A 125,075-nucleotide genomic window follows, 5' to 3' on the forward strand; every position below is an offset into this window, starting at 1 on the left:
TATAATGAGTTGTTCTCTCTCTCCGTATGTCTATTTATAAACATAAAGTGTAAAATTAAGTAAAACTACACATCTAATAACTTTTTATCGAAAAAAACTTGTATTAATTCAACTCTTGAATTTAAAGTTTTCATTAACAAGACTAAGGTTACAAAATTTCACACAATTTATAAATTAATGGATACCTAATCAGTCCATTAAACTTAATATTTCATATGTTTAAACTATATAAAATTTTATATTATGACATAAATTGATGATTCATAAAATGAAGATTTCATGCCAAACACCCAAACAAGGCATTGGGCACCCGTTATATATCGTCTGGCACCCAAATTTAACCTGGGTGCCAACTCGATGCTGAAGTTAATTTAACCCTGAAGCTTTGATCAATTGATGTCGTTAATCTTATTCTTTTCTGTTCTTAATGTTTTTCTTTGATGTTTGATAAATCCCAAAATATTTTTTTTATTTAGATTATTGCCATATATATATATTCATCAGCCGAATCCATATCCCTATATGTCGGTTACTGTTAGTTGCTGGCTTTGTGATTTGATTATATTGATCATTGATGCTTGAAAACGATATTAAGTATCCTTCCTACCATTTTAATTATGAAAAAAAAATTATGTATATATTAACCGCATAAAATAGTATTATATATTACTTGTAATGATCACATATATTTTGCGGATGCTTGAGTTGTCATTGGAGTCCTCAAAATTGGGATTTGAAAAGGACCTCGGAGATGTTTTTTGCAAATGGCTGTTGGATCCGTATGAAAACGTACAGTGTCGCATAACGAACGACACTCCAAACGTGTTCTACTGTGGTCCTATCATAAATCAACGATTAAAATAATAAAATTCACTTGTAACAAATATACTATATATTAACGATGCCATTTGACTAAGTTTGAAACCAAAGTTGAAATACAATTACCTAAGACCATAAAAAAAAACAAAGTCACAATCACACTCTTAATTAGCTTCAACTCTGGGAGTTATTAATATCATCAGTTTAATTTCACAGTACTGATAAAGTTTTTTCTTTATAAAAACTAGACTAGTTTGGTAATTTTATAAACAGACTGCAGTAATTTGGTGTTAATTGAAACAACCATTATGATTACCATAAAAAGTTCCTGAGTTATTAATGACAACCATCTTACTTTCCTCATCATCATCATCGATGAGAGTGTTCCCTTTCCCTTGCTTGAAGAGGATATATTGATTTCCTGTAAACATGCTCTGAACAATTGAATTAATATGTTTTGGTGGCTCTCCATTTACTTGGCACTGAATCAGTGAACCAGATTCTTCATCAAACTGGCCGAACTCGCTTCTGAAAGGGCCTTTAAACTTTGCGGAAAGTCCCGTCACTTTATCACACACTATGTTCACCTTAAATGTAAAATAGGTTTTAAAATCTACCTTATACCAGTGATCAACCTTCCAAGAACCAAGCATTCCAGTGCGACGCCCCACATGAAAACTACAAACTTTCCTTTCACAGTGATAATCGAAACATGCCTCGTCGAAAAGGGGTGTTTTGGCTTGATTGTTAGTGCCAGCTTCAACAATTCTAACTACCCGAAAGTTGAAAGATCCGTAGTTATTTCTTTCAGCAGTGACCTCCGTGTGAAGTCGCACTGGATGATTATCGCACAAAGAGTCTGCGAATCTGAATAGCACCTTTTCTGGTTTCACGCTCAGACGAAAAATGCTAAAATTTGATTTATCAGTGAGGGATGTGTATATGAGAGCATGCTCTTGGGGAAATTCCACACTTGACCATTTGTAAAGCTCAATTCTGAGATTTGCACTGTAAGTATTACCCATGTTGGTAGGTAGTTCGATCTCGTTTGTATTTGTGTCTCGGTTGCTAGCTACACTCATGGATATGCACGTACGATCAGGGGGGTATAAATATAGCTAGCTTGTTGTTGCTTGTAAGAGAATACTCATCCAGAGTTCTTCAGAAATTAGTAAGGGAAATGGTTTTTAGAATATAATAAAAAGACGGTTCGAGTCATAATAATTTATGATCCCCTTTAATCAATTTTACTGAAAATATTTTTAACAATAATTTTTATAACAAATTGATATATTAATAAAAAAAATAAGATATAGTTAGCGAAGAAGACAAAGAATTCGGGTGATTTACCATAATGGGTTAAAATTAAAACTAATTATCATAATAAGTTTGGTTAAGAAACTATTTATCAAATTTAATAATTTTTGTCATGCACAGAGTGTCATCTTGAGTGATACCATATATTTTTATATTTGTATTATAGTAGGAGAGACAAACCTTGTTGACTCTAAATATTCATGTTTACGGATTAAAATTATGTAATATTTTCAGCCAATTTAGAGTAGATCAAGACGACATAACATACCAATAAAATTAATCTCACCTTTAATCATGTTTGTGTTATATTGATGAGGCTATTTATAATTAATATAAATTAATAATTAATTAGGAAAAAGGATAGTACTTTTAGTAACAAATAATGTAGTAATATGAGTATGTATTTTATTTATTTTGGTAATGAAGAATAAAGTAATACATGTATTTTAGTATTGTTATAATATACTACAAATCATGATAAATAAAAATCGTTATATTCTTTTTTCCTCTAATATCTCTTTGCATATGTTATTGTGGTCTAATATTAAACTTAAGTTTTGACTTTGAAAACAAATAAAAAATATCTTTTAGAGATAAAAAATCATTTGAACCTAAATTTATATATATATATATATATATAATATTTTTTTTAAAAATCATTTGTACACAATAAGTATCTCAAAGACACAGTTTTAGGTTTCAATTTATTTGTATTATATATTTGTACTATAATAAAGGAGATTCATTTAATTATAATATTGTTTTAGCTAAAATATCATCATTATTATTAATTTTTTATTTGTAAGAATTAAACAGAAGATTTACAATAACTTACATTCTAATTAACCAACTGAGTTAGACTTTTATAGTTAAATACACTATTTTATTAAATAAATATATTTAAAAAAAATTAAAATTACAATTGTGACCGTGTTTAAATTATTGTTTAACCTTCCATTATACAACTGTATCTCATTATAAACTTTATAATTATAATGCATTCTTTATTTTTTTACTTATATTTTATAATCTTAACTAAAAATTGAAAATAGAATATAAGTGAGTTTCTTTAATCTTATTCTATAATCTGAACTCTGATTTATCAGTGAGGGAAGTACATATGACAGCGGTTTCTTCAGGAAATTCCGCACTTGACCATTTGTAAAGCTCAATCACAAGATCACTGTATGTACCGCTCATGTTGGTTGCTCGTGTGTATGTACGATTGCTACACTCACGGATACATGATAAGAGGGACAAAGGGGTGTAAATATAGCTAGCTAGCTTGTTGGTTGTAAGAGAATATTTATTACTAATCGATCAAGAGATATAAGGTTGATTTAATTTGATAGTCAGAAAGAAAGGATTAAGGGTGAAGATATCCATTGTGAAAAGTATTACAAAGTGAAACCAACATCATCTTACTGGGAATTTGTAAGTGATTTCTTCCTGACTAATATCAAGAAGGCATCTCGAATTCTCTGTAGTGTCTTGGTACAAAAGAATAACTACTTTAGAAACGGATGGAGGGAAAAAGAATGGAATTTTCTTACAATGATCGTATTCTTTGTTAGCTTGAGAAATCAGCTAGCTCCCATACAACATATTCTTATCCATATATATTTATTAAATCTTGGTTTACGACCTATAATTTTATTTTTTTAAAAGTTTTATTGATGCATTGATATACAATATGTATTATGTATGGTACGTCTTGAATTTGTACGGCTTGAATTGCAACACAAATATTACCTTTTACATGGCATGGTTGCCGATAATTGTCCACTAAAGCAAGAAACTTGGATACATATACTGCTAGTGCTAGCTGTAATACAGATTTAACATTGAGAGGTCTTACACCCTTGCATCGACTAACTATGCAAATATGCAAAACCATGCCATCTAGCTCACTCAAACGATGTATCGCCTTCAACTCAGTTTTTAGTTTCTACTATATGATGAGGGGACTATTTTTTTGTTTTTTGTTTCTTTTAATGTATTGATCTTTTTGTCTATACAATTAATAAAACAATATCCTACAACCCGGCCACCAAATTATCATTCCCTTCAACTTTCATCGGGAGTTAATATTACAATAATTCTACTTTGCAACCTAGATAAAAGCCATATGCCATCCCACCCAAATTACAAATCCCTTCAGCTTTAATTGGGAGTTAGAGATTTGTACTACAGTCATTCTAAGGTACAACACATGTTCGCACGTAGTGTCTGCAAGTCTCAGTAGCACTATTTCTGGCTTTGACGCTCAAACGAAAAACGCTAAACTTGGATTTATCAGTGGGGGTGGGTGTATGAGACCGTACTCCTGAGGAAATAATGCACTTTTGACCATTTGTAAAGCTCAATCCTGAGCCTTTCTTCACGTCCGCTCAAATATATTACCCATGTTGGTATCTACATTGATGGGTGATAAAATCCTGTTGATGTTGACTAAATTTTATATTTATTTTCGTCAATAAATATAATTTCATAGAAATTTGAATTATTTATTTGGAGGCCTTGTATTTTCTTGATATATAGGTTTTTTTTTATCATGGTCAATATGTTAAATTTTTAATGTTTAATTTGATCTAAAATATATAATTATAAGTATAGTCCAACAAACTAATAATATATATTAAATAAAAAATTATGTTATAGAAAGAAGAAAGAGACATAGAAGAAGGTGTTATAAGAAAAAGATGTCATCGAAAGGAAAATGAGTAATCAAAATAACAAGAAGTAATTGAAAGATTCTTATATGACAAAAAAAAAATGATTGAAAACATTGTATTAATTGGTCGATTCAAGAGCATAGCATAGACTTAGATATGTAAATGTTTAGAAGTTTCAACCCTTATTATAAAATACAAGTTAAATATTTATAGAGTACAAATTTTAACTACTTGTAATCATTTCATTTTTTTTTATAAATTTTCAACCGTCGATGACTTTAATCTTTTAATCTTTATTATTGATAATTTTATTTTTAATTTTTATCGTCAATGATATAAAGGATAAAAAATGTTAGGGACACACTCAACCCTTATAAATATATATATATATATATATATATATATATATATATATATATTTCTTCTTAGTTAATTAAAATTTATTGAAAATAAAAAATTGATATATTAATAAAGAAAAACAATAAGATATAGTCAGTGAAAAAGTCACAAAGAATTCCTCCTTCAATTCTATTGCTCGTCTTATCTCGTGGTGATCTTAAGAATATTGGCCTAGTCCTAAATAAATCAGTATCCGAAAAAGAAAATGTTATAAAAGTGTAGAATAATATTCAGATTCTTCATTAGTTTAAGATATCAGATCGATAACATATTCTTCTTGGCAATACATAAAGTTTGTTCTTGTTGGCATTGGTTTATGGAAGAAATATGAGGGGACTGCTTTGTGTTATTTATTTTTATTGGTGTATTGATCTTTTTGCCTGTATTGCAATTGCTTAGATGTAAAAGTCTGCTGGCTTAACTGTGGGGATGACTTAGTTATAGTACCATACTTCTTTTTAATTTTAGCTTTGCTGTTTAAATAAACAAATAAACTTTGGAAATTAATATTAAGAATAATTTTAAAACATATAAATTTAAAATAAATTTAATATTACTAACTAAATTAACTTTTTTTATTAATCTTTATAATTAATTAATCAAATCTTGTAAGGGGATAGGAAGGAGTATATATACGAAAGAGATAATAATTTATCAAACTTCAACGTTTGTTTTGTGAGGGGACAAACGAACTCTATCGCTGATAACTTAGCTAGAGGAGCAATTAAATTCTTATGTTGGTCTCCATCACTTCGATAGTTTCTCATCCTGTGTTATTGATAAGATTTTAAAGGAAATAATATATGTTTGTTCCTCTAAAAAAAACTATAAGTGAAATTAATATTACAATAGGTCTGACCCTAATTAGCATTCCATTATCAAATATGCACCCACCCAGATTATCATTCCCTTCAAATTTGAACAGGAGTTACAACAATAATTCGATCTACGGTGCAACCTAGATAGAACTATTAATTCTTAGCAAAGCACAGCAGGTCTCCATGCATGATGCATGCACGTTTTAATTGGTGCCTTTAGCAGCTTTGTAATTCATAACAATACTGCAATTTTTGTATTTAGAGCCATTACCGTTGCCATGAAATTGTGCATCAGTATTAACAATGACTCTCGCTCCTTGCCCAGAAACTACTTGGGTGGTGCTACTGTTCCCTAATTTTCCTTCTTGTTGGAAGAGGATATATTGTTTCCCTGTAAACTCACTCTCAAGAAATGCATTGATAGCTTTCGGGGGTTCTCCATTTACCTCGCGCTGAATCACTGGAGTAGAACGTTGTATCATACTCTCCGTGACGAAAGCCGGAACCTTGAATTTGAAAGGGCCTCTAAACATGGCCGAAAGCCCTGTGACTTTATGACATTCAATGTTGACATAAAATCTAAGAAGGGTTTTCATACTTAACTCATAGGTGTGAAAAACCTCCCAAGTCATATCGCTCACTACAGAACCAAAAAAGTTTCCAAAAAAGCTTTCACCTTTAGACACATGATAATTACAAGACCTGCTTACACAAGAATAGCTGAAATGTGTATGAGCCCCTAAGGCGTTAACATCTAGATCAGAAAGAGTATTAACCCCCTCTACAACCACTCTCACCAACCGAGGGTTGAAATATCCGTTGTGTCTTTCAGCAGTGAGCTCCATGTGAAGGCGTACGGGATGATCATGGCACAAAGTGTCTGCCAGTCTCAGTAGCACCTTTTCTGGTCTCACGCTCAAACGGAAAATGCTAAACTTTGATTTATCACTCACAGGAGTGTATTTCAGAGCTGTCTCTTGAGGAAATTCCTCACTTGACCATTTGTAACGCTCAGCCTCGAGATCACTGTATGTACCACCCATGTTGGATTGCCACACTCACGGATATTACATTATCAGGGGGACTAATAAGGGCTATAAATATGGCTAGCTAGCTTGTTGCTTGCAAGAGAATACTCATTATTCATCCAGCTTTTCATAAGATGATACGGAAAGAGCATTGATATTTGGACATCCCAATATTTTAGTCACCTCATTAATATTCACACTTTTTGTTTATTTCTATCCTTCTGTTTTCTTTTTTCTTGATCACTGTGTTAATACGAAATAGTTTCCATTAGAAGCCATCATCCATCTTTTGTTGGGATCCTTCCTTAATTGGAGAGGTTCTAGAAAATTCTGGAGCTTTTTGGAAAAGTGTAAAATTTTCTAGAACGTCCTGGAGAACTCTAGAGTAGTCTAAAACTCTCTAGAAGCTTGTGAAAGAATGTGGAAACCTCTAGAATATTCTAGAGATGTGTGGAACCTTCTGGAAGGATATGAAAAAGAGTAGAAGAGTGTAGAGACTCCTAGAATGTGTGGAGCATTCTAGAGAATTAATCTCCACCCTAGGATACAAGTAATCTCCACCATTCATTGTGGAGGTGGAGTAGTATAAATAAGGGTAGGAGCCTTCATTCCTATCCATCCAAGACAAAGAGTGAATCCACTTCTTAGAGTGAGAAAGAGCCTCTTTGAGAGAGAAGATAAATAGTTTGGGAAGTCTCTATCCTCAAGCTTGAGTGAGTCAATTTTGTAAACACATCCTTGTAATCCTATTATCACTTTGTATAGTGAAAGAATCTCCATATTAGAGAATTATAATCGTGTGCTCCCATTACTACCTTTAATTACTAAGTGTCTATCTTAACTTCACGAAGCGGGAAAGTCCAAGTTTTCCCAACATCTTTTATTGGGAATTACAAGGTAAATTGCTCTTAGGGGATTTCTTTTAATCAAGGTTTGATTTGAAATATTTTGCAAAGGGTTTTGTGTGAGTCTTTTATCGAGGTAAATGACGAAACACAGTGAAAATGGTGACTTACACCTATACACTCCCCTGAGTAAAACGCTCACATAAAACAGATTCACTTCTCAAAATGTTTCAAAACAAACCCTCACTGATAATTAGTTTTAAAAAAAAACCCTGAGATCAATTTGCCGGAATCACAAGCATACACGAAAAAAGTAATTTTCTCTTAATAATATTTAATATCCAAATATTAAGATTCAAAATTTAAATCACTTGACTAAAGGATATACACCGTTGTTACTTTTATCAACCGTTATTAATTCTTTCTCTTCTTGTTACATCCAATATTTACATTTATCACTTTTCTTTGTTATCTCTCTCTTATGTGGGGTTAAAAAAAAAGAATTCTCCATAAGGAAAAGATAGTTCGGTACCCCCATATATATCTCCACCAGTGACGGATCTAGGGGGCAAGGAGGGGTCTTGCCTCCCCTCTCAAGATCCTCTATGCTTATATGAGGAAAAAACGAAGAAAAAAAATATAAATATTACATACTTGCTAAATTTTTTTCTACCAATCAATTTTATCTTTAGTTTTACATATAAAATTAATAATAAATATTTTATTAAATTTATTATTTATTAAAATTTGATATTTAAATAATTATATAAAAAGAATTTAATATCTTTAATATACTTCTGAATCCGTCCTTGATGTCCACTGACATTTATCTTTTTCTCACTTATTTTTTTCATCTTTATCATATCATATTTAGCTTTTTTCTGTATGCAGTATTTAAATTTTTCTCTTTCTCTCTCACGCAGGGTTTAAATAGGCTGTTTGGGAGATAAAGAACAAATTTGTAAGGAAAATCATTTTTGAATAATAAATGGGTATTATATATGAACATCTCAATATTACACACACAAAACATGCATGTTATTTCTTTCCATTCACTTTTTTTATTAGATTATATCACTTATCATCCATATAAGTTTTTTATTTTTTATTTTTTTAGGTGTCAACTAGAATACGATTCTCTCCCATGAAAAGCCTGATCAAATTAATATCATATTCTCAACATTTTTTTCTCTAAACATCCACTTTAAAATGAAAACATTATTTTAATCAAATTTATTAAAGAATTAAAATCTAATAGTAATATGACGTCTGCAAAGAATCCATTTCTGGTGTCAGCTAATATAATGCACCATTTGGCAGAACAAAAAAGTTGTCTCTGTCATATATATATATATATATATATAGAGAGAGAGAGAGAGAGAAACCGAAATAATAATAAAAAACAATAAAGAGATAACACTGGTAGAGATAAATTTTCCATGCATAAGGAAAGTGCTTTAGTATCACATCTGCATGTATTTTTCAGGGAGTTGGGTTTCGACATATGTGGGTTTGATTTTTAATTTTTCTGGTTGTTATGTAAGTGGGACACCATTTATTTGTTTGTGCATGGGTATTGTAACGAAATGGGGGTGAGTTTAATGGAAGTCACTGTTAGCCTTTTGTGCAGTTTGCTTATTGATGGGCATCTATGTATTGGGGTTATACTTTATTTATGCCATTTCAATATATTGCATTAATAATGTGTAACCTCTATTTCAGATGGGTGATCCTTCAATATTTATATATTACACTTGGGATCTCTAGTGCCGTATTTATTTATATAAATACATATATTTGCAGACCAAAAAAAAATCGCATCTGTATTTTGTACCAAGTGGCACAATGATACAAAGGTATGCATATAATATGATCGATGAGAGATCGGATCAATTATAATAATTAATAATGAAAATTACAACCCAAAAGTTTACGCAACAGTGGCATTTGGAAATATGCGTGCATTACAACTTGGCAACTTGACTTTTTAGTCTATATATGAGCATTCTTCCAGATTGCAAGAACACTGTTTCTAACACTACAATGTTCAGAAAAATTAAATATTTTATTTCAGATGATTGAGTGCATATATTAACCATTTGTATTCGAGAAACACAATTTTCTTCGGCTAAAAAACAAAATTGACTTTTCTGGTTCAAGAAAAACGACAAATGGGAGACAAAATTGGAACTGGCATCCTCCCCAGCAGCGTTTTGTCTCCAGCCTTCTCCTACTCTTTTGCAAGCCATTGGATGAATTAATCGAATGGTTAAGGTTGAATTAAAGATACAAGATTTTGAGTATAACATTCTCTCCGGCATGTTTAGGAGAAACATCGAACTATGGTCGTGCAGTTTTATAAGTTTAATTAGTTGATTAATTTAAAATAAGTTCTACTCTATCTCTTTTTAAGTTTGCATTTTATTTTTCAAAATTTTAGAAAATAATTTTTTTCTTGGGTACTTCAAATAAAAAAATACTACATTTAAGATATTAAAAACTTCAAATATTCTAATTTTGATGTAGTGTTTTTAACCCTTGATTTTAAATTATTTTTTATTAATAACATAAAAATGTATTCTAATTACAAATCATCCTTAATGTGATTTATTTTTCTTAATGATATATTAAACAAAAAATATTATTTTTTAACCACCTATAAAAATGTTTGTATTTTAATATGTCAAATGTTGTATTTCCCCCCTACATATTTAAAATTTATAGTTTAAAGTATTGAAGTTAACTACATCATATTTAAAATTTTGAAATTCTTACTATGAAATCCTCTATTTCGACATACTTATAATTAAAAATAGCATATAAAAATATGAAATTTTATTCAAATCACTTAAATAAATTCACGTGAATAAAATGATCTAATTCACTTCACTGTTATCAAATAAAACTTATTAAAAACATTTATGACTCAAAACAAGACCGTCCAAGTTTAAAAAGAGCTCAAGTTAAACAACAAAATAAAATAAAGTAAAATATATGTTTGGAACATCATACAATTAAAATAGAAATTATGTCCCAATATCACATCCTATCAAAGCATGATATCTATGTGTTTCTAACACGAGGTTCTTTACAGTCATCCACTTAGTCATCTGCTTCCACGAACACAAGGTTCGAGATCATCACAAGATCCAAACACAAAAACATATAAGGAGTGAGTTATCACATTTTAAAATAAAATACAGAAAAACAAAGATATAATCAAAATACATTATAGAAATATTTATAACACAACTCAACTTAATACAATTCATGTCACTTCACCACTTTATCATTTAAAATTCATTTTTCAATCACCAATCACATTACACATGAATCACCACTCGAGTCAAGACGTAACAACACTCAACAATTTCATAATAAACAATTCACAGGCGTTATGTAATAATTATACTAAGACTCAAACTTGTATGCAATGTGGTACCATGTCAGTGAAAAACCACATTGAGACGCTTAGGAATACATAACAAGACATACCACACAATGGGTGTGTCAGGTCACTCTCACTAAGTAAAATCATAAGGTAACCAATCAGGATCATTCAGTTTTGCGAGAATTTTCCAACTATATGGGATTAACATAAGCTTAAAGAAGCACTTAAATCTAGTGTATTTATCTCAAGGCCTAGACTTCGAAGAATTCATTAGGGTGTCACCTTCCTGATTCATGTCCAACCCCTAAAACAACTTTTGCATGCAGACACTGCTCATGAATTATAAAATACCCACAACCTCATACTTGTTCTCAAACACATTTAACACATTGTGCTATAATTTAACACTTAAAGTTCATAACTTAGAACCCTACATATTTCTTTTAATGCTTCACGCATAAACACTTTTCTCAAGATAATCACCAGTTGGGTTATTGTATAATTCATAATTCATAACACAAGTATTATTACATCAAGTATTAATCACACACTTTATTCACAATCATATCTCATGTCCACAATTTAACATCTCACAATGTCACAATCTACCATCACATGTTTACGTGTATCTCATAAATTAACACATGTTCAACTTTACACTTATACTCAATCTGAATAATAATGTTATCTCATAATTTATCATCTATTCAATTTATCACTTATTCACAAATTCAATCACAGTTTCATGATCCCAATATAAAAATTTATCATGCTAATCTAGTAAATTTTATTCAAAATATAAATAAATTATACAAAAATGTTTCTCCCAACATGGGGAATAAAACCCCTCAAATAATTTCACATAATCATATCAAAATCAAAGAAACAAAAAAGCATAAGTCAAAAACACGAAAACACCAAGAGCACTCAATTTTATCAACCAATTCGCATAAGGGCATCAATTGACATGTCAAATATAATAATCTCATAATTATAATCGTAAAGGAAAAATTATAATTCAACAAATGTCCTAAAATAAAATCCAATTTAATCTTCTAAGGATCTCTGCACATGTTCATTCTAACTCCAATTGCGATAAACTCATCCTTTACCTGTATGCAAGCTTACGTGTGTAGTTCGATAGTGATAGCAACGCCTCTAGCAGTTTCCTAAGATTCCTTAAGTTTTTCCTCTGAATGCTCTATTAGGGTTTTCAAATGTTAGAGAGAAGGAGAAAGAATTGAAGCCTCCATCAAGGAATGTTTCTCTCACCACTGACATTATTCTGCAAATCCCAACGGCAGTGATGTGCGAAAATAAGTTCCTAATTCGGTGTTCAAATTTCACGACGATCTAACAGTTAATAAGTTTGAGAATGTAGTTTTACTGAGGTAGGTTTGAATATATGCGAAAAAAAAAAGGATTTTGAGAGAGGAAATTTGAGAGGAAGAGAGAGCGTAGAGATGTAATGTATCGTAAATGTAAAATTGACATAATATGTCTCTATTTATAGTTAGGATACTCTAGTCTATTATTTACTCATTTTTCTTTATTTATTATTTTATAAAAAAAGAATTATATTTTACTCTCTATCAAATGAATAAATAAAACATCTTTTTTATTTTCTAAGAACACATATTTATTTTATTTACTTTAAAACTATTATTTTAATTAATAAAATTATTCTTTCTTATTTATTTAATTACAAAAACTTTATTATTTTCCTAAAACTCTATTAATTTTTAAATAAAATTCTTTTTTTTATGAAAAATGAGGTGTTACATTTACAATCTTAAATGTTGTATTTTTTTATAAAATATTTTTTATTTTCATTTATTTAAAGTGCCTAAGAGAAAAACAAGTTATTTGTTTTTATCTTTTTGAAAAAGAAAATTATACAAACTTAAAAATAGAGAACATAATTGTATTCTCAAAATCTGATAACTCTAATCTCAACCATTGGATTCATCCAATGGCTTACCAAAGTGCAAGAGAGGAATGGAGACAAAACATTGTGGGAGAGATTAGTGTTCAATTATTAGACAAATGGAGAAAGTATCTACACCACTTAGGGTATGTTTGTCTCTCTGTTTTAAATAGGTGTTTGTAGAAAACAAAAGTATTCATATCCTTTTTTTTTTTGTGTTCAGTTTGTATTAGTCCGTTAGATTTTGTCTCAAAATTCATGTACAGTAAGTTATATATATATATATATATATATATGATCCTTTAAAAAAAATTAATAAAAGTTAACACACACCATGAACCAAGGGAGCATAACTTTATTACTTTTATATGTAATTTTAAAATGAATAAATATCTGTCATGATTGAAATTACGGCGGGATGGAGTCGAACCTCAGTATATTGGAAAAATTGAAAAAAAGTTAAATCCTTTTTTTAAATTTGAATAAATTACGTTACTCACTAAATTATTTTTTAGGATAGTAGTAGCCAAAAATCATTGAAGAATAACTTACTTTTAAATAGTTAAAAAAATAGGAAAAAAAATTTGTTGAGACAAAGACTATAATTTTAAAAGCAAATTATGATAAACATTTAGTATATCTTGATAACTAATTCGCCTTCCTAAGATTTACATAGCATGCTGGTCTGGATTCGTGCACTAAGATTGAAAGCACCTTAAAATCTTACCATGGTAACAATTAAAAACAAATATAAGACGATAAAAATAAAGAGATCGAATATAAGAAAATTTTGATAGAAAGATAGAATGTTTGTTGATGTGTTTCAAAATTTAAATTGTCAATCTTGTATATAGAGTTTAAGTTTGAGCCATTGACAAAGATTAATAAATTCATTTGATTATAAACTATAATTATTCATAACTTTTATAATAATAATAATAATAATAGTAATAATAATAATAATAATAATAATAATAATAAAAGAAAAACTATTTTAAAAAAATAATTCTCAAATATTTTATCTTAAAAAATTAAAAAATGAAATAATTGTAAAAAATATTACAAAAGAATAAAATATTTATTAAAATATAACAGTAATAGATAAAACTTATTATTTACATGGTTTGATTTTTAATTTAGTCTTCAAATTATTTTAAAATATTTAATTTGATGTCTAAATTTTTAAAAGATTTAATTTGATTTTTATTTTTTAAAATTACATTAATTAAGTCATTTCCATGAAATTAAGATTATAGCGTCAAATTACAAATTTAGGAAATTTTTGTTTACGATAACAGTATTTAGGTGTCACTATATTTATTATTAATTTCAATAAAACAAAAGGCATGATAATAGCCTGCATCTTGTACATCATAAACTTCCCCAAACATCCCAGCAGCTACAGAAACAAAAACATGAAACAACAACTCATTAAGTATCCTTTTCAACAAAAGAAAAAGGAAAGGTAAAACAAAGAATTCAACAATTATCCCATCTACGCTTGCTTATCAAAGGAAATAACTGGTTAACAACATCAATCACCATTCGATATATACAAACCCTACAATTAAACTCCGTAACTTTTAGTGCCTTAAAATTAAATCTTGAACCCTGCATCAATTAATCACCATGCACATCAGCCAACGTTTTAGTTCGTGCCTTTAGCAGCTTCGTAATTCATAACAATACTGCAATTTTGGTATTTAGAGCCATTACCGTTACCATGAAAATTTCCATCTGTATTAACAATGACTCTCGCTCCTTGCCCAGAAGCTTCTTCAGTGCTACCGTTCCCTTTCCCTTCATGTTGGGTTTTTGTAACAAGACTTAGGGTATACGAGTGAAGAACCTCCCAAGTAATTTTCTTATTCACAGAACCAATGTTTCCACTGATCATGTCTTCGTGCTCTCTTTCAGCAGTAGTGACCTCCAAGTTAAGTGGACGATCATGGCATGAAGAAGAGTCTACGAGACTCGATTCAGCTGGACTGACCCTTGAAGGACGATCATCTGAACTGCATATGTTACCCATGTAGGACGTGTGTATTTGTATTCTTCTAAGACGATTTTTCGAACTAACGACGTGAAAAGTGCGTTGTAAAAGCTTCTTTTTCTAGTGTTGTAATTATCATACACTCATGGATGCACGATCGGGTTTAAATATAGCTATACCTACAAAGCGTCTAGAATATTCATCGTGGATATTTTTGAGAAATAGTAATAAGGAAAAATAATTGTTGACTATTCTTCTTCTATAAAACTCACCAAACCATCGCGTGCATTTCCTTGTTGGACTTTTCTAATGCCAATCATAAGGTTTTCTTTTTTCATCGTATATCTGAAGCTTTCATGTCGGCTCAATTACTTAATTCAATAAAATTAAGAAAAATAATTAATTTAATTGATAATAATAAATTATCTTAAATTTATATTTTTTAAATAATCTTTATTATTAATATTTATATTTCTTCTAATGAGTTGTTTGTATATTTATTTTTAAGGAGAAATATTTCTAATATAAAAATAATTAATATAAGTATTATAAATTAAATCTTATAAAAAAATATCATATTAAACTTGGGTCTTATATAGGAATGGAAGAAATACATAATAATAATATTTTTCACCTCCCAACAAGAATATTTTTACTTTAAATTTTTTGCTAATGTCTTAAAAATACTAATTAATATTTATCAAATTATACTATAATATTATCTAAGAATCAGACTCAAAATTAAGCACGTATTACCAACTCATTACAACTATTGAATTGCACCGACAATTATAATTTTTTTTTCTACAAACAACAATTAGAATGTTGTTACTATTGGGTAGGAATGACAATTACAATGTTTAAGCACATGACCTACTTGAATGCAATGCATTAAATGCATTGTGGTCATAAATGCATCTAGGTAGCAGAATTTATGATCACACTTACATACTCAACCGTTTAAGCACATCCCACCATTTAATTTAACGTGCACATGCTACTACTTCTACAGTATTTTTTAATATATGTCGTTTAAGGTTTATTTTCAAAAGCTAAGTAGAGTGTTTGATTTGACTGTTTTTTGTTTTCATTTTTACTTGAAAACAGAAAATGGTGATGAAAATATATTTGTTTAAATTTTTGAAAATATTTTCAGTGAAAATGAAAATAAAAAACTATCAGAAAATAAAAATAATAAAATTTCGTTTTCAATATTTTAAGTTGAAAATAAGAAATTTTGGGTAAAATGAAAATGTGATGATAAGAAATATAATTTTAAATAAATTTAAAAATACAAAAAAAAATAAGAAGTCAATATATTATAAATTTTCAGTGTTTTTATTTCCTAAAAACAGAAAATAAGAAGTCAAACCAAACATATTTTTAGAATTCTAATTTTTTAAAAATAAAAACAATTTTCACAAAATAAAAACAAAAAATAAAAATACAAACCAAACGCATCCTAAAATTTTCATTAAACTTTTGATTTTGAATGAATTTGTAAATTCATTTCCTATTGTATGCGAGCTATTTTTTTCTCTCCGCTGTATACATTCATTCCCCCTGAGCATTGATTGCTCCTATTGCAATAAAATTCACTCATGGTTTCTCTCTCTCTTGAAATATATTACTCACTGTTTTTGGTGTAGAGAAAGGGTGGCTGGCCAAATAAATGCTGGAACTTTTTTCAACATATCCACCCACTTGACCAATAGATAATCAATCAACCCTTAAACTTTTCAATTATTTATTATTTAATTTTATAAAAAAAATGCATCAAACAATTAATGGAAATAATAGTATAGTTGAAAATGTTACATGTTTACTCTGATTTCATATATAAGAAAAAAAACCACAATTTTTTTCTTAAATATAAAAAAAATTAATTAATTTTACCATTTTATAATGAATATTTTTTTAAAATAGTAAAAAAATATTATCTAAAATATTTTAAGGATAAAAAATAAAATAAATATATTTTATAAGCACTAAAAGAAAAAAAAAAGTTACAAAAACAAAAATGAAAAAAATTTAAAATTACAAGGATGAAAATATATATTTAAGTCTTTTAAAAATATATAAATATTTTATAAATAAATATTTAAATTTATATATAAAGAAGATGAAACTTAAAATTGTAAAAATAAATGGGTGGAAAAAGAAAAAAATAAAGATCAAATCACACAAATAAACAAAAATACGTACATACACTCAAAGCTCTTAATTATACAGCTGGAGAAGAAACGTTGACATTCAACTATTGTAGAAGTACACTAGAAAATGATGGTATGAGTAATTAAAATGTTAAAAATAATACTATAATCAATAATAAAATATAAGAAATCTAAAGAAAAGATGAAGATATACAGCAAGCATAAGAGAGAGACCTAATATTTGATACTCAACAAGTTCAACTTTTCCCAAAATTATTTTGTTAAGAAATTGTAAACTACCTTGGAACTTTTTTTTCTTGGGAACAAAAGATCCAGTACCACCTTGATCACTGTTGGAACACACACTCTTCCTCACTCAATTGCAAGAGATGCAATTCACTCCCTCACACATTCACTCATGTATCACTCACTGTTTTCTAAGCATAGAATTGTACAAAATTGCACACACACTAAGAATAGCAGTAGAGACTGAAAATGAGAGAATGAAAACAACCCTTTATTAAGATGTATGATTTCCCTTTTATACAAGCAAAACAAAGTAACAACCCTTCACTCTTAGGCTAGCACTTATAACAGAATTTTAAAATTCTGTTACTCTCTCTTATATACAAAGCCAAAACAGAATTAAACTCTCACACCCTCCCTTAATTCTGATCTCCTAAGTCCATCAAGCCAATTCTGTCCCTTAACATTTTAAACCTCTCCCCTTTGAGGGGTTTGGTTAAAATATCAGCAAGTTGATCAAATGTGCAGCAGTACTCCACTTTCAATTTCTCTTTGTTCACTTGATCCCTAAGATAGTGAAACCTTGTTTCTATGTGTTTGCTTTTACCATGAGAGGTTGGATTCTTTGACAGGCTTATAGCTGACTTATTATCCACAAAAAGCTTCACTCCATCACTCTCCTTGATTTTTAATTCCTGTAGTAATGTGTACAACCAGATAGCTTGACAAGCACTCATTGCAGCTACAACATACTCAGCTTCACATGTTGATAGAGCCACTGTGGATTGCTTCTTAGAACACCACGATATTGGTGCTGCACCATACATGAATATGTAACCTGGAGTACTCTTTCTGTCATCTCTGTCTCCTCCCCAATCTGCATCAGTATATCCCATCAATTCCTCTGAGTTGCTATTGTCTTTATTTGGAAATAAAATTCCAGCATTGATGGTCCCTTTTATGAACCTTAGAATCCTCTTGGCAGCTAGGAGATGAGGAATTCTGGGTCCTTTCATATATCTACTTACCAGTCCAACAGCAAATTCCAAATCAGGTCTTGAATGACACAAGTACCTGAGAGAACCAACAATCTGTTTGAACTCAGTTGCATCGACTTTGTCTTCCTTGCCCTCCTTTTCAAGTACAAGACCTGCCTCCGTTGGTGTTGCTGCTGAATTACATTCAACCATGTTGAATCTCTTCAATATTTCTGTTGCATACTTGCTCTGGTGCATCAAAATACCTCTCTCAATCTTCTTGAATTCAAATCCAAGGAAATAGGATAGAATCCCCATATCAGTCATTTAAAACTCACTCGTCAATTCCCTTTTCAGTTCTGCTATCTCACTTTCATTACCACCAGTGATCAACAAATCATCCACATAGAGGCATATAATAATGATATTACCTACTGATTTGGATCTTACATAGACTCCAAACTCACAGCTACACTTATCAAAGCCAATTTTCATCATAAAACTGTCAATTTTCTTGTTCCAAGCTCTTGGGGCTTGCTTAAGTCCATAAAGAGCTTTTCTCAACCTGAGAACCTTTGACTCTTGGCCAGCTATAGAGAATCCAGGTGGCTGAGTCACATAGACCTCCTCATCAAGAGGACCATTTAAGAAAGCACACTTCACATCTAGTTGGTGCATTGTCCAATTCTTTAGGCTAGCAATTGCTACTACTGTTCTAATAGTCTCAATTCTAGCAACTGGTGCAAACACCTCTCTGTAGTCAATCCCAGCTTTCTGTAAAAATCCTCTAGCCACAAGTCTAGCTTTATACTTGACCACCTTGCCTTCTGGATTTGTCTTAATCTTATAGATCCACTTCACATCAATGGGCTTCTTTGATTTTGGTTGAGATACCAGCTCCCACACTTGATTTTTCTCAATAGATTTAAGCTCTTCTGTCATAGCTTCAACCCACCTTTGATCAGTCATAGCATCTTCAAAGTTTATTGGTTCTGCTTCAGAAAACAGAGCAAAATGTACAAGATTCCCATCTGCACTTACATCAGCATCAGACAACATCTCAAAACCTTGAAATCTAGCTGGTTTGGGTGCATTTCTCTGGGGTCTCACTTCTCTTTGAGTGGTATTACCATTCCCTTCACTTGTTTCTTCCTCTTCTGACCTTATCATTATTGAAGGTCTCTTCATTTCAGTATTCTGCTCCCAGTTCCAGCTTCTAGATTCATCAAATACCACATCCCTACTGATTATTATCTGCTTACTCTTCGGATCAAACAGCTTATAGCCTCCAGTTGAGTGATATCCGAGTAAGATCATTTGTTCACCTTTATCATCTAGCTTCCTTCTTAACTGATCTGGGATATGCCTAAAACAAAGTGATCCAAAGATTCTAAAATGGCTCACATTTGGTTTAGCACCACTCCAAGCTTCTTCAGGTGTTATTCCTTCCAATCTCTTTAAAGGGCTCCTATTCAAAATGAAGACAGCTGTAGACACTGCCTCTCCCCACAAGTACTTGGGCAAACTCTTGCCTTTCAACATGCTCATTACCATATTCATTATGGTTCTATTTTTTCTTTCTGCAGCTCCATTATGTTGAGGTGTGTAGGGAGGAGTCACTTCATGAATTATGCCTTCTTGATCACAAAATTTCTTGAAATTCTGTAGAAACATATTCACCACCACCATCTGTTCTCAATATCTTGATCAATGAGCCACTTTGCTTTTCTGCCATATTTTTGAACTTCTCAAAGACTTCAAAGACATCACTCTTCCTTCTTATTAGGTAAACCCATACTTTTCTAGTCAATTCATCAATAAAGGATATGAAGTATTTGTTTCCACCCAGAGATTCAGTTTGCATAGGGCCACACACATCAGAGTAAATCACCTCAAGTTTCTCTTTTGCCCTGATTGGTACATTTTGTTTGAAAGTGCTTCTTGATTGCTTACACTATAAACAACCATCACATACTTCACTAGGAGGCTTGATCTGAGGCAAACCCATCACCATTTCTCTTGAGTTTAGCTTAATCAGATCTCTAAAATTTAAATGGCCAAATCTGTAATGCCATAATCACTCTTCACTGTTTACTGTAGTAGTAAAACACTTTTGTTCTATCACATCAATCTCAATTTTGAATGTTCTATTTTTTGAAAGAGGGGACTTCAAAATGAGCTTGTGATTTCTGTCAAACACTCTCAACATCTTGTTTTCAAGCTTAGTCATAAAGCCCTTTTTCTAATAATTGACCTAAGCTGAGTAGATTACTTTTCATACCTGGTACAAAGAGTACATCAGTGATGCAAGACTGACCTCCATCATTTGTTTTGATAAGGACCTTCCCAATTCCTTCAGCAGTCAAGATTCTATCATCAGCAAATTTGACTTGGCTCTTCACAGATTGATCAAGGTTGAGAAACCACTCTCTTCTTCCTGTCATATGAGTGGAGCAACCTGTGTCTAGGTACCAACAATTATCACTTGCCCCTTCAATTTGAGTAGTTACCATTAGCAGTACCTGTTCAGTGTCATCATCTTCTTCCTGAGCCAATTTTGCATCATCACCTTTAGGTTCTCTTTTGTTATTGGGTTTGCTGTAACACTCATCAGCAAAATGCCCAAACTTTTGACAGTTAAAGCATTGAATACTTCTTTTGTCAAACTTCTTTCTATTTGAAGAGTTTTGGGAATTGGATTCCCCTCCTTTCTTGTGGTCTTTATCACTGTTCTGATTTCCCCTCCATTTATTGCTCTTCCCTTCAGTTTTGTCTTTCTTCCATCTATCACCATGCTTCTTTGGATTAGACCGTGCTTGCAAGGCTTGTTCACTTTTCTTCTCATTTATCCTTTCATTCATTCTCTGTTCATGAGATTCCAAAGATCCCTGCAATTCCTCTAGGCTAAGCTCTTCAAGATTTTTGGATTCCTCGATGGCTACCACAATATGGTCAAACTTGGGTGGCATGGTTCTAAGCACTTTCTCTACAACTGATTGCACAATTATCTTTTCTCCATAGCCCTTCATTGAATTCACCACTGTCTGCACTTTTGTGATGTACTCAGCAACTGATTCATTCTTTTCCATTTGTAGTAGTTCATATTGTCTCCTTAGAGTTTGCAGCTTGATCTTCTTGGTTTTTGTGGCTCCATCATGAGATTTCTGCAGAATGTCCCATGCTTCTTTGGAGGTTTGAGCCATTGCTATCTTTTCAAAGTTAGCAGCATCTACACTTTGGTGCAAAATGAAAAGTGCCTTGCAATCTTTCTTTTCTTTTTCTCTATCAGCAGCCTTTTGTTCCTCTGTTGCTCTCTCTCCCACAGGTATATAACCTTCTTCTACGAACTCCCAAACCCCTTGAAATCGCATCACCACCCTGATCTGAATCTTTCAATTTTCATAGTTCTTTCCTGTGAGAACTGGTAGATTTGCAAGAATTGAGCCAGATAATGCAGCCATCAAAGAACTCCTTCAAGAACACCTCCAAGAACCTTTCTTTAGCGATTCTTGCCCCTTCTATCGAAACCAATGCTCTAGATACCAATTGTTGGAACACACACTGTTCCTCACTCAATTGCAAGAGATGCAATTCACTCCCTCACACATTCACTCATGTATCACTCACTGTTTTCTAAGCATAGAATTGCACAGAATTGCACACACACTAAGAATAGCACTAGAGACTGAAAATGATAGAATGAAAACAACCCTTTATTAAGATGTATGATTTCCCTTTTATACAAGCAAAACAAAGTAACAACCCTTCACTCTTAGGCTAGCACTTATAACAGAATTTTAAAATTCTGTTACTCTCTCTTATATACAAAGCCAAAACAGAATTAAACTCTCACAATCAACACAAACATTACTATCACCTTGATCATTGCTGCCATTACCTTGAGAGCTGTTGGCACCACCATAGCGATCGCCGTCGCCACAACCGTCGGCAGCCACAACTTGCCCAGCTTCGTGCCTGTACCAGCTCCGTGGTGATTCATAAGAAAAATGCAAATGCAATTTTTGTACATGGAGCCATTACCATTAACACGAAAATATCCACCTGTATTAGCAATGATTCTCTCCCTCTCAATTGCATTAACAATAGATAGCTTTTGGGGACTTTCCATTGACCTTGCCTAGTATCGGTGAACGCTGAAACTGTAGATTGTTTTAGCAAACCCTAATTCAAAACCTATCGCAATGAAAAGAGCCTCTACACACTTCGCCCCAAGTCGTTTCACTTCATCACGTTATTTCAATTCTTTCAGAGAACCAATCTTTCCACTTTTACGCGTTAGGGCGTTATTTCAATTCTTTCACAGAATCAATCTTTCCACTTTTACGCGTTATTGCCTGACAAATAAAAAAAGATTTCCTTCCACGAAGATACCTGAAATGCTCTGTGCCGTACGTGAACCTTGTTCAAAAGTGTCATCTACACCGGGAGCTTCAACTAAATCTTTACTTGTAAGCATAATAAAATTTAATACATAAATCTAATGTGTAATATAAAAATACATATTTAATATTTTGAAGTTGTAATGTAAACACAAGATTGATAATAATAAAAACAATATTAAAATAAGTGTTTAAAAATTAGTGGAAATTAAATTTCTTTCTTCTTTCTCTAGAACTTTCCTCTTGAAAAAAAATTAATTCTTTTACTCTTGATTATTATTTTTCTCAACTAAATTTGACAACTACCCATAAATAAAGGAGAAAAATCATCTACACAATTATTGCAAATCAAAATTGATTTAGATTATAATCATTTACTTAAGCATAAATGTATGTGAACTCTCTTAACTAAAGAGAAAATTAGTGGTCAAATAATATATATATATATATATATATATATATATATATATATATATATATAATACTATTGCATACAAAATGGGCATTAAAGATCCACCATGCACAAATAAGTCAATAAATTGAGTCTGGAGAGTGGCAATATGAGGCCGCTGAGAATTCAAAGCAATTAAATTTGGAAGCACTTTTTTATTATAGTTGAAGAGAAAAATCTCTATTTTTTTACTCGGAAGTAGAAGAAAATTTATATGAGAAGTTTCCTATTAAAAATATAATCGATTTCTTTTTGTATAACTCATTTTTCTTTTTCTTTGAGGTTTGGGGTAGTAGGAGATACACATCTATGAATTGAAAGATTTGAATGATTTACTCTTTAATCAATTATTAGAATAAATAGATTTTCAAATTTTGTATTTGATAAGATGGAAATGCTTATTATTAAATGACAAAGATATACAAAGAAAAGGGGATCCAAATTTCCCATCCATCAATAAAGTGAGGGCATTCAGGATCTTCCCCACCCCTCTTTCCATTCTTCCTTCCCCTCTCACTCCCGCTCCCTAAGAAGGGGCCCCTCTCTCTGATAAGGAAAGGAAGGAAAGGGAAGAATCTCCATTTTATGACAAATCCGGTCCGATGGCTGTTCTCCACTAACCACTTACATAAATAATAATATAAGGATTTATGCTTCATAATAAAGTCATCAATCAATATCATATCACGATTCACAAAAATACTTCTAAAAACTCAAATTCTTGATCAATGGAGAAATCATATCATAATTTTCATTCAGTAATTAAGATACCAATGTGAATGATTGGTTCATTCCATTTTCATATATAAATGGGTTGAGAACATTAGCTGTATATATGTGAAATTAATATTAAATACTGATATAGGTCTGACCCTAAATAGCATTTGACTATCAAATATGTACGACCATACACAATTAAAGCCATCCCAGCCAGACTATCTATCATTCCCTTCAACTTCGGAAGTTATTAATTGCACTAAGGATTCATAGAGAACTGATGCTACTTCATAGAACAACTAGAACAGGTACGTACATGTTTTCTATACATAAAAAGAAATAACATTTTCGGGGGAAAAAAAAACAGAGCAGCTACGTTTTAGTTCGTGCCTTTACCAGCTTCGTATTTCATAACAATATTGCAATCTTTGTAATTAGAGCCATTACCATGACCATGAAAACTCCCGCTATTAAAAACATTGACTCTCTCACCTTGTTGTTGGAAAAGGATATATTCTTTTCCTGCAAACTCACTCTTAACAAAAGCACAAAAAGCCTTTTTTGGTTTTCCACTAACCTTGCACTGAATCAGTGAAGAACCTTCAGATTGTTTCAGCAAACCCTCTCTCAAAACCTGACCCTCGCACTTAAAAGGGCCTCTAAACTTGGCCCTAAGTCCTGTCACTTTATCACACTCAATGTTCACATAATATCTAACATGGGTTGTGAGACTTACGTTATAGGAGTGAAGAACCTCCCACGTAATCATTTGAGAACCAACGCTAACATTTCCACCTTTACGCATGACAGCAAAAAAGCAAGATTTCGTTCCACAAATATGGTCGAAATGCGCCTCGGTATCGCGAACTGTTTGTTCAGAAGTAATGCCATCTGCAACAACTCTCACAAGCCCTAAGTTGAATGATCCGTTGTTGTCTCTTTCAGCAGTGAGCTCCATGTGAAGTGATCGCACTGGATGATCATTGCACAAAGCGTCTGCGAGACTCAATAGAGCCCTTTCTGGATTGATGCTCAAACGAATAATGCTGAACTTAGATTTATCATTGAGGGAAGTGTATATGAGAGCGAACTTCTCAGGAAATTTCGCACTTGACCATTTGTAAAGGGTAGCTAGCTATACACTCCTGGATGCACGATCAGGGGTATAAAATAGAGCTAGCTTAGACACTATCCATCATATCACCGGACATAATCTAACTCTGATACCATGTTAAATTTCATCTTAAAATCAATTGACATTAAGTAAAGTTGTCCAATAGATATATAAGTTGCACTCGAAGGATTGAGACAATCAATGTGAAACTTAGAGTATTTTTCAATAAGGTCATGTAAAATTAAGAGGACGGGGGTTAATAGTGTAGTTGTGGAAATAAATAATAATTTGACAGAATGAGCAAATAATTTTTAAATAGTGTTACTTTGGGAATTTTGTTTTCTATTTTTGTCCCAAAAATATTCAGGTACAAAAAATCCAAGGTTGTTAGTTGTTGCACCAACTTGCGTAAATGCATGGTGATCATAAATGCATCCGCGTAGCTTGAAGCCAATGGAGCATAATTTGACCCTTTGTATAAAATTAATAGCCAAATTATGATCTGATTGTTATACAGTTATACTCAACTGTTTAAGCACATCACATTTAATCTAACGCGCATATGCTATTGGCCTTGCTCTAGCAGGTAGAACTTAGAAGTAGATTCATGTCGGTTGGTAAAAGTTAAATCAAGCAGCAAAACAACACTCCATTCCTTAACTATATGCTATTGCCAATACAGCTTGCACAGTTTTTTGATATAAACGTAAGTAATTTTTAATGGAATTTGAGTCCAGTAAGAAAATATATAGGCGATAAAGTTTTTTCTTACATACACTTCAACGACTTCTATTTAAACTGAATGAACCAACTTCGCGTCAATCGATCTCACTGATTATCTCCTCACTGATTATCTATATAACTTGCACAGTTGCACTCTGCACCAGTGGAACAAATAGCAGCACTGGCATTTTATTTTTCTTAGGCATTAAGTTCAGTGGTAATAAAATTTGTCTAGATTTTGTGTCAAGAAAAAATTGTCTAGATTTTTTTTTTATCAAAAACAATTAAAAGAACAATTGTCTAGATTTCAACTCTAGATCCCATTCTTTACAACGTCGTGCATGCCCAAATTATAGAAGTCTCTTTTGGCTACTGGTTGGTTGTGGTTGTGTGAGTGAGTCAAGGAGGAATAAATTTGGAAAGGGACCAACTTTTAAAGGATTAAATTAACAGAATATTTTATAATTAAATCAGTTTACAAGTTTGGCAGATTTCACTCTTTGAGTAGGTCGGAGGATTGCTAAATATATTTTAATTTGTTTGAAGGAAATAATAATTAATTCTCTTATGCATCAAGTCTTTTTGTGGTTACCCCTAATTTTTAGTTGAAGCTTCACCACTACAGAATAGACATGAATGGGTTACAAAAATAGAGAGCCAGTAAATTAACTTCAAGGGAGACAACTATTCTTACTAAATGTGTGTTGAGAAAAGAGATGTTATCATGGAGCTTCTGCAGAAAAAAGTTGAGGAAAACGCAGGGATATTCTCAAAGCTAATTCATACATTTTTTTTATTAGCAAATGTTAGTTTATTAATTTTTATTAGTAAAAAATTCAAACTCATGACTTGTGTCCCTTCCTCCTCCTTTCACTTTTTATCATTAAACTAATCTTATATCTCTGCTAATTCATACCCTTATATCACCAATTATCCGGTGGTACAGATTTTTGTCAATTGGTGATTCTTTTGTCTCTATTTTATTAATAGAAAAAATGTGAAAACTAAGGTATGACAATGTGGGCATTATAACGGAAAGAAGATTTCAATTCCTTTAGAAACAAAATAAATATCAAATTAATAAGAATAAAGTTATACTCAACTACAAAACAAAAATAAGTTTCATTAATGGTTATGTCCATCACTTACTCAACCAAAACTTGTGTATTTTTTTTTGCTCAACTACACAATGGAAACTTGTTTATATACGTTGTTTAGTGGTTATACACAACAAAAACCTATTTCTGTTGCAATGGGCATTTCAGTCACTATGATCAATTACAACATTCAGGGGCACCATTAGCAATTGGGAGGGTTCCAATAGCAAAGCCCAACGGTTGCTTGCTAATTGGGAGGGCATTTCTTTTTGTATGACAAAATTGAATATATGTTGTCCAGTATCAATACTTGTATGATGAAATTCACTATATGAGTGTAATGAAATAAAATTAAGGTAAAGTTCTAATACCTTCGACATACCAAAAAAGGTTAAAGAGAGAAAATAAATGAAAAGGATTTAGAGAACAATGGAGATTGGGTATAGAGAATAGGGTGTTTTTGGTATTAAGGATATTTATGATAATAGAAATTAAAAGAAAAAGAAAAGGGAGGCATATCATAAAAGAGGGAGTGTATATATCAAAAGTGCTTTCAATGAAAATCTAGAGAATTAAGCCCGTAAAAATTGAAAACATGTTCGTACATTGTTAGGGGATTTGAATTTTGCACTTCCATATGTTCCCATATGTGCATCCTGCACTCCTTATTTTTGTTTGAAAATATTAAACTACTCTTTTTCAATCTCAACATCTTTTTCTTTGTGCAAATTACTCCCGCGACGACAACTTCTTCTCTTGCGCCCAAAACATGGTGTTTTCTACTATTATGGAATATCTTTTCCGGAAGCTATTCCAAAAATTAATTTTTTACTATTATGGAACACCTATTCCAAAAATTAATTTTTTACTATTATGGAACACCTATTCCAAAAGGCAGAAGAACAAGAGTCGTGACTTGTGAGGAGGGTGTCGAGGGAAGGAGGTAGTGCAGGACAAGGAGGAGTCGTCGCAGGAAGAATAAAAGTTGTCATGGGATGGAGAGGAGTCGTCACTGGTGGAAGCTGCTATTGCGGATTGAATGGTTTCTGAATGAGAAAGGTGTTAGGGTTGAGAATGGAGATACTAACTCATTCAAGGTAGTTTAATATTTCAAACTAAAATAAGGGGTGCATGATACACGAGGGCAAGATTCAAATCCTTCATTGATGATAAGTTAAATACAAAGGCTAGACCTAAGAAATGACTTTGTACGTCCTAGAGATTGGGCCGTTAATATAGTTGAGGCCTAAAATATTTTAGGATATAGTATTTTTTGATCATTTTTTTAAGATATAGTATAAGATGAATATATAAAATAGATAATGATTAAAAATAAAAATATGATTAAAATAATTAATTTATAAATAAAGAATTATAATTGTTTAAAAATTAAAATTATACTTTTAAATATATTTTTATCAGTAAAATAAAATTAAAATCTATATAAAAATATCATATACATATATTCATTTTTTTCATTTTATATTTTTCAGTTACTTTAATAAATAATTTTACCAAGTACTTGTGATTTAATAAGTTGGTTTAACAATTTTCAGCTACCCATTACAAGTTTTCAATAATTAGGTACAAATTTTCAGCTATCAATTAATTTTCAACTAGCTTTTCAAATAATTTTTACATAGCCGAAATTAGAACAAAAATGCTCATTATTATATAGAATATAATGGTATAATCATTTATTCAGTTATCCTAATAGTATATAGCTTTTTTTATTGGTGCAAAAAATAGTTATCAATTGATGACTAATTTTTGTAAAAAAAATATTTATCCTTCTTTTTTAGTAGCTCTCTTCTAATTACTTTTCTTCTTTTTTCCTCTCTATAAGATTCCAGCATAAAACCTTACTCGGATCATCTGCACATTGTTTGTTTTTTTTTTAAAAAAAATTATAGCCACATTGGTTAGGATTATATAGTTTACAAAAGTCAAAACATTATTTTTTGGACTTGCACAAACTGGTGGGTCCAGTCCATATCTAGTTAAAATATAAGTTCACCTGTTGAGAATTGAATTTAATTAGTATTTCAGGACATATGGTAAGGAGAATGGTTAGGCTTGGAGAAAGGACAAATAATCGGGGTGTAAGATTTCTATAAAATCTATCTTACTTGACCAATAGTTAAGACATATATTGAAGGAGAGTATTATAACTTTATAATAGAAGAATTGACATGGTTGAAGAATATAACTGGTTAGTTGACCTGCAATCTCAAATTCAATGGCAAGGTTGACATGGAAATTTCACAGCCTGCGAGCCAGATTTTATATTATAAATATAAATATAAATTGACAGACAAGATTGATGCTAAAAGTTCAATTACTAACATATGCATGTATGTAAAAGTGTTGTAAATTTGTAATACAAATATCAAATTGATAACTTAAAAGCCCACGTAACTCATCTATGAACCTCTTCTATAGGTGAAGAAGCTTTTGGAACATGACTAGTAGTGTTTCTGTTTTCGGACTTTGTATCATCCAAGTACTGTTGATACACATATGATACAATGCCCCAAATAGCTAACACCATAGAGATACCCTTAATGCCATCCATTTTGTCATGAAAGAACAACACTGCCAACATTGGAACAATAGGCACTCCCAAAGCGCTTATGGCATTAGAGAAGAGTGAAGAAACCTCACTAATAAGCCCCAAACAACCAATAGTAAAGACTTGCCAAAGTATGGCAGTGAAAGTGAGGTTCAACAAATATGAAGCCTTTCCCAACTCATACCCCTTCATTTCATCCTTCAAACCACTCCATTCTCCACTAGCAAAAAGTCCTACTAAGGTAACAAGGGTAGCTACAAGGGAAGGGTATAATATCATATCCAAGATCACTTTGAAAGTTTCTCTTTTTATGACCTTCTTGAACACAAGCTGTGTGATGGAAAGCCATAGTCCATACCCTGCAGATGCACCAACTGTGCATATGAATCCAATCACATACTTTTTCTTGGAGATTTTTGTGGAATCTGAATCATCGTCATCATCTGATGATGACTCATTTTGAAACACAAGGAGGGTTGAAGAAATGGTGAGAAGGACTAGAGAGTTGATTATGTAAGGTGTGAACTTGAGTGAGTTGAGGAAGTAGGAGAAGAAAGCATTGAAAGCCAATTGGGATGAGCAAATGAGTGAATAGGTAGAGACAGGAAGGTACCATAGTCCAACTGAATATAAATAACAATCTAATGCCACAAGTAGGCCAATTGAGACATAGATAAATGATAGCATTGAAACTGATGGTTGTTTTGGATGAATGCTATTATTTGTGGTGAGATTTTTGGGTGCTAAAAAGAAGTAAACAGGAAGCTGAATTGGGAAACCAGCAAGTTGAACAAGTGTTCCCATCCATTTGCTTTTTCCTCCCTTTTCATAGTACAATCTTCCGAGGAGTACTGCTGCTGATGCACACACCAACACAAGTGAAGAATGGATGGCTACTCTGAGCCAACGGTAGTATCTTTTTTTGTTACTCATTATTGACTCATTCATTGGACCACCAAAACTATTGTCCTCCAAGGAATTTGTTTCTTTGGCTCCGCTAGGTTCTGCAAAAAAAAAAAAAACAAAAAAAAACAACAACAAATGATTGATCATTATATCAACTTATAGATAACATGTCATTGATTGGACAAAGCTGTTATGTATACTTTCTGATATGTTTCAAAAGAACTCACTTGCTTGGAAGCAGAGTCATGTTTTCCTTTTATATGTAACTCATTTTCCTCTTATATTATTATTGTTGTTGTTTAGAAGTATCAGGGTGCTTGGGTTTGATGCTTCACCAGTTCACATTCACAAGAACTGTGCCTTGACATTCCCATAATGGTAAAGCAGAGATATAATAATATAATTGGAAGTCTTGCAACTCTATCCTGAAGCTAAGAGTCTCTTTATTACTATTAGAAAACATTTTTGTTTACTGTCTTCATGGATAATTACAAAATTATTACTTTTTCCTGTTTAGAAAGATTTGGGGTATAAAAAAAGTGGGGACAGAATTGCATATAGTAATTATTTATAAATAAAAAAATTGAAACCAAACAGTCCTCTTAGTATAATCAAAACTAAAAGTCACACCAAACAACAGATATTATTCCTTAACTTTTGTTTGTTTTAGGGAGTATTATATTCATACAACTCAGAAACTAGACCTCTACCAAAAAAAAAAGAATCCATCATCTGTACAAGCTGAGCTCAGCCAAGGTGGCTTCACTGTGGTTGGTCACATAGATTATCACAGAACCAAGGTTTTATGAAGTAACTGTAGGAATTAGGAAAGACAAGTAGACATGAACTTTTGCTCTTAAGACTGTGAGTCTTATAATTTCTAACAGAATTAAACTTTTTGTTTATGAATATAAAAGATGAAAAGTTGACTTACCAATTTTGCTAAGTTGCACTTCTTGAGGTTCTCCCATGTGGATGGTGAAACAAGTCTCAGGGGAGAGTTGCGGTTCTTGAGTTTCTCCCATGTGGAATGTGTTTTGAGAGGAGGGGACAATTGAAGAAGAGGGAATTGGAGATGGAGTTAATGAGAAGGGTCGCTGGAAAATGCAATTGAATCATATAATATACATGTTTAAATGTTCTCTATAAAATGAGAAATTGTAGCTGACGTATATGTCCTCCTAGAGTTTGCCTTAATTACACTTGGTACCTCTATGTTTGCAGGCCTACACACAGTGACACTCCTTATACTCAAATTTGCCTTGACTAATGGTTGTGTGATGTGTGAACACTGAACATGACATGCCACTTTTTACCCTGTGTTAAAAATGACAAAAACAAACCAGGGGTGTGTTCAACGTGGTGGTGACTAGGTCAACAGAGGAAGATGGTCATGGGTTCAATGGTTCATATGCTTTTCAATGATTAGGTACTAGGTAGCTTGAAATCTCATGGATCTATAATCTTGACTAATTTCTATATATGTGTAACATTTGATTAATTTTTAATTTATGAAAAATTAATATTTAACTATATGTCAAGTGGAGATTAATATATAGGAATTACATAGCCTCACATCATGAAATAATTTCTCATTTTGGAGTGATAGGAGGTTGGTGCGGTGGTGGAAGAAGATATTTTCTGGTTGTTGTTCTATAAATTCATTAATGGAGATAACAAGCACATATGAAATCAGGAGGATATGCCAGTCATTTAATATATTGTGGAAAATATATTGACTTATAGTGGGGAATATTTGCTATAGTGGGATGACAATGTAACAGGGTAACTATCGGATAATAAATACACGAGCCTATAATTCTCAAAACAACAGTACTTACAAGGTGCAATTTTTTTTTTCTTCCTCTTTTAATCAGCAAAAAATTTCATTAAGGGAGACAACATAGATACAAGATATACCTACTCTGATACAAACAAAACCAGAATCACAACACCACTAATCACAGTACATGTTATGATTTTCTCCACCCCATCCCAACTATCCAAACGAATGAACACTGCATTCAAATTAAAGTAGATTTTCTTTTAATTTTTATTAGTTATTTTTTTGTAATTAAAAAAATGAGAATATGAATTGTAAATGTATTTTATTAATCATTTAAACATTTTAAAGTTAAGAGAGAAATAAAATAAATACCATTTGCTATTAATTACAATTGAATTCATACCACTTTAGTATTGGTAGATTATATGCACGTTCTTTTTGCTTATTATTTTAATATCGTTTTAGAAAATTAACCCAACGAATAGCAACACTAAGACTAAAACACTTTTTGATGTATGCATTAGTCTAAAGTCTGTACATTATACTACTAATGTTTTTTAAGGTTCCAGTGCTTTATTGTTATCTAATTATCTAATAATGATGATGAAAACATTAAAACAGATACATTTATATACAGTGATATTTTTCCCTCGAAATAAGGTATTCACATAGTCAAAAGTCAAAAAATCAATGCTCAAGACATAAAAATTATCAAACTAATTTTTATTTTTTCCAACAACTTTTTTTTATACATACACTCATCAGATGTGAAAACAAAACCTTTGTTAACATATTTAAATAATTTACTTATCTATCAATTATGTTCAAATTTATTCATATATACAATGAAAGTAATTGACAAATACTGAATTCAAATTATCAAATTAATTTTGTACCAAAAAAAAGTATCAAATTAATTTCACATTTATAATAATTAACTTAATGCATATATAATGGTATATCTTTATCACTCAAGAAAACAAACTTGAACATAAATTAATTCTAGTAAAGTTTTTGTAGGAGTGTATAAAGGTTGAATTTGGCTTACATATTTTGATTTGGGTCAGGTCGATCAAGTTGGTGCATTTTTCTTGTAAAACTCAAACCTAACCAACATGGTTAATGATGGGTCAAGTTAGATCTATAGGGTCTAATAAATTAAATATTGTTTAAAATTTCCTAGAAATATTTTTAATATATATATATATATATAATAATTAAAAAATGTCATGTCAACAGCTTGCATCATTGGATTCATAGGTTTAAAAATAAACAATCTCCACTCAAATTGGAGGTCATCATATTTGAACAAGTCTAGTTTGATTTGGATAATATCAAAATTCAATTTCTTTTTTAATATTAACATAGTGGAAGCCCAAAAAATTACATTAAGACTATCCTATGAAAGATAATCCCTAAAGAATCCAAAAAAACAACTGGCTAATAAAAGTCGGAAGTTGCTATACATCAAGAAAGGCAAAAACACCCGTTTGGGGTCCTTTTTCAAATTATTTATCAAAAGGGGGTCTGTTTTTATTTGCATTGCCCCAGAGGCAGGAGCGCAATTCAACAGGGAGCTGACATGTGGCATTGAAGTGTTGTGCTAAAAGCTTTGCGCAATGGGTTGCTACAACTGCAGTGACGCAACCACCTTTGGACAGACTATGTCGACATGTGTTGCTACAGCTGCAGTGGCACAACCACTTTGATTTTATTTTTTCTAGATCTTCACACTCAATTTCATCAAAGGAAATTAAGACATCTCATAATTTAGAATTCAACCTAAAAATAAGCAAGATGTGGTAAAAAAATTACTTAAAACTTAAATACTATCAGATAATTATATTGTAACTTCAATGCATTAATTACTTGTTGAAATTCTCTTGATTTTAAGTGAAATGAATAATATGTACACTAATATCATCTAACTACGTACACTAATAATTCTGTGACTGGATCATAATTTTTTTTGTCACTATTTTCTTAATTATTCAATCAATATTTGTTTTAAAAAAAATCAAATCATTGAATGCTACTTTCCTACTATTCGTGTAGAGGTTGTTCGTGCTAAATAGCAGCATTCATATTGTTAATGTGGAATGAATATCCATTAGTTTAATCAATTAGTAATTTTCAATCTAAATTTCATTTTACAAAAGATACATGGGCGAAGCATAGAAGAAAAATAGAGATTTCAATTTTCAAAGTGCAAGAAAAGTTACATGGTTGCACCACTGCAATTGTAACAACCCATTACGCAAAGTCTTTTGGCACAACAGCTCAATGTAACATGTCAACTCCATGTTAACTTGTGCTCCTGCCTTTGACGCAATGCAAATAAAAATAAACTCCCTCAATAAATAGTTTGAAAACAATCCTCTTTTAATAAATAATTTAAAAAAGGACCCCAAACCATCCTTTTGCCCATCAAGAAATCTTCCTACATCTCATGCGAAGCATTAACTAATCCGGACAAGCACATTAGTCTCCCTATAGATATGAATAAAATCAGGTCAAGTCATACATCAACTCAATTTATTTAGGTCAGGTGGGGTCGAATTGAATTGATAGATTACTTAAACTCATGAACAATCCTGTAATTTTGTGTAGTCCATGACCATCAAAGTCAACAATCAAATCAAGGTTAAAACTAATGCCAACCAATATTTTAAAAAGAGATATCCACGCTGATTTTCATGTAATGAAATCCATCAAACGATCCATGAATTTAAAACGAGTGATCTTAAGAGGCTACGCTTTATCAATCAACCATCCAATAAATTCCATTCGCTTTATTTGCCACATCGATGGATTTCATAATAAGGCTTCGTCATACATTCGTATAATATATGTATGTTTACATTTGCCAAGAATTTTTTGCTCTTTATGAAATATACTATATATCCATCCTTAAAAGTTAATTCGAACTTCTTCTTTTTTTAATTAAAGTGCACACACCATAAAGCGAATAGTCAAATAGGATAGCCAGCATTCAATTATAGTTAGAAAAGGGACAAATATTTTATCGGCTAAAAAGACCTAAACTGCATGCGTGTTAATTTTGTATGACATTTTTTAATGCATGTGTCATCTTCTGAATTGGACCCTCCCCACATGCACTATAGTATCATATCATTGAAATTTACATTAATCACGATGCAAGTTGTGGTGTTGTTGTTATCAGACGATTACTACGGAAGTTAATTGGGTGCGTGTCTCCCTCGTCATTTATGGTAGGAGGGACATCAAATTGATCTTGTAAATTTTTTGGAGATCAATTTAGATTTTTGAAATGTAAATTTAATTATGTCAATGTATAAACAATGTTATCTTTTAAATATTAAAAGACCAAATTAATGTGAAAAGATGGAAGACTCGAATGATTTGTTGTTCTGGCTACAAAGAAACCAATGTCATACCTTAATCACTACTAAAAAAAAATGTCATACATTAACGTCTAATTAGTGGATCGTTGGACATTAATTTCTAGTTTGCTACCGTTGTTATAAATACTATTCAATCCACACTTTGTTTTATAGGTTTGAAAACTGAAAGTCATAGTAATAATAGACAAGTTATAATTAGCTATTGGAGGTACTAATTCAAAATGCAAATGTAGCAAAAAATTAAGACTTTTATTTTTGTATCGGCAAAAGACAAATTATATTAAAACGCACCAGAGGTGCTAAAGTATTTGCAGCTGGAAAAAAAGATAGCAGCTCAAAGAGATTGGAAAAAACGAGGCCAAGGTCTAGGGAGTGACAGTATCCCTATTCCTACAGCCATGCAAAGTATATATTATCTGTAAATAGTGTATGTACTATCTGTACAAAAAGATTATTGTGGTCTAATTACAATTTATTGTGAATGGGTTTAATAATAATTATTTTAAAATTATATCTATTATATTTTTTTATTAGTCGATAATGTAAAAAATAATGATGTGTGCAAATGTTATGCTTCCAACTTCAAATTTAAATATTTGTATCATTAAATATATTTTTTTAAAAAGAAATGACAATTTAAAGTGTGTCTTTTCATTTATTTACACAAAGAAGTGATAATTATTTCTCACAATAAATCAAAATATAAAATTATAGGACTACACATATGTGAGTGACTCAATAAAGATATAATAGTAAATGATCTGATAAGTCCAGCAATAATCATTAAAATAGATTCTGATATTATGTTTCAAGATTTGAACAGATATGTTCATCTTTTCAAAATGGTGTTGTTGCTTTGCACCCTTTGCCTTTGAGACTTTGGGTTTGTTGGCCCTGTTTGTTTGCAGTGTTAGAAAATTAAAAATAAGCTAAATAAATGGTAAAATAAGGTGGAATTAATTTACACTTTTATATTTTACTTTAATTTAAAACTTTCATCTTAATTTACTTTGATTTCATTTTCATCTACCAAACACTCTATTAAAGTTAAAAGAGTTCACAAAATTTTAGCTATGAAGTGTTTTTTATTTTCTGATTTCTTGCATCTTGCTTTGGAGTTTTAGACTTTTAGGTTTAAAATTATGTATTTTTGTGATCATGAGAAGGCGATGGCATGTAGGGTCAATATATAAGGGCCGTCGATGGTACGGTGTTTTTAAGATTTTTAAATTTTATAATTGAATTGCTGTGTTAACTTCAAGAAAGACGTGTGAGAAACCATTTCAATTGTTCATCAGGGAAACAGACAAACGCACAAGAGAAATGGATAAGTCTGGGATATGTTTTATTTTTTGAGAACTTTCTTTTGTCGGATTCATTTCAATCAATTAAAATCAGTGTACTTTGGAAGATAGGATTCATTGAATGGAAAAAAAATTGATTTGATTATTTTAGTTTTTTATTATTTCATTGGTTTGATACTAAAATCAAATTCAATTTCAATCAATTTTATTCTGATTAGATTAGATTTGATTTTGAAAAAGCATCTAAAAATATTAGAATAAATAACAAAATCTACAAATTCATCCAATGAATTGCAATGAAGCTAAGTTCTATTCTCTTCTCCTACTCTCGAGGAAGTACAATTATTATTTTTTATCTAGTTCAGTGATATCTCTCTCCAGAAGCAACCACGCTGCCTTTGTTTTTGCATTCTCATGACTCATTTGGAAACATTGTCAACAAAAGAAGCCATCAACCAGAAAAATTATCAATCTACAGAATGCTATATATTGGCAGAATTTCATCATGGTATTATTAGTGAAGAAATAAACTGCCTCAACAAACAAAAATCTCTGTCACATCCAAGGTCTAATGGAGCATTTGAAGCTTGCAACATCTAGCATAGACTCATTATACATGCACAAATCAACACATCAAATAGATGTGACACTCAAGGAAAAATTTATCATTACAAGTTACAACATTTATCAACCACTCAGACCAGTCTCACACTACTTTTATCATAAGAACAAAAATAAAAATGCAACCACAAATATAATTCCCACATCCATTAATCCTATCAATCCTCACACTATATCTACCTCCAAGTGTCGAACCATCCTAGAAGAGGGGAACTGAAAAAATAAGGGGGGTTTAACATATAAGGTTTGTTCCTTTGAGCGAAAAGAAATTGAATTTGAAATGAAAATTTTAAATTAAAATAGAATTTAAAAAATAGATCCCACGTCATTTTACTAATTAAAAATAAAAAATATTTTCACCTGTGAACTTAATAAATAGGCCTGACAAGTCTATATAAAGTTGGCAAAAATCCAACTTTAGAAGGGTTGTAACTTGTAAAGCTTAAAAAGCACAAAACATTAAATGTTACCTCTCATATCCTTAGAACACGTAATGAATTGAGCTGGAATCTCACATCACTGGTCTTATATTTGCCGGACGTACTACTACGGGTAACAACTTCACATAGATAGAAAATGAAGGAGGCAATGCAATTTTTGCGAGTACTTAATGTCACAGCAATAAAGGCAAACATGAATTCATAGTTGAACAGATATTAATGCCATGGCTTGATAGGGACACAACTCTCTGGTTGAAGGCAACCTTCCAAAACACGGACACTTTAAGAACTTTTCCTGGATTTCTATTTAGCTTTGGAAGGTCCTGCCAAGTAAGGTGAACAAAAAAAGAATATCCTGTTATAAAAACATCTGAAAGTGAAGCAACACTACAATCTGGTAGTATATAGAAAATAACAAGATTAAATAAGAATCTATTCGAGTAAGTTTCTCTATTAGTACTTCTACGAAAATAAATTAAGAAGAAAAAAAATATTCTCCACAAGTTAAAATGAACTCTCCATTATCTAATTTATAGATATCTTTTCAACTTTTAGAGAAATTATGTGTGAAAAATTCTATAAATTAACTAATGAATAGCTCAATATAACTTATGGAAAAACTCATTTTCTTTTACTGTTCTTATTTTTTTCTCTTAGAAGTAGTTTTAGAAAAATGCATCCAAACAGACCCTAAGCAACACTATTTTGCAAGCATAGCTATCAATCCCAAATAGCAAGCAGTGCAGAAGGGCAAACCCTAAAACAACTATGGTGAGACTGCAGGGAGCAAGATGGCCGATATACTGAAGTTTTCGGGTACAAATTAAATAATTTGTACTGCACATATATTAATGCTCAAACTCAAAACTAAAGACATGTTCATAATTAACAGACAACAGATTACTGAACAATGCATTTTGAAGGGACAAAAGGGATTTTGAGGAACAATGCAGTTATGCATTTCAATTAACAGAGAACGTGACATGATTTAAAAACTGTACAGCAAAGGGCCTTGGCATGGTTGACTATTCTGACTGTAAGTTAATCATCATATATTTGAGATTTAAGTAAAATTACGACTCATTAATGCATTAGAATCCTTTGTCCTTTATTATTTACAGTGTACTATTTGCTTTATCATTTCCCCCAGAAAATTAAGTTCATGTCATGTTCATGCACAAAAAATTCAAGGTCTTAACTCAATGACATGACTTCTTAATACTAATTTTAATGAAGCCCCACACAACAATAGAATATAAGACTGATAATTTGAGAGGTAACAGGAACATCAACTCAACCCTACTCTGAAATGCTTCCCATCCTGGTACTTGGTAGCAGGTCTTGATAGCCTGCTATATCTTATTCAATGCTTGGTATCCAGCCTATCTAAAACGGGGTTTACAAGCTGCAGAAATTAACAAAAGCAAGAACATATGAATATTCATAATAAGAATAATATGTATCCATTCAGTAAATGGAGAAGCAAGATCATGATACCATATCTTGTCTTGTTCATCAGTATACACAACAATTTCATAAACCTGAGCTAGATTTTCCAGGAAAGCATCAATACCAAGTCTCTTAAATGTTTGTCAGCCTGTATGTCTCGCTTTACATATTATATATTAAAATATAAAATACCCCAGCATTATCCACATAAATCTCTAACAAACAATCACAAGCAAACCAGTTAAAAACTTGAGTGACATAAAGTGTACAGAGAAAGTTGTTACTGAAAAAATATGAGTATATGACATTAAGAAATATAATTTTTTATTAAGATCTTTCACTTTTTCTCTATAAAAAAGTACATGGCATGACACAACTCATAGTTGGAGCCTTACCGTCCAGATATAGTGAATCAATCTCTCATTGAGATCTAAATCAAGTGTAGAAACATGTTGCTCCTGAGGAAGCAAATCTGGAAGGAGCTTGTCTGAGATTGGTTCAGTATAACTCGAAAATGAAGCAAGAGCAAACTACTAAAATAAAGGTAGAAAATAGATTAATAAGCAAAACAGATGTGAAACCAAAAGCCATAAAACACAAAGTTTGCACACAGCCACACACCTGAATTTGTTCTTCAATTAACCTTCTCACGTCACATTATCACACATATCTCACACTTGCAATTTTCACAAAATCAACTTGTAAGGTGAGAATTACTCCTCATCTATATAATTTATTTCGACACTATCTTTATTCGATGTGAGACTTTAATATGTCTCATTTTTCTCATGACTATCTGTTATGTGGGACTTTCAACACACCCCTCTATCTAGGTATGATCACACTTTGATCGACTAATTATATTACAAAGTATTTGTTGTAGGTAAGACTTAACAATTGACGTTTTCTAGGTGGAACCCCTACATTGTGGTGTCTTTATAGAACTACAGTGATGAATAAAATAAAAAAGAACATCACACTTATCCACAAAGAGGGCCATTTCCCACCATAACCACAAATAATAAATATAGAAGCCATCCAAATGACCAACTCATCCATCCCTTCATATAACAATAATACTCCAAGGAAATAGAAAAGGATCTCAGAAAGACAAGAGGACTGATGAATTATTTAAAGGAGCAGAAAAATCAATACAAGACTAGTAGTGTACATAATATAGCTCAGGGAATCAACCTGTCGTTGATGTAGAGTATAGCAAACCTTGAAATTTCATAACATATAAAGATGTCAACATACCAATGTAGGGTCCTACAAAAATAGAGGCTGAAGAAGAAATTGTAACATATCATATCAACAAGGGGTAGAATCCAATAGAAAACTAAGAAAAAGTACAGGAGCTGAAGATGAGAGATCCTAATCTAACAACAGGACGGTATTAGAACTTTACTAAAATCATCCAGACATCCACCATAAGGTTAGTTCTTAAATTCTATATAGCAATGGGTAAGCTTAAAATGCAATCTAACAAACTAAAGCCATAAACAATGGTTAGACACTCTCAAGTCTGAATTACATTTTTTCTCCAAAATCCTTAGGAGCAAGACAAACTATATGCTGCCCAATTGGAGATAAAAGGTGGGTTGGATGACTAAGAAAGAAATGAAAGAGGAAAAAGATTCCGTGTTTGATCCTCCTACTAACAAAATCATCATTCTAACAAACTAAGATTTGCCGACATAATTTTAGCCGATTACCACATTTTAACACCAACAGCATTTTCAAGTAGCAAAATAATAGAACCTTATAAGATTCCATAATGAGATCCCAGTTAAAAAGGACAACTTGAGAAGAAAAAAAGACAGAAAAATTCTCAAAACGAGACCCCAAATGAAAGATTGCCAAAAGTAACAGCATAAATTTTGACATTCTATTCATGTCATATGCTCAAATTCAGAGAGACAGAAGAAAAATCAACGTTTTGTGACTTTCATGAACAAAACTTATAAACATTAAACACCCATATCATTGGGATTAAAATTTTAAAGAGTTGGCGTAACGGTCCAAGGTTCTGTTTCGTTCACATCGGTGAGAATAATGTGAGAAACCATGTCCGATTCTCGCCAAGTGCAAAAAAAATTTGGATCAACAATAGTCACGAATCAAAAACGAAATTAATCTCTCACACAAGGAGTTAAATGACACACATAACCTCTAACCCAAAAAAAAAAAAGTTAACAAAAGCAAAAGATAGAAACAAAGAATTAGGATAGATTGAATGTCACGGAAAATTCAAAGTACTAGTACTCATATCAAGCGCAGTAGCTCCATCACCTGCACTGTACTTTGTCATTTATTTCATCCAAACTATAGTCTGCAAAATAAGCTCCAAATAATTTACCGAATAGAACCAGTGCACATTAAAATAAATCTCCATTTTTAATCAATTAAAACACAACTTGATTTGATAGCAATGTTAATCATAAAAAAATCTTCAGTCATTTCCAAGTCAATCTGATTCAGTAGCAACACCGAGCATATCAGCAAATATTAAAAAAAATCATTTTAAGACAATTTGAATCTTTTTTAGAACCAATCCAAAGCATATAAAATCGTTGCTCCGAATTTTTAAAAAAAAAATTAAAGCATACATGGAATTGTGGAGTGAAAGAGTGCATTAGAGTACGTCAGCAATTCTCTATATACACATTCCAAAAATATTTCTGTTTTTAACCATTTGCAAATCAACTTTCCATAGCAACACTAAAGACACAGATAGACTTCTTTATAAGTACTTATCCTAATGAATTAAGCTTCTTGGGCAAACTAAAATCAACTTATTCACTCAACTTATTCAATTATTAAACTTAGAATTTGCTTTTGTTTTTTTTTAAATTATATGGTTTAAAATTTTTTTTGAGGATGTAAATTTGATAATATAATAATATTTTCATATTTGTTATCATTTTTCTTCATGTTCTTAAAAGTAGTAATATATTGTTTTCTTTCTTTTTTATTTTTTTATTTTAAAATATCTCTATTAGTATTAAAATGTAGTTAAATATATTTTTAACGTAATTCACAAATAATTTTTTAAAAATATCATTCTTTTATAATACAATATTACTCACACCAAGATCATTTCTAGTGATATTTTATTATTATTTTAAAATTCTTTTGTTTCAGTTACTTCGTCTTTTTTGTAATAAGGAGGTATTTGATATTTTTATTTCTTCTTTTTTCATCAAGTGTTCATTTTGAATAAAGTGATACATCTAATTTTGAATTTATACCAAAGTGGAGAATCGAATCTCATTAAGAAATCTAAGTGCCAAATCATTTATTTCTGATCATTTAAGCAACTCTTCTATGGTACAATTTTAAAAGGTTAATCAAATAAGTGTCAAATTACTAAACAAATGTCTTATAACATGGTTGTGCACTTGAAAATAAAAAATAAAAAATCACACATGAAATTATGACATGAATTTCTTAATAATTTGATGAAAATTCAAACATGCATTAAAACTCTGTCACATTCTCTTACATAAGTGGGTGGTTGATTTCAACTTCGGTCAATTAAAGAAATAGTAGTGACATTTATTATTTCGGATTACATCTTAGGATAGGTCCAATCCAATGGACTTGATCATAAAATGGGCTTCGCTGCCTAGTAAACCACACGTCAAATCCAAACCAGTTAAAAGTTTAACCGATGTCGTAAAATTTACATCGGTTAAACTTTTAACCAGTGCCATATGTTATTTTTGCGTTACTATAGTTTCATTTTATAGGGAACAATGTATCCCTAAACTTCGAGTATTAATTTAGGGGTTTTATCCTTAAGTAATTTTCTAAAATTTAGCCAAATTGATTTGATAGTGTTCAATTTCACTGGTTTCTATTTATTTTGCTTACTGTTCCAAAACAATCTTGAGTTTGTTTAAAATGGAATAGATAGGAACGCAACAAGATGATAGCTGGGCATTGATAACATGATAAATAAAGCCTGCGTGTACTCTTCTTTTCTTGCTGCAGTTACAACGTTTTGGTTAGGTATGGTGGAAAAAGAACATGATGAGGAACACCCGTTGCCACGATGTAAAGTGTGCATTACTTGGAATGTTGCTGCTGTGACAAACTGACAATAGGGTTAACAAATAACTAGCTTAGTTGCTGCTCAATTCCAAGGTAATCATGATAAGACTAACAGAAAAGAGTACCATATATCATTTTGTTATTATTATAGTAGCTTACATCTAAAGGCTCTCCGGTTCTAACATAACCAACCAAATTAGCAATGTCGCTTGGATTAATTCCTAAGCAAAATCCATTCATAGCTTTTTCACCTGCAGCATCAGAACTTTTAATCCTTAAAATAATTTGTCTGGTGGATATATATATATATATATATATATATATATATATATATATATATATATATATATATATATATATATATATAGTTTGACTGTTGTGCCCCTGCACGCATGAATCCGACAATTGCATATTGAGCTATTGATTTGAATAAATTGTGTATACACTAATAATATACAAAAAAATATAACATTATTTAATTATAAGTTATTCTATATTATTAAATTTGATAACAATTATTTTAAAAATTATATCAACAATAATTTTTTATCAGTGCATAATGTGAAATATTTTACTCTAAAACTCATTAATCTTTAACTCTATTTAGGACTAGTGTGGAGTAGCATTGGATTGAAGGTGGCTTCCTTTTTCTCTTTCCTCCTCCAAGTCACTTCGATTTTGTCCTCTAACCCTCCACATGAAAGCCACTTTGGCATGTCAAGCTCAAAACTAGTGAACATGAATAACCCTTTGCCGATTTATGTGACAAATAGTAACTTCAAAATTGGCCATGTCCCATTGAAGTACCCATCATCATTTATTACAAAAGCCCTGAATAGAAGGTAAGTTTTGGGAGTTGGGATAACATCCAAATTATGCCACCTGCCATCATAATAATTTGCCAACCATGGGTATTTTTGGAAATTTAAAAAAAAACACTACAGTGATGTACCTATTCCCTAGTCCCAAGCATTATATAAGAGAGGCCCTCATGGCCTTAACACACAAACATTCCCATCTCATAACAACCTCCATTCAGAAACTCTCATTAGTTAGTTCCACTTCTTCCATTCTACATCGAAGTATGGATCATATTAAATCCCACAAAATAGAAGCTTTGATTCAAAGCACAAAATCCCACAACTACCTAATTAAGCTTATCCAATTGTTGGTCCCATTATCTTTATTTTCTTTCTTCGTTTCTCCATCTTCCTTGCTTGCTTTCCTCTACCACTTCAACCTCTACTTCTCTACATTTTCTTTGCAGCTATTTACTCACACCATAGACAAGAATTGCATGTTTCTCCTATGCAATGGACTCCTTGTATTTGTTGGCATAACAAGATCTTTATCTGGGTCTAGTGGTGTTGCTGAAAGTGAATCTTCTTCTAAGTATGTTGAAGATGGATCACAATCTCCATACTCAGATGTTGAGGCTAATGAGGCAATAATATTGGAGGAGAAGGAAGTCATAGAGAAAATTCATGAGCCTCATGGACAGAATACAGAAGCAGAACATGCAATAGAAATCAAGTACTCTAGTGAAGAAGGAGAAGAAGAAAGCATTGGAAACATAATTTTGGAAGGTGAAGAACAAGAAAAAGAAAAAGAGAATAAAGAATCAGTTTTGAAAGATGATAAGGAACCAGAAGGAGAAACTGCATCATTTGGGGCTGGAGAAGAAGACAAGGAGTCAGAAATTGATGAGTTTCTGATTGGAGAAAGTGTTGAAGAGGAAGAAGTTGTAGAAGAACCAAACTGGGTGTTAAGTACTGAGGAGTTGAACAGAAAATTTGATGACTTCATTAGAAAGATGAAGGAAGATTTGAGGATTGAAGCTCAAAGACAATTACTCATGGTTTGTTTTTGATTAGATACAATCATGATATTTTTCATATACCTTCTAATTTTTATTTTTATCTTAGGATTTCGAGGCCTAGTCGTTAGCCCCCTCCCCTCTACTTTTCTAGTATTATAGTTGTATTCCATAAAATTTGTGGACTTACACCCTCCAAGATGAGGAGGGCACTTTAGAGTAACATTATAGAATTGTAATTATTAATGAGAAAACAGTGTAAGATTCTGTAGAATACAAACAGTCAAGTTTTTTTTTTTTTCCAATGCCACTACACGTTCAAGCGTTCAGTACTTCAGTTAAAGGAAGATTCAGCTAATTTTTTAAGAAATATTTTTTCAAACATGTTAGAATTTTGTACTCCTTATTTGTATCTATTCCTTTAGAGGATGAAAGTCTCAATAATAGAAATCATTTCTCTGTCTTTCTAACTTGTTCATAATCAAGGTTGTAAAGCAGGGTCTTGCTTTGAAATTTTGGAACTTTAGTTAAAACAATTAGAAAACTTTTTTATAGTCATCTTAATTTAAAATTAATTACATTTAATCACTTAATATTTTTTAATCATATTGGTCCTTTTTATAAGAATCAAATTAGAGACTTATTTTTTTTTCATCATGACATTAACATAGAGTATCAACCAATTTTAGTGATGACTAATCTTCTTTAGAAAATCTTGTTGCTACCTTTTTATTTTTTATTCACAAAACTCAAACTTGAGATTTTACTTAAAGAAATTAAGTTTATTATCACTTGAACTAATGAGTTATTGGTAACTAAGTTTGATTTTATAAGAACTAATATAAAATATTTTCGTATTAATTAGTTTTTTTATAATAAAAAATACCTTTGATTATTGAGTTATTTTTTGAGTTCTATAACTAGTAGATACAAATAGATTAATGTCTTATGTTCTTTAAGAGTGTAGCAATGAAGAATTCTAAAAATATTTTATCCTCTGGTTTCAACCCAAAATTTGGTTTGAATTCTTGGTTAAAAAAAACTAAGTTGGGTTTCATTAATAAAGGGATAGGGGAAAAAAGCAACGAAGTTTCAATAATTTTTTATTTAAATGAGAATCCCATCTAATTTGTTCATTAAAAAGAGGTTAATGTTGGATGTGGGAAAAGCTTTCCCGGTGAATGGGTTATTTATTTTTGCTGAGTCCTAATTATATAATTATTTTCCATTATATTTGGGTAGCGATAAATATGTAAAAGAAAATGTATATTGATAAAGATTTTTTTTCCAAAATAAACAATTAAAACAATAAATATAATAATGATAAGAGAGATTAAAAGAATTAAATTCGATAAAATCATTTTAAAAAAGAATAAGAGTATTTTTTTGTAGCGTTGAGGATAATCTTGAAAAAAAACATATAAATTTAGAAAAACTTAATATTATTAACTGAATTAATTAATTTTCTTAATTTTTTTGAATTCGTTAATTGAGTTCTATAAAAGAACCAAAGAGAATAAATAACTTGTTGGGTCTCAAAATGACTACGTACATTGCTAATTCATTTAATTATATATAAATGGGAGAACAGGTTACTAATATAATATATTTTCAACAATTAAAAAAGACTTAGTATTGGAGTATAATATAAATGGGAGAATTAAGTATCAAGAAGTATTATTTTTTATTCAAAAAAACAGATTCTATTAATTTAATTAGTATGCATCAACTGTATAAACTGTGTTTATAAGAAAAACTATGTTTATAAGAATTTATCCACGACCAATGATCACTATGTCAATAACGTAAATTCCTTTCAAAGAAATGTCAATAACGTAAATCAAACATGGGGATCATTTTGAAGCAGAAATCGTTTATATTGACTTTTCTTGGTGCATATTATAGCAACCATTTATTGCATAAGTTAGCAACACTCACTCGGCTGCCATGCATCACAGCAGAAATGATGGGAGTATTTGGCAAATTTATTTCTATGGTAATACCTATAATTGGTAGGTTGGATTGAAGGTTCTAGTTTTGATTCTTTTGTTTATCAAAAGAAATAACTATTCTAAAAACACACCATTTTATTTTCCGAAAGTGGAAAGTATTTTCATATTAACTTTTAAAATTAAGAAAATTCAATATAATTAAGTTCTTATATAAGATGTTAGACTCTAAATTTAATTATGTAGTTATTTTACTTGTTAAAGGTATGTTAATATTATAACTCAAATTACATGATTTTTTAAATTTTAAACTAAAATGATTCGCATATTACACTTTTAAGAATTTTATTTTAATTTTTTTTTACTTTCATAGATTAATTGTAATATCATCATACACTTTCAGAACTAAAACTATATTTTACCTTTAGTTAAATGTAAATAAGTGATTTAGTAAGTCCCCACATTTAAGACTATGGGTTAGTTTAATGTTCACATATGACATGTTTTAACTAATCTATTTATAATATATAAAAACTAAGTTATTTCATATTATGTTGTCATGTCAACTAAAATAATGATGTGGAAGAAGAAGAGTATTCTTCTATTGAGTGATACTCACAATCTTTCAAAACCATATACAATACATTTCAATTGAATGATACTCACCTTTAAATGCTCAGTCTTCTGTATTCCCTTCTATGTACTTGTTCTTCATCTCAAGGTTTTTCACATACAACTTCGTTCTCTCTCAGATCTTCGGCGCAGAAGAACCTTCTTAAATTCGATCGCTTCTTTCATTTGCGTTTCGCTTTCTTTAGATTTTCGTCAATATTAGAAGTTCTACGTTCACGATTATGATGATGATGTTATAGCAGCATTATTTCGTGAATCATATTCACATCAAAGACCGAATTGCACGACCTCCAATCACATATGGCAACCGACGATAACCTCAATCAGACGAATTTGGAATTGTGCGAGCCTCTTCGCATCAAACCCCGGATCGCACGACACTCTATGAAACCTCAGTCAAACCCTCCAAATCGCACGACACTTGACGAAAACTCAGTCAAACGAATTTGGGGATGTATAAGCATCTTCACATGAAAGACTGAATCACAGGACACTCCCCCAATCACGAACACTCAATGAAACCTCGGTCAGACCCTCCGAATCGCATGACACTCGACAAAAACTCAATCAAAGGAATTTGGGGATGTGCAAGCATCTTCACATGAAAGACCGAATTGCAGGACACTCCCCCAATCACACTGCATTGTATAGTGAGAGCCTCTCCACAATTGCATACTTCAAATTTTTGGTCCTACACACATGCAAGACTTTTGATACTGAGTTTTGTTGATTTTTATTTTCACGTTTATGACATTTTTTTTTCTGATGCATAGATTTTCCCGTTGTAAAAAATAATTCTGCTAAAAAATATTCGAAAGATAGATGCAAAAATATGAAAAGAGGATAGACACTGTAAAAGCACAATATAACTTGAAAAGAAGGAGATTAACAGAGAGGTGCATCCAAATGATGGTATGTGAACAATTTATATTTCTTCATATGCAAATTATTTTTTGTATTAAATTAAAATTGAAATTCAAATTAGGCATTGGAATTTAAATTCAAATCTAATAGACATAAGTGTTTGATTTATGTCCTCTTCTTTAATATTGACATTTTATAAGCCAAAAACCAAATACACAGACACACACACACACACTTGTGTGAAAGTTGAACTATTAGTGTTTTATATAATTTTAAGTAAATGTGAACTTTTGTTAGGCTTAATTAATAGGTTGGTGAACTTGTATCTTCAGAATGTTCCTTTGTTTAAATAATCACATTGCCTCACTTTAGGGATACATGTAGACATTTTAAAATATATTGTTAGTCCTTGGTTGACAGCAACAACATATGGTCCCAGAGAAAAATAAGCATAAGAGTCACAGGTATAACTCAAAGGCATCATATTAACATTTGAAGGTGTATCACCCAAAAACTTAAAATGCTAATTTTAATAAATAAAGTCATTATATATTTTTGTTAATTTATTTATCTCCATATTTGTTTATGCAATTAAAGCTGTATGAAATAATGTGTTTCATGTTTTTAAGTCTTGATATTTGGAATAATATCCTTTATCTGCATTTTAGTTTTTAATTTACTAATATAGACTTTTTACATCTAAAGAAGGGTCTTTATTACTGATCCTTTTTTCCTAAAAGCATATGTAAAGGAGTCATTCATTTTGTGGTCACAGGACCCTGCAGCTCAAAGGCTAAAAGCAGTTAAGAAAGAATTTGGACCATTTGGATAAGTTTCTCTAGAAAAACTTTTAGGTGAAGAAAATAAAAGAAAATGAGATGAGATTTTTTATAAGTTAAAATAAGTTCTTTATTAATTAATTTATAGATATTCTTTCATTTTTTTTAGAGAAGTTATATGAAAGAACTTCTACAAATTAGCTAATGATTAACTAATGGAAAGTTCATTTTAGCTTATAGCACTCATCTTATTTTTATTTTTACTTTCTTCTCTTTGAATGTTTCTAAATAAGTTTATCCAAAAAGATCCTTATCTCCGTTGCAGAAGTGCTTCTCTTGCTGATCTTGCTCCTCCTAAGACAAATGGAAATGGATCAATTTCCATGTTCTAAGTCCCATCCATATTTGGGAAATAGAATCCAAGTTTTAGAGAAGTGATCGCATGCAGTTTATGTAGTTGTAGGTGTGGGATATGTAATCTTCTACCTTGTCAGGCACCAGAAGAAAATAGGCCATGTTCTTGATGCCATGTACTCTATAATTGTGACAATGAACCTTGGAAGAATTACACCACAAAAGCTAGCAGTAGTTGGAGAGCTCAAGACTTTATAAACCCTACACTAAAATTTGATACTTCAATGTGAGACTCGTCTCATTCCTTACGATTGGATTCTAACATCTTACCATGCTCCACAGACCCAGCGCTCACGCTGGCTAACTGTGTTGTCTCAAACACTACAATGTTGGTATCACCACCCATACCATTTGTTTACGGCTGATAAACAAAAAAAAAAAAAAAAAAAAAAAAACAGACTATGATACCAATTGATTGGGAGAACTGAACCACAAAATTTAGTTCTTGTAGTTGGATAGTCTAAAGCCTTCACTGGAATAAGTAGAATCTCATACTTCCATTGTTAGACTAAGTCCCTCATACCTTACAATTCGATATTAACACCTGTGCTTTTGTTTTTCCTGGAATGGCATTGGTTGGACTAATCCTGACCTAAGCAAGTGAGATTACTTGATTGAGAGACAGGAACCGATTTAAGCTATTATGCACATGGACCAAAAAGTTGGTCCGACTGAAATTTTGAAGAGGTTTAGATCAATAAAACGAGACTCTTTTTATTTATTTTTTTCTAGCCGGCCTCTTTCCTTCTTTTGATTCTCATGTTACAGGGATAATTTTCTTGCTAACTGGGGTATGTTGATAGAAGGTTCTCAGCTACTCAAGCAAGGAGACTATTTATGGTGTGTTGGATATTGGCAGGTACTATTTGCTTGGCTCAGCTTTTTCTCTGCATTGCAAAGTAAAGTAACCAATTTAGATTTGGAGGCACAAGATTTTGATAAGGATGGAACTGTTGGATTATTTGAAGAGCTTGACATTGATCAGTCTGATTCACTGTCAGTCAACTTCTGATTTAACACTTGCTCAGTCATCTTAATCAGACCAACGCATTATATACAAAAAGTTGTTAAAGTAGTTTGCATTTTTTACTTCAATGATGAAATGCATACCAGATTTCTGAGGAACTGGAATGCCAAATTTGGTGGGCATTTATTGAACGGGTTCCACACCCAAATTTGGTTTCTCAGTTTCCCTAGCACTGGCTACATGCAGTGTAAAGGGAGAATGTCCAACATGTTAGATTTGCAGGATAACATTAATGGTAAGTAGTTAATCAAGTCACTCATCTAATTGATAAATATTTACTTATGTATCTTGATTAGTCACTTTCCATTGCTATATCTTCTGCAAAGATTGCATCCATGATTGTTTAACTTACTATGTTACTCCTACCATGGCAAGCTAGTCACAGTTCTCAAATTATTCATTCATTTTTCAAAAACTGAACCCAAGTAGTTTAAACATAGGCCTTAAAAGCAAGGATCCGGATTCCCACAATTGGCTTTTCCATGCTATTTACACATTCAGTAACTTCACCAACTTAACCGTTGAATGAAAATCGGACTACTCATTTTATCTCCATAAACCAAACTTAAAATACAATCTGCTAACAGCTAGCATGGCCAAAAAAAAAAATGACAGCACCGAATCCAGTTTCTAAAAGCACATGCTGCTTTTGGTATAAAAAAAATTGCAAGCAGGTGCAATAAGATGAAGGAAGAGTTCTGAGGAAAATCAAGTGCTGCCTATTTTGTTGCTTGTCACTAGAATGCTACAAAGTTTCTTGGCATACCTGATTGTGGTGATGATAAGTTAAATGATCGATAAATTTTATGGATAAAGACAATTGTGGTCAAAGGAGATGGATTTCAATACGAAGAGCTTTGAGCATAATTTTTTTGTGAGTGAAAAAGGAAAACTTCTGAGATTTAAATTTAAAAAAGAAAAGAAAAAGGAGTTTTATTTCTAAAAGTCAATTTTTATCTCCTTTTTTTCCTTTCCATTTCCTCTTCAATCAAAAAAAAAATGTCAGCTATCTGTATTTTCTTTCCTTTCATCTAATTGTATCATTCCGGTAGGAGAATTAGAGAATAAATGTATGCGATTGTTCATGGTTGAGCAGCATTTACAGACATTACAAGGGAAGGGCAACAAGAATGAAGGTGGTATAGCTCAATTGAGTAAATCCAAAAAACCTACCAATTTATTAGATTGAAGTTAGAACAACCCTACAGGCAGGAGAATAAGAGAGAAAATATGTACTTTTACCATTCATGGTTGAGCAGCATTTATGGCCATTATAAAGAAAGGTAAAAAAAGTCCACAACACAACTGTGCTGGCTATGATATACTAATTTTAGTCTTTTAATCCCTTTATCTATAGTTGAGCAGCATCCTCAGTTACATGATATCTGTGATCTACTCTGGCCTATGCTATGCTATGCTAACACCATCTTCTCTTCACAATAATCACCTACAAAGACAAGAGTACAAACTGTGTAATTAGTTTTTATCTTCAACATTCAAATTCAAATTTTCCTGTAGATGCCTTGAAAAAATAGAGTACTAAGCACATGACAGTAATATTGTGCAACCAACATGGATGGCACATGGGGCACGTACGGTTAGATTATTAATTTCCTTCTCTGCATATAGTAGTATTTAATTATGAGTTAAATTTTGAACCAACACAGCAACAAGCACTAGAGGTATAAAAGGCATTAGGTTTTGGGATTATTGAGAAAATATATGTACGGTTTCAGAATAAGGGTTGAAAATTTGAATTGGAACGATAAATTTGTCCAGTAAAGAGAAAAATAAGGAAAGAGGTAAGAAAAATGAAAAAAAGATGTATGATAAAATAAATTGTATGAAAAATATTTCTATTTAGTGTTTATTAGTTTATGAAAGAATAGACAAAGGCATTGCCGACACTGCCACATTATGCGCGTGACCCTGCCAATGATGGCTCATCGGTGACCTAAGCCTTACCCTTGAAGATTGAACACACGGCTCAGTATCAGTGCTTTCAACTTCAAGTAATATAGACTTTTATATATACATCTTTTTATCGATTATTCTTTTCATTAGAGAATTTTTCAATCTTCGCTCACAATCACACACTGTCACTGTCGCAACCCCAGAACATTCCCATTTCCCATTAACTAAATCTATCCTGAGATACTCATTCAATTAAAAACTTAAAAACATTAAATCATTTTAAAAAATTCCAAATTCTAAAATCACATACATATAGCAGTCTTCTTTCCCATACTCAAATGATTTTTTTTAACTGTAAAAATTGAATAAGATACCAAGAGATAACACTGAGATACCATATCTATAACCCTTTGATTACTCATGAATGATTGAGGAACTGTTTAGTTATCTGCATAAATAATAAATCAGATAAAATTTTGAAATGGATAAAAGAAATGAAGGAAATAAAATTTTCAAATTTGAATTTTAAAAATTCAAAAGAAAAAATGATTTTTTTTATTTTAAAAAATCCTTTTTTTTTCCTTTTTTTTCTTTATTTTTATCCAATCAAACATAACATTAGTCTACACACGTTTGCCAAAAAAATATTTCTTTTCAAAAAACCTTTTTCTATCAGTTTGCTAATGCGTGTTTTTCATTTAATCTACATTAAATGATTATAATCAATTTTTAAGAAAATTGTTTCCCCCAATTCAATCTCAAGCAAATATGACAACAATGATAACATATTTTCCCCAATAAAAACTAGTACAGTTCTAAAACAAAACAACAATTAGTACATTACAATTACAGCAGCACTGATATTCAATTCACCCACTAATAATAGACAATAAATTAAATTTCAATAATACTAATAATTATGAGTATTAAAAAAGGTAATAAATTGAGGGTTTCAATTCTTACATAGACAGACATTCTCTCTCTGAATGGGGTCTCTAATCGGACTTGTGGGCGTCGAGTGGCGGGTTGTGATGGTGGCCGGCGACGAAGTCGAGGAGCTCCTCGGCGGGTTTGGGAATGGAAGCGTCGGAGTTGGGCGAAGTTTGCGTCTTGGCGAAGAAGAGAACGAGGGCGAGAAAAAGCGCGGTGGAGAGGAACAGTGGCCAGAAATAGGCGAGGATGTTGAGGAACCTCGGAGCGAGAAAAAGCACTGAGAAGATCGAAAGGGACACGAGGAGTGCCCCTCCGATGTGGTACCTGAACTTCAACAGTTGTTGTTGGATATCCATGGGAAGAAAGAAAGAAAGAAAGGAAAGAAGAGAGGGTGATGATTGTTATTGTGATTGTGATTGTGATTGTGATTGTGATGGGTTTGTGAGTGAGGGAGTGTGAAAAAAAGACGTTTAGTTTAGTACAACTTTATATTAATGTGGAGAGAGAGAAAAAGGTGAAAAAATATATTAAAAAGAAAACATTGTGGGTGTGTTGTTACTTGTTGCAGAGATTCTCTTTTACAGTAGACGTTTTCACTGTCGTGTATGTCTGTCGTTTGTTTTTTACTGGGGGTGATATTACCGGAATGACCTTTTCTTTTATGGGATTCGCATGCGCCGTGCGTGGACTCTAGTGACTAGTGAGGAAGGTTCAAGAATTCAAGTGTTCATTCCTTGACTTTGTTAAAAGTTTGTTTCAAGTTCTTTACTTTCATGGACCCTCAAAATAAAAAAAATGCTTCTTACCTTACTCTGGTTGGATTATTGAATAGTCAATGACAATCATGGTAAGGTGTAATGTAATGTAACACAAATGTTAAGCATAGTGTAATTTGGATATCCTATCTTTTTATAGGTTACTAACACGCGGTTCCAGACGTGTAATTGTGTATAGGTGACATGTCATAATAGTTTTTAATTAGTTTTAAACTAGTTTTAAGGGTTGAATCAGTTTTAAATTGATTTTTGAATTATTTTTTAAATTATTTTTTCAAATAAAAAAATTAAATAAAAATTAATTTAATTAATCAAACTGATTTTATAAAAATAATTCAATTAATCAAACTAATTTTATAAAATAATACAGTCATTTTTTTAACTAGTTAAAGAAAAAATTAATTTAATTTAACTTCCGTACAATTTGATTCAATTCAAACCTGTAATAGTCTGTCATCGTTTTGGATTCCGGCACATATGTATGAAAGTCTGTCACAAAAGTCATCCTCTTTAGGGGAAGTCGTCCTCACGGGAAGAGTCCTCAATGGGTCCTATACGGTCAATATATGCACAAATTTAATGAGAACTTTATAGATTTTTAACTCCTAACTCATGTGATGATATTCTTTTAATTCTTGTATAAACTCACTCGCTAAATCTACAAATGATGCATAGTACAAAAATAGAATAATAAATCAAACATAATTAACATTAATGTAAAAATTTATTTTATTATATACTTTCAAAAGGTTGTTGAGCATTTTATTTTATTTTTTGAAAGAAAGGTTGAGTATTGAAAAGTGCTCATAGAGAGAGAGATAAAGGATCATGCAGGCTGATGATAAGATTTGCAATATACATGCGGCCTTTCTTCTCATTGTGTTTCAGTCTCAATATTGGCTTCCATTATTTCCATGAACTTGAACTTCGTGTTCCAGATTTGCAAAGACCTTAGAACAAGAGAAAATTCAATAACACTTAATTATGATGACATGCCTAATTAAGAAACCAGCATGCCATCATCATCCAATAATTGGATCCCCCTTATCATCACACCACCACTACACAAATTCCTTATCGACATCAAGAGGACACACCTTCCTTATTCTCCACTTATACTTTCGGTAGAAGAAGAAATGAAAAGAAATCTTAGCCACCAAGCTTTCTTGGAAAATAAGAAACCCCAAAAGAAAAGAAGACTTGAATCCATCAATGGTTATCACAATAAAGAAGAAAAACAAACAAAAACCAAGGCTTGAACAAAGTTTGAGGCTGTCGACGTCAATGGTTGTTTAGGTGGGGGAAGAAAGTGTACCAAAAGGGGAAAAATTAAGTTGTACTACATCAACTATGTGGGTAGCACCAGCAATGCCTCATGGTGGTAATTACTAGCAAAAAATAAATTTAACGACAAAATAATTAATATGTAATTATGAAAAAGTATTTTTTCTGTGACTAAATTTAGTCACTAATTTATTAATTTTTAGTGATATGAGAAAAGTTTGTTAGTGTATTGAGTAACAAAAATTGTGTTTTTTTTTTATTTCATTTGTGCCTACCGACCATCTTTGCCAAAATCATACATGTAATAACTGCATTTGTGCAAATCAAACGAATTGGGTCTTCCCATCTCAGACATTGGACTGATCTTGTCTATATTAATTGAACGAAGATAATGGGATGCACGAGCATCCTTTGTCGCCTTATAAAAACCGTTGGCTACTAGTAGGAGTGGGTAAGTAAGTCTGGGTCTATGGAGGGGCTCATGGATCCCACGGTTTGCAAGGATAATGAATCAATTTTTTTAAAATAATTTATGGTTATGCATTATTTTGGATTTGTCCCGCTTAATCCGTCGGATGTGCAGGTTTAGTTTGCAGATTGATCAATAAACCCGTTTATTAAGTCTAAATATACATTTTTAATTAAAGATCGAGAATGTCAGCATTGTTGTGCATATTAAATAAGACAAAAACTTAGATAAATTTTTTTTACTAGAGTAACTTTTAAGTGTTATTTGTATTTTTTTAAATTAGAACTAATAAAGTTTTATCTTGAAAATATATATAATCTTTTAATATAAATTTTTATTACACAAATTAGTAAGTACAACTTCAATTTTAATTAAAAAATAATTCAAACATTACTTGAGAACCTTTATTGTAAGAGATGTATCAATATCATTTTGTAGCACACATTAATTGTAGTATAAGTACATCTTTAAGACTCATTAATTCATACATTGTATGTGATACAAAGTTTACTTCAATTCAATTATAAAATTATTTGTTGATGGAGATGTTTAAATTTCATATTTTAGATTTATTTTTTAGATTTTTTTGTTAAAACATTATTTATTTTATTAATGGAATGGACTAATTATTAAGATTTTATTAGGTTCATGGACCCGCCCGTTTAACCCGCGAGACGGGACGGGGCGGAACAATTTATCAGGTAAAAAATACAGGGCGGTCTGGTCCGTTACCAATGCGTGTTAGAATTTATGTCTCATGTGAGAGGCATGTGACTTGTGTAGGGACTAATAAGTAAATAATTAACGATTAAGGACTAAATTATAATTGGGCTTAATAGGAGAAGTTTTTAGGGTTGACTGTTACTTGATGGGAGTAGTGGTTATAAAAGGGGCTTAATACCCACTAACGTAAAATAAGGTCCCCTTCCTGACCAGAAAATGTTCTTTCTCACCCATAGCCATCACGAACGGAGAGAGGCAGAAAAGAAAGGCCAAAGGAAGTGAAATCTTATTTCTCGATTTCCAAGGAAATCAAAGTATACTAGACAGAAGTTCCTATGGAGAAAGATACTAGTCTTCCTATGGAGAAAGGTACACATCATTATCTATTGTTGTTTATTGATTGTTTGTGAGAACCATAGGTTTCAAGATCTTGTTGTTTCCTATCATTGATAGTCTAGGAAACCCCTTAAGAATTTTTACATGTGGTATCAGAGCATGTGTTATGAAATTTATGATTCTCCAAGAATAATTTAATTTCTCTCAATTATGTATGAACCCTAATTATGAAATTTAGGGATAATTTAATTTCTCCCTATTATGCATAAATCCTAATTATGAAATTTAGGAATTTTATTTTCCGCTGCATGTATTGTTTTATTGGTAATATTTTATTATTGTTGAATACCAATTTTTGGAGAAAGTATAAATATTATGTAAATTTGGAGAAAACCATTCTGGCTGCCACTATCTATTTATAATGGAAAAAGAAAGCGTGAGTTGCAATTCCAATTCATGGAAAAGCTATGGCTGCTACACGTAGGTTAGTAAGTGAAGGAATTCTGAAAAGCTGCGCGCTGCGCAGGTATGTTTGTTCCTATAAGAAATTTTGGAAATTGCTATTTGCAACCTTATGTTTGCTATTTCCAATCCCACTTGATTTTTTTTTTCTGAAAAATTATTGTTGAATGTGATTAAAGGATTGAAAATTTATGTTCTGTAATTAAATTAATGTGAATGTTTTGCAATTATTGGTAGCAGTAAATATATGTATATGCTACATATTTGCTTGAACGTGTTGGAATGTAAAAACACAAATAAATGCAAATATTATTTTATGGTCTGGAATGAAATTAATAGAATGGCTATGAATTGTTAATAGCAATAAGTATGTGCAGGCCATACATATTTGGTTGAAATTAAATGTATGTTGAATTTGTTAGTCACCAAAGTGGTCAAATTTGTAAGGTTATTTAATTCCAAATTAATGATTATTTTAATTATACTTGGTTGGAATTAAATGTATGTTGAATTTGTTAGTCACCAAAGTGACCAAATTTGTAAGGTTATTTAATTCCAACTTAATGATTATTCCAATTACTCATAGAATAATGGATGCTAAATTATATGATTATTGGTTTATGGGTAATTGAAATTCATTGTTATAAGGCATTTATGGATCGCCCAAAGGTTGATTAGTTGTTCTTATAATTAATGAATATAATTGTAGGCAATTTATGTGTATCATTAGTTTTATTTATATGCCCAAAGGAAATAGATATTACTAATTGGTGCATATTTAATTGTCAAATAATGTTAAAGTTTTATTAGCATCATTATGTTTGTATGTTGTGTGTTGGTGTATCACCCAAAGGAGAACATCAATATACATTAACCGTTATCTGAATGAATCATATGTGTGACATGTATTTTATGTCTCAAAACACTCATGTGAACTTTATTATGTAATACATGTTTTGAATTCATTGGATTCTTATGTATCATCTGAGCCAATTTTAATGGGCTTAACTTCTCTGACTGAAATGAGCAAGTCCAATTTCACCTTAGTGTTTTGGATCATGATCTTGCTATGTTGGAAGAGAAGTTTGTTACTTTTATTGATGCTAGTAGCAATGAAGAGAAAGTCCATTATAAAACTTGGGAAAAATCTAACAGACTCAGCCTAATGTTGATGAGAATGACTGTTGCAAACAGTATTAAGACAACTCTCCCTAAAATCGAAAGTGCTAAAAAGTTTATGTGATTAGTGGGAGAGTGCTCTCAAACAGCTGATAAGTCTGTTGCTGGGACATTAATGAGTACATTGACCACCATGAAATTTGATGGTTCACGTACTATGTATGAACGTGTCATTGAGATGACAAACATTGCAGCAAGACTTAAGACCTTGAGAATATAATGGCTGTGAATGAGAACTTTCTTGTTCAGTTTGTTCTAAACTCATTACCATCTGAGTTTGGCCCGTTCTAAATGAACTATAATACCATGAAAGATAAATGGAATGTGCATGGATTGCACAGTATGTTAGTTCAGGAAAAAAAATAAGGCTTAAGAATCAAGGAAGTCACTCAGTTCATTATGTAAGCCACCAAGGAAATCAAGGAGCTTGAAAAGAAATTTATGAAGAAGCATGATAAAGGCAAAGGGTCATTAAAAAACAATGACGACTCTTTGCAAATCCAAAGGAAGGTATCAAAGGGAAATAATTGTTAATTTTGTAGGAAATCCGAACATTTCCAAAAGGATTACCTAAAGTGCAAGTCTTGGTTCGAAAAGAAAAGTGAGCTTAATGCTCGTGTATGTTTTGAATCAAACTTCACTAAAGTTTTCCATGATACATGATAGATTAATTCTGGATGTATGACTCATGTTTCTAACATTATGCAGAGATTTCTTACAATCTAAACCATAAGCCCAAATGAGAAGTTCATTTTCATGGGGAATAGAGTGAAACTCCAGTGTAAGCAGTCGAGACTTATTGCGTAAAACTCGACACTATTTAGATTTACTGGAAACTCTTTATGTACCTAGTTTATCTAGTAATTTAGTTTCATTATCTAAACTTGATGTTACTGGATACTCTTTTAATTTGGTAATGAATGTTTCAATTTATTTAAGCATAATCATCTCATTGGTACTGGTATTCTTGTGATGGTTTATATAAATTGGAAATAAACAGTTTGTATGCTGAAACTGTTTTAACTCTGCATCATAATGTTGGCACTAAGCATAGTTTATTGAATGAACGATCTGCTTTCTTGTGGCATAAACGTTTAGGTCACATTTCTAGAGAAAGGATGAAAAAATTAATAAAAAATGAAATTCTTCCTTATCTAGATTTTACGGATCTAAATATTTGTGTGGGTTGTATTAAAGGAAAACAAACAAAACATACAAAGAAATGAGCTACAAGAAGCACTCAGCTTCTTGAAATTGTGCATACTGATATTTGTGGACCTTTTGATGTTAGTTCTTTCGGAAAGGAATGATACTTTATCACCATTATTGATGATTATTCACGTTACAGTTATGTCTACTTACTGCCCGAGATTTCTTAGGCAATGGATGCCTTAGAAATTTACTACAATGAAGTAAAAGGGCAATTAGACATAAATGTGAAAATTATTAGATATGATAGAGGTAATGAGTATTACGGAAGATATGATGAAACTGGGCAACACCCAGGTCCATTTGCTAAGCTTGTTCAGAAACGTGCATTTGTGTGCAATACACAATTCCCGGTACACCACAACAAAATGGTGTATCAGAAAGGCGAAATAGAACTTTAATGGATATGGTTAGGAGCATGTTAATCAATTAGACTTTATCCGTATCCTTGTGGATATATACCTTGAAAACTGCCATGTAGTTGTTGAACAGGGTTCCTAGTAAGGTAATTCCAAAGACACCTTTTGAACTGTGGACAAATAGGATACCTAGTATAAGGAACCTGCATGTTTGGGGTTGCCAGGCAGAAATAAGGATTTATAATCCGCAAGAAAGAAAATTGGATGCAAGAACAATCAATGGATATTTCATTGGTTATCCAGAAAAGTTAAAAGGGTATATATTTTATTGTTATAATCATAGTATGAGAATTGTCAAAACTGGAAATGCAAGGTTCATTGGAAATGATGAAATCAGTGGGAGTACAGTTCCACGAGAAATGGAAATTAAAGAAGTTAGAGTGTAAATCCTTTTAGCTAATGCCTCTAACAGTAAGGTGATTGCTCCTTCAGTTATTGCTACAAAATTAATGAAGAGGAGCAACACAATAATGAACACATGATGCATAATGAACCTATTATGGAAGAACCACAAGAAGTAGCATTAAAGAGGTCTCAAAGAGAAAGGAGACCAGCTATTTCGAATGATTATGTGGTATACCTACATGAGACAAAAACAAACTTAAGCATTAATGATAATGATCCAGTTTTGTTTTCACAAGCTATAAGTTGTGATAATTCTGAGAAGTGGTTAAATGTCATGAAAGAAGAGATAAATTCCATGGAACATAATAGAGTTTGGGACCTTGTAGGATTACCAAAGGGTTGTAAAAGAGTTGGTTGTAAGTGGGTCTTCAAGACTAAACGTGACTCTCATGGCAATCTTGAACGTTACAAGGCTAGACTTGTTGCTAAGGAATTTACTCAGAAAGATGACATTGATTATAAAGAGACACTTTACCGGTCTCACGAAAGGATTCTTTCAGGATTATTATGGCATTAGTAGCTCATTATGACTTGGAGCTACATCAAATGGATGTGAAAACTGCCTTTTTTTAATGGAGATTTAGAGAAGAATGTTTGTATGGACCAACCAATGGGGTTCTCAGTTGAAGGAAATGAACACATGGTGTGCATACTAAAGAAATCAATATACAGTCTTAAATCAAGCTTCCCGCCAATGGTATTTGTGGTTTAATGATACCATTATTTCCTTTAGATTTAAGGAAAATACTGTTTATCGGTGTATGTATCTGAAGGTCAGTGGGAGTAAGGTTATTTTCTAATTCTGTATATTGATGATATCTTGCTTGCAGCTAACGATCTTGGTCTTCTTCATGAGATTAAGAAATTTCTCTCTAGAAACTTTGAAGTGAAAGATATGAGTGAGGTAAGCTATGTGATAGGGATAAAAATATTCCATAATAGATCACGAGGATTGTTAGGCTTATCTCAGAAAGTATATATATCGATAAAGTGCTAGAGAGATTCAAGATGGAAAGGTGTTTAACATCGCCTATTCTAATTTAGAAATGAGACAGAGTTAGTCTCACACAATGTCCTAGAAATGATATGGAACGAAAACAAATGAAAGTAATTTTGTATGCATTAGTTGTTGTTGCATCTAAGAGTTGAATTTGTAGTATGTTTTGAGGCTACAATTCAGGCTAATTGGCTGCGGAACTTTATTTCAGGGCTTGGAATTGTCGACAGTATTGCTAGGCCGCTGAAAATGTATTGTGATAACCTCGCAGCAATATTTTTTGTAAGAACGACAAGTACTCTAAGGGTGCTAAGCATATGAAATTGAGGTACTTTGTCGTGAAGGAAGAAGTTCAGAAACAAAGAGTGCCAATAGAACATATTAGCACAAACCTTATGATAGTTGACCCTTTGAATAAGGGATTATTGCCCAAGACATTATAGAACATGTTGAAAGTATGGGCATTATTATTATTGATGATCATTAAGTGTAATTTACCTTATGTAATTTTGCTGACACTCTGAGCTCAATTATGATATGTTTCTGATTACCTGTTCTCTATGTTTGCACGCATGTTTGTGTTTAGAGTAATGTTAACAGGTTTTGTCTTGAATGAAGACATTATGTTGGACCAATTATGTACTCCTAACTAATGGTCACATTAAGGAGAAGACTAATTTGTAGTACATGGAAGGGACTATGTCGATTAGATGATGTACAACCGCCATGACTCAAATTGGTTCCTATTCTTAATCATGAAATTATGATGTACCCAATGTATAGAACAATTTAGTCAATTTTAATGCGCATTATGTTAGTTAATCTATTTATTTATTTAGTCCATAATGTTTATTAATGTCACATGAGCCAAGTGGGAGAATGTTAGAATTTATGTCTCATGTGAGAGGCATGTGACTTATGTAGGGACTAATAAGTAAATAATTAACGATTAAGGACTAAATTATAATTGGGCTTAATAGGAGAAGTTTTTAGGGTTGACTGTTACTTGATGGGAGTAGTGGTTATAAAAGGGGCTTAATACCCACTAACGTAAAATAAGGTCCCCTTCCTGACCAGAAAGTGTTCTTTCTCACCCATAGTCATCACGAACGGAGAGAGGCAAAAAAGAAAGGTCAAAGGAAGTGAAATCTTATTTCTCTCATTTTCCAAGGAAATCAAAGTACACTAGACAGAAGTTCCTATGGAGAAAGATACTAGTCTTCCTATGGAGAAAGGTACACATCATTATTGTTGTTTATTGATTGTTTGTGAGAACCATAGGTTTCAAGATCCTGTTGTTTCCTATCATTGATAATCTAGGAAACCCCTTAAGAATTTTTACAATGCGGGCTTACATGAGCATACCGATCCGCTTATCCACCCTAGTTACTAGTAGTATTTTGTCACTTTTAGGTTTTCTAAGAAATTAGCTAGCTTTTGCATTTAAAAAAATAGCTTTTTTATTAAAAAAAAACGAGTTAGCTTTTAACTTCTTTTTTTTTGTTGAAACAAGTTAAATTGTAATTGCGTTTCAGCCGAAAGAAACAGAAAGAAAGGGGGGGAAAAACGTGTAATGGAGTAATGGACAAAACATATAAGCACGCAGTTTTTGTTAGCCAGTGTTGAAGATAAGGTCCAACACATGCATGAGTCATGACTAATGATGAAGCGGTTATCGCCCACGCAAGAATTCACGTCCCAGTATGTATAACGTGGGTTCCATCTGAACATATATAAAAAGAGAATTTCTCTCACTGAAAACTTTATTTTTCACAAACATTAGAAGATTTTCAACTATTGGATCAATCTCACTAAACTACAAGAAGAAAAATTCAAAACTACACAAGACGAGAAGTATATATATATATATATATATAACTTTTACACCAATAATACATATAAAAAATATCGTGTACACAACTATTTAGCAATAAATTAGCCTTTATTGGTATTTTTTATCTAATAAAAATTAAAATGTTACTATAAACATTGTGAATTTATATAAATATTATAAATCATTTTATTATCCAACAACTTTTGTTAAAATATAAATTATTTCAATTAGAAATAATTTTAAGAGTTATTTCTCATTTTTGTCATATATTTTCTTTGACTTAATTATTGTTTTAGTCCATAAATTTAAAATATATTTTTGTAGTCTCTGAAATTTAAAAATACTTCTTTTAATCTTTGAATTAAAAAAAACAAATTTAGTCCCTAATCTAATAAATTGACATTTTATGTCAACTTTTAATAATTTATAACAGTTTTAAAATGCAAATTTAAAAAATGAATAATATTATGACTTAATTTAAAAAATCAATCCATTTTCTTGTTAAACTAGTTTCAATAAATTTTAAAATAAAAAAAATTATCTTTGGAATCAAAACTAATTTTAAACAAGGTTTAATTATTGTTTTAGTCTCTAAATTTGAGATATGTACTTAGTTCCTAAAACTTAAATTTTTTTTTTGTTCTTAAAATTTGACAAAATACTATTTTTAGTTTCTAGTATAATAAATTGATACTTTCTCACAATTTTTAATTTTCCTGAAATCATCATAAAGTATAAATTTTTTGTGTCAAGAACTAAAAAAAGCAAATTATTCAAATTCAGGGGTTAAAAAAATATTTTTAAATTTCAAGAACTAAAAAAATATATCCCCAAATTTAGAAATTAAAATAGTAATTAAACCATTTTCTTTTAATCTAATGATTGAAAGAATTACGAAAAAAAAAATCATATTACATGAAGATTAATTTTCTGCGTATTTTACATGAAAAAATCGTAGGAAATGAATTTCTTGCAAATTTTGATCCCTAGGTAAGTCGTCCTTGGATAACAAGTGTCGGTGGATTTAAAATTTACAGAAAGATTACCTATTATTTTTCTGCAGGAATTGGAACTTCCCTTAAAAAACTTTTAACTATTTTACCTAGCTATTATCTAATCTAAAATTTACTTTTAACTTCACACAAATTTAAATATTCTACATAAAATTCACTCTAATATTAAAATTGTTGAAATGGGTGATTAACTTAATTTTGTGGGCTTAAAAAAATATTTTATTTATAATATAAATTTGTTAAATTACGATATTTATATAAACAACATCATATATGATATCTGCTCCAATAAAAAAATTTAAATAACATTACTTAAAATTAAACAAATCATGTAAGGACTCCCATTAAAGATTCTCTTATATACAATACTTCGATCTCACGAGTTCTAACAAAATTTCATAAACCAAAATACAGCAATTCCATATATTTTAATAAGCTAAATACTTGCGGGTCAGGATCCTGTCTCCGTTTATTAATGGGTATGGATGTATCTATTTAAATTATTTTTTAAGTATATCCACTTAATAACTATTTATCTTCATTCCCATGCAGATTTTATCCACAAGAATAAATATTTTTGTCATCCCTGAATATATAATGGCTGTCGTGTTTGCCAGTAATGTACTAAATTATGTATTATTCTTCTATGCACATATCTTCATTTCCCTTTATATATATATTCTATAGTAATATACCGAATTAAGATCTTTCTGTTAAAAAATTTAACCGATATAATAACATTTTTCAATAATATAAAGATATCAATATACTTTTTAGTTTTTATTTATACAAAAGAATATTCTCCTCCAAAATTCAGCCATGCAGCACACATATCATGCAAGTTCTAGTTCAATAAGTAAATGTCAAGTGTGTAACAAATTAAGAGCTTGAAAATGAGTCATTCTTTAGAGCCTAAAAAAAAGAATGACCGGATCAATACATTATTCGAACTAATGAAATAAAACATGGCAAATTGACAACACATGCGGATTTGGTTTAGGCTCAAGAGGACATGCATGCCCCTCGCAAGCACATAAAGAACCTTTAGAGAAATTTTCCAGCTACCACTTTTGCAGAGAAAGTATCCCCTAAAATTTGATTAAAACACAAATTAAGTATATCATATAAACATAAATGTTTAAAATTAAATCATATATAATCTCATTGAAACACAATCCTATTATGATGCTAGCTTACCATTTTTTTTCTAGATTGAAAGGTCAAGTCATTATTCCCACCTACAGAACATTAAAGCAAAATTATAAGAAAATACTGTCAATTCTAAAATCTTTCACTGGCTACTTTTTAGATCTACCTTTATTTTGTTTAAAAAAAGGTAATTAAGTGAGATTTGTTTGAATTTATTTTCCAAAATAGGCATAGAAATTGCATTCTAAATATAGGCATTGGACTTCTTCACAAATTAATAAACATGACAAATTGGTTTAATATCCCAGTTCAGTTCATGATAGTATAAAATGGTGATTAATCCAACAATAAAAAGACATACAACAACAATTAAATTGTGTTTCAGGACTTACCGGTTACAACCAAGTTCATCTTTCAAGATCAGTATAATGAAAAATGGTCATCTTTGGAGTATTCCACAAGAGGTATTTTGTTAATAATCTTGTAGTCTTCACTTTGAGTATCAACCATTCGATTAATATATTGTTCATGCATATCATAGAGATAAAGCTTTTGAAGACTTGTCAAGTTCTGTATATCTCTGGGAACCTTCACCATTTCATGGCATTTCCCTATCTTCAACTCTGCAAGAAGAGGAATTGCTCCTTCATCAATCTTTATGGTCTTCAACTTTGGCAAGGACTCAAGGCACAAAACCTTTAGTCTCTTCAACCATCCATTCTTGAAATGCAACTCATCACCACCATAAGCATCATAGAACTCAAGGTACGACAATTCTGACAAGTCTTTAAGGTAAGGCAATGGATCTTCCTTTAGAATAGACCACCTCAAGCATAATCTGATAAGATTTGGAACTTTTGATATCCAACTTGGAAGCCTTTCTAAACGCCCATATAGGTAAAGGCGTTGAAGGGACGATGGAGGATTCCTTATAGATTTCAACTGAAGCATGCCATGATTGCCATCATCATTTCCCATAGCCCCAATGCTTAAGGAACATAGATGATCCATTTTCTCAATAACCTTGCATAATTCTTCACCATATTCTTCTCTTAGCTTTATAATCCCCAGCTTCCTTAATTTCTCTAGTTGTTTCAGTTCCTCTATTACGCTACCATCACTTGCATCCAAAAAAGAAAGTTTCTGCAATGATGTTAGATTTTTAAGCCCTTCATTTACCTTCACTCCTTGTAAGCGGTCCAAACCGGAATTTTGATTATATATAAAATAAGCAAGGAGATGACGCAACTTGACAAGGTTCTTAATCTTCTTTGGTAGTACATCCACTTGAGTTCGCTTTAGGTCTAGAGTTTGCAACCTCTCTAGGTTGCCAATGGATTCTGGAATTGACTTGATGTTGGTGTTCCTCAGGCTCAAGTATTTCAAGTTGAATAGATTCCCAACTTTTTTAGGAAGATTATCAAGGCGTGCATTAGACAAGTCTAATTGACTCAAAAGCTCAAAACTTGAGAATAATTCTTTTGTCACCAGCCACTTCTTGGCATCATCAAAAACAAAACAAGACCGAACCTTCTCCCACTTTTCAGCTCTTTTCATGGCAGCAGCATCCCAGCTTTTTATTATTGATAAGCGTCTAGGAAGTGATGAATCCAAGTTGGAGTTAGATGATGATGGTGCGGTTTTATCTTTCATTACTTGACAAAACATTTGCTCCTCACAAATCCTGGCTATTAACTTATGCATGAGGTCATACACGTGACAACTTTTGGGTCTTCCATCAAAATCGACCCTTGAAAGATGAACCAAGCATCTACGGATAAGCTCAGTTAAGTATTCTTTTGCCAATTCCTCCATTGATGTATCATCTCTTTTCTCTACAAAACCCTCAGCTACCCACAAACGAACGAGTCTCATGCAACTAATGGAGTAGCCCTCAGGGAAAATGCCAAAGTACAAGAAACACCTCTTGAGGTGGGAAGGAAGATCATGGTAACTTTCTAACATCACTTCTTTCATACTGTCAAAAAGAGAGTTTCTTTGTAATAGTGAGTCGAGTTTGTTGAGTACCATTCTCCATTTAGTGGTAGTTTTACTCGTTGTTGCTAGGAGACCAGCAAAAGTCACAATAGCCACTGGCACCCCATCACTTTTCTCCACAAACTCTTGGGACAAAGCATTCAATTCAGGGTTTTCTACTTTCTCAGATTGAAATACCTTGTGACAAAAGAGCTTCAAAGCATCACTTTGAGACAGAGGTTCTACTTTATATACATCATCACTTCCAATAAATTTTGCAACATTTTCATCTCGTGTAGTGATAATAACCTTACTGCTTTTGCTTCTGTTTGGAGTTAGGGCATGCTTGATAACATTCCAAAATTTTGAACTATGCACATCATCAAACACAATGAGGTACCTCTTATCTTTTAAGTATTCTCTTACTTTTCTTATAAGAGAGTGTATAGCTGTTGTTTCCTTCTGCAATGTAGCTGATGCACCGGGGTCCTTCTCGAGTATATTTTCTATAATCTGCCTTATTATCAGCATATTATGATCATCAACTTGAGGCCCAGACATGGTTATCCATGCACAAAACTCGAAATAGCTTGTTCCCTTCTTCTGAAGGCTTACCTGCTCTTGCATGTTGTACACATTCTTCACAATTGCCGTTTTACCTTGATAAACATTATTCGAAATGTTATTGAACTATATATGAACAGAATTTTTCACACTCTTCTGATAAAAAAGAAAAAAAGAAAAAGAAGAAATCTTCACACTCTGATTTACTTTTGTGTATACATGCAGACATAACTAGGATTGGAGGCTGGAAATGAGTAGAATTTGACTCAAGACTTGATAAGAATTCACTTAATTCGAAGTTTGACTTAAATTTAATATGAATTTTATCTTTTGGTTTGAACTCGATTAAATTTAAGTTCGTGAATAATTTGATTCAGCTAGTTAATTCAACTTGATTTAAAATTATAATTATTTTATATATTATTATTTATTTATTTATGTATAAATAAATTAAATATGGAAATAATTAAAAAATTATAACAATTTAACAATATAAAATATATTATTTAATATGTATAATTATTTCACATGCTTTTATTTATTCATTCAATTCAAAAAGTTAATATTATATTAATTTAAAATAACTGTCAATTTAAGCATCTAAAATATTTACTATATACATAAATTGATAGTAAAGATAGATATAGATCAAGTTGATTTATGAACCAATTGATTTGAGTTATATATTGTTTGAGTCCAATTCATTTATTTAACAAGTTTAACTTTTAACTCAAGTTTAACAAGTTATTTGTCGAATCAGGTCTCAAACTATACATTCAAATTGGTTCAATTTATTAGCATTCCAATGCATAACGATCTAATGTAGCATCGTGAGGTAGGTTTTTGTTTTGCATATTTTTAGGGTTTTTTGTTTTGTTAATTTTGGGATAAGGGTGAGTATATGGAATTGAGTATGCGGATTGGTCCGCAAAGTCCGTGGTCCGTGTGGATTATGGGTCTAAAATTTTGGAGTCCATCTAATTGCAAAAGATTTATGGGCCCACCTATGAAACTCATAAAATTTATTGACTTAACCTATGAAGCTCGTGAACTATGTGTGTAATAAAAAAAATATTTTTAACTTTAATCACTTCACACTTAAGTATATGATGTTTTAAAACTTTGATGTTTTGTTATTAGGTATATATTAGTCTTCAAAATATTTGATGTTTTATTTACATTGAATGTTTAATATTTATATTTATATTTTTTTATTAGGTAGTCTTGCAAATGTTTGATATTTTAGAGTTAAATATTTAATATTTAATTGAATGTTTATAATTATATTTATTTTTTAATGTATTCTTATTCTCTACCTTGGCTTAAAGAAAAAAGAAATCCCAATTTCTTTTATTTGACAAATGTACCTTTTCAAAAAAATGAATTTTTAAAGTTTTTTTTAATAGGTTTACAGGCCGATCATTTTAACCATGGGCTGGACCCAAAATAAAAAATGTAATCCATTTAATTTCACAAACCAGACTTATTGGATAGGTGAAAATACAAATTTCACAAGTCGTGTGTTAAATGATCCGGATAAGTCCTTATAGTCACCCTTATTTTGGGGTGCTTTAAGTAAGCCTAGGGAAATAAAAAGTAAATCACTAAGTGATCATTTTAAACTTCCACAAAGTAGGATGATGAGATGTGAATATTTTCTAATATCGTCAACCCAATTTAGATGATAAAACCAATTGAATCAATTTTAAAGGATTAAATGGAACCTAAAGAAATAAATTAAAGAACAAAAATAATAATTTAGTCTATTTGAAAACACACTTATTCGATTTTGTAGCTCAAATTCTACAATTTTTTTAAAAAATCACATGCTAATTAACTATTTCCCAAAATAAAATTATTAACATGTTATTATATTGTATGTTCATTAGAGATGAAATTAGTCTTGTTCAATTTTTTTTTATTATAAAGTCTTGTTCAATGTATCTAATAGCATATTTACTTCTATAAAAAAAGATATATTAATTTGACGAGAAATTCTTGTAATACTTTTTACAACTTTTTTTAAATATTTTTCTTTCTATTACATCACACATTTATTTTTCATTTTCCTCTCTTATCTTTTCATTCATTTCCTTTGCGGTAAAATACTAGTATGTTGTAAGATTTTGTTATGTGAATATAAGATTTCTTTTCTTTGAAATTGAACCATATCTTTATGTGTCTTCGTTTTTTTTTCTGCTGGGTCAAGATTCCAGTATCCATCAACCTACTAGAAATGTGTTGTTATAGCTAACTTAAGAGAATATAAGATTAATCTCACCTATAATTTATAATTATCATTGATTCAAGAGAATTTTACATACGATAGGAATGAAATATAAATTCTCTCGTTAAATAAATGTATTGTTATTTTTGTTTTTTTATTTATGGAAATCAAAGACATATATTAGAAAGTTTATAACAATCTACACACTTTCTTCAATCAACTAAGTTAAGCCCTCTTAATATATCTTTATTTGTTAATTTTTTGTTGATCATGATATTGATATAAAAAAAATTTCACTAAAAGTAATGATTAATATTTGTGAGAGATTGTAAGTGTAAATAAGATGAGTATTTTTCTCTCAACATAATTTATTTAATATCTTAGAATTAACCAAAATTTAAACCATAAACCACTTAATTAAAAAAAAACCACTATCACTTTTATCATCATCCTGTTGTTGATTATATCATTAGGTATCTATTTATTTGAATACAATGGAGTACAATAATTAAAAATGATGAACTCTCTTGCTCTCTGCTGCATGTTAAAGTAGTTGTAAGACCATTTATAAAGATTAATTATAAAGTATCTCTACCAAAATTTAAGGCAAGTATTGTTAAGGAAAACTCAAGATTAAGTTGGAAGAGTCTCCTACTAACTAACATACAATGGATGATTAATTGCATGTTTTAATTTTGTTCTTTGATTAATAATTTTCAATTTATTTCATAAAACAAAATAAACGCTTATTAATAATTTATAGGAAATAGAAGTTGGAAGAAAATTACTCCAATTTCTATTCCCTAGGGAGTAATATGTATATTACCTATCCCTCCTGGGCCAACCACCACCTTCACTGGACCCTCCTTTTCTGTTAGCCAATTTGTGAGCTCTCGCTTCTTACGATCAATACCAACAAGTTGAGATTCCTCGACAAAATAAGCATCTAACCTGAATAGTAATACATCAAGCCTCTAAAATTAGTATAAAAAAAAATTAAAGAAAAAAGTTTCTTTTTCTAAATTTAAGCTAGGATCCCAAACATCCACCTTATTTTGGAAACAGCTTATTTTCTATATAAAAAAAACGGCTAAAGTTTTTATTATAAGAGAATATTTGGTTTGGTTATTTTTCTGTTTTCATTTTTACTAGAAATAGAAAATGGTGATGGAAATGTATTTGGTTGGATTTCTGTTTTCATTTTCAGTGAAGATATTTTTTCAAACGAACCAAAAGCTAGAAACAATACAATCTCATTTTCAGTTGAAATCAGGAACCTCATTTTAGGTAAAATGAAAATGCGGCGACAAAGAATGTAATTTTAAGTAAATCTAAAAATACATTTCCTGTTGAAAACGCATTTTCAGTATTTTTATTTCTTGAAAGCAAAAAACAAAAAGTCAAACCAAACATGTTTTCAGAATTTTAATCTTTTAAAAATGAAAATAGTTTTCAGAAAATAAAAACACAAAATAAAAACAGAAAATGAAAATATAAACCAAACACACCTGAACACCCTAATCAGTTTAGATCTTAAAATAATAGAATATTATTTTAATCCTTCAATTGTTTAATGGCGCTTATATTTAAGTTTTTGCTGAATAATGGCGCTTGTATTTATACCTAACATTATTAAACTATAGTTATTTTAATTCCTAAAATTATAGTAACAAAAACTAAAATAACTATAATTTTGTAGCTTTAAAAACTAAAACAATATTTTATAAATTTAGAGATTAAATTGATTGATACTCTTAAAAATAAAGGGCTCATTAACTTTAGAGAAACCCTTGTCTTTTTTCACTATTAATTATAGACAGTGTAATAGCTACAACGTAAAATAGTTTTTTATTGTTATTAATTATAAATAATTGTGTTATGATCTTTATGGTCCTATTTGGGGTGGTTTTTAATTTTGAGTTTCAATTTTTTTTTAAAAAAAAATCTTTTAGTTTCCAAAATTTAATTTTAGTTTTTTCTTCAATTTTTTGTTTCAAAATAAATTTATTTTAAAAATTTTTTATCTTATTAAAATTAGTTTAAAAGTATTTTTATGTGGTGGTTGTAGTGATAATGATTATGACAATGACATCATGGTGGAGCCAAATATTAAATGTGGTGACGAGGATGATAATAATGTCAGTGACATGATGATAATTATGCTAGCGGTGTAGATAACGATAACAATAATGGTGACAACAATAATAACATCAACGATAATAATAGTGCCTATGTTGATGATAGTGGTGATGGTAGTTAGCATTGTCGATGGTGGTGTCAATAGTAAATCCATAAATTTTTGTTAGTGGAATCACAAATAACTTATAATATTTTTATACTTTCAAAATGTTTTATGATTTTTTTCATTCTCAATACTACCACCAAAATTAAAAGGATAAAGTAATAAAATTAGTATCAATTTATTCTATTCTTTTATTTTTTTTTTATATTTTTTACATTCATTCTAGACAAAAAAAAATTATCATGTGAAGATAACATCTAATTTTTATGAAAACAAATTTTTTATTACGCATACAGATAAAAATAAAAACCTTGTATGAACAATTGCTCTCACATTCTATAAGGTGCATCTAGTGGTGGTGGTAGTGGTGTGGCAATGGAAATGATTCATTTTCAAATGTAGGAAGTGTGGTTTTTTTCTAAAACTAAATTAAATTTACAGAATTTTTTTTCTTGATTTTGAAAATAAGTTAAAAATAATTTGTTTCATTTTTTTTCAAACATGTTTTATTTTAAAAATTACATATTGACAATGCATAATTTGAATTTTTTCTTAATTAAAAGTAAAACTAGAAAATGAAAACGAGAAATGAAATAGAAGATGAAAAAAATAGTTTAGACGTGTAGGACCTTAGAGTTGCATGATTAGGAGCACTAGCAGATAGTTGGAGTCCCAAGCCTTTTCTGAGACTGCAGAGACTATCTAGAGTTTCTCTTACATGTTTAATCTCAGATGCAATATCATGACGATGTGTTACAGTTTTGAACTTCTCCTTGACTTCAGTAACTACACCAAAAGCCCCATCTCTTTGACCACGCTCTGCCACTTTGAGCAAATAGTGATCAACCACATCCTCCATGCGAAACGCCACATTCCTCAATGAATTCAACCATTCTTTGACAGCATCTTTCTGCTGCTTCTTTTCTGCATCCCTTATGTAAGAGTTTATTAGGCTTAGCTGATCCTTGATGCCCTCAACCTCCTTGTGCACATTTTTTAAGATTGTTGTTTCCTCACTCAGTAACTTCACCAAATGGTCGAATAGAAGGGACACTGCAGTTTCAGCCATATATTTCTTCCCCTTCTTATGAATCCACCACACTCACACACCATGCATATGTATAAAACAAGGTGCCTCTCACATTGCCGTACGTTACCCGGGACCATATGATATTTTACTTAAAATAAACTACTTGTGAATTTTTAAATTGAGGGGCCCATGACCTTAATAATGTGGTCCTGCCGCCAATGCGGACCAACAACCGTGGACCAAAACATAATTAAAAAATCGTGTCAACTCAAATATTAAAATTCACAAAGGACAAGAAGAGGTTTTTTTTATTTATTTTTAATCATGTATTGGTACCAAGTTGTTTCTAGACAATTTGATTTATTATATACCTAAGATCAATCAGGATTCATTAGAGAGGTTTCGGACTTGAAAAAAAAATCTTAAATATGCACTGATCTATTTGGAAGAGAGAAGTCATTTTTTGATAAATTAAAAATAAAATAATACCAACTAGGGTTTGATTTATGATCATATGGTATATATGTATAATTTTTTTCTATTTATGATCTTAAGTTGATACGATTTCACATGTAAAAAAAAAATGTTGAGAGAATTGGTCTCACTTTGTCATGAATGCATGTTTTCATATATATCTATCTCTTTTAGTAAAACGTATACATGATTTTAGATTATTATTTTTCAAAATAAAGGCCATATAACTTGCAAGTTACTATAGTCGTCAGGTCCTGCTCTTTACGACAGGATTAGAATAGAAACTTAAAAGCTTTGTCCAAAAAATAGCTTTCGTTCCCAATGTGACATACGAGTTACGACGAATAGACGAATAGTAAAAGCAAACAACTTGGAATATGTGCATGCATGAGTGGGCCTCTGTTTAGAATTATCGAAAAAAAGCAGCGTAATCTGATTTTTCTTCGCCAACACACGTAAAGGATCGACCTAGACTTTTATATTGTTTCGTTAGTGGGAAATTACAGGGGGGTAGTGCGGGTGGGTGGGTGAAATAAGAAAATAAAGAGGTAAAAATCTCCTTTTACTCTTTTACTTTCCTTTGTTTAATTTCTGAACATTATTTTCTTACATTCCGTTTATGTTTAGAAGAATTAGAAATGGAGGAGAAATACTTGAAATGTTTAAACAAACTTAATTAATTATGATTAACTTAAACAAACGAGCTTATAAATGATTATATTTGCTTGTATGAGAATAAATTGTTTCTTATTTCTTTTTCCTCTGACAAATTAAATAAGGTATGTTTCCTCAAAATTCCTCCACGTACTCTTCTCTTTAGAACCGCTTTTTAATTTTTTAAATTCCTCCACGTACTCTTCTTGCACAGGTCAACCATATACCTTGTGCTGAAAACTAAACATTGTTTTAAGAAGAATGGGAGCAACAATGATCAAACTCCTCACTACTTGGTCATAGAGGCTTTGATATCATACCAAGAACCAATTCTCCTAAAAGCATAAGGTATTAAGTGAAGGCACATAAATGGCTTTATATCTTACAAACATAGAAAGATGGAATCAAACCATCATCAATAAATAATAAATAAATATATACAGACAAAGGAATGAAAAATATGGCTTTTAAAAAATTTCAAGTAAACCAACAGAAGTCTCTATGTTGATATTTATGGAAAAAAGAACACGGTGATCCTTCCCCGATATATTATGCCCCTGCCATTCAGAACAAATTAAGCTAACATAGAATATGCATACATAACCTACAAACTTCAATGCATACAAATCTATAATATACCAACAACCTCCTTGCTTGAGTAACCACAATTTACACTGGCCTATCAATTATATTTTTTGTTTGATTACACATCTTTAGCTCTTTGCTCATGTCACAAAACCATGAATACCGCTCTCCTAATCTATGTGTCATAGGTATTGGCAAAGGCTTTCCCCAGTCACAGATTTCATATCCTGCAGAATTTCCTAAGCAAGAGATTTAATTGAAAGCTCTACATCCTCAACCAGTTCATCGAGGAAGGGGATTATTTCAGCTATGAACACTAGATACTCTTCTTTCAAGTTCTCCACAAAATATTTAACAATTCCGAGGCCTAATATTTTAGCTCGCAGTTTTGAACTACCTATTTATAATTTATCTATTGGAGAATTTTCTGCATTAAGGTTGGAAACCATGAAAAAAGCCCTAAAAGGGATTTCAAGTTACAACTAAATAAAATTAGGATTTAAATAAACACAACTCTCAAGGACAACAAATTCATATTATCATAAACACCAAGCATGCATCAATCAAAACAGAGGCTTATTGAGGACAAAAACAACAACAAACTTGCGCATCAAAACAATGTACTTACGGCACGAATGTGGACGTGAAGAACAACAAAGTTGTGCCTGGCTATGGAGACTTACACAGGCAAGGTTGCGGTGGAGTGAAGGTTGCGGCGGAGTGAAGGAATGAAGGAGGTATGACCCAAGGATAAAGTCGCCATTTAAATACCAAAATTTCAATGGCCATGGTTAAAAGAAAACCGTAGTAAGCTGTAAACATACCAAGGCGATTTTTATAAAATCGTAACATTAACATCAAAGATGGTTTGTGAGCATCTCTCAGCACATGATTCCAAGCAACATTGTGAAACCTCCACATGTCGAAATTATTGCAATTAATTAAGGGTGCAGACTGTTACATTCATCTTCTTCTGGCAGCAATATTGCATTGCTTGAGTCTGAGTCACCCGATGGAAACATATAACCTTCAGCCCAAGCAAGTTTCAAATCAAATATAATCGCCGACAGCTCTGCAGCAATGATCAAGCTATCACCAATTAATGTTGGTTTGAAATCCGCATAAAAACATACCATTGTGGTCACGAAGGATCCCACCTCCAGCAGCAATGATGATAATGACTTATGGTAATTATATATATATATATATACCGGACAAAATGTGTATGAAAAGTGATTTAATCATAATAGTTATAGTTATAGTGAAGTTGTAGAATATCATTCACAAATTATGTTTAGAAAAATATTAATTTGAGTTTTTTATTATTTTTTTTTCAATCCTTAAGCAACTTATTAGTATTAGTATTAAGAGATTGTTTACGTGTGATTATAGAAAAACTAACTGTCTATCCACGCAATTTAAAATTTATCTAATCAATCTTTTTTATTATTATTATTATTAACCAATACAATATATTATTATACTAACATTTCTACAAAAGATTATAACAATCTAATATATTTTAAAATAATTTAATGTATTTTTTATTTTATTAAAAAATATATTTAAATAGTTTTTATCTAAATAATTATTGAATAATTTTTAGAATGCTATAAATAAGAACTAAAGCAAACTTTTGATAAAGATTTTGTTTACTTTAAACGGGAGAATCTCTCTTTCAGTGTGTCAATGTGCTGAGCATTGTTTGATGTTATTGCATTTTATTTTTGGCATTGTTTGGTGTTATTGCATATTGCATGTCCTGATAAATTTGTTATGCTTATTAGGTTTAATTACCAATTACAACTGTGATAATAATCTTTAACGTTAATTTTACGTATCCAGTTAATTAATTTAGGTCCTTAAACAAATTCTGGTATTGTTTTACCTTTTACTTTTGTTGAGTGAGATTTTTTTTAAGTTTTATTGAATTCAAAAGGCAGATTTTAACAAATAATTGCAATGCTAAAAAAAGTTAAAAAGTTTATTTTAAAAAAAATATTTAATTTGTTGGGCTACAAATAAAAAAAAGACAATTAGAACTAAAATTTGGAAAAAATAAATATTTCATATTTCAAAATAGATATTTCATATTACTAATCCAAAAATATATTCTAAAATATAAAAACAATTATTATGGAATAGGGTGACAAGATCTTGGGTATTGGTTCAACATAACATCCCCCTCCCCTTCTTCTCCAACACTCTCACAAAGTCTCTCATTTTCCCCTCTTTGTAACTTCATACATCATCCTTGCATCTTCCGCCCTTCCTGAATCACAAAGACCAAAGACCATTTTACAAACATTTATACGTGACAAGATAGGCTGCACATTTTGTTCCCTCATCTTCTCCTTGAAGCCAAAAGCTTCCTCTAAATCAGCAAGGGTGGAGGATGCGAGGATGATGATGATGTGTGTGTGTGTGTGGAGTTTGCAGAGAGAACAAAGAATGGGGTTTCATCCTTAAGGTGGAGTCACCAGTAGTTGCGATGTCATTGATGACATTGTTGTGGATTCAGTGGAGGATCAGACCTCGCTTGAAAAAGAGAAGGACCAGGGAAGAGGAGGTGCTAATGGAGAGTAGCTGACAATGTTACGAAGTGATCTTTTACAAGGTTTCTTTTGCCGCAGACAATAGAAAATGGGTCATCATTACTTCCGACACTGCTCTATATCTTCTTTTAAATATAACTTTTTATAAATCTTGCCAATAGTTTATTTAAGAAGCATTAAATAAAAAAAAATAGGCATTCTTTATTTTCTTATTTAACAAATAAGAGGATTATTAAGGAAATGTTGCAAGAAGATTTAAAATTATTGTTTTAGTTCTTTCAATTCTCTAAAAGTAGCGTGAGCAAAGTTGTTGACTGTCCTTAATTGTTGCAAAAGGTTGTCATTGATTTTAAGGGTATTTATTATGTATTAGTTGACATCTTGTCGGAAAAAAAAAGTCATAAAAGTGCTCAGCTTGTGCTTGATTCCAGGGAAAAATATTTGCACACTTTTGAGGGGGGGGGAAGTGATCTTTTGAGAAATTTGTTTTTGCCAATTTCGGCATGATGATATTTTATAGTGCATAGAGTGTTTATAATGAGAGTTATTTTAAAAAAAATATATTATTTTAATGTATTATAAGTGATTTTGATTTGTTTAAAATTAAAGATAATTATTTATATAAGTAATTATTGATCGTGAGTTATTTAACTTCGTATTAAATATAAGAGAAAGAAAAAAAACAATTATGAGTTAAGCAACTTTTAATAAAAATTTCAATTGGGAGAAAATTAATTGAATTGTTTAAGCTTAGAGTGACATAATAAATTAAGTTGCTTATATAAAAATAATGAAAGATGTTCTAATTGGATGAGTATTTGTAAAATTAATTTTGAATAAAATTAATTCTTATAAGAAATGATTTTGTAATGAAATGATTTATGTTTAGATATTTTTATTCTAAAATTAAGTCAATAGATAAATCTAATATAATTTTTTAATCTAATATAAAAATTACCTAAAATTTTTTTAATTCAATCAATTCTAGATTTAAAATAAACTTTTTAACATAAAATTAAAACATGTGATTATGTTAATATTTACTTAAAATTATGTTAACTTATATTTAATATGATTTTAAATGCCAGTAAAAAAATGATTTTAAATTATTCAATGTCAAATCAAACACACAAATAAATAACTTATTTTATTAATGAAGTCTAGTTTTATTGATCAAAAAGAATGTGTAAATTATTGTAAATCTCTTGATATTTATTTTTTATTCTTATAAATAAAAAAAATAGATAACTTAGTTTTGGTTGGGGATAAAGGAGAGAAAAAATGAAGATCCTAAGTACATTATCGTTTTCCCTCACTTAAATTTGTTTAAAAATGTCTGATAGAGTGCCATGTGGGTGGTCAGATATGTTTGGCACATGCTCTCAGCAACTTCAAGACTTCGAGTTTGTAAATATTGGTGCAAAACAAAACAGCTTTTCTACCTCCAAGAGAATCAATTGCGGATAATAATGATAACAAAAGGTCTGGTCAGAAACCAATAGTAGTATCAGTTGTGTAGTGCAGTTGCAGATAAGATTGCTCAGTAGTGCAAGCAAATTGATGAGCTTTCAACAATGACAACACAAAATCTCACCCATTTCAGGTAATGGTGAATTAGAGACAATTTGGTTTGGAGCTGAAGTGATGATGATAAGAGTTTCCTTGTCACATTGATGAGGTAAAACTTTCCCTCCCTAGCTACCACCTTTTTGACATTTTGGCAACCATTTACAAATTGAGCATAGAGGAAAGAGCTGAAATTGTCAACTTTTTTCCTAAAAGGTTCCTTTGGCTTCCCACCCTACAAAATACCCTTTTAGTTTATGAAAACTCTTCTAACTTGCCATGTCACAATCTGTAGTTTATGACACAAAAAAGTGCAGATTGAACAAAACTTGAGGTATTTGACTGAAGTTTTTCGCATAGATCTAAGTATCTTCTTTCATCAGTTCTTGCATATATTTTTGGCCTTGAAGCAGTAAGTATATTCTGAGTCAGTGATGATGGAGAAAGCATATAAGCATCAAATTTGTTCCAAGCTGTGTGCCAATTTCAGCACTTTCCCACCAATCATTATTGTTCTTCTTCTGGTCTCATTTTATTTTTTCTTTTCAATTTCTAAATCCTTCCCTTTCCTTCTTACAATACCAATTGCTCTTCTATCTACCATGTTTCTTGTCGCACTGACAAAGAAAAAAGGGTATCAAGATGAGAAGCAGAAAGAGGAGCTACACCCTTCACTAGAAGTTACTCATACTGAGGTAAACCAACAAAGTGAACCTGATGAGAATCTTGAACAGCAAGCGGAAGCACATTCAGACTATTCATTTCCAACTGATAGTGAAAGCTGCAATTTTTCTATCATGGATGAAACTTTTGAGCTCAATGTTCAAGAGCATAGGCTGCAAGAAGATATGCAGTCAGATTATTCACTTCCATCAGATAGTGAAAGCAGTGATGACTCAATAATGGGGGAAAGTTTTGAGATGGATCACATTGGAAATCAAAATGAGGATATTATTTCTGAAAGCTTGAATTCTGATGATGATTATGAGGAGGATGAGGATGAGGAGGAAGAGGATACCTTGATTGAAATTAACCTTCCAAGCAGCCACTTTCCTGACTTGATTGAAGATCCTAAGCAAAAATTGCAAACCAAGTTGCCAGATTTCCTGCCAGATTCCATTTTCAAGCAGCAAGGCCTAATGGAGCTCTTAGAAGAAATCAATGACATGAATGAGGATGAAAACTTAATTGAGATTGATATTTCCATGGGATCTATCAATAATCCAGATTTCAGATTGAAGCAGGGGTTGGCATATTTTCAAGATGAATGTGTTCTTAGTGATTGATGTATTTTAACTCCTTTTCTTCTTGATGTTGAGGAAGATTTTGTGCTCACCAATATTAACTTGCCATTTTGATTCAATGGACTTGCTAATGGCAAGACTATGTTTGTGTTCCTTATCATTCTCAAGTCCAAATTAAACTACAGCCAATCTAATTTAGCATATGCTAGCCTCAAGTGCTATTGTTAAATATTCTGCACATAACATTTGTTTATATATTTAAGCTCGGTTTAATTATTAATTATTAGTTGGATTCAAATATGCTAAACCATTCCTGATACATCACTTAACATTAGCCGGCCAAATATTTAACAATCTAATGTTTTGATGGTAATCACTAATTACCACTATAGTAAAACTAAATAATTGAATAAATGGCTCGACGTAAAATAACAGAAGGTACATAACGAATAGGTTGAAAAATTAACAGGGCTTAAATCAAGATTTGCGATAATAAGAAAAATCTAATACATATATTGGATGCCCAAGAGTGAAGAATAAGGTGATATATTTAATATTTTAAACGCCTTTAAACACGGCCTGGGAATCCATAAAGGAGCCTTTTTTAAAGTGCTAGTCATGAATTTGTTTGTTCTTTTCTTTTTCAAATCTTCCTTCCAACTTTATTTAGACAGATAAAATATAAAGAATATATGGAGTTGCTATGTCAAATAATGGCATTAATAATAGCCTGAGACTTTCCTATTGATGTGCTAGCTAGTATAGCTATGCAGTTTGCAGAAAACAGAACAAACAAAGTGCATTTTTAACCTTAAGAAGAAGACAAATGTATATTTTATAAAGTTAATTTTTGAAATTTTCACCCCCAATAATAATAAAAAAAATTACTCAAATAATACAATCCAAAAATTATTTACTTAAATGATACAAATCACTATTTAAGATAAGAAATTGATTTCCCACAAACTAATTTCTCACCTTTCTTTTTTTCATTTTTACGTTAGAAATTAATTCCAATAATATTTCTTTTTTTTGTATTGTGGAGTTTAACGTCGGTCAAACTTACGTAAAATACCTATATTAGATTATAAAAAAATAAACAATTATTTATTTTATTTAAAAAATATTTTTAAAAACATAAGTATTTTTTTCATTCATACCTATTTTGTTAATCTTTATTTCAATTTTTTGTTAAAATTATAAAATATAAGTACAAAAATGAAAAATATATTATAATTACAAAGTTTATAATGAAATAAAATTACAAAGTAAAAGGTTAAACAATGATTGAACAGTTGTAATGGTTTTTGTAATTTTTCTTATTTTGCGTCAGCTTAACTAACACTAAATGAAAAAAGAAACATATATTGTGAAATTGGTTCAGGAACAAATTTTACAATTTGCATGACGTAAAAAAAGTGAAGGTGAAAAATCAGTTTGGGAAGAACTGATTTATTACCTTAAATAGTTATTTTTATCATTGGTGTATATAATTTTTTTGTTGTATTATTTGAATAATTTTTTAATTTTTTTGTATTATTGGGTGAAAAATTCGTTAATTTTTGGCCCCAGCTATAATCAAAGTATGGCGGAGCTCTTTTTCATTGTTTACTCCTATTCAATGTCTCGGTGACAAAAGGAAATTATCTCGAAAAATTTGTTGGGTTAGAAGTCATTTCCTTTAATTATTCCAATATTTTGAAAAATATATGTTCAGAATTCAGATTTTCTATGTTTGTTTAGAAACCAAGAAAAATAAGATATTTAGAGTCCATTACTCCATTTGTTTTAAAGTTAAGTATAATTAATTTCAATAAAATAACTTTGAACAATTAAACGTAATTGAAAGAGAAAAAAATGATACTCCTTTGATGAATGAAGCTTAGCCCAAGAAAGAAAGAAAAGTTCTTAATACCTTGATGAAACTGTTGAGCAAGAAGTAAATAGTGCATAAATAAAAACAATTAATCTATTAATTAATATTCACGTGTTAGTACAATAGATATATAAATACATGAATTTAACTGTCATGCATTTTACACTATCAATTAATAAAAAAATATTATTAATATAATTTTTAAGATAATTATTATTATAAAAATTAATAAAGTTATTTATAATTAGATGATAATATAAATTTTGCGTTTACATTCATACATAACTTTTTTTCTCTCTAGATGCAATGCCCGTAAAACAAAAAATGCAACTAACTTGGTTGTTATAACCACTTCAAATTTCATGACAATTGCCTCCAATAAAGGCATGAAACATATTTCATTTTTTTCTAGAGAAAATAAATATGTTTGATAAAAGGATTCAATTCAATGATTTGTAGCTTTTTTTGAAATATTACTTCATATAGCATTTAAACTTGTAAACTCCTAATTTATTGTTTTTATTTTTACTACCTTTTATATTGGAAAATCCTTAACACTTTATTTTTACAACAATGAAAATGAAGCTTTGAACCTAGGGTATAGTCATATCCATTTTATCAATGATTAATCTCACAATTGATTTTTTTAAGTGAATCTTTCTTCTTAACTACTTAATTTTCACTCACAAGACATAAATATAAGACATTATTTAATAATTCCTGAGCTAGTATTAACACGTTGATAATTTTCTTTTTTCTTTTTTAAAAGAAAGCATGTTAGTAACCTAGGAGCTCATATAAGCCAGCTACCTCAACTTACACCACTAGATTGGTCCTAATGGATCAATACTTTCTTATTATCATTATCGGATATAATTTTTATAATGCAAAATTATAATATAAATCCATTTATTTTAATTATTTTCATAGAAATATTTAAAATTATAAGTAAAAAAATTACTATTCTAATTTTTAAGATAAAATAATAATCATTTAAAATATGTATAGTAACCAATTCTGGAATTCAGTAAAATAAGTAAATATCTTTTCATTTCATTTTATATTTATAAACTATTAAATTTTAAATTATCATCAAACTTATCTACTAATTTAAAAGAAAATTCGATCAGTAATTTTAAAATTTTGCATTATAAATCGAGGAGCAATGTTCTTGTGTCGGCATGTTCAATTATTCATTACAAGCATAATACTTCAACTCCTTGAAAAATAATTTCTAACTAGTTATGATTAATAGTTTCGGATACACAACCCTAAGGGTAATAATAGTTATAAATCACAAACTCCACATACATGAACATGACACAGGCACTTTTGAACCAAACACAAAGAAAAGTGGTGATGTAAGATTTATGTTTAGAAGAATAATTTATTAACGGAAATCATGTACAATTTTGACGGTGTAAAATTATCTTACCACAATCAAATAAAGCAAACGAGATTAACTCCTAATCCAAATCTAGTGGATTTGAGACACCGTCATTTCTGACTTCTGACTTATAAAAAAAAAAAAAAGGAATTTTGAACCACAACCGTTGATCATGCACGTACCCCATGAAAACCCCATCCGAGCCGTTGGATCCGAATTTCAGCATCTTACGTGGCAATTAAACTGCATTTAAAATCCGCATTTGAAGTCCGAACTATAAATTCTCCAAAATAACCCTCACGCACTTAGTTACTGACAGTGGCAGAGAGAGAAAGACGTGCAGAGTGTGAGTGAAGCTCTCTGTTCTGTTCTAATGTTCTTCTCTTGCAACCTCTGAATCTGTAAGCTTCTTCTCTTCCAATTTTCCTTCTCACGCACCGTTTTCGGTTGAAAATTTTGTATCTTTATGTTCTCTGGAGTTAATTGTTGCATGGGGTGGGGGAATTTGGGTTGAGGAATTTTTAGGGCTTTGAATTGAAAAAAGTACTTAAAATTGGGATTTTACTTTGATTTGATACTTTTGGTTATGTTTGGCTTCAAAAGTTCTCACTGGGTGTAATTAAGAAGAAAAAAATTGATATTTTTTAAGTTTGCCACCCTGGCTCTGCTATGCTCTGGTGAGAATTTTGTTGTTGGAATTGCTTGAATAGGGTTACCCTTTTGATGGAGTGATGTGATTTTCTCTGGAAATGGTGCAAAATGAATATTCGAAGATTGATAATTTTTAAAATTTTATTATTCCTCCTCCCATGCTGGACAGTGTTGAGTATTGTCATGTTGACTTTTTGTTTATTAACTGCATTCCTTTGTTGGTTTTATGAGGGGGGGCTAATTTACATGTTCATTGTAATTAATTGACATTTGGTAAATATAATCATTTTTTTTCTTTATTGTTAGTATAATTTTGTTGTTGCTATGACTGAAAAATATAATTTGGCTCCACTGTGGTTCAATCATAGTTATCAGTGCTGCATGGCAGTGCGTAGCAGCCAACCCTAAACACCCTATAGCGAGATGGATGCTTTATTTTTTTTATACAGATATATAATCAATATTCAATATTATACATAATTACATATTTAATCTAAAAATTCATGACATATTCATAATTATCAATGAAAAGTCATAATATAGGTCTAGAGAAAAGCATACAAGTAGTAGCAGAAGTGTTGGAAACTGTAATAGAAAAGAAGGCTGCTTCGTTGCAGTTGCGAGAAAACAGCCAGAGAAAGGGTCCTCTCTGGAGAAGAGTAAGAGAGAAAAAGGCTATGTTTGGCTCCTCGTAGAACATGGTGGTGGCTGATTTAGGGGGCAGGGGGATAGTTTTTTTTTTTCTTTTCTGTCTAACCATTTGATTGCCAAATTGAGATTCAAATCATGAATTGGAAGGCCTATTCTCGAATTATGAATTGAACTGTATTGTGAGTCGTAAGATTCAGGGTCAATAGTTAAAATTAATATATTCAGCTAACAAATTCATGATCAGTAACTAAAAAGGCTTAAATCTGACAGCATTTTAACATGAAGAAACACATCAAAATGTCTATATGTTGGCACTTTGAAGTCAAATACCTCAAGGTATAACTAATAAAGTAATATTAATCTCCTTTTTTATGTGACCCATTCTTCACCCAAACTGAACAAAGCCCAAATTAGTATAAAGGTGGCAGCAAAGAGGAGAGACAACAAGTATAAAAAATACCAAAATAGAGGCAGGATACCCAATACCGCCAACCAGCAAAATCTTCAATAGTAGGAGACAAAGAATATATGAAGCACATGTAGCACTGTAGTGTGTGGGGAGGGGTAGAGAGAGGAGAAAACAAAAATAGGGTTTCTTTCTAAAGTATTTTCAGATTTTGTGTGGATAACATTGGAGGGTTTAGATAGGCTGTTTCCCTCCCTTTTGGCAGTTTTCTTTTTTAAGACAGCATTTTTTAGAATTTTTCAGAACTTGGTCATGTATGATCCCACCCAATTATATGTGCAACCTGGTCTCAAACAGAATCGTGCAATGCTGAAATTTAGCACGATTTTAGAACGATTCAGGCGATTCAAGGTGAAATTCAGGACCCTAAACAATTTACCTACCAATCTATATTGCTGAAACTGAGAATCACACTGAATCGCATGATTCTTTGTCAAAAAGCCCTAAATAACACTGAATCACACTGCGTATAACACTTCCTACAATTTAATAACACTGCTAACCAAGGGTAAAATCTTATTTTTAGACCTCAAAAAGCCCTAAATGACACTGGAGCAAGGCCAAAATGGGTTTTTTACAAAGTAGATACTCATCATCATCATGGCACTATAGAACACAGGTTGTGATTCAGCTGTGACCATGAAAACTCCCTTTGATAGCAGCTTTGTTGAGGCTAATCGCCACTCTGCTGCTATAGCACCACTAAAGCATGCTATCAATAACCCTGAGTTTAATTTTAAAATGTTTTCCTTATTGAAATGTGCTTCCACTGTAGCTAGATTTTATCAATTAGTTTTCCCTCCTTTCTTGAACTTTGCTGTTTGAGTCTTTGTCATACTTGTACTAAATGTTTTTTTTTCAATCTCCAGGTAGGCTTCAGTTGTGCAATTTAACAGAGTGTGCTTAAGAAATAGTAATTTTGTATATTTACTGTAAATAAGATCAGTATGGGTGAGGAAGAACCAGCGAATGAAGTTTCTAAGATTGACTCAGATGAGAAGAGCTTGCAGGAGAATACTTTGGATGAAATTACTGAGAAAAAGGACTTGGAAACTGATGGAGGAAAAGTCTTGGAGAACAATGGAATCAAAGAGTTGAAAGAAAATATTGTAAAAGAAATTGAAGATAAGCAAGCTGATAGTATGGAAAAGGTAGAAGAGAGCAAGAAAGTTGATGTTGTGGAAGAAGCAAAAGAGGATAAGAAAGAAGATGGAGTGGAAGAAGCAAAAGAGGATAAGAAAGATGGGGTGGAAGAAGTAAACAAGGATATGAAAGAAGATGGGGTGGGAGAAGTAAAAGAGGATAAGGAAGTTGATGGTGTAGAAGTAAAGGAGGGTAAGGAAGTTGATGGTGTGAAAGAAGTCAAGGAGGATACAGAAATTGATGGTGTGAAAGAGGTCAAGGAGGATAAGGAAGTTGGTGGTGTATCTGGTGTGAAAGAAGTCGAGGAGGATAAGGAAGTTGATGGTGTGAAAAAAGTAGAAGATAAAAAAGGTGATGAGTTGAAAGAAATAGAAGAGGATAAGAAAGATGATCATATATCTGAGAATGATAAAATGGATGAAGACACTGAGGTTAAGGAAACAATTGAAGGTAAACAAGAAAATGAAAAAGTGCAAGCTGAGAAACCAGAAGTAGATGCTATGGAAGTAGAGGGTGGCATTCAGGAGGAGGAGAGTGATGAAAAGGAGAAAAAAGATGTGGCGATGGAGGAGGATGAAGATGAGGATAAGGACAATATTGATAAGTCAAAAGAAGAAGAGAAGACAGAAGATAGTAAGGGTAAGAAAGGATCAAAAAAACGTGGGAGAGGGAAAATCGATGGGGAGAAAGTGAAAGAAAAAAGAAAGGAACCAAAGAAAACAGAGCCAAGGACTCCTACTATTGATCGCCCTGTGCGGGAAAGGAAGTCAGTGGAGAGGTTGGTAGCATCAATTGATAAAGATGCAACCAAAGAATTTCACATTGAAAAGGTATTTGTTTTCAGTTTCATATTTGAAATATTTACCCTTAATTAGGCATTTATTTTAACTTAATTTGCTTACAGCTTCTCTTTCAAATTGTAGGGTCGTGGTACACCTTTAAAAAATATACCAAATGGTATGGTGCTTTCCTTTTTTGAATTCTTGTTCAATAATGGTGTTTTAATTCCCTTCTGTGTATGCTCAAGCCAACAGAAGTTGATATAATGCATAATGTACTTACACAAGCATTCCACATTCTTCCTGGGTTGATGACAAAATCTTGATAAAAGTGTATGAATTGAATTTAACATAAATATCAGGCAAGAATTTGCCAGATATATTTTGTTTCTATACTTTCCCAATTATGGTCAAGGATGTGCCATTTGTAGAGATGGTTGATTGAAGGTTTTCAAATTATAGGGTTATTGTGACGCTTCAATTCAATGATTATGTGAGCCAAGGACATATGCTTAACTACATCTTTCCCCCCAAAATATTGAGCCCCTCACCCTGCAGATTTTCAAGAGTTGATGTTCCTTACAACATTAGCTGTTACTTTGATAATGCTGTTTGCAAAATCTATTAGCGTATACTGATTTGATTCTCTTGTGAAGTATAATCTATTTATAAAATAGTTACTTTTTGCTTTCCTTCTTTTCCTATTAAAAGGGGAAAATATTTATGTATATTTCCTTTTCCCTCTTACTGTATCTTCAATGACAATAAGAATGACTCAAACTTAGAAATATCTGAGCTCCTTCCTTTTTAATGGCAAATGAGATTATCAGCTAATTATAGTTTATCCATGTTATTTAATGTCATTTAACTGTTGGGTCTATGGAATCTTTAGCACTCAAGATAATGGGAGAGTGTTAGCAGTAATAGGAAAGGTTCCTGTTATCAATATATAAATAAACTTGACACGATATATGGGGGATTTATTTATTTTTTGTTCTTATATACATTGATTACATTCGTTATGCTATGAAACACAAATGCTCGTTTGTTCTTCAGAACAACTAAAACTTAATGACTCTTGCATTTTCTGCTTTAGTGGCATTTAAGTTATCTAGAAGGAAGACTGATGATACCTTCAAATTGCTCCATACAATTCTCTTTGGAAGGAGAGGGAAGGTATGTCTTACTTCATTAACTATCTGTATTTTTTGTTACTGTTGTTATACCACCTCCATTGACATTTGTTTTTTTAGTTTTTGTATTATGCCACCTCTATAGTTCAGGATATGGGGTATTGGTTGCCTAGATTGTTAAAAAGTTAACACTCAACTTACCCAGTGTTAAAATGTCATGCTGATGTTATTAAGCTTTATTGTGCTCTTTTTACACTTCTGCAGGCAGTTGAGATCAAGAGTAATATATTAAGGTTTTCTGGTTTCGTGTGGCGTGACAATGAGGTAATTATAACCTTTATATATAAAGAAAATTGGTACTCATAACATGCAACTATATCATATGTTACAACCATAGGGTTTTGTTTATAGTGAGTTCTTTTACTGATTTCTTGTTTTTCTGATTGAAGTCCTTTGTCTGCCAAAGGTTCTAAAGTCCAAATATTGTTACTGCAGGAAAAGCAAATGATTAAAGTAAAAGAAAAACTTGACAAGTGTAATAAAGAGAAGTTACTGGAATTCTGTGATGTGCTTGACATAACAATTAACAAGGCAACATCGAGGAAGGTGTGTTGGTTAAGCATTATTGATGCGTTTTGACTAATACCTTTTAACACAGCCCTATTATTGCTTATAGATTTCTACTCATGCAGGAAGATATTATTGCTAAGCTTATAGATTTTTTAGTTGCCCCTCATGCAACCACAACTGTGTTACTTGCAGAAAAAGAGAAGGTTTTCTTTATTCTTTGGTGTTTCCTTTTTTTATCCTTGTTAATTGTTATGGTAATTTCTTTCTACCTAGGCAACTATGTTCTGATCACAATATTCATATTATTTATGCTTTAACTATTATCAGCCCAGTAAGGGAACAAAGCGCAAGCGTGTTGTAAAATGGGGTTCATCAAGATCTGGGACAACTTCAAGACGTTCTGTGAAGGTAATATCTCTCCTTTAACTGCTGGAATGTGACATGTGATTTAAGCAAAGAACTACAATTTGTGTTTCATGTGGTAGAATATCAGTCTTGCATTCCTTTGGATTATGCATGTTTATTTCACTTTTGCTTGTTTATGCTCTCTACATTGCAAGTTTGCAACTCTTGCTATCACGGAATTGTTCTTGTCCAAGTGAATGACTAGTTGTTCTTATCCCATGTCAATAAGGGTGTGTTTGATTCACTAAATAGCGGAGAGGACAGCACTAAAAACACTTGTTACAAGTTCTATTATTAGCATGAAAATATGATAATATAACTAACTAATACATGCTATAATACCTCAAGAATTTTGATATTTGTTATTGTTATTAGTTAGGCTGAATTGTAATTTTGGTTCCCCTAGTTTTCGAAATCCATGATTTTGGTCCCCTTGATTTTTATTTGTAACATTTGGTCCTCCTAGTTTTATAAGTTTGTGATTTTGGTCCCCTAATAGATTATTAACTAATAATTGTGATTATTAGAGATTTTAAAATAATTATAAATTAAATAAAAATTATTAATCATTAAAAAAACTTTAATTAAAGACTGTTAACCCTAATGTGGTGCTACTGCTAGTGGAGTCATGTGCGGGAGTCATGTGCGACAGTGGAGTTAGAAGAGGTATTTGTGGATAAGAGAAAAGCAGTGTTGTAGAAAATTAGGATTAATAGTTTTTTATTCAATCTTTTAATAATTAATGATTTTGATTAATTTATAATTAACTTAATAACTCTATTAATCATAATTATTTGTTAATAATCTATCAGGAGGACCAAAATCACCAATTTATAAGACTAGGGGGACCAAATGTTACAATTAAAATCCAGGGAGACCAAAATCATGGATTTGAGAAATTAGGGGGACCAAAATCGCAATTCAGCCTATTAATTATTAATGTCTCAATTATTTTATATTTGATAATGATTATGAAATCAAATGAAAAAATAAGTTAGGCCATTATATTTCAAATGAAGGCCCAAAAGAGAAGCCCATGGGTGTCCCCCCACATAAAAAAAGAGCCACAAGTGTTGCAAAGCAAGCCATTTTGATAAATAAAATTCATGGTATCCTTATTTCTAATAACACTTATAAAAAAAATAATAGTAATTATCCAGAATTAGAGAAAAAAAGAAATATATTTGATAGAAAATATTTAGTAACTACATTTTTTTAAAATCTAATAAGTAAATTTTCAAAAAAATTAGTATCAAACTTGAGTTTTGAAGCACTTTCTTTATTTCCAGAACATGAACAAGTCAAAATTAATTATGAAGAAGAAAAAAAACAAATAATAAAAATATTATTTGATGCAATTAGAACTGCAACTAGCTTGAACATGAATAACTCCCTTTGGTATTTTACAAGTATGCTTACGCGAACCAATACGTACATAGGATTAGAGAGTAAAGTTTCCTGTTCAAAAAGAGAACAGAAGCTGTAGTGGCATAGAGAGCCAGAGGGGTCAAACCATTCATGAGATCTCAAAGAGAAAAGGGAGATCGAGTGTTTTGGAGAGGCTGAGACAACTTGGATTTAGGGATTCAGGTTCTGAAATCACTGGTTGTGGATCAAGTGAGGTCAGCTCAGACCAGAGGACAGATCAGACCACTAAATAGGCTGCCAGCAACAGGAAGCTCTGGTCTGGTAGGGAGATAGGAGGCAGAATGGTTGGGAGAGTGTTGCACAACCCTGAAGAAAATCTTGGTCTTTACTTTTGAGTTGCACCACCCGATCCAAGAGTGGGTCCGAAGCTTGAATTAGTTTTCTAATTTGATGGACCCACAAGCAATCCTGGTGATCCTACTCAAATTCCAGGACTAAGGATCCTTGGTGTAAACAAACATGGAAGAAGCTAGAATCTTGTGGGATCATACGATCTTATTAGTAGAATTGTGATTTTGACAACATTGGTCTTAGGTCCAAATCTCTGTTGCTATGATGGCCCCCCAAAAAATATTTGTATTGGGATGAGTTCTTGATAGTACTACTACTTTAGTACTTAATTGTTTGTTGGTCATGTTAGTCTAATCCCATATTATCCAAAATATAGTATCAACACAACTACACAAGTGATATGTGCAGTTTTAGTTTGTTTTATTGGGAGCTTCTCATTAGTTATTTGGTTTGCTCAACATTTTGGCATGTATTTTTCAGAGTCAGAAGAAAAATGAAGATTCTACCGTAGTGCGGAGAAAGAGTGCATCTGACACAGATGAGTCAGAGGAAGACAAGAAAGATGAAGAAAACGAGGAAAATGAAAATGGTGTTGCTGACAAATCTGAGGATGAAACACCAGAGAAATCTGAAAGTGAAGACAAAAGTGATTCTGGGAGTGAATCTGAAGATATAAAAGAAAAGAAAAAACATTCTAAAACATCATCCACAAAGAAAGAATCTGCTAAGAAAAGTAAAATTGAGAAAATTGCAGTTCCTAATAAATCTCGCTCACCACCAAAAAGAGCACCTAAGAAACCATCATTCAACCTCTCAAAGTCTGATGAGGATAGTGATGAAAGTCCAAAGGTATTTTCAAGGAAGAAGAAAAATGAGAAAGGAGGAAAGCAAAAGACGTCAACACCGACTAAGTCTGCCTCCGAAGAGAAAACTGGTAGATATCTTGAGCTCTCCTTTGTTGTCATTATTTCATTTGAAAATGTTCTGATATGAATGCCTGCTGTGTTCTAGTAAAAATAATTTTTAGCTGAAATCAAACATTCAGGTATTACTAGTCAGCACTTTTGTTTTTCCTTTTTAATTAGTTTAAATGCGAATGTTTTTAATTGAAAAACTGATAATGATTTTGGTATTAATCATCTTCATCCCATGTACATTATAAAACATCTTTCTGTTGTATCAAGCAGAAAAGGTTACTAGAGGAAAAGGCAAGAAGAAAGAGAAGTCGAGGCCCAGTGATAATCAGTTGCGTGATGCGATATGTGAAATTCTTAAAGAAGTTGACTTCAATACGGTAAGATTTTGGAATAAATTTTACATAATTCAGCAACTAGTTGAAATTTTAGTTTAATACATAGGCACATAGCTAAATCTAGTGGAACTGAATGGAACTGCGATAATGTATAATGTTAAATGTTACTATGTTAGGCAGTAAAAAGTCAACAAAAGAATATACTCAAAGTAGTAGAGATGAGAATGATGCATTGAATGTGTTGACATACTAGATACAATAGATAGTCTCTATGGCCATGAACCAGACGAGGTCAATAATTTATTCAATGTTTACTGAATATTCTGTCTTATCTAAAATTAAAAGCCATTTTTTCTCTTTTTGCAGGCCACATTTACCGACATTCTGAAGAAACTTGGTATGGATCTTTTTTACTTTTTTACTCAAATACATAATTATAGTTATACCTTTTCTCCGTTGCAATTATGAGAGTAAGTGCTACTTTTGTGCCTTTGAGAACAAGTGACTTGTATTATCCTCAAATCTGAATTACAATTCACAAGAGGTCTTTCCCTTGAATGATCCTAGGATTTTAATTTTAAGGATGTACAGCTTATGTAGTCTTATCATTTACAAATATGAACAATTGTAGGAATTTGACAATCGTGAAAATGAAAAATAGTAGATCATAACTCAAAATTAAACGCCTAACAAAACTGCTCTTCGTTTTTTCAGCTAAACAATTTGATATGGATCTCACTCCGAGAAAGGCATCTATAAAATTCATGATTCAGGAAGAGCTGACAAAACTAGCTGATGAAGCAAACGACGACGGAGAAGAGGATGCTGAGAAAGATGAAGCCCCATCTACAGGCCAAGAGGTTGAAGCCTGATTGAAGAGTAGACTTGACTGCTTGGAGATAGGTTTAGCTATGTATACTATAACCCTAGTTATGCATGCTTCATCTGTACACTTGTTAAGTGGAAGTGGCTATAACTTACTCTTAGCATCCATCCAATCTGGAGAGAACAAACTTGTATTTATCAATTTAGGCTTTTGGTGGGCTTCCAATGTGTAGCTTCTTTTTTATATATCAACAGAATCTGTAGGGTTTTATACTGTTCATGAATACTACTGACCAAAAACTGCACCAGTCTCAAGAATCTGTCTCTAGATTAATAAACATTTTACCTTTGAGGTTGCCACCTTTCCGTGCATATTGATAACTACTACCGTTGTTGGTTGATGAAAGTAATTATCTCGGATGACAAAAGTATGTGCAGGAGTGATGATGATCCCGTAGCTCTAATCAATCCATGTTATATGCTGCTGAGTTACAATTTCGAAAGTGAACACCAAATTAGTCCTTGAGCAATGTCAAAAGTAGGATACATTAGTCTAATACAAAAGCAAACTTTACATTAGTCTTTAAAATTTACAAATATTTATCATATATTAATTTTTTAGAGTTTAATTTATATATACTATCCGTTTGGTGCTCCGGATATAATAGAAATATAAGATAAGATAGAATAACTATCAAATTTTATTGTAATTCATTGTTTATCGAATGTGATAATATTATTCATCTCTCATCATATTCTAGAAGAGTTGGTTTAGGAAGCAATAGAAAAAAATAATCGCTCTCTCTATATATATATATTGGACAAAATTATAATTTTTATTAGACATATTTATATGTTTATAATAATTTTGACATGTAAATTTAAATTATATTATTAAATCAAATATTTAAAATAAATAATTGTTTGTTCAAATATTTTTAAAGAAAAATATTTGAATAATAATTATAATCTTTTAAAAAAGTAACCACATAAATAAAATATAATTTAGTCAAAATTATGATTTTTTTAGGTTAAATGACTTTTTTTTTGTTTCTACCAGTCCTTTATTTTTGAAAAAGTTCATCTTGATCTTTTATTTTTTTTAAATGATTCATAATGATTATTCCATTAGTTTAATGTTAACACCGTTAATTAAAATTTAGATATTAGTAGTTAAAAACGGCCACAAAATATATTGATCATGGTTATCTTTAAATTATCCTTAAAGTCGTAACCCCTTTCTGTTCGTCTTTGGCACCCAAGGTCAACTTCATTTCAATGTTGTGCTTTCTCTCTCTATTTTCCATTACCTAGTTGGTTCTGATTCGATTTTCAACATCCCAATTAAGTGTTATTGTGATTCTCTCTCTCGTGTGTGTAGTATCACCATTTTGTCATTCAGAAGATGTTTGTGGAAATGCTTTCTAGCTAAGTCCTAAAAATTGGACTTTTTTTCTTCTTATTTTAATACAATCTTTTTTGGGTGCAAAATACAATTAATTTTGTAACACTTGAATTGGGTTTTGGTTTCAAGCTTCATGTTTATCAAATTTGAAAGCTTTTTGGCTTTTGACAGAAGTTGGAACATGCAGAACAAAAGGTTGCCAGCATGTTAGTAAACTTTGGAGGTCTTTATAAGAATGGTAAATTAGTTTTTTTTTTTCACTTTCTTTGTCTTCCTTATTTTGAATTATTTTAAAAAGATAAAAGACCAAAATAAAATTTAAAAAAAATAAAGAATCAAAGTAAATAGAAAAAAATAAGAACCAAAAAGGTCATTTGGCCTTTTTTGGTTAACTTTCATAATTAAAAGTTAGCTTTTAGAAGACAAAAATATGTAATTTTAACAAAATAGTAACTTTTGTCATTTGAACATAATTTAATTATATTCTATAACTATCTAGTTTGTAATATGGTTTACACTAAACATTTGATATGATTAAAACTTATCATATTCTTATTATATCAAATTTTTATCTTCTTCTCATATCCTATTATATTTTATCCACCAAATGAGTTATTAAAGTAAATGTTGTATACAAACGCCTAATAAGATTTTATCATTATATTATCAAATAAGGTTTGACAATATAAATCTTTAAGCACAAATGCATTAGTTTTTGAAAAGGTCCAATATAATTCACATTTGTAATTTTTAGATATGAAGGTTGGACTCTTGTGAATGAATTTGGTAGGTGTTCTTACAAGTTGTTTTGTATATCTTGTTTAGTTCTAATTCCAAGTTAGTTTCTTGGTTAAGATTAGGATGTCAAAATGGGTCCCGCTCACACGGGTTGAGAGTTAAATGGGTCGAGTCAACCTGGGCCGGCCCACCACGGGTTGGTGGGTTAGTTTACCAAATTATCAAAATAAAAAATAAAGTAAAAACGAAAATAAATACGTTTTTTCTCTTTTTTAAAAAATGACATTTTTCCATCAAAAACATTCAAATGATTGAAATACAAATACGACTAATAGGAAAATGTCTCAAATAATCATTCAAGCATATAACATTATCGTTAAAGTAATCATTCAAATGTCTCAAATTCATAAATATCCTTCAAGAGTCTTAAAATAATATACAATCATCTAAACATAAATCATAGTTCAACAACATTAAAGTCCTAAAATTAAAAATATCAAAATTATTTTCACTACTTACTCTGTTATATTTTTAAGTAGATTAAGTGGGTTAACCTAGCTTTAACTCGTCTGACCTGCAAGTTAAGTGAGTCAGGTTGAGTTTTAGTCAATATTGTGAAACTTTGGATTTTTTTTTTTTCCTAACACAACCCAAGTCCATAGTGAGTCAGGTTGGCTCACTGAATTTAGACTCACTTTGACACTCGTCCCTAGTTAAGATATATGAAGTTGTCCTAGTTTTATAATAGTGATTCTATAACCATTGAAGGAGAGAAAGTTACTGAAATGTTCAGAGAATTTTGGTAAGTTGAGCACCTCATGTCCCATCATGAGTGATGTATGTTGAAGTAGGTGATCTAACAAGGATCCTTTGTATTCTAAAGATGGTGGAAGTGCTTGTTGGGACTTTCCTAATTTGGCGGGTTTGTTTCTTGGTCTTCATTGGTTATGGAATTATCTAATTAAGTCGTAGCATGGCAGGTACAAAGTCTTGGAAGTTGTGAGCACCTTGTGTGCAAAGTAGCTTGACTGAGTAGACTAATTGAGTCATATCATGAATGAGTACATAGTCTCAGAACTTGTAAGCACCTTGTGTGAAGTGGCTTGAGTGAGTCAATCGACTAAGTCATATCACGACCGATTACACTGTCTTAGAAGTCACAAACATCATATGTTCAAAATGGTTTGAGTGTCAATCAATCGAGCAATATCATGGGCGAGTTTATGTGTTGTGTGGTTGTTGTTTGAATTGGAGCTTGTAACTATGGTTATGATTAATGATTTGGGTGGCTACTTTAGATGTTTGGTGGCAATGGTTATGATTTGGTTTGACTTGATCTAAACCTTTGTGAAGATAACCATTGATATGGATTGTGTTATTATCATTTTCAATTGAGTTCACATCATTAGAGGATCCACCTTAGGAGGTGTGGGGCAACAATTTTCCCCACAAGATTTTTTGTTTTACTTGAATATATTTTATAATTTTTATTGTTGTCCCCATAAAAAAATTAGTATTTCCCCATGGAATAATGTTGATTTTTTAATTAATGTAAAATATTATATAAGATAAAAGATAATAATTTGGTATTAAAATTACAACTTACTTTTTAGTTTTTATTTTATTTTATTGACTATGAAAAAATATATGACATTTTTAAAATATGAAAATACATAAAGAACAATTATAATTTGTATGAGTAGGTATTTTGGATTTGTTTTGTCATGACATTATATATTTTGTGAGAGCTTGCAATATTTTTTTAAAAAATTATTTATTATTTCTTGCCCACAGTAAAAAGTAATAATCATGGATCCACCACTAGTTCACACATACCATTCTTTGCTTTGTTAGCTTGTTTCTCTTTGTTATGGAGCGAGCGGTTGGAAATATGAAAGTGTTAAATGGAGTTAGTAGTCATGTTGAGGTTGGGGGTGTTGAGGAGATTCCGATGAGGGTTACCAATGATTAATGACTCTATAGTAGCGGAGTTGTTGGAGAAGACATTGTGGTTGGATGTGGCACTTTGGTAAATGTTTCAATGACAATGGAGTCAAGACTAGAAGTACCATTTTACCCCATAATAGGCCAATCCAATGAGTTGGATTGGTTGGATGTTAAATAAAAAGCTCCATATACCTCTTGGTCACATGCAAAAAAAAAAAAAAAAAAAAAGATTTCAATGGGACAAATAAAAGTTAATGATACGAGAGCAACTTTGAGATTACTTTGGGTTGAGCGAAAGAAATGGAGAAAAGTCTTGTTGTCAGGTAAGAAAAGGAAGTTAAAGGTTTACAAGGAACTAGACAAAAGATTTGGAGGAAGGAGAATTTAATTTATTAGTCATTCCTAGGTAGTTGATGATGTGAAGAGGATTTCGTTAGTGCATGAGTTTGTTAAGAGTTTAACTATTTTTAAGAAAGGTAGGAAGTTATGTTAGTTAGAGATAAAAGAAATTTAAAGTATTTACCCTATAGTGAGAGTGATCATGTGGTTATGAGGCTATCAAGTCTAATAGATATTGATTAAATGTAGGAATTTATGTTGGTTAGAGATAAGAGGAATTTAAAGTGTTTACCCTATAGTGAGAGTGATCATGTGTTTTTGAGGCTATCAAGTATAATAAAAAGATTGACTTTGTATATGGTTAGGACTACTTGTTTAACCAATTCGGAGTAAGGGTGTTCTTTTTTTTATGATTTTTATATTTAAATATGTTAGTTAACTAGTTTGAAACATTTTATAAAATGTTACTTCCAACATTGTTTGAGCTTGTAATCTCTTAACTTATTGCTTTTTTCTTTTAACTATCTTACTAGAATTTTTTTTATATTTTATATATTAATAAAAAAGTTTAATGTTCATACCCTGATAATATAAAATAGTTTTACACTGTCATCCAATCACAAATCACCATTCCAATTATTTTAAAATATTTATTTTAAAAATTAATAAACTTATCATTTATTTGTAAATAACTGTGTAAAACTTTTTAGCATAACCTTTTTTCTCTTAAATATAACCTTAAATCTTTCTCTCATTCTTTCTCCAACCCTCTAGTTTTATTATCAAATATTATTTTTACAATATAAAATTATTAAAATTATAATATAAATTCATTTACATATTTGAATTCATAATAAAGTTAAAAATAAAATTAAAAAAATTAAAGTTATAATTTTCAAGAAAAGAAACTATTTAATATAAATTAAAAAAAATTTCCTTTAAAAAATATGTAAATAACCAATTTTCAAACTATAGTCAAATATTCAAATATATTTTCATTTCATTCTACATTTATAAACTACATAAAATTTTCTTTTTGGTAGATCACTAATTCTAACCTTTTGCATCATATCTTTTTGATTTACGATATTAACACAGTTCCCTCAACGAGCTGGGCTATACCACTTTGTTACCTGTGCATCATAATTTCATAAAGAGGAACAGTACTCTTACATTGGCACATTCAATTATTCATTACTCACAGAAAAAAAAATAAAATCGACCCAGTTATAATTAATAATTTCAGATATGTAATCTTACATATAATCTAAGAAATACAACAGGAAATGCATGACACAAAGGAATTTCAAACCACAACCGTTGATCTTGTACGTACCCCATCAGAGCCATTGCACCCGAATTTCGGAGTCTTACATGACAATTTAACTGCATTTAAAATCCACATTTGAAGTCCGAACTTTAAATTCTCCGAAATAACCCCACTCACACACTAACATAGTTACTGACAGTGCCAGAGAGAGAAAGACGTGTGAAGTGTGAGTGAAGAAGCTCTTGATGTTTTCTCTTGCAACCTCTGAATCTGTAAGCTTCTTCCCTTCCAATTTCCCTTCTCACGCGTCGTTTTAGGTTTAGAAGTTTGCATCTTTATGTTCTCCGGTTTCAATTGTTGCATGGGGTGGGGGAATTTGGGGTGAGGGATTTTTAGGGCTTTGAATGGAAAACATGAATTACTCAAGACTTTACTTTGATTTGATTGTTTGGGCTATGGTTGAGATCAAAGGTTCTCTTTGGGTGTATTTAAGAAGAAGAAAAATTGATTTTTTCAAGCTTTTTCAATTCTCACCATGGCTCTGCTGTGCTCTGGGGAGAATTTTGTTTTTGAAATTGCATGAATAGGGTTACCCTTTTGATGGGGTGATGTGATTTTCTCTGGAAATGGTGCAAAATTAATAATCAAGGATTGGTGTTTTTTTTATGTTAATTTGTTATTCGCCCTCCCATGCTGGATAGTGTTGGGTATTATCATGTTGGCTTTTTGTTTGTCATCAACTGCATTCCTTTTTTGGTTTTACCAGGGGGTCTAATTTTTGTTTTTTATGCTTTCGTTGCAATTAATTGACATGGGATAGATATATTCATAGTTATTATCAATGTTGGGATAACAGCGTGTGGCAACCAACCCTGAAAGCACTATTGTGTGATGGCTGCTATTTTAATTTTTTTAATACAGATATGTAATCTATACTATATGCATGATATGCATTTAATATTCAAGTTTACTCAAAATTCGTGACATATTCTTAGTTATCATTGAAAAGTCAAAATATAGGTCAAAAGACAAATATACAAGTAACAAATGAGTGTAGAAAACAGTAATAGAGCAGACTGAAAACAGCTGGAGAAGAGAAAAAGAAGGCTGCTCAATTTCAGTAGCGGTAAAACCACCAGAGAAGAGGTGGTCTCTGGAGAAGAGTTAGAGAGAAGAAGGCTTGTGTTTGGCTCCTTCTAGAACATAATTGTGGCTGATTTTTTGTTCTTTTTGGGGTAGGGTTTTTTTTTCTTTTTGGTCTAACCATTAGGTTGTCAAATTGTGATTCAAATCATGAATCGGAAGGCCTATTTCTTGAATTGTGAATTAAAAGATTAATTATCAATAGTTAAAAACAGTATATCCAGCAATTAATGATCAATAGCTAAAAAGGCGTAAATCTGAGCATTTTAACATGAAAGCAACAAAGAGGAGAGACAACAAGTATACAAATACCAAAATAGAGGCAGGATATCACTGACCAGCAAGACCTTAAATAGTGATTGCAACCAGCAATATCATAATAGGCAACATAGAATATTTGAAGCGCATGTAGCACTGTAGCACAATAGTGTGTGGCTCACATTGGGTTTGGATTGACAGAGAAAGCATAAAAGAAAAATAGGGTTTCTTTCTAAAATATTTTATGTGGGTCACATTGGAGGGTTTGGATTGGCTGTTTTGCTCCCGTTTGGCACAGTTTTTTCAGAACCGGGTCATGTATGACCCTACCCAATTACATGTTTTGCCCATCCTTGATAATAGATATAGACAGTTAGTTAGTTAGCAGCTGAGTCATTGTTGACTAAGTATAACAGTTAGTCAGTTATACAGACAGGTAGTTAGTTAGACTAACTGTTATGTAGTTAGAATTCTCTATTATCAAGGGTGTGTATTCAATTGTAACTAACCAATTTCATAATACAATAACAGTTTCTTAGCTTTCAGTTTTATCTCTTTCTCTCTCACTGATATGAATTTCTTCATGGTATCCAGAGCTTCCTAAAGCCTTCAATGGCAGTTTGATCCTAATTTGTTTTTTGCTTCCACCGACATATTCTATTCAGTTTGTTATTTTTGTTCATGTGATTCAAGCGAATCCACGATTTTTCATTCTGTTTGGCGTTCCAATTACTATGTCTTCTTCGATCGAGTTTTAATCCTGTTCGGATGCGGTTTTTGGTTTGCGATTCTGTTTCTTCGTTGATCACGATTTCCTTTTGCGTGTTCGTCACACTCCTTTGATCTCCATCTTTGATTGTGCGTGACTTGTGTTTGTGTTCCTTAATTGCGTTTTTCTCAGATCACGATCTCAGCGTTGAAGTGTTGAAGTTTTGCTTCTTGTAATCTCCATATTAGGTTCACAGTTGTGTTTTTCTTGTTTCTGTTAAATTTCGCATCCTGCGTTTGCTATGCCGTCATTGCCGATCAATGCTGTTCCGGTGACTGGGGGTCTAGTCAACTCCTCCTTTGGTGTTGTCAATAATTTTGCGTATTATGTTACGGCTAAACTTACGGATGATAATTTTTTGCTTTGGAAGCAGCAAATTGAACCAGTTCTAAAGGTTCATCATCTTCAGCGTGTTGTTGTCAGTCTTCTTATTCCTCCAAAGTATCTTATACAAGAAGATGCAGACATGAATATAGACAGTTAGTTAGTTAGCATCCTTGATAATAGATATAGACAGTTAGTTAGTTAGCAGCTGAGTCATTGTTGACTCAGCATAACAGTTAGTCAGTTATACAGACAGGTAGTTAGTTAGACTAACTGTTATGCAGTTAGAATTCTCTATTATCAAGGATGTGTATTCAGTTGTAACTAACTAATTTCATAATACAATAACAGTTTCTTAGCTTTCAGTTTTATCTCTTTTTCTCTCACTGATATGGATTTCTTCATGGTATCTAGAGCTTCCTAAAGCCTTCAATGACAGTTTGATCCTATTTTTTTTTTTGCTTCTGCCGACATATTCTATTCAGTTCGTTATTTTTGCTCGTGTGATTCGAGCGGATCCACAATTTTTCGTTCTGTTTGGCGTTCCGATTACTGTGTCTTCTTCGGTCGAGTTTTAATCCTGTTTGGATGCGGTTTTTGGTTTGCGATTCTGTTTCTTCGTTGACCGTGATTTTTTTTTGCGTGTTCGTCACACTCCTTTGATCTCCATCTTTGATTGTGCGTGACTTGTGTTTGTGTTCCTTAATCGCGTTTTTCTCAGATCATGATCTTAGCGTTGAAGTGTTGAAGTTTCTCGTAATCTCCATATTAGGTTCACAGTATTGTTTTTCTTTTTTCTGTTCGATTTTGCATCCTACATTTGCTATGTTGTCATTGCCGATCAATGCTGTTCCGATGACCGGGGGTCTAGTCAACTCCTCCTCTGGTGTTGTCAATAATTTTGCGTATCATGTTATGGCTAAACTTACGGATGATAATTTTTTGCTTTGGAAGCAGCAAATTGAACCTGTTCTAAAGGTTCATCATCTTCAGCGTTTTGTTGTCAGTCCTCTTATTCCTCCAATGTATATTACACAAGAAGATGCAGACATGGATAAAGAAAATCCAGCTTATGCAACCTGGGAATATCAAGACCAGTCACTGCTTGTTTGGCTTCAGTTGTCCTTATTTTGAGGCAATTCTGTTAAAAGTTGTTGGCTGTGTTCATGCACATCAAGTATGGGAAAAGATACATACATAATCACTTTCATGCTAAAACAAAAGCAAAATCTAGATATCTTCGCACGGAACTTAGGAATACCAGAAAAGGGGAATGCTCCATAGGTGAATTTCTCACTCGTATAAAGACAATTGTTGATTCTTTACTAGCCATTGGACAGCCTGTTTCTGTTCAGGAACAGATAGATGTTATTCTTGAAGGTTTGCCAAGTGAATATGGTGGAGGAAAAGATAGAGTGAATATGATTGAGGAGATCCAATCTCTTCCTTTGGCTCAAGAACAGAGGCTTGAAAAGTAAAGAGAAAATGCTATTGCTCCTGCACTGAATTTAACTCGAGCTCAAACAGCAAAGGTAGAGGATACTGATTAAGATTCAGCATCTCAAGTGCAATTTACTCAACACAATGATGGAGGCAGATCCTCTAATTCCAGAGGAAGAGGTGGCAGGTCTGGCTATGGGTATAGAGGAGACAGGAATTATGGTAACAATGATAACAAAAACTATGGAAATAACGAGAACAAGGTTTTTGGAAATGGTGACCACAGGAATTATGGAAATACTGATAGGTATAAAATACAGTGTCAAGTCTGCTACAAGTTTGACCACGATGCAGCTGATTGCTATCACAGGTTTAATCCAAATTATGTAGCTCAGCAGTATAATCAGAATCAGTCGTTGAATCAGCACAGAAACTACTCTTATCAGAGGTCTAATTGTCAGGCTCTGAACAATAAGTCTCAGTCACAGCAAAATGCACAAGCTCCTCAGGCGTACTTAGCCAATGCTAATCCTACTCAGCAATCACAGAATTGGTACATTAACTATGGAGCAACTCATCATGTCACTGCATCTCCTCAGAACTTGATGAATGAAGTTCCAACCTCGGGCAATGAGCAAGTTTTCCTTGGCAATGGTCAAGGTTTGCCTATTACTGGTTCAACAGTTTTTAATTCTCCTTTTGCCTCTAATGTTAAATTAACTCTAAATAATCTTTTGCATGTCCCTCACATAACTAAGAACTTAGTTAGTGTGAGTTAGTTTGCCAAAGATAATGTCTTTTTTGAGTTTCACTCATCTCATTGTGTTGTCAAATCTCAGGTTGATGGTTCCATCCTTCTTAGAGGTGCTCTTAGTCAAGATGGCCTCTATGTCTTCTCAAATCTTCTGAACTCTTCTTTCAAGTTCACTGTTGGAAAGGCTGCTGCCAATGTTCATATGTCTTCCCTTTCAGATTTGTCTTCTCATTGTAATAATGTCAGTACTAGTGCACTCAATACTAGTAATTATAGTTTAGTTTCCCTTTGGCATAACAGACTAGGTCATCCTAGTTCTGCTGTTGTAACTCATGTTCTTAGGACCTGTAATATACCTTGTTCCAATAAAATGACAGAAGAATTGTATACTGCCTGTTGTATTGGCAAATCTCACAGACTTCCTTCTCATCCTTCTGATTTTGTCTATTGTGCTCCTCTTGAGTTAATATTCTGTGATCTATGGGGACCTGCACCTATGCTTTCTTCTATGGGTTTCAATTATTATGTCTCATTTGTTGATGCTTATAGCCGTTACACTTGGATTTATTTTTTAAAACATAAATCTGAAACTCTTTCTGTGTTCTAACAGTTTAGGAGTCTTGCTGAGTTACAGTTAAACCAGAAAATTAAAAGTGTTCAAACTGATTGGGGGGTGGGGGGGTGAGTTTAGATCTTTTACTCAATATTTTAATCAATTAGGTATTCATCATAGGTTTATCTATCCTCATACTCACCATCAAAATGGTGTAGTGGAAAGAAAACACAGGTACATTGTTGAAATGGGTTTAACTCTTTTGTCACAGGCTTCCATGCCTCTTTCTTATTGGGATCATGCGTTTCATATAGCAGTTTATCTCATTAATAGACTTCCTTCTGCCTATCACAAAAATACTATCCCTTATGAGATGATTTTTAACAAATATCCTGATTATTCTTTTCTAAAAGTGTTTGGGTGTATGTGCTTTCCTCATCTAAGGTCCTTTAATAACCATAAACTTGATTTCAGGTCCAGTCCTTGTACTTTTTTGGGGTATTCACCTCATCATAAAAGATATAAATGTCTTGATTCAAAGGGCAAGATTTTTCTGTCTCGTGATGTTATTTTCAATGAATCCAGCTTCCCTTTTTCTGTTGCTAAGGCTCATGTTTCATCCCCCCCTTCTAGTGTTCCTTCTCAATTACTTCCTCTTGGTGTCCTTCCTATACCTACTGCTCATCCTAATCCTCCTTCTCATTCTATAGAGTCTATAGAGTCACTTGGTTCATTGTCTCAATCTGTTGAGTTGAATTCTCCTTAGCTTGTTCCCACTGAACAAGCTGCATCCTCTACTCCAGTGAATGATGAGTCTTCTCACTCTACTGCTTTATCCTCTCATCCTCCTTCTCAACCTCCAAATACACATCCCATGCAAACTAGATCAAAGTTAGGTATTGTCTGCCCTCGGTTACATCCTACTTTACTTCTAACTACTGCTGAATCTACTTCTGTTAAACATGCTCTCTCATCTCTTGAGTGGAAGGAAGCTATGCAGCAAGAGTACAGTACTCTTATGGCCAATAACACTTGGTCTCTGGTCCCCTTACCCTCAGGCAGAAAAGCCATTGGCTGCAAGTGGGCTTTCAGGGTAAAACAGAATCCTGGTGGCTCTATCTTGAAGTATAAAGCTTGGTTGGTGGCCAAGGGGTTTAATCAAATTCCCGGTCAGGATTATTCAGAAACTTTTTCACCTGTTGTGAAACCTGTCACAATCAGAATCAAGCTGACTATAGCTCTTACTCATCACTGGTCTATCCTGCAAATTGATGTGAACAATGCTTTTTCTTAATGAGTATTTGGAAGAAGAGGTCTACATGACACAGCCACCTGGGTTTGCTGGTTCTGATAAAAGTATGGTCTGCAAACTCAAGAAAGCTATCTATGGCTTAAAACAGGCACCTAGGGCCTGGTATGAAAGGTTAAGCAAAACACTTCTGATTTTTGGCTTTGTTCAAAGCAAGTGTGATCCATCCCTTCTAGTGTTCAAAACTGTTTTTGACTGCCTTTATCTGTTGATATATGTTGATGATATTACCATCACAGGGTCATCTTCTGTTCTTATTCAAAAATTAATTACCAAACTACATGCTGTCTTTGCCCTTAAACAACTAGGTAATTTGGATTATTTTCTGGGTATTGAAGTAAAACATTTGAGTAATGGTTCTTTGTTGTTATCTCAAGCTAAATACATTCGTGATCTACTTGAAAAGCTAAGATGGTTGGATGCCAAACCTATCCTCACTGCTCTGCCCTCTGATCTTAAGTTAACTAAACATGGCACAACCAAGATTGTTTTAGTCCCTGTTGCTGATGCTATTCTCTATCGGTCAATTTTTGGGGCACTTTAGTACATCACTGTAACTAGGTCAGAACTAAGTTACAGTGTAAACAAGGTCTGTCAGTTTATGTCAGAACCCATGGAGGAACATTGGAAGGCTGCCATGCGTATTTTAAGGTATCTGAAGTTTACTATAGACTATGGGTTGTCTTTAAAATCTGCTCCTCAAGGAGAACCTATACTTTAGAAGCTTTTTGTGATTCTGATTGGCGAATGGATATGGTTGACAGAAGATCAATTTCAGGGGGCTGTATTTTCTTTGGTCCTAATCCTGTTTCTTGGTGGTCAAAGAAGCAAACTTCTGTTGCTCGATCAACGATAGTAGCTGAATATCGAAGCCTGACTGTTACTGCATCAGAACTTCTATGTTCAATCCTTACTAAGAGAACTCTATTAAAATCACTACTCCAGCTGTCTACTGTGATAATCTCAGCACTGTTGCCTTGAGTCATAATCCTGTTCTTCATTCAAGGACAAAACACATGGAACTAGACATATTTTATGTGAGAGAAAAAGTTTTGGATAAATTCCTGCTGGTGTGTCATGTGCCTGCCTATGCTCAACTAGCTGATGTGTTGACAAAGCCTCTTGCCAAGCAATCTTTTCTGGATTTGAGGTCCAAACTCAGAGTGCTTTATTTCACTGCGTTTCAGAGCACTCTGTGTTTGAGGGGTGAATAACAGATATAGACAGTTAGTTAGTTAGCAGCTGAGTCATTATTGACTCAGCATAACAGTTAATCAGTTATACAGACAGTTAGTTAGTTAGCAGCGGAGTCATTCCAGAATCAGCATAATAGTTAGTTAGTTAGACTAACTGTTATGTAGTTAGAATTCTCTATAAATACACTGTTGTGTATTCTGTTGTAACTAACCAATTTCATAATACAGTAACAGTTTCTTAGCTTTCAGTTTTATCACTTTCTCTCTCACTGATATGGATTTCTTCACTTGAACAGAATCTTGCGATACAGAAAATTGTTGTGATCCAAGTCATTTGATTCAGGTGATTCAAGGTGGGACTCAGCACCCAAAACAATTCCCGTACCCATCTATATTGCTGAATATGAGAATCACGTTGAATCACACGTATTGTATTTGTATCACGTTTTTTGTGAATCTATTGACGCTGTTAACCAAGGGTAAAGTCTCATTTTTAGCACTCAAAAAGTGTCAAAAGATGCTGGAGCAGGGGCAAAATGGGCTTTTTTGAAACCCATCATCACCATGGTGCCAGGGTTTTAAATAGCGTGCTATAGTACCTTATCAATGTGGAGCACCCCCTACCTGCCATAGGGGAGGCCATAGTGGACCATATAGCAGGTTGAATAGCAGACATAGCAGCGCTATGTGTTTATTCAAAAAACCTCTGATGGAGACATTAGGGCTTTTGTGGGGCTATTTTTGGGATTTCAATATCCAAAAATAAAATCTACAGCTGTAATAGTGGTGAAAATGATAAAGAAAACTTGGATTTGGAAGATGATGATGAATCCTATCTAGGAAACTTGTATTTGACTTTTGTTGATATTTACTTGTATGATTTGTTTAAGACGCATGACTTTTTATTTTTAACATGAATGTCATTAATTTTGAGTAATTTTTACCATTTATGAGAATTTATATATACTATACATTATGTAAACTATGTAAAAAATTTAAAAATTGTGGCTATGCCACTAGAGCATTTTTTAAGCCAGCCGTTATTCACTGCTATCCAGGATTTAAAACATTGCATTGTGCTATAGCATGCAGCCTGCAACTCATCCACGACCATGACCATGAGAACTCCCCTTGACGGCTGCTTTGTAGAGTCCAACTGCTGCTGTGCTGCTATAGCATCCTATCAATAACCTTGGGTTCAATTTTAAAATATTTGCCTTCTCAGAATGCCCTTCCATTGTAGCTAGTTTTTATCGTTTATTTTCCCCTCTTTATTTGCACTTTGCTGTTTGAGTGTTTGTCATGCCTATACTAAATGATGTGTTTTTTTAATTTTCCAGGTAGGCTTCAGTTGTGCTATTTAACAGTGTAGGGCACTGCGTGTTTACGAAATAATAAGTTTGTATAATTACTGTAATTAATATCAGTATGGGTGAGGAAGAACCAGCGAATGAAGTTTCCAAGACTGATTCAAATGGAAAGAGCTTGCAGGAGAAAACTTTGGATGAAACTACTGAGAAAAAGGACTTGGAAACTGATGGAGGAAAAGTCTTGGAGAACAATGGAATCAAAGAGAATATTGTAAAAGAAATTGAAGATAAGAAAGCTGATGGTGTGGAAAAGGTAGAAGAGGACAAGAAAATTGTTGTTGTGAAAGAAGCAAAAGAGGATAAGAAAGAAGATGGGGTGAAAGAAGCTAAAGAGGATAAGATAGAAGAAGGGGTGGAAGAAGTAAAAAAGGATAACAAAGAAGATGGAGTGGAAGAAGCAAAAGAGGATACGAAAGAATATGGGGTTGAAGAAGTAAAGGAGGATAAAAAAGATGGGGTGGAAGCAGTAAATGAGGATAAGAAACAAGATAGGGTGGAAGAAGTAGAAGAGGATAAGGAAGTTGATGGTGTGAAAGAAGTCATAGAGGATAAGGAAGTTGATGATGTGAAAGAAGTCAAGGAGGATAAGGAAATTGATGGTGTGAAAGAAGTAGTAGAAGATAAAAAAGGTGATGAGTTGAAAGAAATAGAAGAGGATAAGAAAGATGATCATATATCTGAGACTGATAAAATGGATGAAGACACCAAGGTTAAGGAAACAATTGAAGGTAAACAAGAAAATGAAAAAGTGCAAGCGGAGAAACCAGAAGTAGATGCTATGGAAGTAGAGGGTGGCATTCAGGAGGAGGAGAGCGATGAAAAGGAGAAAAAAGACGTGGCGATGGAGGAGGATGAAGATGAGGATAAGGATAATATTGATAAGTCAAAAGAAGAAGAGAAGGCAGAAGATAGTAAGGGTAAGAAAGGATCAAAAAAACGTGGGATAGGGAAGATCGATGGGGAGAAAGTGAAAGAAAAAAGAACGGAACCAAAGAAAACAGAGCCAAGGACTCCTACTATTGAACGCCCTGTGCGGGAAAGGAAGTCAGTGGAGAGGTTGGTAGCATCAATTGATAAAGATGCAACCAAAGAATTTCTCATTGAAAAGGTATTTGTTTTCAGTTTCACATTTGAAATATTTACCCTTAAATATGCATTTATTTTAACTTAATTTGCTTACAGCTTCTCTTTCAAATTGTAGGGTCGTGGTACACCTTTAAAAAATATACCAAATGGTATGGTGCTTTCCTTTTTTGAATTCTTGTTCGATAATGGTGTTTTAATTCCCTTCTGTATATACTCAAGCAACAGAAGTTAATATAATGCATAATGTTCTTGCATAAGTATTCCACATTCTTCTTGGGTTTATGACAAAATCTTGATAAAATTGTATGAATTGAATTTAACATTTAACATAAATATCAGGCAAGAAATGTGCCAGATATATTGTTTCTATACTTATCCATTTATGGTCAAGAATGTGATTTGTAGAGATGGCTGATTGAAGATTTTGAAATTATAGGGTTATTGTGACACTTCAATTCAATGATTATGTGAACCAAGGAGATATGCTTAACTACATATTTCCCCCCAAAATATTGAGCCCCTCACCCTGCAGATTGTCATGAGTTGATGTTCCTTACTTACAACATTAGCTGTTACATTGATAATGCTATTGTCAAAATCCATTAGTGTATACTGATTTGAATTTCTTGTGAACTTTAATCCATTAATAAAATTGTCAACTTTTTGCTTGCCTTCTTTTCCTATTAAAAGGGAAAAATGTTTGTGTATGTATATTCCTTTTTCCCTCCTATTGTACCTTAAATGTCAATAATAATGACACAAACTTTGGGAATATCCAATCTCCTTCCTTTCACTCTTAATGGCAAATGAATTATCAGCTAATTATAGTTTATCTTATTTAATGTCATTTAACTATTGGGTCTATGGAATCTTTAGCACTCGAGATAATGGGAGAACATAGTGAACTATTTAATTGACCATAATTTAGCAGTAACAGAAAAGGTTCCTGTTATGAATATTTAAATAAAGTTGACCTGATATATGGGGGATTTATTAATTTTTGTTCTTATATACATTCATTATGTTGTGAAGTGTGGATGCATGTTTCTTCTTCTTTAGAACAGCTAAAACTTTATGACTCTTGTTGCATTTTCTGCTTTAGTGGCATTTAAGTTATCTAGAAGGAAGACTGAAGATACGTTCAAATTGCTCCATACAATTCTCTTTGGAAGGAGAGGAAAGGTATGTCTTACTTCATTTACTATCTGTGTTTTTTGATACAGCTGTTATGCCACCTCCATTGACTTTTATTTTAGTTTTTGAATTTTTGTATTATGCCACCTCTATAGTTCATGATATGGGGTAGTGGCTGCCAAGATTGTTAAAATGTTAAACACTCAAAACTTACCTGGTGTTAAAATGTCACACTAATGTTATTATGCTTTCATGTGAATCCTCTTTTTACTCTTTCTCAGGCAGTTGAGATCAAGAGTAATATATCAAGGTTTTCTGGTTTCGTGTGGCGTGACAATGAGGTAATTATTACCTTTGTATATTAAGAGTTACAATCATAGGGTTTTGTTGATAGTAAGTTCTTTTACTGATTTCTTGCTTTTCTGATTGAAGTCCTTCATCTGCTGAAGTTTCTAACGTCCAAATATTGTTACTGCAGGAAAAGCAAAGGATTAAAGTAAAAGAAAAACTTGACAAGTGTAATAAAGAGAAGTTACTGGAATTCTGTGATGTGCTTGACATAACAATTAACAAGGCAACATCAAGGAAGGTGTGTTGGTCAAGCATTATTGATGTGTTTTGACTAATACCATTTAACACAGCCCTATTATTGCTTATAGATTTCTACTTATGCAGGAAGATATTATTGCTAAGCTTATAGATTTTTTAGTTGCCCCTCATGCAACCACAACTGTGTTACTTGCGGAAAAAGACAAGGTTTTCTTTATTCTTTTGTGTTTCAATTTTTTTTCCGTATGTTGTGGTAATTTCTTTTTACCTAGATAACTATGTTTTGGTCACAATATTCATATTATTTATTTTTAACTATTATCAGCCCAGTAAGGGAACAAAGCGCAAGCGTGTTGTAAAACGGGGTTCATCAAGATCTGCAACAACTTCAAGACGTTCTGTGAAGGTAATAGCTCACTCCTTTAACTGCAGGAATTTGAAATGTGATTTTAACAAAAAGAAAAAGACTACCAACTTCCCCTCTATTGAGGAAAATAGTTTTTCTATTTTTATCTTTTATGTTCTAACAAATCTATTTAGCCCGTTTGGATAAACTTCTCCCTAAGCACTCATAGGAAAAGTAAATAAGGTAAAATGAATTAAGCTTTTAGAAAATTTAAATAGTTGTGGTTTGACAAAACTGTTCTTAGTTTCAATTTTATGTTTCTATTATACCCCCCCCCCCCCCCCCCTCCCCCCCACAATATTGTTGTATTGGGATGGGCTTGTGGTATAGTACTACTATACTAGTGCTTAATTGCTTGTTGGTATAATTTAGTATCAGTGCTGTGTGTTATATTGCTTTTTCATGTCAATCTAATCCCATATTATTCAGAATATAGTATCAACATAAGTGATCTGTGCAGTTTTAGTTCGTTTTTACTGGGATCTTCTCCTTTGTTATTTGGTTTTCTTTTGCTTAACTTTTTTGGCATGTATTTTTCAGAGTCAGAAGAAAAATGAAGATTCTTCAGTAGTGCGGAGAAAGAGTACAAGTGACGCAGAAGATGAGTCAGAGGAAGAAGAGAGAGATGAAGAAAATGAGGAGGAAAATGAAAATGGTGTTCCTAACAAATCTGAGGATGAAACACCAGAGAAATCTGAAAGTGAAGACAAAAGTGATTCTGGGAGTGAATCTGAAGATACAAAAGAAAAGAAAAAACCTTCTAAAACATCATCCACTAAGAAAGAATCTGCTAAGAAAAGTAAAATTGAGAAAATTACAGTTGCAACTAAAACTCGATCACCACATAAAAGAACACCTAAGAAAGCATCATTCAACCTCTCAAAGTCTGATGATGACAGTGATGAAAGTCCAAATCCAAAGGTCTTTTCAAGGAAGAAGAAAAATGAGAAAGGAGGAAAGCAGAAGACTGATGATGATAGTGATGAAAGTCCAAATCCAAAGGTATTTTCAAGGAAGAAGAAAAATGAGAAAGGAGGAAAGCAGAAGATTGATGATGATAGTGATGAAAGTCCAAATCCAAAGGTCTTTTCAAGGAAGAAAAATGAGAAAGGAGGAAAGCAGAAGAGGTCAACACCAACAAAGTCTACATCCAAAGAGAAAACTGGTAGATATCTTGAGTTCTCCTTTGCTATTGCCATTATTTCATTTGAAAATGTTCTGATTTGAATAACTGTTGTGTTCTAGTAAAAAGTATTTTTTAGCTGAAACTAAATATTAAGGCATTGGTAGTCTGCACATTTATTTTTCCATTTCCATCAGTTTAAATGCAAATGTTTTTTAATTGAAAAACTTATAATGATTTTTGTGTAATTATCTTCATCCCATGTACATTATAAAATATCTCTGTTGTATCAAGCAGAAAAAGTCACTAAAGGAAAAGGCAAGAAGAAAGAGAAGTCAAGCCCTAGTGATAATCAGTTACGTGATGCGATATGTAAAATTCTTAAAGAAGTTGACTTCAATACGGTAAGATGTTGAAAACTTGAAATAAAATTTACATAATTCAGTGACTAGTTGAATTTTATGTTTACATAGCTAAAGATAGTGGAACTCAATGTAGTAGAGATGAGAATATTGCATTGAATGTGTGGACAAATTAGATGTGATAGGATTAGGAATGATTGCATTAGAGAAAAGGTTGAAAGTAGAAACTTGTATTAGGTGGTTTGGGCATGTGGTGAGAAGACTTGTAAAAGCTCCAACAAAGAGAGTAAATCAGATTGAGGGTTGCCCAATTGCTAGGGGCAGAGGGAGATCAAACTATCAGTGAAACGATTAAGGGTTTAAAGGTCAATAATTATAAACATGATTTATGACAAAACATTATGCAATTGTTTGATTTAGGTAGCTGAGCCCAGTTAGGGGGTAAAGGCTTTGTTGCTGTTTGTAATACATAGATGAAGCATTGCAAAACTATTTATAGGCTTATTGTTCTACTTCATATTGTATCTTAACTGAGATACTGTCAAAATCCTCCTTGAAAGCTTGACAAATAACCCTAGGTTAAGGTAAATTGGCCTTTTCTCTGTCAATGCTACTAGAACAATTAAGATACTTATTTACCTTTCAACCAACTTATGTATGGATAATTGGATACGGCATGACCCAGTAATCGATGCTTTAGTCATTGACATAATCTGTCAAGTCAGAGAGATGGATTATTAAACATGTGCAGTACATGCCTGGAAGGCTGGAATGTGGCAGCAGATTTGCTACATATCAAACCTTGTAATATTGTTGGCATCTATACAATTCCTTCATATTGCAAGTGGAATTTGTAGAATTCTTAGATCTAATATTGAATATTGCATTTATGATGCTGTTGCTGAAGTGGACTACTTTGTCATTGTTGCAGGCCATCTTATTGCTATAAAAAGATGGTGTTTATGGCCACGAACCAGACAATGTTAATGTTGTATTTAGTGTCTCTACTTTATATTCTGTCTTTTCTAAAATTAAAACATTTTTTTTTCTGTTTTGCAGGCAACATTTACTGACATTCTGAAGCAACTTGGTATGGATCCTTATTACTTTTTTTTTTTGCTCAAATTTATAATTTATACCTTTTCTCAGTAAGTGCTACTTTTGTGCCTTTGAGAACAAGTTCTTTTGTATGCATCTGTTTCTGGATATTGAATTATCAAGTGAATTGTATTATCCTCAAAATCTGGATGACATAATTCACAAGAGCTCTTTCCCATGAATGATCAAGGATATTTAATTTTAGGCTGTGTTTATTTGAGGGGAGGGGGAGAGAAATAGGGGAGAAATAATGTTGGTTTTATGTGGGTCCTCCTGCACCTTTTACACTACTTTTAATTCAAATATTTTTCTTCTATTTCCATCCTCTAAATCAAACACGACATTAAGGATGTATAGTTTGCTTTGTATAATCTTAATACTATATAAGGGGAGGGGGAGAGAAATAGGGGAGAAATAATGTTGGTTTGATGTGGGTCCTCCTGCACCTTTTACACTCTACTTTTAATTCAAATATTTTTCTTTTATTTCCATCCTCTAAATCAAACACGACATTGAGGATGTATAGTTTGCTGTGTATAGTCTTAATACTATTTACAAATAAAAATGAAAAATATAAGACCATAACTTTAAATTAGGTGCCTAACAAAGTTGCTCCTCATTTTTCAGCTAAGCAATTTGATATGGATCTCACTCCTAAAAAGGCATCTATAAAGCTGATGATTCAGGAAGAACTGACAAAACTAGCTGATGAAGCAGATGACGAGGAGGACGGAGAAGAGGATGCTGAGAAAGATGAAGCCCCATCTACAGGCCAGGAGGTTAAAGCCTGATTGAGGAGTAGACCTGACTGCTTAGCAATGCATACTATAACCCTTGTTATGCATGCTTCATCTGTACACTTTGTTGGGTGGAAGTGGCTGTAACTTATTCTTAGCATCCATCCAATCTGAAGAAACTTGTATTTTGTCAATTTAAGCTTTTGGTGGGCTGCCAGTGTGCAGCTTTTTGTTTACATACACCTCAACAAAATCTGTAGGGTTTTATACTGTTCGTGAATAGTGCTGACCACATCTACAGCTGTTTCAACAATCTGTCTAGTTAAATAAATATTTGACCTTTGTAGTTATCTCCTTTCTGTGCATGTTGAGTTTTTGATAACTAGCACCGTTGTTGGTTGGTCAAGTCTTTATCTTTCTGATCTTAATTTTTTTTTTTGCTATATTATTTTTCATAGTTGTCATTTGGTGTGACAAGATGACGGCTTCATTAGCAGTAGTTGCAATGAAATACATGCAGTGCAGGAGTGATGATCCCATTTCTCACGTGTCTTACAAATACCTCTAATCATTCCAAGTTATATGGTTACAATTTCACAAGAGTGAACCCCGAATTTGTCCTTGAGCATTGTAAGGTAGGATAAATTAGTCCAATAATTTAAAATTTTCACACTAGTTTTCAAAATTTACATATCTCGGTCATTTCAATCTTAAAGTAGGGACCAATATGATTCACATTTGTAAGTTTTAACGACTAGAGTAGGACTTTCATATGCTTAAAGGATTATTGTGTCTATAGTCAAATTTCTTAGGAATGAATTTGGTAGGTTACTTCAATTTCAGTATCATCCCTATATTTTGTAAGTTGGGTTTAATTCTTTTTAACATGCATGCCTATGCCATTTTGGTTTTAAAAGGGTTGTTTGCTGAATGAAATGTGACTGGTGGTAGTGAAGATTGAAGAACACACTCAAGGAATAATGTATTTGGTCAGGTCTAACGTAAATTGTTGGAGGGCCTCAAATGTAAGTGGAAGAAGTCAAAAAGGTTCCTGGTTAGAAGCCTTCTCCACTAAGACTAGTGGAACACCAGGAAAATCTAATTATAGTGATAAGTGCAATTTATATAATGATTTTCATAAAGATTTAAGGTGTCTAGTTGACCAGGTGGGGACATTTAGAGGGAGAAGTATTTTACACCCATTTGGTTCATTAAAGTTGACATGGTTGAAAATAAAATATCATTCATACTTTTGCCCGACAAATCATTTACTAACATGTATGCACCGGAATAAAAGTTAAAATAAAAATTATATTTTTTATCAAAGAAACTCTTTCTGTTTTCAGTGTCTTTCCTGTTTTCAACCAAACACACCCTAGTTAAAAACACAAGTTGGCCATTTGCTAGCAGAGGATGACACACAATATTAGTTCGGTTAACTTTTCTAGTTGGTTTCTTCAGGATTGCTTGGTTTAGATTTTACCGAAATTGATTTTAAAATAAGTTAATTTAAAAGAATTGATTTTCGTCTATGGATGACATTTTAAAAGTTAATATACATATTTCTGCTTAGATAAAATAAACCAAAATTTTAAATAAATACTAAAAATTACAAACTTGACAATTCCATGAATAAGAAAAAGGGATGTAAATAGTAAACCGTTTGTCTTTAGGTGGTATATAAAGAGAGGCAAGAAATACTATAAGAAAAGAAAAATAGATGGACAAAAGATGTGTACACACAACTAATAAACTCTAGCTTAGTTAATTTAACATGTGTGAGTTGTTATAATTCTCTAATACTTATCTTTGATTCCTACCAATAAAATACATGTTTACCTGCGATGAGTGTTAGAGAATTTTATGCGTGGATCTCATTGATAGTATATGAGAAGGACTTGGATCCTCTGTAACACTCCTCTTTGAGTCCCTTTTCGGCTCCTTTATCTCCAATGTTATTTTTATCTCTATTATTCTTTGGCTTCCTCTCTTCATTGTTTCTGTATTTCGACTTTCGTTCTTATATTTTGCTGTGGATGCTGAAGAGGATCTAATTTGATAGGAGAATGAGTGAATTTTCAGTTTTTGAGATTTTAGAGTAACAAAAAGATATTTACGTGCAATGAATGACTTATATTTTTTTTGCATGCCACAGGGATAAATTATTAGCTGCTTTTGAACTATTGTATTTTGATTAATCTTCTTATGATATTAAGTGTTATTAATTCTTCTTCTAAAAAAAGTGTTATTAATTCTCTATAATAACTATAAAAAAATTATTCTGTCAAAAAGAACAACTTAAATTTTTTAAATGTATCACATAGAGATTGGTTAAGATGATAAATATGTGATGCATCAAAATCACCTAATAAATTCTCCTATTCAATAGTAGTGAGTAAATTCAGTTTAAGTAACCTATTTGTCCACAAATATTTAACTTTTGTATTCATAACGTCTTAGTTATAACCTTTGCACTTAACTAACCCACCAAAATGAATCTTATTTTCCGAAAATTTTGTAACCAAACGTTTTTAATCATAAAAAAATATTTCACAATTCAACATATGATTACGGGTATACTTGAGTGAATAGTGAATATTTATAAAAAAATAATTTTGACTTAAAGTGAGTTTGAAGTAAAAAAAAAAAAAAAAGAATAAAAACTACACTAACATTTTCTGAAATTTCGTCAAATTTTTATCAATGTGTCTTTTTTTACCGCTACAATAATGCTCTTTTAATTATTTTAAAAGCATTACATTGACACTTTTTATACATTATACTAATCCTTTAATTATTTGAAAAATAAAATATTATATTGTATACTTCCTATAAGAGAAGTTGTTGTACATGTTGAAAAAAATAGAAAGATCGTGTGTAATTAAAAAAAAACGTTGGGAGATATTTGTAATTTAGTCGATTATTTATATTTAAAATAGATCCTATATAGTTATGAAACATCCTTTATTTTCTTTGCTGAAGTACGTTATGAGAGTCATGTTTGATATTACGAAAAAGTTGGTTAAAGAAAACCAAAGAGAGAGATCAAGAGAAAACGAAAAGTCATTCCCACATCACATCATCGACATTAGAAAATTAAAACAATGGTCCATAGTCGGTGACCCACTTAGCAACCCTAATAATGTTTATAGGGGTACTGTTGGCACCATTCAAGTTGCTTACGTGCAAAGTTACAATGCATGTGACCACTGACTATAACTAGAGCCTCCAATTTAAACACTTGAAAGCCACAATTATTAATTAATTATTTGTGATGATATTTTCTTCTTCATTGTTTATTCAAGCTGTTCACCAATGGTTGATTCAGTTTATTGTACGAGGTCGGTAACAATTTGTGCAAAAAAGAGTGTTAAACCATCTCAAAGTTTATTTCAATCAATCAATGAATTAAAACACCAAAACTCATGTAATGTTATTAGGGACTACATTACTATTATTTATTTTGCACCTTCTTATGGTATAAGTTTTTCGGCCAATTGGAAAAACAAAATTAAAAGCCATGCATGTATTTGATCTTAAAAAGGTTCTTATGTATACGTTCTTAGTTCTTACACGAAAACAAGGAAAGGGCATACAAATGAATTCGTTTGACATAGAATCACGCAATACCGACACAATAAGAATAGATACAAGAATTGTGAGAAGTAAATTATGATTCTATTCCTAATTACTTATTAGATATTAATTAATCTTACTCAAGTTGATAGTTTTCTTAGAGTGGAGCCTCCGCGTCCACCCAAAAAATAATAAATGAAAACTAAAAACAAAAGCTAAAAAAAAAGTTGAGCTCTTTTTCAAAAAGTTCGGCCATGTTTTTTTTTTTATTTTTATCAATGAGTTATATTATTTAAGTAAATACCATTTTATAATAGTTTTTACAACACTATTTTTCATATTTTTTTATTACATTAATTATCTTAGTTATTACATATTTTTCTTTCTTTTCTTCTTATTTTTTTTTCTCTTTTTCATAAAACAAATATTACAAATTTATTGCAAAAAAAAAAACAATTTCCTTTTGTCAAATAATATACAAGTTGTTTTTTGTTTAGAAGTAAAGCACACGTTCCTGTTATGAACAGTCAAAAATAGTGAAATGGTCCTACTCTCCCTCTACCTCTAGGGCATCAGTCTCACCATCAAATCTTCATGTACCTCCAATATTCTCATTCTTGAATAACAAATGTTAACATGCACCCAATCTCATATCTCAAAAATTGATGTTAATTTTAACTGGTTTGTGCCCAAATCTTCTTCCACACCACCTAATTAATGACAAGCAAAACAACTCCACCTGTAGCTGCAATGTGAATCTTATGATTAGTAATGGACTAATGACTAAAAAAAAAGAACAAGCCAATTCCACAGCAAACTTCCCATGCATTTTGTTTTAGTGTGCTATTGTTATTATCAATTGATTTATAACTATCTAGTTATTAATTTATTATTGAATCGAGATTGATATGTGTACTAGGGATAAATTTTGTTCTAAAAGGAAAATTGATGATCAGTGTATTATCAGTTATCAGCTAATTATATATCTCCATAGACTCCGCCCTACAATAAACAGATCATAAGCTTCGCTTTTGTTATGAAGAGATGATTGGAAATATAGAGAGAATTTGAAAGTATGAAGTATGAACATGCAAAAGTAAATAATAATAATAATATGATTCTATAAAATCATTCTGAATATAATTTTTAAAGTAATTATTAGAAAAATCAATAATTTTTAATTATATGACTTTATAATTGAATAAAAAATTTATATTATCAATATATTTCAAATAAATTCATAAAACAACGATAATCAAATGATCACATATGTTAAGCTATTTTAATTTTAATATTACATATTCAGCAAATGAATATATAGTTATGAAGAACTGTGACAAGATAAATTACAAAAGCTTTGCTTTGGTGACTTGCAATGCGCATTTTAAATTTGATTAAGTTTAATTTAAAACATAAATTAAGAAGGAAAATATTTTTAAAATGCTTAAAATTATAAAAAAAGAACTATGTATCATTACTTTATATGGAATGTAAAATGTACAAGTTTAAACCTAACAGGAATCACTCAACCGTGATTCTAAGCAAACACTATTTGCAAAGACATTCAAATTCTAGTAGTCACTTAGAAAAATCACAGCCACCAACCCGGAAATAAATATCATAACTATGATGAAATATTATTTAGTCATCAAAGACAAAAACTTTATAGAATAAATTAAAATCTTTTCGATATTATATTGAAAAGAATTCATGCAAGTGGGGTTTATGTCACATGTGAGTATTAGCTTTTTCTTCCCAACAAATTTACTCTCGCTTAATATATTCTTATTGGTTTTATGTATGTTAGTTTTTTATTTAAAATTTTCAAGTTCAATAAAAAAAAAAAAAATCAGCAATGTTGTGGTAGACGTATCATCAGAAGTATTGCAAAGGATTTTTTTAACCAATCAAGGTTTATGAGTGAAAAGGGAAAAAATATTTTAAAAGATAAATTTCACCAAAACCATTTCATATTACATTGCATTTTTCATTAAATTTTTACTGATAATTCATTTGATTTAATTAAAGTAATAAAACATTGATTTTAAAAATTAACGGACAAAAATTAAACTTTTTAATAATAGAGATTAAAATAAACTAAATAAATATATAATTAAAAGAAAATTAAAAAGCAATTTAGTCTCTCTTTTTTTAGGGAATAGTCTATCTTTTTTAACAGTATGTTAACTACTCTTATTTTTAAAATTTTAAATAAAATAATTCAAACTTCAATTATGCATTTTAATTATATATTTATTTCAATATAAATTAAATATTTAATATTTTTTCTACATTTATTATAATTATGAATAATAAATAATAAATTTGAACAAAAATTCAAAATTTAATTAAAATTCCAGGCATATTTGTTTTCATTAAACGTAAATAATAAAATGTTTCTTTGGAAATTTCTTAAAAAGTATGAACATAAATTTAAATTATTATTTTATATTAAATGCACTTATGTTAATTTATTTGTCTTGCATACACATTTAATGTTATCCTTCTTTATATCTATATTAAACTATATATATAAAGAAAAGATTTTGAAATTTGAATAAGATAAGAGTGTCCAGGTCAGAGGCGAGCACGTGCCAGATACCAAAGCAACGGTCCAGATCATGGAGCACTCACCAAATCCAAGGGCTCCAATTCGTCCGTGGACACTCACACTTATCGACTAACAACGGTCCACAAATCGCCACGTGTCCTCAAGATAAAGCGTTATTAACCCTTCTGATCCAACGGATCCTGCTCATTACCTCCCAAACAAACCCCTCCGTTCCGTTTCACCTTTCCCCTTCCCGCCGGAGCCGCCGTCACCGGTCGCTGGCCACCGTATCCGACCCTCCCAATACACCCTTTCCGAGTCCCACACAAAATTGCACGATTCTGTGATTTCAATTTTCAGGTCTCGAGGATTTCGTTTCAGAAGCGCTTCCATTTGACGCAGAACCACCGACTCAAACCGATTCGCGCCGAGTTCGTGACTCGAATTTTCAACTTCTCATTCATATTCCAAATCGAATTTGAAACTCCGAAGAAAAATTCACCGAACACTGAATCTCAGTTTCCAAGGAGCTTCTTCTACGAAGAGCGCTTCAATTCCACGCAGAACCACCAAGTCAAGCCGGTTCGTGACTCGGATTCTCAATTCCTCGTTCATTCCCGAACGAATTTTAAATTCCGAAGAAAACCGCACCGAACACTGAATTTCAGATTCTGAACAAGTTTCTTCCGCGAAACAGCACAGCACTTCAATTTCACGTGGAACAGAGACAAAGGGATTCGTGGTTCGAATTCTCAATCGATTTTCAAATTCCGAACAGCGAACAGTACTTCAATTTCACGTCGAACTAGTCAAAGCGATTCAAATCGATTTCGCGAACTCGTCCGATATTTTCCCTGCACTGACTTAGTGATTCGTTTCATCTTTCTCAGCGCGTCTTCGATTTTTCCGTTAGTCGATGGCGGACTCCGACAACGACTCCGGCGGCGCGCACAACGGCGGCAAGGGGAGCGAGATGTCGCCGCGGGAGCAGGACCGGTTTCTCCCGATCGCGAACGTGAGCCGCATCATGAAGAAGGCGCTGCCGGCGAACGCGAAGATCTCGAAGGACGCGAAGGAGACGGTGCAGGAGTGCGTGTCAGAGTTCATCAGCTTCATCACCGGCGAGGCCTCCGACAAGTGCCAGCGCGAGAAGCGCAAGACGATCAACGGCGACGACCTGCTCTGGGCGATGACCACTCTGGGCTTCGAGGACTACGTGGAGCCTCTCAAAGGCTACCTCCAGCGCTTCCGAGAAATGGAAGGAGAGAAGACCGTGGCGGCGCGTGACAAGGACGCGCCTCCTCTTACGAATGCTACCAACAGTGCCTACGAGAGTGCTAATTATGCTGCTGCTGCTGCTGTTCCTGGTGGAATCATGATGCATCAGGGACACGTGTACGGTTCTGCCGGCTTCCATCAAGTGGCTGGCGGGGCTATAAAGGGTGGGCCTGCTTATCCTGGGCCTGGATCCAATGCCGGTAGGCCCAGATAAATGAGCCTATTATTATTAGTAGTAAGTTAAAAAGAAAAATGTGATATAGTGGTGATTAGACTGAACTAGTTTCAACAAGGTCTAATTTGATTGGTAAAGAATGATGCATCACCTCTTCATCTCTATTCGATTCTTATTGATAAAAAAAAAATTAGAGTGAACTAGTATAATAATTCTGAGAGAGTTGGTTTGTATTCTGATGATGATATTATTATTGTTGATTGCGATATGTATAGTATGACACACTTCTAGGTTCAAAGGCCAACCATCTGTTACTGATTAACTGTTGTATCATAGAAAATAGTGTTGCCTAGTATTGTACCTCTTCTGCTATTTTGTACCCAAATGGTGTCAAGTTTCCCTTTTTTACTTATTGGTCATGTACATCAGTTTAACTCTTTTAGCTCTATGATAAAAAGGAATTCATGCTATGATTCATGCATTGATGTTTGTTTGTTCATTAATAGGAAAACAATAGCAATCTTTCTTTTTTATTCATATAATGTTTTGGTTTTCTGTCAACATTGGTAAACCATGAATAATTGTGACGGTTGTGTCATGAGATTTAATGTTACTTTTATTTATGCTGCGCGGTAAACAAATATGGTGGAAAGATCTTTGCTAAGATTGAGCATTGCATACATAAACACAAGGAAATATTGTTCGCCACATGAATGGTATGAGAATATTTTGGGAGACTAGAAAGAAACACGGATGAGACTTGCTACATCTTTTTTATCATCTAAATGTATATAATGCTTTACTCTTCTTGGCACAAGCATGGGAAACTAAAGATTGGTTGCTTCTTGTTCCTTTGCCCTTTTTCTATGTGTATCTTGTTCAACAATAATTTTATACATTATCCGGACGTAAGAATAAAGTCATTTTGATCATAACAAACCTGACTCCACACCCAGTCGTATAGGAATTTATTCCTTTACATTGAACAAATGTAGAAAATGAAAAAAATTAACATTGCATCTACCATTGATTTAAAATTATAAGATCCTTTAATTTTATTTTTTCACTTTGCATACCAAGTCTATCGGTTCTTATATATACAAACTCAGCGGAACTTAATTAAACACAAAGAAGGCATCACAACTAATTGAAAATAGGCTGATAACTGATGCATGAAATGTATACCTACCTAGCTTTAACGTACGGAATTGTGTTGAGGGGTTACATTATTTTCTCTATCCCCTTTCTTCTGTATCCAAGTCGTTCAAGATACAAAGTTGGTATGTATCTAAACAGAACATACTTTGTTCTTCAAGTTTAAACCCTTACATTATAAGACTAGAATAGGTTTCACAAAAATAAAAAAAGATGGGGTGAAAACCAAAACAAGTATAACTCAGTCAACTTGCAAAGGAAACGTTCAATCTCGGGAACATCGGAAAGGGAAACAGAATAATAATATAAGGACAGAGAAAACCCCAATCTTGGAGAATATATACCAGTAAACATATCTGACAGAAAATAAATCATTTGATCAAATCAATCATACTAGATTACCACTATTACTTCCATGGGCAACAATAAAAATAGAAGGCTGCTAATGGAATTGAATAAGCAATCTCCTTCAAAGTAATCAAAAGCTCTCTTAAAGCTAAAACCTACTTAAATGACACAGATCCTACACAACCGTATGAAGAAAACAAAAACTATCATACAAGAGGCATAAACAGAGCTAATGGTATAATTAGGGGCATAAATTGACCACTTTTAAATGGAAATAACTAGCACATTCAAATTATATTTTTTATTTTATTTTATAAGAATCAATTGATATTTTGGAAGTAAAATAGGATAGAAGAAAAAATAACACATAAAAACTGTAAACTAAGCAAGAGTTGGAAGTAAAAAAGGATTAAAAAAAAAATCTAGTGTCAATTTTAACAAAATAAAAGATTGTGTATATCTGTCTTCTAGTACGCATAAAACAAACCCTAGGAAACAGATGTCTCAAAAAAT

The 125,075-nt window shown here is 31.8% G+C and overlaps 7 protein-coding genes, 3 long non-coding RNA genes and 1 pseudogene across 22 annotated transcripts; 6 read left to right on the top strand and 5 right to left on the bottom strand.

The window, feature by feature from the left end:
- Positions 1 to 29,223: 29,223 nt before the first annotated feature.
- Positions 29,224 to 31,850, bottom strand: LOC100810473 (probable purine permease 9). Its single transcript, NM_001317698.2, has 2 exons — positions 31,503 to 31,850; positions 29,224 to 30,666 (listed from the first exon to the last, which is right to left on the bottom strand). The coding sequence occupies exons 1-2, from the start codon at positions 31,591 to 31,593 to the stop codon at positions 29,510 to 29,512; spliced, it is 1,248 nt and encodes a 415-aa protein (NP_001304627.2). The 5' UTR covers positions 31,594 to 31,850; the 3' UTR covers positions 29,224 to 29,509.
- Positions 31,851 to 37,334: 5,484 nt separating this feature from the next.
- Positions 37,335 to 41,843, bottom strand: LOC102662236 (uncharacterized). 2 transcript variants are annotated; one of them, XR_415739.4, is made up of 5 exons: positions 40,176 to 41,843; positions 39,950 to 40,084; positions 39,409 to 39,510; positions 38,136 to 38,428; positions 37,335 to 37,878 (listed from the first exon to the last, which is right to left on the bottom strand). It is a non-coding gene; the product is annotated as an uncharacterized lncRNA (long non-coding RNA). The 2 variants fall into 2 exon arrangements; XR_415736.4 differs by having other exon boundaries at positions 39,950 to 40,087; positions 40,176 to 41,112.
- Positions 41,844 to 44,619: 2,776 nt separating this feature from the next.
- LOC100781789 (uncharacterized) lies at positions 44,620 to 45,731 on the top strand. Its single transcript, XM_006586067.4, has one exon. It carries the CDS (start codon positions 44,695 to 44,697, stop codon positions 45,478 to 45,480), a length of 786 nt encoding a protein of 261 aa, XP_006586130.1. The 5' UTR covers positions 44,620 to 44,694; the 3' UTR covers positions 45,481 to 45,731.
- A 2,116-nt stretch (positions 45,732 to 47,847) lies between these two features.
- On the top strand, positions 47,848 to 51,102 carry LOC113002338 (two-pore potassium channel 1-like; annotated as a pseudogene).
- Positions 51,103 to 52,247: 1,145 nt separating this feature from the next.
- Positions 52,248 to 54,703, bottom strand: LOC100811010 (uncharacterized). The gene is made up of 2 exons (XR_005892475.1): positions 53,970 to 54,703; positions 52,248 to 52,539 (listed from the first exon to the last, which is right to left on the bottom strand). It is a non-coding gene; the product is annotated as an uncharacterized lncRNA (long non-coding RNA).
- Positions 54,704 to 65,878: 11,175 nt separating this feature from the next.
- Positions 65,879 to 74,348, bottom strand: LOC100782327 (disease resistance protein RPM1). Its single transcript, XM_003530749.4, has 5 exons — positions 73,834 to 74,348; positions 71,789 to 71,913; positions 66,587 to 68,830; positions 66,243 to 66,283; positions 65,879 to 66,133 (listed from the first exon to the last, which is right to left on the bottom strand). Exons 1-3 carry the CDS (start codon positions 74,271 to 74,273, stop codon positions 66,615 to 66,617), a joined length of 2,781 nt encoding a protein of 926 aa, XP_003530797.1. The 5' UTR covers positions 74,274 to 74,348; the 3' UTR covers positions 65,879 to 66,133; positions 66,243 to 66,283; positions 66,587 to 66,614.
- A 1,328-nt stretch (positions 74,349 to 75,676) lies between these two features.
- On the bottom strand, positions 75,677 to 77,044 carry LOC121175248 (uncharacterized). The gene is made up of 2 exons (XR_005892466.1): positions 76,576 to 77,044; positions 75,677 to 75,919 (listed from the first exon to the last, which is right to left on the bottom strand). It is a non-coding gene; the product is annotated as an uncharacterized lncRNA (long non-coding RNA).
- A 2,831-nt stretch (positions 77,045 to 79,875) lies between these two features.
- Positions 79,876 to 81,504, top strand: LOC100811551 (uncharacterized). Its single transcript, NM_001317453.2, has one exon. It carries the CDS (start codon positions 80,503 to 80,505, stop codon positions 81,352 to 81,354), a length of 852 nt encoding a protein of 283 aa, NP_001304382.2. The 5' UTR covers positions 79,876 to 80,502; the 3' UTR covers positions 81,355 to 81,504.
- Positions 81,505 to 84,860: 3,356 nt separating this feature from the next.
- Positions 84,861 to 94,529, top strand: LOC100812631 (DEK domain-containing protein). Of its 2 annotated transcripts, none has more exons than NM_001371748.1 (12): positions 84,861 to 84,976; positions 87,213 to 88,316; positions 88,410 to 88,443; positions 89,362 to 89,441; positions 89,663 to 89,722; positions 89,894 to 90,004; positions 90,091 to 90,171; positions 90,296 to 90,376; positions 92,573 to 93,026; positions 93,277 to 93,386; positions 93,711 to 93,741; positions 94,059 to 94,529. In NM_001371748.1, the coding sequence occupies exons 2-12, from the start codon at positions 87,291 to 87,293 to the stop codon at positions 94,214 to 94,216; spliced, it is 2,226 nt and encodes a 741-aa protein (NP_001358677.1). In that variant the 5' UTR covers positions 84,861 to 84,976; positions 87,213 to 87,290; the 3' UTR covers positions 94,217 to 94,529. The 2 variants fall into 2 exon arrangements, with proteins under 2 accessions (NP_001358677.1, NP_001358678.1); NM_001371749.1 differs by having other exon boundaries at positions 93,280 to 93,386.
- Positions 94,530 to 99,992: 5,463 nt separating this feature from the next.
- LOC100812080 (DEK domain-containing protein) lies at positions 99,993 to 115,901 on the top strand. 11 transcript variants are annotated; one of them, XM_041017639.1, is made up of 14 exons: positions 100,052 to 100,140; positions 107,911 to 107,967; positions 108,673 to 108,810; positions 108,955 to 110,092; positions 110,186 to 110,219; positions 111,173 to 111,252; positions 111,486 to 111,545; positions 111,683 to 111,793; positions 111,880 to 111,960; positions 112,079 to 112,159; positions 112,700 to 113,324; positions 113,577 to 113,686; positions 114,704 to 114,734; positions 115,370 to 115,829. In XM_041017639.1, the coding sequence occupies exons 4-14, from the start codon at positions 109,043 to 109,045 to the stop codon at positions 115,531 to 115,533; spliced, it is 2,427 nt and encodes an 808-aa protein (XP_040873573.1). In that variant the 5' UTR covers positions 100,052 to 100,140; positions 107,911 to 107,967; positions 108,673 to 108,810; positions 108,955 to 109,042; the 3' UTR covers positions 115,534 to 115,829. The 11 variants fall into 11 exon arrangements, 9 of the variants coding, with proteins under 9 accessions (NP_001358679.1, NP_001358680.1, XP_006586135.1 ...); XR_005892435.1 differs by lacking the exons at positions 107,911 to 107,967; positions 108,673 to 108,810 and adding an exon at positions 114,576 to 114,626 and having other exon boundaries at positions 99,997 to 100,140; positions 115,370 to 115,561; XR_005892436.1 differs by lacking the exons at positions 107,911 to 107,967; positions 108,673 to 108,810 and adding an exon at positions 114,576 to 114,626 and having other exon boundaries at positions 99,997 to 100,140; positions 113,580 to 113,686; positions 115,370 to 115,561.
- A 5,524-nt stretch (positions 115,902 to 121,425) lies between these two features.
- On the top strand, positions 121,426 to 123,529 carry LOC100813169 (nuclear transcription factor Y subunit B-3). Its single transcript, XM_006586075.4, has 2 exons — positions 121,426 to 122,348; positions 122,497 to 123,529. Exon 2 carries the CDS (start codon positions 122,523 to 122,525, stop codon positions 123,096 to 123,098), a length of 576 nt encoding a protein of 191 aa, XP_006586138.1. The 5' UTR covers positions 121,426 to 122,348; positions 122,497 to 122,522; the 3' UTR covers positions 123,099 to 123,529.
- The last annotated feature ends 1,546 nt before the right edge of the window (positions 123,530 to 125,075 follow it).

The sequence above is a fragment of the Glycine max genome, chromosome 8 (genome assembly GCF_000004515.6).
Source record: "Glycine max cultivar Williams 82 chromosome 8, Glycine_max_v4.0, whole genome shotgun sequence".
NCBI classification, from domain to species: Eukaryota; Viridiplantae; Streptophyta; class Magnoliopsida; order Fabales; family Fabaceae; genus Glycine; species Glycine max.

Excerpts from the sequence above, each read along its gene's own strand:
- LOC100810473 (NM_001317698.2), bottom strand. The coding sequence starts at position 31,593 with ATGGGAGAAACTCAAGAACCGCAACTCTCCCCTGAGACTTGTTTCACC. Across the intron at positions 30,667-31,502 it reads AGTGCAACTTAGCAAAATTG|AACCTAGCGGAGCCAAAGAA; the intron begins GTAAGTCAACTT and ends TTTTTTTTGCAG.
- LOC100781789 (XM_006586067.4), top strand. The coding sequence starts at position 44,695 with ATGGATCATATTAAATCCCACAAAATAGAAGCTTTGATTCAAAGCACA.
- LOC100782327 (XM_003530749.4), bottom strand. The coding sequence starts at position 74,273 with ATGGCTGAAACTGCAGTGTCCCTTCTATTCGACCATTTGGTGAAGTTA. Across the intron at positions 71,914-73,833 it reads CCTAATCATGCAACTCTAAG|GTTAGATGCTTATTTTGTCG; the intron begins GTCCTACACGTC and ends ATTACTATTCAG. Across the intron at positions 68,831-71,788 it reads GGTTGGCCCAGGAGGGATAG|GTAAAACGGCAATTGTGAAG; the intron begins GTAATATACATA and ends ATGTTTATCAAG.
- LOC100811551 (NM_001317453.2), top strand. The coding sequence starts at position 80,503 with ATGATGGAGAAAGCATATAAGCATCAAATTTGTTCCAAGCTGTGTGCC.
- LOC100812631 (NM_001371748.1), top strand. The coding sequence starts at position 87,291 with ATGGGTGAGGAAGAACCAGCGAATGAAGTTTCTAAGATTGACTCAGAT. Across the intron at positions 89,723-89,893 it reads TCGTGTGGCGTGACAATGAG|GAAAAGCAAATGATTAAAGT; the intron begins GTAATTATAACC and ends TTGTTACTGCAG. Across the intron at positions 90,172-90,295 it reads TACTTGCAGAAAAAGAGAAG|CCCAGTAAGGGAACAAAGCG; the intron begins GTTTTCTTTATT and ends AACTATTATCAG.
- LOC100812080 (NM_001371750.1), top strand. The coding sequence starts at position 109,043 with ATGGGTGAGGAAGAACCAGCGAATGAAGTTTCCAAGACTGATTCAAAT. Across the intron at positions 110,093-110,185 it reads AAGAATTTCTCATTGAAAAG|GGTCGTGGTACACCTTTAAA; the intron begins GTATTTGTTTTC and ends TTCAAATTGTAG. Across the intron at positions 111,794-111,879 it reads ACAAGGCAACATCAAGGAAG|GAAGATATTATTGCTAAGCT; the intron begins GTGTGTTGGTCA and ends CTACTTATGCAG.
- LOC100813169 (XM_006586075.4), top strand. The coding sequence starts at position 122,523 with ATGGCGGACTCCGACAACGACTCCGGCGGCGCGCACAACGGCGGCAAG.